This window comes from Megalobrama amblycephala, linkage group LG12, assembly GCF_018812025.1.
Source record: "Megalobrama amblycephala isolate DHTTF-2021 linkage group LG12, ASM1881202v1, whole genome shotgun sequence".
NCBI lineage: Eukaryota > Metazoa > Chordata > Actinopteri > Cypriniformes > Xenocyprididae > Megalobrama > Megalobrama amblycephala.
This window is the reverse complement of record NC_063055.1, coordinates 12,799,539-12,943,717: the sequence shown is the minus strand read 5'-3', so window position 1 is coordinate 12,943,717 and position 144,179 is coordinate 12,799,539. Positions and strand designations below refer to the sequence as shown.

At 37.6% G+C, this 144,179-nt stretch overlaps 5 protein-coding genes and 1 long non-coding RNA gene across 11 annotated transcripts in view; 2 read left to right on the top strand and 4 right to left on the bottom strand.

Annotated features, from left to right (window-relative positions):
- notch2 (notch receptor 2) overlaps positions 1-51,808 on the bottom strand; it is a 52,309-nt gene extending 501 nt beyond the window's left edge. Inside the window, exons 1-34 of the mRNA XM_048208848.1 lie at positions 51,438-51,808; positions 36,782-36,863; positions 20,594-20,859; positions 19,965-20,306; positions 18,522-18,644; positions 17,950-18,183; positions 17,581-17,736; positions 17,252-17,437; positions 17,022-17,135; positions 15,697-15,810; positions 15,232-15,465; positions 14,502-14,612; positions 12,875-13,067; positions 12,471-12,616; positions 12,268-12,381; positions 11,938-12,057; positions 11,609-11,761; positions 11,121-11,349; positions 10,829-11,030; positions 10,414-10,567; positions 10,111-10,295; positions 9,429-9,561; positions 9,087-9,329; positions 8,859-8,971; positions 6,699-7,210; positions 6,039-6,389; positions 5,795-5,937; positions 5,489-5,693; positions 4,565-4,655; positions 4,321-4,474; positions 3,879-4,201; positions 3,314-3,461; positions 3,117-3,214; positions 1-3,012 (exon numbers count right to left, since the gene is read on the bottom strand). The exon at positions 1-3,012 is cut by the window's left edge and continues 501 nt beyond it. Of these exons, the coding sequence (XP_048064805.1) occupies positions 1,621-3,012; positions 3,117-3,214; positions 3,314-3,461; positions 3,879-4,201; positions 4,321-4,474; positions 4,565-4,655; positions 5,489-5,693; positions 5,795-5,937; positions 6,039-6,389; positions 6,699-7,210; positions 8,859-8,971; positions 9,087-9,329; positions 9,429-9,561; positions 10,111-10,295; positions 10,414-10,567; positions 10,829-11,030; positions 11,121-11,349; positions 11,609-11,761; positions 11,938-12,057; positions 12,268-12,381; positions 12,471-12,616; positions 12,875-13,067; positions 14,502-14,612; positions 15,232-15,465; positions 15,697-15,810; positions 17,022-17,135; positions 17,252-17,437; positions 17,581-17,736; positions 17,950-18,183; positions 18,522-18,644; positions 19,965-20,306; positions 20,594-20,859; positions 36,782-36,863; positions 51,438-51,510 (7,437 nt within the window). The 5' untranslated portion in view covers positions 51,511-51,808 and the 3' untranslated portion in view covers positions 1-1,620. The remainder of the gene's footprint in view (positions 3,013-3,116; positions 3,215-3,313; positions 3,462-3,878; positions 4,202-4,320; positions 4,475-4,564; positions 4,656-5,488; positions 5,694-5,794; positions 5,938-6,038; positions 6,390-6,698; positions 7,211-8,858; positions 8,972-9,086; positions 9,330-9,428; positions 9,562-10,110; positions 10,296-10,413; positions 10,568-10,828; positions 11,031-11,120; positions 11,350-11,608; positions 11,762-11,937; positions 12,058-12,267; positions 12,382-12,470; positions 12,617-12,874; positions 13,068-14,501; positions 14,613-15,231; positions 15,466-15,696; positions 15,811-17,021; positions 17,136-17,251; positions 17,438-17,580; positions 17,737-17,949; positions 18,184-18,521; positions 18,645-19,964; positions 20,307-20,593; positions 20,860-36,781; positions 36,864-51,437) is intronic.
- Positions 51,809-59,930: 8,122 nt separating this feature from the next.
- LOC125279328 lies at positions 59,931-63,569 on the bottom strand. The gene is made up of 3 exons (XR_007187373.1): positions 63,227-63,569; positions 62,697-62,852; positions 59,931-60,798 (listed from the first exon to the last, which is right to left on the bottom strand). It is a non-coding gene; the product is annotated as an uncharacterized LOC125279328 (long non-coding RNA).
- A 2,227-nt stretch (positions 63,570-65,796) lies between these two features.
- sec22bb (SEC22 homolog B, vesicle trafficking protein b) lies at positions 65,797-72,797 on the bottom strand. 2 transcript variants are annotated; one of them, XM_048208844.1, is made up of 6 exons: positions 72,584-72,786; positions 70,454-70,465; positions 70,247-70,356; positions 69,921-70,081; positions 69,679-69,825; positions 65,797-67,105 (listed from the first exon to the last, which is right to left on the bottom strand). In XM_048208844.1, exons 1-6 carry the CDS (start codon positions 72,656-72,658, stop codon positions 66,951-66,953), a joined length of 660 nt encoding a protein of 219 aa, XP_048064801.1. In that variant the 5' UTR covers positions 72,659-72,786; the 3' UTR covers positions 65,797-66,950. The 2 variants fall into 2 exon arrangements, with proteins under 2 accessions (XP_048064801.1, XP_048064802.1); XM_048208845.1 differs by lacking the exon at positions 70,454-70,465 and having other exon boundaries at positions 72,584-72,797.
- Positions 72,798-74,373: 1,576 nt separating this feature from the next.
- npl (N-acetylneuraminate pyruvate lyase (dihydrodipicolinate synthase)) lies at positions 74,374-79,393 on the bottom strand. The gene is made up of 12 exons (XM_048208843.1): positions 79,265-79,393; positions 78,980-79,049; positions 78,812-78,885; positions 78,624-78,711; positions 77,787-77,844; positions 77,488-77,563; positions 77,294-77,386; positions 76,988-77,136; positions 76,848-76,894; positions 75,919-76,003; positions 75,753-75,792; positions 74,374-75,151 (listed from the first exon to the last, which is right to left on the bottom strand). The coding sequence occupies exons 2-12, from the start codon at positions 79,045-79,047 to the stop codon at positions 75,006-75,008; spliced, it is 924 nt and encodes a 307-aa protein (XP_048064800.1). The 5' UTR covers positions 79,048-79,049; positions 79,265-79,393; the 3' UTR covers positions 74,374-75,005.
- Positions 79,394-79,753: 360 nt separating this feature from the next.
- edem3 (ER degradation enhancer, mannosidase alpha-like 3) lies at positions 79,754-93,283 on the top strand. Of its 4 annotated transcripts, XM_048208839.1 has the most exons (21): positions 79,756-80,954; positions 81,039-81,084; positions 82,296-82,396; positions 82,497-82,536; positions 82,638-82,750; positions 82,865-83,015; positions 84,234-84,368; positions 84,882-84,987; positions 85,106-85,203; positions 85,992-86,117; positions 86,196-86,279; positions 86,381-86,464; positions 86,655-86,779; positions 86,947-87,121; positions 87,825-87,970; positions 88,541-88,685; positions 88,777-88,968; positions 89,128-89,293; positions 91,046-91,231; positions 91,409-91,456; positions 92,110-93,283. In XM_048208839.1, the coding sequence occupies exons 1-21, from the start codon at positions 80,836-80,838 to the stop codon at positions 92,406-92,408; spliced, it is 2,685 nt and encodes an 894-aa protein (XP_048064796.1). In that variant the 5' UTR covers positions 79,756-80,835; the 3' UTR covers positions 92,409-93,283. The 4 variants fall into 4 exon arrangements, with proteins under 4 accessions (XP_048064799.1, XP_048064796.1, XP_048064798.1 ...); XM_048208842.1 differs by lacking the exon at positions 86,381-86,464 and having other exon boundaries at positions 79,754-80,954; XM_048208841.1 differs by lacking the exon at positions 91,409-91,456 and having other exon boundaries at positions 79,759-80,954; positions 92,116-93,283.
- A 620-nt stretch (positions 93,284-93,903) lies between these two features.
- Positions 93,904-140,554, top strand: zgc:92140 (uncharacterized protein LOC447854 homolog). 2 transcript variants are annotated; one of them, XM_048208847.1, is made up of 6 exons: positions 93,904-94,085; positions 113,657-113,780; positions 131,372-131,457; positions 133,753-133,823; positions 137,937-137,997; positions 138,759-138,911. In XM_048208847.1, the coding sequence occupies exons 2-6, from the start codon at positions 113,690-113,692 to the stop codon at positions 138,762-138,764; spliced, it is 315 nt and encodes a 104-aa protein (XP_048064804.1). In that variant the 5' UTR covers positions 93,904-94,085; positions 113,657-113,689; the 3' UTR covers positions 138,765-138,911. The 2 variants fall into 2 exon arrangements, with proteins under 2 accessions (XP_048064804.1, XP_048064803.1); XM_048208846.1 differs by lacking the exon at positions 138,759-138,911 and adding an exon at positions 138,993-140,554 and having other exon boundaries at positions 93,906-94,085.
- Positions 140,555-144,179: the final 3,625 nt, after the last annotated feature.

Sequence of the window (144,179 nt, the reverse complement as noted above, 5' to 3'; positions counted from 1 at the left end):
CCACCCATCTGAACAAATATAGCATAAGCGGAAGTTCATAAGACCTTAGACAGTATTTTATCACCACTCTGGCTAATGTATGCATGCATTTCTAAATACTATTATGAGTGTTTATTTGGCATTTAAGAGACCCAGGGGCTTTATTGTGCAAAACACAGAAAAAGAATGTGATTGTACTAATCGATTTTATAAAGCTTTGCTTGAACACAAAACAGAAAAGGTTAAACAGTACATTTAAATTGTATAAAGTATGATTTCTAAATTACCAAGTGATTCAAACGGCTGCACAGACAGGATGATTGTAATTGAGAAAGAAAACACATGACGTATTTAAAACTCATGTAAATAAAAGGTACAACAACTTCAGAACTGCTTAAAATATTAATATACAGTAACACAAAAAAGCAGAACAAAACAAATAAAATCATAACAATGGGTACAAATATATTGTAAAAGGCACTGATAATATTACTTGTCTAAATGTTTCCTTTTCCGAAAAGCTCAAGCGGCTTGACGATGGCTGCTGGGATTCCTCTTCAAACCTCTGTCATGTTTGTGGTGCCACTGAATACTGCATACCATTTCAAAAGTAACAAAGTGGAACCCATTCATATTTACACAACTCCTTTTACCTCTTTTAATCATTGGTAAGGCAGAGGATAAACCGTAACAGACAACACATAAAAAGTAACATTTAACTATTTACACCACAGTTTAGCACTGAACCACACATGAATGAATGAGATGTATGTGGGCATGTGTTTGGAGCAAATTAATGCTACCAATCACAAAAAAATAAACAAGTACCACCAATTCATTAAAGAAACATTTCATCGCTACAAAAGAAAAAAAAATAAAAATTCTAAACACAAAGCTGACCCATAATATAAAAATATTATTTAAATTATCAGTTACAAGGGATAGTTTACGCAAAAACTTTTTTTTTTTTCATTATTCATTATTTACTCACCCTGATGTCGTTCCAAACCTGTACCACAAAAGATACTCATTTTCTCTTTATACAATAATGGGGTTCAAAACTTTGACTTTTATTGTATATTTAAAAAAAAAATTCTAAATATCTAATTTTGTGTTCCACTGAAGATGGTCTCACAGGTTTGGAACGTCACAAGGGTGAGTAAAAGATACCAAAATGTTCACTTTTCCGTGAACTATCCCTTTAAAGTTGGTACCAACTAAGCATATCTGACTTTATCATCATCAACAAAAAATGATCAAAGAAAGATGGCAGATTAAATGTGAAAATTTCCTTCAAAACATAAAAGGTTTGACTAAAATTTGAAATAAACATCCCCAAACTGAGGACAAAAACAGACCCCTTAGCTTGGCAGTGTAATTGTTCACTGGTATAAGTGCCTCAGGTCGTAGATGGCCGTAAACAGAGTTCCCCAGTCGTTAAAGCTGTTTCTGTTCAGTTCGGGGCTCCTGTGGGATAAAATATTCAGGCTAGAGGGAATTTACGATACGCAAACTTCACAGTCAACATGCAGAGTGTAACAAAGACATGGAGGGTGGAAGAAGGATAGTTGGCCACTCCCTTGGCAGCTGAAGAGAGAGAATCAAAACGGCCGTGCAATTAAACTCAAAAGGTCCGAGTTACTACGCGTATACAGTGCTGCGCTGGGACTGCTGGGACTGTGTCGGCTGTGCGGCCTGCGACGGGGGCTGCAGCTGGGCTTGTTCGGGAATGTGTGTGTGGCGGGAAGGAGGCATAGTGTGGGGGTTTGCTAGAGGGGTGGGGCTTGTGGTGACATCGGACCAGTCTGAGTTGGAGTGGGGGGACGAGGAGGACCAGGGGTCGGGCGATTCGGGCGAGGGGGTGAGGTAGGGGTGTTCGCTGGGATTGTGTGTGGGATGACCGGGGGTGGTTCCCTCAGAGCCTGCGGTGGCATAGCTGTGCTGGGAAGGTGGCGTGGGATATTTATCCACGGGGCTCTGGCGTGGCTGATAGGATGCCACCTGCCGTGCCTGGCTCTCTGGCAGCCCGTGTGGAAGCACGTGGTTGTGACCGTGAGGGTGCGGAAGGTTGTGCGACAGGCCGTGCTGCATTCCCACGTCTGGAATGGGGAACATCATACCCTGGTTGCAGTGCAGGTGCTGACCTTGCGTCTGATTTTGCCCCTGCGCCTGTATCTGCCCCTGCTGAGCCTGCTTGAGGAGGCTCTGCCCGCTGCCTGTCGCCATCATCTGGAAGGTGACGATGGGCGGCAGCTGCTCACGGCTCATGGTGACATTCATCGGGGTGAGCATGCCTGGGCTGTGGTGCTGCTGCATGCTGGTGTGGCCTGCGCTCATCTGGTGGGGTGACATGAGGCCAAACATGTGGCTATTGTAGCCGTGTTTGGCCAGACCCACCCAGCTTTGCTGCTGGCCCAACATGTGACTTACAGGGGGCAACATAGGCCTTGTTTGTGGGCTGCTGAGCAGAGGGGGAGAATTTGCTGTGCTGGAGGCGGCCACGACCTCTCCGGCATACGAGTGTGGAGATTCCAGGGAATCCACAGGTGACATGGTGACCGAGCTCTCTGAGAGACCGCTGGCTGCTTTGGTGACATTTCCTCCGGCTCCGGGTACGGCCGCCACACTCGGCCCCTCTCCTCCGGCTGGCTTCTTCCGCCTCTTGGCCTTCATTTCTTTCAGATCTTTGGCTGTCCCAGCTGCGACAGCACTTGCTTTTCCTCCTGCTCGCCGATTCTTTTTGCCCTGCGGTCCTGGACGCATGCCGATCATGAATCCTGTGCCATTTGTTCCACAGACCATCGAAGAGTGTCCTCCGCCATTGCCCACGTGATTAGGGCCGGAGTGTGGGCTGTGTACCAAGTTGTACTGGTCCAGCAGACGCACAATGTCATGATGCATTCGCTCTTGCGCAGTGTCACGAGGCAGGCGGTCAAGATGGTCGGTGATATCACGATTTGAATAATGATCTAGGAGAACTTGGGCCGCTTCAAAGCTGCCCTCTCTGGCAGCCAGGAACAAGGGGGTCTCCTCCTACATCATAGAACAAATAAAATTGAAGTGGTTGGCTGACACACAAAACATTTGTGTGTTTAAAAAGTGATTAAACATGCACATAAACAGACATAAAAGAGTACCTTGTTGTCCTGCATGTCTCGATTGGCTCCATTCTTCAGTAGCGCCAGAGTGGCTTCTACGTTATTGACAGCGGCAGCCCAGTGTAAAGCCGATTTGCCTGAGGATGAGATGAGCGTGACAGATATAAATGGGCCGTTTTATTTGCAGAATTTATTTCTTTTCCATTTATCAACAAAGTTCTTTACTCTGATCTTACCATGGTCATCCACTGCATTGACGTCTGCATGGCAGTGCACCAGTTCCTCCACCATACCCTCCACTGCCAGTCTGGCTGCCAGGATGAGTGGTGTGGTGCCGTCATTCATACGAGCATCAAGATCCGTGGCACGGTTCCGGATGAGAATCTAGAGTAAAACATAACAGTAATGATTGGTATGGGCACAAAAAAACAAAAACAAATAATGAATGTTATAAATAGTAATGTTAAAATAAATAATACTGTCTTATCTATTATATCTAAAAAAATAAAAGCAATTTTATAAAGATCTCACTATTATACTATTTTCATATATATATATATATATATATATATATATATATATATATATTTTTTTTTTTTTTTTTTTTTTTTTTGTATTTGTTGTATAGCATAACTATACGTTAATCACTGTTATTTATTAATTTCCATTATTTTTCCAGGCATAGAAATCACTAATTTAAAATTCCCTGATATTTCCAGGTTTTCCATGACTGTGGAAACCCTGCAATTCATTATGAAGTTAGGCTTAGCAGAGCATGTGGGTAGAAGCACACCCCCTTACCTGGAAGACTCCTTGGGCATCTGCTGCCACGGCCGCATGGAGAGGGGTGCGGCCCATGTTATCATGAGCATTGGCATCAGCACCAGCATCCAACAGTCTCTTGGCAGCATCTGCTCGGGCATATCGTGCAGCGAGGTGAAGTGCCGTCTCTCCGGTGCGATCTGTCTGGGCATTGAGCGACGCACCCTGGCCAATCAAATCGGTTATGACGTTTGTGCCAGGCTCGTCAGCGCCACTTTCCTCCTCCTCCTCTCCCAGCATGCTGCCACAATCGGGGCTGCTGCCATTTCGTAGAGATGCCAGCATGAGAGGAGTGAAACCATCTATAAGAATGAACAAGAATACAGAGTAAGTAAAACTTTTAAAGGGAAAACAAAAGGGCGAAAACATTCTTTCCTCATCTACCCAGATTGTGAGCAAGTAAGAGTTTCAGTTCATTAACCTGGTCCTTTAACATTGACATCCAGGCTGTCCATGTCTATGTCCGCCTGAGGGGGTGTGAGTGTGATGTCAGCGGCTTTGTGATGCTGCAGGGTCCACTCTCTCCTGTCCACTCCTCCATCCCCTCCAACAGGAAGCAATGGCTTATCCTCCATCTGTGAGGTTGGAGAGATGCATTTAGATGGATCATAAATACAGAGATCTGTTACTGTCATCTTCAGGGCAGTGGAAATACCGTCTCTTACCCTGGGTTTTTTAGGTAGATGATCATCCTCTGACCAATGATGGGTAGAACTGCCATCCATCAACCCTCCATCCTGTGACTTCTGCATGCTCCTAAAATAAAGTACAGGATAGAGGAGTAAGGAATGATTAGAGATGTCACCTGAAATTAACAGATTAACAGAAGCATGTAAAAAAGCTTCAGGCAACATATGCTCATTTTGTGACAGCATTAGCTGTTTTCGTCGTTGTGTCCAAAAACGAATACTTCCATACTATATAGAATGCGAAAAATAGTACAGTAGGCAAAAAGTCCCTGGATGGCCTACTACTTCCGGCAACATGCTGAAGTGCTCATTCAATAGACACTTTACTATCCCATGAGGCCACAGGAGAGGATTTATAAATGGACATGAAGCGACGCAACTCACGATGGTAGGTCATGTGACAGTAACAACATTGCAGATGCAGTACTTCCGAATTTTATTCATACTATATAGAACATACTTTTTTTAATGGTCGTGAAGTAAGTTCCAATTCAAATGTAGTACCTACTCTGTATGCGATTTCGGATGCACCGCCTGTCTTGTCAGTAAATGACATGAACGAGAAGATATGAAATTGCCCAACGTGTCAATTTAATTGAAACCAATATAATTTAAATGCATACACTGTCACATTGTAAATACGACTACTAGTAGTGTATAACATGGTTGAGACTGGGTCAGAATGATCATATTTACGAGATGAATGCACAAGAATATTGTTTAGTGGGAAACCTGGGATTTTGTTCGGATAAACAACATATATTTCCTGTAATTCTCTGTGGCAGTACAAGTACAATAAAATCCATAAAGCTTAAGTTACACACTTACATTAGTGCTAAAAAACATCTTTGTCAGTAATTGAAAACTGAGATCATTTTGGAAGTTTAGGTGCACACTCACTTCATGCCAAAATCATCCTGTCCCACTGGCTCTCTTCGCTTGCCGTCATTCTTTGCTAGAAAGCCGTCAGGAAGCCATAAAGTCCCATGCTCGCGTTTGCGCTTGGCAGCCAACACACCCAGCACCAAAATCAGCATGATGATAGCTGCAGCCACGGCAACCAGGTACAGGAGAGTAGGCACAGGGGTAGGTACATTCTGATCGCCTGAGGTGGAAGAGATTGATAACAAAGATTATAAAGAGAGAACAACATGGTGAAAAATACAATTGCATTTTACTGTAACCCTGTTTTGTTAGTTCACTTACTGCTCACGGAGTAGACGGGGTACGGAAGCTCCGATTTCAAGTACTCGGCAGCTATGAAAGCCGCAGCCTGATCTGCACTGGAGATGCATTCTTTCGAGTGCTGAGAACACTGTCGATTGTCAATCTCTAGGTGAACCTTTGATCTAAACCATGGAGACATCCAAAACCATGTTAATTTATAAAAAAAAAAATACAACAACATTAGGGTAAAGACAGTATTTTCATTTTTAGACAAGGAACATACCCAATAATCTCCTTCTCCAGCTCTCGTTTTCCACGTTGCTTCATAGCAGCGATACCATTTTGAATTTCATTCTCCTCAGTTCCATAATATGCGTACACCATAGGTTTCTTATTATCATCCAGCTTCACTCGCAGGTTGGTGTGGAGGAGCGTCCCCAAAGACCGCAAGAAACCCTTAAGGTCACCCAGCAGCTCCTCAGGCTGCAATAGCACCACAATCACCAGTGTGCCATCAGCTAGCTTGGGAGGAGTGTCTGAGGCACAGTCCAGACCATCCCAGCCACATGCTTCTGTGTTGCAGCCCTGGTTACAATGACCATTGGCGTAATGATCTGCACAGTATCTGTCATATCTAAGAAAAAATTAAGATAAAGAGAGAGATAGATGGGAGTTAGAGACAATTAAGTGCAAAAAGTGCAAACAGTAGTATAGTAAATAAATGTCACAAGGCTAGGGATCCAAAAGTATATAAATAACGTACAGTTATATATAAAATGTAAACATAAAATATTAATATATAATAATCATAATGTTACAGTACAAAAATACAGTAAAAACTGTAATATTCTGAAATATAACATCTCTTTAGGAAATGTCTTTATCTTTGCAATTTTCTCAAAGTGCAGTGATCCTCTAGTGAGATTTACACTGGGACACATACTTGCAAGTGCTTGTCGATGTATGATTCTGGCATTCGAAGCCATCGAAGAGGCAGCCTGCATTGTTGCACTGTGGGTCACAGCGGCCATTATGAAATAAGTTCCAGCAGGGTTCCGATGTTAGACAGTTCTTCCAGGGCTTGTCCCAATGGAGCGTACAATCGCCTCCATCCCACTCGCACTCTGGGTTCTTACATTGCGGGTCACATACTTTGTCTCCCGCCCGCACTTTACACTCCAAATAAGGGCAGGAAGGTTCAATCATTTGACAGGTCGGCCCACTGAATCCGGGTGGACACCGGCAGCTCAACTTGTTGGAATCATCTGGCATACAGGAGCCACCGTTTTGACACATGCAGGGTTTTGTACTGCTCTCGCAGTGCTGTCCGGTGAAACCCATTAGACATTGGCACTGCGGGCGACCCTTTATCTCCACACAGTGTCCGCCATTCTGACAGCGCAAACTGGCACAGGGGAACATCTCAAAATCCCCACAATTGAAGCCAGTGTAACCCTAAAAGAGCCACACAGAAGGCATCAGATGTCAAAACTAAATCAAATCACAGCGCTACTTTACAATTAAATGGCTGGAGGCTATTAAGACAGCAACAGTGAGTGAAAGGAGAGAAAAAGATGAGGAAATCAGAGTTTCACTTCGTACCTGATTTATGAAGCCTCAGTCTTTAGTGCAAGCATGAGAGTAAGGAAAGAACAAGCAGCCTTGAGAAAAAGGAAAATTTCCACTCAAAGCAAAGCAGAGTCAAGCAAAGCAAATGCAGCCGTTAAAAGGTTGTAAGAGAAATGTCGGAAAGTACAGTAAGAGACTCATTAGTCATTAAAATAACCCTCCTCCACCTCTCAGGGAGCAGTTTGTGAATATTTAATAGAGGCTTTATGTATTTACCAAAATTATGGAATGCTTCAGTACGATAGTGGTTACTCTGTCTGATATTACAGATTTAATTTAATTTAAATTTAGTCATATTGGCCAATATTGGACATTTAATTGTGCATGTTCATTTTCTCTATTTTTACATTTAGATTACCTTTGCTGTCATCCAATGCTTGCTTAAAATTAATCATTATATTATTATCATTATTATTAATTTTTTATTTTATTTTACAGGACAACAGTAAAATTACATTACTAACATTTATGGTTGTCTTTGTTTTCAGACATTAAACCATTGAGATTTTATTTTGGTGGAAAACCGCAGAGAGAACTTAACTCTTCTCTTTGTTGACATTATGAATTTGGGAAGATGATTGGCGCGTGTTACGTTCCCAAATGCAAATTATAAGCGACTCAAACACACAGCACAGCGCAGTCAGAAGCAATCCGTGCATTAAATAAATGTATTAGAAAACGTAACATTTTGCAGTTTATTTAGTAATTGTTTAAGGCCATTTCGCAATTTCAATCGTAATACAGTAACCAGGTCGGATAATATGATCGCATCCCTGTATAATGAAATAACAGGGAAATAATAATTAGTTTATCTGTATCGGCCACAATTTTAATATGGGTGCATCCCTAATAGAAATCAAGTTAATACACAAGATTTGTTAACACTTTATTTTACAGCGTCTGTTACACGTTACATGTACTTACTTTAGTAATAACAGTAAATTATGCATAATTACATGCAACTAACCCTAAACCAATCTCTGTTCCTAACCCTATAGTGAGTACATGTTAATTAATATTACAAAGTACATAAAAGTACATATAATTACACTGTAACACTGTAAGGAGTAAGGACATATTAAAATAAAGTGTCACCAAGAAAGTTAGAAAGTCAGCCTTTAAATACTCTGTAGTACAGAAAAGAAAAAACATTTTCTTGCCATGCACACATACAGTACCGTTCAAAGGTTTGGGGTCAGTGAGATTTCTATTTTCAAATACATTATAATACAACTTTCTATTCATCAAAGAATTAAGAAAATTATTAAGCAGCACAACTGTTTTCAACAATAATAATAAATAAACATTTAAAATGTAATATTATTACACAATATTACTGTATTGTATGTTTTTTATGTAAATTACAGCCTTGGTGAGCATAAGAGACAAAAAAAAAAAACATTAACAAAACATTACAGACCCCAAACTTTTGAATGGTATTGTTCATGCATATAAATATTAACACTGCACTTACGGGTTGGCAGGTACAGCTGTATCCATGTACTGAACTCATGTTCATGGCACATCTGCCGTTGTTGTGGCATGGCTTGGACAGGCACAGATCCACCACTAACTCGCAGCGTTGACCTATAGGGAGATGGAGAGCACAAAAGAGTGTGAAAATAAGAAAATTGTTAATTGGAACCACTTTCAAAAAACGAGAAAGAAACATTTATTCTATGACTCTAAAATGAAACCTCACCAGTATAACCGAGACGACAGCGGCACTGATAGCTATTGGTCAGCGGCACACAGTCGATGGTGCCGGATGGGTTGCAAGGTCCAGAACGACACTCATTCACATCTCCCTCACAATGCACTCCAGTGAAACCAGGAGGGCAGGAGCAAGTGTACCGCCCCACACCGTCCACACACTGGCCACCGTTCTTACAGCGCGGGCCAAACTCTGGGGCGCATTCATCCACGTCCACCTCACACTGCAAACCTTCAGAACAGAGAGGAGATGTTCAGGGGAAATTTGGATATCAGTGTCACATCTGCACACTAAACGTACAGCAATAGGAATCAGTCTTTCAGTCTATACCTTTGGTGCCCGGAGGGCATGCACAGGAGAAGCGGTTGATCAAATCGATGCAGGTGCCTCCATTCCGACAGGGATTCGACTGGCACTCGTCAATATCATATTCACAGTTCACACCCTGATAACCTGCTTTGCACTAAAAGAGAAAGAGAGAGGTTTATATATTAGAAGATGAACAGATTTCTCTATCTATTGTATACTATTTCTATATATACACCACTATTTTAATGGGGTCAGTAAGATGTTTTAATGTTTTTGAAAGAAGTCTTTTATGCTCACCAAGGACCATTTATTTGATCAAAATACAATGTAAAAATATTTCACAATATTAATGTTTTTTCTATGTGTATATATTTTAAAATGTAATTAATTCCCATGATGTTAATTTTTCAGCAGCCATTACCAATGTCACATGATCCTTCAGAAATCATTCTAATATGCTGATTTGGCACTCGAGAAACAAGTTGTGCACTTAATATTTTTAAGAAACCATTTTTTTTTTTTTTTTGATTCTTTGATAAGTTATTTGTAATATTTGTAATATTATAAATGTCTTTATAATGTAAATTTTTATCAATTTGATGTGTCCTTGCTGAATAAAAGTATTCATTTCTTTCAAAAAACATTTTACTGACCGCAAACGTTCAAAGGATGTCATATATCAATGTTAGTAAGAGAGATGTACCTGGCAGTTATATCCACCCTGGTAGTCCACACAGGTCCCTCCGTTTCTGCAGGGGCTGGAGAGGCATTCGTCCACCTCATCCTCACAGTAACTGCCCATATAACCTCTTTGACAAATACACTGGTGTGTGTTGCCTTTGTCCATACACCTTCCTGCGTGCTTACAGACCATGTCCACTGCCACACCTGGAGCACATCAAATCTTTCATTAAGGATTTTGTTTTGTTTCGTTTTTAGCATTTCAAAACAGTTATAGTTAAATTAGTTAGCTTGACTAACACTAGACTATTGTTTAATGTCTCACCCTTGCTGATAGCAACAGCCTGGCAGGACATGTTTGGGATGTCACAGTAAAGGCCTGTCCAGCCATGCTGACAGCGGCATCTCCAATCCATCTCCTTCTGGATGCAATTACCTCCGTTCTGACACTTAATCTGACTGCACACATTCACCATTGACTGCAGAATGAAAGAGCCAGAGAAATGAATCAGACAACATGATTGTAGAACAATCACTTACTGGCAACCAAATTTTATCACAGCAAAGTAATTATTTTATAACTAAATTTGAGTGTCTTTTATGTATTTGCTGAGTTGAAAGATCATTTAATTACAATTAAATAGCAGATCTCCCAGATTGTAGGCTTAAATCAACATTTAGTCATTGTGCAACATCAACCGTGTGTGTTTACATTCTAAGACTGAATGGACAGTTTGTACCTCGCAAGTTTTTCCTTTGTACATAGATGGGCAGGTGCAGTCGAAGGTCCCCAGGCCATCTATGCAGGTGCCACCATTTTTACAGGGATGAGAGTCACACTCGTTCAGTTCGAACTGGCAGAACTGACCCGAAAAACCATGCCGACAGCGGCAAGAGAAGCGGTTAATTCCATCTACACACGTTCCATTGTTCAGACAAGAGCTATGGCATAAAACAGAGAGAGAATTAATAAGCTTTGATATGATAAAATGTAATAAAACACTATCTGTATATTTTATATGGAAAACCTACGTCTCAGTGCAATCTGGGATATCACGTTCACAGTTGATGCCGTCATAGCCAGGCCGGCATTGGCACGTGTAGCTGTTCACGTAGTCGGTGCAGGTGCCTCCATTCCAGCAGGGATTGCTGGCGCACTCGTCTACCTCCTCCTCACAGCGCTCGCCATAGAAACCAGCTCTGCACTCGCACAAGAACCGCCCCACTTTGTCAACACACGTACCACCATTACGGCATGGACCTGGAAAAGAGAGCGAAAAATCAATGAGATTCACGTAGATTGGTGTTTTCAACTTGGTATCTTAACAGAAAATATGAAAGATTTTAGAAAATGTATTTTTAGGGCTGTCAAAGTTAACTTGTTAAATTAAGATAATAAAATATTCAAATTTATTGAATTTGACATTATCTCTGTTTTTTCCGGCTTGAAACTGGTCATCAGATGAATCACAATTCACTTATTGTATTAACAACCATCAATCTGTGGGAATGACACGTACTGGAGCTGCAGTCATCGATGTTGGTCTGGCAGTTGATCCCACTGTACCCAGGCTGACACTCACAACGGTAGCTGCCAACTGTGTTCACACAGTGAGCTCCATTCTGACATGGGCTCTTCTTGCACTCATCTACATCCTCTGTGCACTGGGCTCCTACACACATATACCAGACAGACAACCTTCAGACATTTTGGACAGATTTTCATAGATTAAATCTACTAATGGGTATGTCATTTGATCAAGGAAAAGGTGTAATATGTGGTTGTCGCAACATCAAAAATACTCTTGGCGAATAAAAGCACACCCACACACAGATTTGAGGCACTTACCTTCCCAGCCGCTGTGGCAAATGCAGGTGTAGCTGGTGTAATCCGGGGATGGCTGACACGCCCCTCGTCTCTGACAGGGCTGAGATGCACAGGGGACCAACTTCTCCTCACAGTGTCTCCCTGAGAATCAAACAGTACAGTCAGTTGTGGATACAGTATGGAGTGGTTCTCAAATACAAAATTTTTTATTGTACAAAAGTAATCAAAAATGTCCTTGGGACTGAAATCTTTTTTATAAAGCTTGTATAACCATACAATAAAGTGTCTGACAACAAATCAGACTTCTGTAATTGAAGTCATGTATAAACAAACTGTAAATGTGTGTGTCACCTGTGTAAGGCAGAGTGCAGTGACAAATGTAGCTGTTGACTCCATCCACACAAGTTCCCTGATTCATACAGGGGTTTGACTCACACTCATTAATGTTTATCTCGCAGTTGAAACCTGAAAGAGAAGGCAAACCAGGGAGTTGGAGACTGAAAAAAACATCATTGTTACTCTGTTTAGAAAGGTAACAGACAACACGATTTTACCTGCAAATCCACGGGCACAAACGCAGGTGTAGCCATTTAGATGGTCATTACAGGTACCACCATTCTGACACGGGTTCGACTGACACTCATTCTTCTCTCGTTCACAATTCTTACCCTCCCAACCACGCTTACATTCACAAAGGTACCTACAAAAAGAAAAGTTAGAGATGAAAGAGACAACTGAACATAGAAGCAGATAGTTTATGCTAATGCACGTTACAGTGCCTATTACGGAAATGCTAAGAATGCAGTGTGTACTTGCGCTATGTCAAGAATTTAGTGCTTAGAGCTCAAAAAAGTGCATCTTTTTACAGAATATAACAGGAAACGGAAGTAGGTTGTGTTACAAATAATCATTATCAGTCAAAGTGATAAAATAGTTTGTAAGTTAAGGCTCTTCCTACCCGTCCTGCTGCTCAATACATTTTCCATGTAGGCAGGGCATGGGGCTGCAGTGATCTGCACCTGAGTGACACAGAGGACCATGAGTCCCAATTGGACACAAACACTGAAACCCGTTCACCTTGTCCAAACATGTCCCTCCACTCAGACACGGGTTCGAACTGCACTCGTTAATCTCCTCAGTGCATCGTTCTCCTAAGCCAGAGAGAAGAAAGAGTCATTAATGAATAATTACTGTTTGAATGCTTCTTAAAACCAGCACATTCATATAATTGAAGTGATGCATTTAATTGTTTTCTTGTTAAAAAGAATAGAGAGAAAAAGATATGTGTATATATGTGTATATACAGTCGTGGTCAGAATTATTGACACCCTTGGTAAATACGAACAAAGAAGCCTGTGAAGATAAATCTGCATTGTTAATCCTTTTGACCTTTTTTTTCAATACCTTTTATTTTATTCATAACCTTTTATTGAACTAAAACAATTGAAATGGGGGGAAAAACCTTGTTATGAAATAAATGTTTTTCTCTAATACACTTTGGTCAAAATTAATGGCACCCTTTTATTCAATACATTTTGCACCTCCTTTTCCCAAGATGACAGCTCTGAGTGGTCTCCTCCTCATCAATGCCTGATGAGGTTGAAGAACAGCTGACAAGAGATCCAACAATATTCCTCTACACAGATCTTTCAAATTCCCATGTTGATACACTCTACTTTTCAGCTTTCTATAGGACTCAGGTCAGGGGACTGGAATGGTCATGGCAGAACCTTAATATTGTTCTCAGTGACCCATTTTTGTGTTGATTTTGATGTTTGTTTTGGATTATTGTCCTGATGGAAAATCAAACAACGGTCCATTATAAGATTTTTAGCGGAGGCTGTCAAGTTTAGATTTTTTATCTGTTGGTATTTGACAGAATCCATTATGCCATGTATCTGAACAAGATGTCCAGGACCTCCAGCAAAAAAATTAAAAAAAATAGGCCAACAACATTAAAGAACCAGCAGCATATTTAATCATTTTTCAGGAAGCCATGGCTGGGTAGTTTCATGTGCATAGTTCATGTGCTAATAAATTGTTAATATGAAAGGGAATATACTTTTGATATATTTTTCTTACAAAAATTTCTAGGGGTACCAATAATGTGTATTAGAGAAAAACATTTATTTCATTATGTGATTTTCCCCCCACATTCATTAATTTTACTTCAATTAAAGGTTAGATTTTTGTGTTTTTTTAAATGAAAGATCAAAAGGATAAACAATCTAGATTTATTTTCACAGCCTTCTTTGCTTAGATTTACCAAGGGTGCCAATAATTCTGACCACGACTGTGTGTGTGTGTGTGTGTCTGTGTCTGTATATATTATTTTTTAGCCAAGAATGTGAACAAAGTGAAGCTAGCAAACAAAATCAAAATCTGCCCATATAGGGCCTCATTCTGAATTTGTGTAAATCCATTTTTGCATAAACTGTTGTATTAAAAGTAAAGCAATGGTTTATATAATTTATATGATTCATATAATGTTTTATATGTTCTATTTACACAGAACTTGGTTTTGCTCATGATTAATGAATGAAGCTTATCTGCATGTGTGTATTTATGTATGTGCGTGAACAAACCTGTATATCCAGGTTCGCACACACATTTGTACTCGTTGATTCCATCCTCACAGGTCCCGTGCTGGCAGGGATTACTGGCACAGTCATCTTGGTTAATCTCACAGTTCACACCTATGGCAAATAATAAAATTGGTCAAAGGAAATGCAGGCAGGTAAATAAAACTAATCCAGTTTATAAGTCTGTGTAAAGCTGTTTTTGTGTGTGTGTAGTGTGTGTAGTAAGAGTAAGTGTCCAGCAGAGGGGTTTAATGAGCTTCGTTTTGTCTGTCAGACAGCATAACTGAGGGAAACAGGATTTTCAAATAAAGGAGTTTGATGCACTATGCAGACATACTCTAACACTCACAACACATAGCTCTGTACTCAGTATGCCCAGACCACTTAACGGAAATTAAACAAAATTGGTTCATTCATAAGTTAACTTGTTATTGATGCCAGAGGCTTGAGCACATCAGAATGTGACACATAAGTTATTACATACTTTACATAGATATTAGCCGATCAGAGGTCAAGCAGACATCTCAAAGGTACAAAGGTACAGTGACAAAAATAAGCCTCTGTAATTGTAAAGGGTGGATAATATTCACGGTATACTAAATTAAGACTAGATTTTGCAACAAAAAAATTTGCTGTTATAATTAGACAAAAAAATAAAATGCTTCAAATGTGTACTATATGGCCCCTGTGTATATGGAGTCTGTGAGATGTAAAGATCAAGTGTGAGACCCACCTGAGGTGCCCGGCTGGCAGTTGCACTGGTACATGTTGACCAGGTCAACACAGCGTCCTCTGTTTTGGCAGGGGTCACTTTGGCACTCGCGTATCTGCTCGCTGCAGATGGGGCCCATGTAACCTGGGTGACACTTGCAGATGAAGGTAGCAATTCCGTCTACACAATCGCCATGGTGACAGGGTTTAGGTTCACAGTCGTTAATGTTATCCAAACACAATAGCCCTGTGAAACCTAGACAGAACAGCATACAAGACAAGAAATTAGTACAATAAGCTCAGATCTGTGAGAACTTGAATGAACTAATGAATAACACTAACATATATGAATTATGCAGTTTAGTTATTAATTTATATATATAAATAATGTGCATTGGAAAATTGTGCTGTTAATGCTTTGTCTATCCTTCCCCTTTTTGGTCACAGTGTAGGATGAAGATTTTTTCAAAAGAGTTTTTAATGTTACCTTCAGCACATACACACTCATAGCCGTTAGGACGGTCGAGACACTTGGCCCCATTATGGCACGGCGTGCTGGCACACTCATCAATGTCAACTTGACACATTTCCCCAGTGAAGCCTGTGGTCAAAAAAACTCATATTCAGTCTCAAAGAAGAGTACCTAGCACACAAGAGTTCCTCACATACAACTCATCATGATATGATTCATTTTGCACTGATGCAATTTATAAACAAACATTTCCCCTCTAGAATCTTTGTCAAATTAGACAGACATCTTGTTTGCCATACTGGCAATAAAATCTATGGCCAGTTGCTCTTAACCAGAGGGTCAGGGTCCAATAGAGGGCCTCAGTAAACTTCCAAGCGGCCCACAGGATTATCTAAAATGATTTACAATTATATTTTATTATTCATATAATTAGTATTATTAATATATTAAAAAAAATAAGACACCCTATCATTCAAATGTTTGGTGTTAGTAATATTCTAATGTTTGGTGTTAATAACAATGTTTTTTTGTAATAACGTTAATTCGGTCACACTTTAGTTTAGGGTCCAATTCTCACTATTAACTAACTATTAACTACGACTTTTGCCTCAAACTGCTAATTGCTGCTTATTAATAATTAGTAAGTTAGTTGTTAAGATTAGGTATTGGGTAGGATTAAGGATGTCGAATATTTTCATGCAGAATAAGGCATTAATATGCTTTAGAATTACTAATAAACAGCCAATATTCTAATAATATGCATGGTAATAAGCAACTAGTTAATACTGAGAACTGGACACTAAACTAAAGTGTTACCCATTCATTCTTATGTTCGTTTGATCAAAAATACAATAAGACAGTAATATTGTGATATTATTACAATTTAAATGTGACATATTACAATTTAAAATAGTCGTTTTCTATTTTAATATATTGGCAAATTTTCAACATCCAAAAAGTTGTGCTACTTAATATTTAGCAGTTCAAGTAATATTAATATTGTTGATAAATTATCTAACGGAGTTAAAATGCCAAAGGAAATTTGCAATCATGAGGTAAACTGAAATCACATTTCTTTTTTCCCCTTTCCCTTCTATAAATATTGTTATTATTGAAAGTACATGCAGTTCTTGAAACTTCTGGAATCACAAAATGAATCATGGTAAATTCATTTAACTATATCAACAATCCTAGTTTCTGTTAATAAAAAAAAAGTTGCCAGCTTTGTCATAATTACAGCAGAAAAGCCTCATAAATCATATGGTGGCCTTCAAATATTGTATTAGACAACATGGGCTATTCGAGTCAAAAAGCTTCAATGCACCAATTATTGTACTCACCTTGAGGACACTCACAGACGAACCGGCTGACCTGGTCTAGACATTTACCGTTATTGAGACAAGGCGAGCTGGCACACTCATCAATGTCAATCTCACAGTGCGATCCAACAAAGCCTACGGGAGGAAACACACACACACACATACAGTCACTAGATGAATATGAGGACATGGAGCCAAAACAGTGTCATCATGCACCTGATTACAGTGTGTGTGAGTGTGTGCTCAAGTACCTGGCATACAGATGCAGTTGTAATCTCCAATTTGGTCCAAGCAGGTGGCATCATTCTGGCAGGGGTTGGAGCCACATTCATTGATGTCCTGCTCACAGCGTGGGCCGTTGTAACCCGGAGCGCAGTTACAGCTGAACGAGCCCTCTGTGTTCTTACACGAGCCACCATGCTCACATGGGTTTGGCCCTGATGGATCAAAAAAAGTGAGAAAGTTTAGGCAAGATATGAAATGCTTAAAACACTGTAATAAGTGTATGAAGGGGGAAAAAATGAGAAATTAAGACACACAAAGCAACACAGACAGACAGAGAAAAGGAGAATTTCCTCACCGATGACACACTCGTCGATATCCTCTGCACACGTGCTGCCCTTGTACCCAGAGGGGCAGTTACAATTGAACTTGCCATTGACGGGGTTCGTGTCACATTGAGCTCCCATCTTACAAGGGTTACTGGTGCAGGCATCATCAATGTGGCACAGCAAACCTTGAGAATTGAAATAATCGCCAAGTGATTTTAAATGTTTTTAGTGTACTACTTTAGTGAACAAGATTTGAACAGATTATTTTTCATAGTTTTCATAGAGATAGATCATTTCAATATAAAACCTTGTATGTTTTTTGCAATTTGGTGTAAGAGACAAAGTTCCCAAGAGTATATGTGCGGCCATTTTTAGGCTGTGTGGTTGTTTTTACTGACCAGTCTTGCCGGGAGGGCAGCTGCAAACGAAGGAAGCCACACGGTCGATGCAAGTGGAGCCGGCAGTGCAGGGCTCAGCTGCACAGTCATCAATGTTTTCGGAGCAGTCAGGGCCGCTCCAGCCGTTCACACATACACAGTTGTAGCCGTTGCGCGTGTTACTGCATGTGCCTCCGTTCTGACAGGTGTTGGGCTGCAGTCTGCATTCATCCACGTCATCGGTGCAAAACTGACCTGGAAACAAAAAGGTCTCAATTTCAATAGGACATTTTAAAGGATGCTGACCAAAGGTTCTGACCAGCATTGAAAAGTTTGAGTTGTTATAAGAATCGTTTCTTTGAATTGGTTTGTTTCATCAACCTGATCCAAAAACAACTGACCAGTTTCAGACTGTGTCAAATTTTACAATGAATTAGTGAATAAACATGAATCAGTTTGATTGAATCATTAAAAAGAATAGGTTTCTGTACATGAATCAACATCTGTGAGTCATTTCTACTACTGGAAAAGTGAACAAAAGGAAACAAACGTGCATAAAAAAACACAAACAGAATAAAAAGCTATTTCTATACCAGTCCATTCAGGTGGGCACTGGCAGTTGTAGGTGTTCACTCCATCCATGCATGTGGCTCCATTCTGACAGCGGTGATTTGGACAATCATCAATGTTCACCTCACAGTTTGTTCCATTAAAACCTGATTACAGGAAAATCAGAGAGAAAATTTCCTCAACAACTCACTCTCAATCCTAAGTATCGGTAACACAAAGGTGCTCTGTCTCGCTTTGGCATTATTAAACATAATTACTCAACTTTAAAGCACGAACAGACATTTCTCACGGCTCGTGTTCGCTGCCTGAGGTGAGAGAGGAGTTTTGGCCTGTTGCTGTGTTTTGCTAGCACCGCTCTCTTAAAATGCTAAAGTTCATTTAAAGTTATCTCTGTGTTGTAGTCCCCAACAAATACAGATACAACCAGCATCTGATATTTATTTGATCAAAAATACAGTAAAAACAGTAGTATTGTGAAATATTTTTACAATTTAAAATAACTATTTTGGTTATTGGTTAAAATAACTGATTTGGTGCTCAAGAAACAATTCTTATTATTATCAATATTGAAAACAGTTTTGCTACTTAAATTTTTGTGGAAACTGTGGCACTTTTTGTGAGGATTCTTTGATGAATAAAGAATAAAACAGCATTTATTTTAAATAGAAAAATGTCACTTTTGATCAATTTTATGCATCCTTGTTGACTTTTGAATGGTAATGTCACACATATTTACAAATATATTTATTTTTGTTGCTGTTGTTATGTACACTGCAATTAAACAATTTGTTAATAATAAAAAATTACTTGAATAAATAACTAAAACATTTTTCCCAGTTTTTTTATCCTCAAAAATACACATTGTATAGTATATTTCTATGTTATTTAATAATTCCTGAAGTAACTCGATCTAGCTGATTGCTTCTCAACAAGCATTAGTAAGACTCTAACTAGTAACTAGACTTAAAGGGTTAGTTCACCCCAAAATGAAAATTCAATCATTAATTTCTCACCCTCATGTCGTTCCACACCCGTAAGACTTTTGTTCAACTTCAGAACACAAATGAAGATCTTTTTGATGACAGAATGCTGTCTGATTTCTTTCCATAGACCGCCTTTGCAACTGAAAGAGATCTTAAAACTAATCCATATGAATCAAGTGTTTTTTGGGGGTGAACTAACCCTTTAACAGTAACTAGGGAGCTTAACCAAGGGTGTCTAGCTCAGTAGTGAAGTGACTGGAACTCCTACTATCGCCCATTTCACCACTGCTGTGGTAAAATCTTATCAGACACTGGTCTGTCTGGCTCAGCTCCAAGTGGACGCAAATATAATCTGGTGAGCTGTGGTATGCCTGAGTAACATGTTTCAGTTCCATTTTAATAATTTTAGCTTCTGTTCAAATCCCGTAATTTTTTTTTGCTATGATCAAAATAGCTATACATTTCCTTTATGAGAGAACTAACCTGGCAGACAGTGGCAGACATAAGTTGTGTCCGTCATCGGTCGACAGGTTCCACCATTGAGGCAGGGGGATGGAAAGCAAGGCACGTAAACGTTCTCGCAGTGGGGGCCGGTAAAGCCGGGTTGGCAGTTGCATCGATATGAACCTGGGGTGTTCAGACATGTGCCTCTGTTCTGGCACAGAGGTGGGGAGATGGCACACTCATCTGTGTCATTGAGACAATGGGGACCTTGGTAACCAAGAGGACAGGTACAATAGAATCCGTTGTTCGGCATAGCATGGCAGTTACCACCGTTGGCACATGGGCTAGACAGACATGTGTCCTCTTGCTCACAATGCTGACCTGAGAAGATAATGTAGAACGTAGAACAAAAACAACAACAAAATCGTCAATATGCGAGTTTCATACCATTCTAAAAATAGTTAATTTTTGTTTTTAAGAAAAGAAAAGAAAAGAAAAGAAAAGAAAAGAAAAGAAAAGAAAAAAAAAGAAAAAGCTGCCATTTTTGGGCATAGACACATTTGAATGTTCAGATCCTACATGCCCAAAAATGCTGTCTAGACACACAACCAGGGTCTCAGAGAGAAAAAAAAGAGACCAACAGTGATGGGAAGCAAGAGAGATCTGACCTGTCCATCCGCGCTCACACGTGCATTTGTACTGGTCGTTAGGGAGAAGCCTGCACTTCCCCCCATTGATGCAAGGGTTGTTGGGGTAGCAGGTGGAGTTTTTCTGGATCTCACAGCGCTGGCCCGTGAAGCCCAGAGGACAGTCGCAGCTGGGACTCCCAGGTACACCAGCCACGCTCACGGTGCACTCTCCTCCATTTACACAATATCCCACATAACAAGGGTCCTTGTGCTGACAGTACTCGCCTAAGAAACCAGGAGCACACCTGAAACACACACAGAAACTATTATTCAGGGTCTGCAAGAGATTCATTTATGGTCTAATTAAATCGTTTTGAGATGAGTCATGCAACATGATAGGATAGGGCTGGACGATTATGACCTAAAATCAAAACCTCGATTAATTGAACATTTTACCTCGATTACGATTAATGAACGATTATTTTGTTTCTGTTTTTTTTTTGTTTTTTTGCCCTCATAGTTCACTGAAAATGTTTGTAATGTAAATATGATTGACTATTAAAGTTGGTATATTTTTTCCTATTGAAAGAGTGATCTGACATAACAGCTCACTTTCAGAAGTTATTTTATCTATGGTTTGTAACATTTCTTACAAATTTCTGCTCGTTGTAAATCAGATAGCACAGTACCAGTACGTAATGAGAGCGATTGCGTGTGAATTAGTCTTACCGTTTTTCTATTAATTGTGAAGCTGTGGGTTGTAAATAGTTCCTTCAAAAGTAGAAAAATATATGCTATAATAAGTTTTGAGTTTCTAAGCTACTTTAGTGATAAATCACAGGACAGTGCTGACAGCTAGTTTCTGTTCCTCTGTGCACGCGATCTTCACGTTTTGTGCAGCTACTATTTGTTTGAGTGTTCGTGCCACACTGCAGCTGCGCGAGCACGGTAGCTCGAATTAATATACATCCAATCGTCTAAAATCGCATGAATGTCCAAACCTTAAAACAAATACAAGTGACAAAGTTTAGGTATGGCGCGCGAGCGGTGAGCCTCGCGTCTTCGCTAAGTGTTGAACCAGTATTCACCTCCGTGTTGCTTTTATGCCACTGACTGGACGGGGCAGAGTCATGTAGCTACACACGCGGTAGTATGTTTTTAAGGGGGAAGTATTAACAGGATTAAAAAAAACGAAATAACCGACATGGGAAAATTACGTCGGTTAGAGGTTCAGAATTTCAGTTTCGATTACTTTTCAATTAATTGTCCAGCCCTATGAGAGGACACACAGTATTTTATACTGCTGTATGCATGGTGTAAAAATCTTGCTCAAGAATCGTGCCTTATCATGATGGCATCCATTGCAACCTTTTAAAAAAATAAATGTGGAACTGAATTATAATTGAAGTATTTCAAACACATACAACAAAACACTGGCACTTGCATAAATGTTAATGAAAAACCATTAGAGCCTGTTGAAGAAGGCCTGTAGCAAGAAAAACAATTATTGCAGATTTGCATTGAGTTCAATGTTTGCATTTTGGTGCCGCTATACAACCTGAGTTTGTGCAAATGAGACGTGGTATCTAAAATTTTACTATGGGTATTTGTTTTTCTCTGCATAACTGTTTCAGAAATAAAAATGTAGGAGTGTAGGAGCACAATAAAGTCAATACAGTTTGTTAAAGACCAAAAAAAAAACTGATGCTATTTATGCTTTGCAGATGCTGTTTCATGTTGTTTTTCTAAGTTCTTGAGATGCCACATTGGATGTGATGCTACAATGAGAACAGAATGAGGGCAATAGTAGATTTTAAACCATACAGAATGAGTTTCATATCATTCGTCATGAGACAGTGAGACACATTTCTCCTCCGCCTCCTCACTGCAGTTCTCCAGAGATTTCAGCACATGACCAGCACTCACAAAGAGGAAATTACATGATTGCAAAATACGATTGAGGGGAAAAAAACCTTGTCTGCCCTTCTGTTTCTTTCTCTCTATCCTTTCGACCCCCACCACTCCCTATCCCTCTTTCTTTCTCTCTCTCTCTCTCTCTCTCTCTGACCTTTTTAGATCTTGCTAATGTTTAACTGTCATTGTCGAGTGAATTCACAGATATAGACTTCCAAAAAAGAGAGTTTGATTGAAAGAGAGTGAGAGAGATAGGGCAAAGAAAGAAATGTGAAAAATGTTCTTATTAACATTAAATCAGTGCCGTGTAAAGCCTGTTTGTGACACACAGCGGCCTGCTGCCATGCAGGTGCCGGTCTCCCAGAGGACGGTCAGGTAACACAGATGAGGGATAAAAGAAGCGCCTTTATGTATGTGTGTGCGTGTGTGTGTGTAGTCGCGCCCGTATGATTGCATATACACACTTACTTGAGATTACAAACAACTCGTTTCCCAAAGCACGTCTCCTACGATCATACACAGAACACACACATACAAACTGTTGCAGCTGAAGTCTTAACTCAGGATCACTGCAAATTTCTTTCGACCACACACGGTACAAAATTAAACAATGGTGGGCGAAATGAGAAAGTGTACAGGTCATAAATGTACATCTGCCATGAGACAGTATTTTTCAATATTTTCATCAAAAAAATAATTTTGTCTCAATGACAACAGGACAAATTTGCTTACATATTAGTGAAAAACAATGCAAAAGCATGATAAACATTGTGATTTTGTTCCTCATATTTTCATTTTGGTGGTGTTAGGCAATGAATCTTTTACATGAGTCAACACATGAAGTTCTTAGGATGGTAAACTTGTGGCAACCTAGAAATATTAAGTCTGATAAATGATTTTTTTAAGTAGAAAGTTTTTTGGTCTTTGATGTGGGTCAGACTATTGGTCTTAAAATGAATGTTGCCATTTTTTATATAAAGTTGCCATCCAACTGGATAGTAACATATTTACTTGGCAGATTTTTTCTCAAATTTACTTGAAAGGGCAAATATTTCCTAGCATTTGTGCATGGTGGTGTTAAATTTGGACACAAATACAGAATTTCAAATCTTTACACCATACTTAAATAAGTCTGTTTGTTATCCTTCATGCATTTTGTTCCTTCCCATCTTGTGTATATTTGTAAGGCTGCATTCTCCACCATAAAATAGGGTGAAAGAATGGCATTAAACTCAACAGCCTGCATCTGGTCAGACAGCAGAAGTGTGATTTTGCTCTGTTGTCCAGCTGTGTGTGTGTGAGTTTGTGCTCGGAGTAAGAATACACCCACAGCGACCCTCTGGTCACGAGATCACAGCGGTGCTGACACTCAAACAACAACAAACACACTTAAACCCGGCGCAAGCAAACAGCCTGGACTCAGGGGAACAGGCCTCTTTCAGACAGTTGTGTCACTTTATACTATTCAAAGATATGGAGGGATTTTCGCTTTATCTCCCCTTTGATTTCACCAGGGAAAAGCTTGATCAGACCACAATCTGTGTTCTCAAAGGTCATAGGTATTACAGGCCTGGTTTTAAACATAATAAATTATAATAGATTACATGTGACATGATACAGATTTGGTAAGTTCTACTGTATTTTTAAACATCCATTCTGATGTTCATTCATGTTCATTTTGTGCCGTAACCAGTAGTAAAGCGAAAGAGTGTGGTCCATTCACATGTGCACTGCGCTGCCGCTTCGGCTTGAACTAAGGCACTACAGCGATCTATCATGTCACACCAAAACAGTATTTATTGTCTGAATTTTGTAATAAAACAGAAATTGACATCTGAGACTTTGTTTTCAAAAGTAACAAAGCACAGAGTTTACTGCGATTTATTGGATGGGAGGCACGCTACAATGTTCTGTTCATTTATCAACAGAAAACAGTATAGACTAAAAGATTGATTCTTGGGATTTAACAATCAATATCGAGTCATAAAAATGAGAATCGATTAAAATCGAGAAATTAATATTTTTTTTACCAAGCCCTAATAATAAATGACTTTTGTTACTTTATTTATGACAGTCATGGTGATTTATATACACAAACATTCACAGACTGCAAATCTAAAAACCAAAAGTCTACAAAATAATGGCTCTGGCAGCTAAACTCATCTATAGGTTTCTTTGTTATCCTTCATGCATTTTTCTCTCTCCCTTCCTCTGTCTCCCCCTCTTTCTCGCTCTTTCTCCCGAGGTGTCAGATTTCTACAGATGGTTCATATTAGCGCTCCTCTCTCTCTGGCTCACTGACCTCTTCATGTCCCATCCACGGGGCCTGGGGTGATTGGGTGGGGGAAAACTCTTTCTAGCTCATATTTTTATGAGGCACCTTATCAAGAATTTGATTTCAACCCACTCACTTCCTCGTGCAAAAAACGTCACCTTGGAGTTTGTTCCCCACCCCCACGGTACTATCTAATCTAAACCAGCCGAGGGTCGAGTGGGTTTCCACCAAGAGTGGGGGAAATTTAACAATTTTCACCCCATACACAAAATGTAACTAAAATGCTCCTTCCAATCCTTGCTCCCTTCTTTCTTGAGGAAGAGCTAGCCATATTTATAGAAGCAGTCGGCCCTCCTCTACATCCTTGGCTTTCTCTAATTTTCGCTAGAAAGCCAAACGACCACAGGAAAAACAGAGGGAAAAAGAGCAGAGGCAGGGGGAGGGGTGCAAAATGAAAAGAGTAACACAGACAAGGAGGGCTGAACAACAGAGAGGGACTAGAAAGGGAAAGAAAGAAAGAAAGAAAGAAAGAAAGAAAGAAAGAAAGAAAGAAAGAAAGAAAGAAAGAAAGAAAGAAAGAAAGAAAGAAAGAAAGAAAGAAAGAAAGAAAGAAAGAAAGAAAGAAAGAAAGAAAGAAAGAAAGAAAGAAAGAAAGAAAGAAAGAAAGAAAGAAAACAAGTAAAAGCAAAGTTTTGTTTCTCCTTTCTCCCATTTTTTAAAGAAGTAGGGAGAAACAAAAAAAAGTGGAGGGCAGGGTGGAGTAGGCAGAAGTGCTGTGGTAAGACTGAGCATGACTTCAAGTACATATGTGCTATAAATCTGATCTCAAAACAGCATGTCTCACTGAAAAGAGGGTTCTCTGCTCTTTATATACTCCTCCTTAATATACTCTTCCTTCCTCGCTCTTTCTTTTCCTGCTCTCTTCTATGGTCTCTTTCTTTTCACTTTACTCAGTTACTGTACCATTTTCGTCTGTGCTTTGATGAAAAGCTTCATTGTCCTAGTGTAAAGTCTGAGCTCCAAAACACACACTGAACAAATCTGGACTTAACAAAACTTGGCTGTACAAATCCACAGCTGCAATAGGCAAAGAACACTAATTAATGGGCCAATTTAAATGTAATATATGAATAAATGTAATTATTTTAATAATACTTAAAAACTAACAATCTAAAAGAATATATAATAAAAAAGTAATACAAATATAAAAATGTCAAATTACAATAAAACATTTTAAAATCTTAAAACATAAAAATTCCTTAAAAATTAAATTAGAAAATAAGGAAAACTAGCTTGATCAAAACAAGATTCAGGACAGAACTAATGTATCAAGCTAATGTTTTCAGACATAAAAAGAAAAAAAAGTTTAACACCGGTTTCCCCAAAATAAAAGATAATTATCTGCAATTACCCAGAAGTCTTTGCTCTAGATGACAGGAAAGGTGGTCTTTATACATCCCCTAGAGGTTATGGGGTCAACAACACGCCCATGTATACAATGATGGCTTTACCAAAAAGAGCTGACTAACCATCATTAGTTTAACAGATGGAAACATTTAACATGCCAAATTTAGAAAGTCATGTGACCTCCAAATATTTGCAAATGGTTTAATCTTACTTATTAGTTTATTCGGTGAGTAGCTGAGGAGAATGCAAATGTTTGTTTTGAATTTCGATAACAGAAAACCCCAGGTATCCATGGATGAAAAACTCCTACACTATACTTTTTAGGAAACTTCATGCACTGGAATGCTAACACACTTTAACTCTCAGAGCAGTTAGTTAGTTAATTGCTTGCCATTTACCAGAGGGCTCTCATTCCAAGAGCCTCGTGGTGCTGTAATTGTAGGGTCGGATCCCCTGGAGCAACGTAGGGTTAAGCACCGTTCTCAAAGACAGAATGCTGATAAGGTCCCTGCTCAGGATTGAACTCGCAACCTTTGTGTCTGAAACTCGGATTCTTAATCATTACAAATCTCCCTCCACCCCAGTACGACAGTTACTTAGGAAATACTACAAAAAAGTCAAGAAATCACAGTCAAACCTGTATGCTGGGTAACCTAAAACCTTAGCAATGTTAACACCCCAATGTGTGTGTTTGTGTGTGCGTTTGTGTGTGCGCCATTGTACTAATAATCATGTCATCTTTCTGTCACTCAGCTCTACTTGTCAGCACAGTGTGTCGTGGGTTTAGGGCCTGGTTGCCACATTTCCCACTATTGTGAGAGGCCTCCAGCAATAGGAAACATTTGTGAGAATTTGTGAGAATGTTTTCAATACACTCAGGTTCAGCTTGACATGGGACGGCCCCTTCTGGCCTGCAGCAGTTGTTCTTTTATAATAGTTGGCAAGGATAAAGAAACTTTCTCTCATGATAAAATGTTTCATACCAGAGTGTGGTTCTAACACGTACTTACGTTCACACTTACACATATAGTGAGGCCTCAGACTACTACAGGAAATCAAACTATATTTAAAGAATTAGTTTACTTCAAAATTAAAATTTGCTGGTAATTTACGCACCCACATGTCATCCAAGATGTTTATGTCTTTCTTTCTTCAGTCAAAAAGAAATTAAGGTTTTTGTGGAAAACATTCCAGGATTTTTCTCCATATAGTAGACTTCAACAGAGTTCAATGGATTGAAGGTCCAAATTGCAGTTTCAATGTATCTTACACAATCCCAGACAAGGAATAAGGGTCTTATCTAGTGAAACAGTCATTTTCTAAACAAAATAAAATAAAAAATATATATACTTTTTAACCACAAATCCTCATCTTGCACTAGCTCTGCAATGCGCCACGCATTACGTAATCACGTTAGAAAGGTCATGCGTGATGTAGGCAGAAGTACCGTGGTAGGGTGAAAAACCCCATCTAATTTTTCCTCCAACTTCAAAATCGTCCAACATCGCTGTTTTACCTTTATTTGTAAAGGCCGTTCGCTTTGTAAACTCTTGCTCTGTACTTTTGCATAATCTCTTTCCAACATGATTACATAATGCGTGGCGCATCGGAGAGCTAGTGCAAGATGAGCATTTTTATTTTTTTTAGAAAATGACCAATTGCTTCGCTAGATAAAACCCTTATTCCTCAGCTGGGATCGTGTAGAGCCCTTTGAAGCTGCAATGAAACTGCAATTTGAACCTTCAACCCATTGAACCCTGTTGAAGTCCACTATATGAAGAAAAATCCTGGAAGTTTTCCCCAAAAACCTTAATTTCTTTTCGACTGAAGAAAGAAAGACATAAACATCTTGGATGGCATGGGGGTGAGTAAATTATCAGGAAATTTTAATTCTGAAGTAAACTAATCCTTTAATAAGCTCTATCTTAGTAGCAACCTGAGCAAAAAGATGAGAGAAAGAAAGAGGTAGCATGTTTACTGTGTGATAAACTTTTATTAAACATTTTTTTTAATATAATTGAGTTCTTGTGGATATTTGGGATAAGGCAGAGAGTACACGACATACAAACTGTTTAACTGCTCCTGTAGCTCAAGTGGTAAACAAGGCACTAGTAATGCTGCAAAGTTGCTTTGGATCAAAGTGTCTGTCAAATGAATAAATATAATTGTAAACTATAAGTTCATGTGTATAAGTTCACTCAACTATACTTAGGGGACAAAAATTTTCTCAGAAGTCACACAAACCTGATAAAACACCCTAAAAGACACCCTAAAAGAAAAAAAGATGTTTTGATTTCACTTCAAAATGCATTTATTTATTTTGTATTAATTATTTTTTTTAATTATTTCAGATATTCATCACTAAGCTAAACTCAAAACTTAGACATTAATTTGTTTTGTGCTATTTTTAAATCAAAAACTTAAAAAATGTTAATGTCAATAATTTGCATTTAATTTGCATATATATATATTTAAGCATAAAAATACAATTTACTTCTTGTTGAGCTTCAATGGCAATTCAATTCCCGCCATACATAAAGCACAAATTTTGTCAAACATCCAAAACATTTAAAGAAAATCATATTCAACAATAAATAGAAGCAAATTGTCACCCAGGCAAGGTATCAAAATTTGCAAAATACTGATATTGTACTGTGCTTATATAAAAACAAATACAAAAAATACAAAGTTTACGCCATGTCCTCACTTTAGATAGGTCAGCTAGCTAAACGTGCGCATGGGGGTGTTTGAGTAAATCACGGCCTCTCCTTGCCACTCTTCACACACAGCTGAGTTGTTGACTTTAGCTTGAGTGTTATATACAGAATTGGGTACATGTTCCTGAAGCGCCTACACTCTCTCTCTCTCTTTCTGTGTCTCTCTTTTATGACTAGAGCTTCTGGTTGGCAGACGCTCTTCCTGAGGCCATTACACTTTGAATGTGGCTTTGAAACAAATCAGTCCAGCCTGTAGGCACATAGAGAGACAGAAAGAGAGAGAGGTGAAAGAAGGACTGGGGTGAAAGGAGGGTACATTAAAAAAAAAGAACAATACAGCACGTTAAAATAAGGGATGATATTGCTCAAAGATTAAAAAAGAGAGAGAGATGAAGTAACAATGAGAAAAGAAGGCAAAAAAAAAAACTTGAAAATGGTCATAAAGGAACAGAGTACTGTGAGATAGAGAGATGATTGACAGAGAGTGGTATTGACAGGGTAATCTCTCTTTCTACCTCTATCTCTCACCAGCAGGCAGACACATCTCCAATTTCACCCTCTTGAGTGCTAAAAGACATCTCCATACTGCTCCCCTCTCCCTGCAGGCACATTCTACCTGTCAGATCAAACAAACGCCAAGCTGACTCCACTCTCTCCCTTCCGACCGAGAGGGGGAGGAATGGCTAAAGGGAGGGGGGAAGGAAGTGAGGGGTAAAAAATTAATAAGTTTGCACCCCTTACGCAGGCCAAGACAAAGAGATCTTGTTTGATGTGGAGGAGGGAAAATAAGATTCTGGGCAGAGAGAGGTAGTAAGCTCAGGTATTCAAGTCTCACTTCTGCTCTCAAAACACACACACACACACACACACACACACACACACACACACAGCTATTCTCTTACTGCTAACTCACTCATTTTGGCTCAGATCAGTGCAGATCCATTTGCAAGTTGCAAAATCCTTGACTTGATCCGGGCCTAGAATCTTGCTTCTTTGTTTTAGATAGGAATGTGCAAAAAGACACTACTGTTCCAAAGTTTGTGGTCAGAAAGATTTTTAAAATGTTTTTCAATTAAGTCTTTTATCCTCACAAGGGCTGCACTTATTTAATTAAAATACAGTAAAAACACTAATATTCTGAAAAATTGTTACAATTTAAAATAACTAATTTCTATTTGAATATATGTTAAAATCTAATTTATTCCAGTAATGGCAAAGCTGAATTTTCAGAAGCCATTACTCCAGTTTTCAGTGTCATAGGTTTGGGCCATCCAATTAGATTTGAGCTTTAGATCATTTGCCCGGAGTCACTGCTGTTGCACGAAGGCGAGGTTGGTGGCGCTGTTTTGAAAACCAGTGCAAACACTGAAGAAGTTTTCCAGAAGAGAGAAGAGAATGGATATTGAGTTCTTGTTATCATTAGTGTCTCAGAACAGATTTATTCTCACATGTATTCTTTATACAGAATATAATTTCTATTCATTTTCTACTAAATTATGAGATCTGAAGAGCTTGAAACGAGCAGAGCACTGTCTGCCTGTTTTTCTCTGGGTGCACATGTGTTATTAGTCAGAAAGTGCTAATTCTGTCTAGATCTGACAATCATATCACGTGATCATAACTCCAGTCTTTACGGATGACGGCATCCTGTATACTCTCTTGTTCTGAGTTTTGTGCATAAACAACTGAGAGAAACATTTCTACAAATGAAACATGAAGCCAAATTTGATTAAATTGTGATTACGACAATATATGATTTATATGTGTTTTTTATGCGGCTCTGGGAATTTTTATTACAATAAAAGATGAGAAATTTACATTTACACCTAAGCAGGTGTAACGTTCAGTCCATTATAAAACACCTCAAGTAATGCATGTCTGCCCATTATATAATCAAAATCCACTTTAGATCACAATCGGAAGTTATTACAAGCACTTGATGATGGTTTAAAGTAAGTTTTGAGCAAAAACAGTAATAAACTCATAAATTGTGATATGTAGCTTGATGCTAATTGTTGCTCTAATGCACCTGTTCCCCAGCTGCGATTATATTTTATGATGTATTTGATCAAAAGAATTCCTGTAAGGTCTCGTAAGCATTATATACAGTTTGTGTTTCTAGTACCGAACTTTATTTATCTAAATTTACTGTTGTATGTTGTGCAGCAGATGAAGTCAAAGCCAAATGGAAAAACCTACGAGATACATACACAAGGAAAAATGCAATCTCTGTCAGCGCCACCTATCAAGCAGGCATAAATTAGCCAGAGACGATCAATCATTTTGTGTTCGGTGTGAAAGCACCATTCGTCTGCAAATCGCTTCACTTTATCGTGTCGCGTTCAGTGTGAAAGGGTCTTAAAGGTCCCGTTTTTCGTGGTTTTTTGAAGCTTTGATTGTGTTTATAGTGTGCAATATAACATGTGTTCATGTTTCGCGTGTAAAAAAAAACAGTATTTTTCACATAATTTACTTATCTGTATACCGCTGTTTCCACTGTCATAAACACGGGCTGATGACTTCCTTGTTCTATGAAGTCCCTCCTTCAGAAATACGTAACGAGTTCTGATTGTGCCAGCGGTTCCTGTGTTGTGATTCGACAGCTCTGAGCGCACCGTGCCCGGAAAAGTCACGCCTCTTACCATAACGTGGAGATGCATGCGCTCAGTGTTATTGTAAACATGTCTTTCACGAGTTCGTTTCCTCATAAAATCTTTAAGCTAATAAGGTTAAGCGTATTTGGCTTGCTGTCCGCTGTGGAGGGGCTCGAGGAAGCAGCTTCAACTCGAGCTTGGATATACCCCCCAGGGACTACTATTGCATGAAAGAGGAGTACGATAGATGAGATGCTTAATTTATGTGGTGGAGTTGGGGAGGTGGAGGGATATCGAAACAACTGATGCCAGAGCAGGGTGAGTAGCTGCTTATATGCTCTGGATGTAATTGAAAGATTAGGGTTCCCTCCTCTTGAGATTATGTTTGAGTTTCACTAATTTAAAGATTAGATGGGTTCACTCCTCCCGAAATTACGTTGTGAACTTCACTTAATTTTACCCTATCAATTTGAGCCGGAATCAGACCCGGTGATTGGACTGCGGGATGAAAATAACAGCGTTTCGACGACATGGCGACAAACACACTCTACAAACGCAACTCTTGTGTATTCCTGTGGGCGGAGGTTAGTCAAAAAACTGTTTTAGTGACGTCATTAAAGAAGGAAGTAGAGGGATGTAGTCCAAACTGGCCGTTCGATGTAGGCGACTTCTGTTAAATAAATTATCTCGCTTGGCATTGAACTTTGAGCTTTAAAATTTTACAGATTTTATTTATACTCTAACAACAACATTACACACTAACTAAAGTTTGAAACATGGGATCACGAAGAATGGGACCTTTAACTTGTTTATTGTCACTTTGATTAATTTAATGTGTCCTTGCTGAATAAAAATATTAATTTCATTTTTTTTAAAAATCTGACCACAGACATTTAAATGATAGTGTACATATTTTCAAAAAATCGATTAGTTAGGAGAACTCTTTTCGAAACTTGCCCCCCAAATATGATAATTCCTCTGTGAAGGACCTCTTCCTAAAAAAATACAGAAAAGTCTGAAGAGAAGCATTTCCAGTTTAATTACAAATGTTTGTAGAGTGTATGATTTAGACCTAAAAAGCAGCCCTAAAAATACATAATTTACATTTATTTATCAGATTAAAATATAATAATAAAAACAATGAGATGTGATGCAATTTTTAAAAAAACGCGCATCTTGCCAACGGTTAAAGACCAACACAATTTTTGGTAGTCTGCTTAAAAACAATTCAGGCAACAGTCTTTGTTTGCACTGCAGTCCAACAGTTAAAGATTTTTGAACACTTACTTGAATTAACAAAAACTGTTGAAGACAGTGTTGCTTTTGTGTCCTAACAATAACAGTAAGTTTCAAACTGTCAGCAGAGGTACTCTAAAACCTTCTCTAAGGAGTTGCATTTCTGAATTCATCTCCTTTAAAGCACCGTGGCTAAAGAAAACTGGATAAACTTACTTATTTGCACTACTATTTCATCATGAGGTCAGGTTTTGGCTAACTATTTACCATCCTGATTCATACCTGAATCTTCTTTGTTCTACAGGTAATGTGCTAAACTGTGGTGCTGCAGTGGAAATCCTGCAGGCTTCCTCACGTGTCTCTCTCCTACACCACTCACTTTCAAGTGCAATGACACACACACAGACACATATGAAACCAGACAGACGTGCACATGCGCACATAAAACACACAAAAAAATGACAAAGACACACAGGTGACACACAGCTTGCTTCTTACACCCTGGCTGGAGGCTTGCAGACGCACCGGTCTGACCACTCACACACACCCTGCTCTGCCAACCTCTGTCACACTGCTCTTCCTGTACAGAGCTCTCAGTGGCAGAGGGAAAAAAAAAAAAAAAAAAAAAAAAAAAAACACCTTGTTGACTTTGGTTCTCGGGTGTCACCTCACCTACACAGAATGTATTAGTAACTCCTGAGTACCTTGTGTCAGCCTGTTCCATTTTGAGATCGCACGCACACCCAGGCAGCCATTTCAGGTTGCTGAAAGCCTGCATTCTCGAGCAAAGTCAAGCCGAGATGAACTTTCAAAGCATTCAAGAACTCGAGCTGTAGAGAGTCTAGAGCTGTCAGATCCGGCAGAGACCGGTGGGCCTGATTCATGTCAGCCTGGGAAGGTCAGATTTTGGTTTTCACACCAGAAAGTGGCAGAACCTAACAAAAAACTTTGGGGGAATTTTCGACCGTAACAAATCACAATTACGTGAATGACACTACAGTCTTCTTGTTTCATCATATCTCTTTAACAAACACCTTTCCTCCTTACCCATAGATAGGAAACAATCACAAGTGTAAACTGTTTTACAGAGATAGTATTAAATGGAGAGTTAACAGAGATACTGACATCTCCTGATTCTCAACAAATAGTTGGGTAGAGTTTAGGAGATCAACAGAGATGCATCGATATAGCCAATACCGATAAGATGATCATTATTTTCATGTTATGGCCAATAAATAAAAAAAAAAAATCAATAATTTCAAAAGCTATAAGTGAACTTAGACATCACAACATTATAATATACAGTATGTAAAATGGATATTCATTCTGAGATTTTGGTAACACTAAGGTTCCTTTTGTTTTTTTCTTTTTAAGATTAAGCATTAGATAGATTTAATTTCAGTCAGTGTTGCTATTGTTAAAAACTATAACTATTAAAATAATTTTGTTAACTGAAGAAAAGTAGAAATAAAATTAAATTAAATATTAGAAAACTTAATAAAAAAAACTAAATTAGAAATGTTGCCTTGGCAACTAAATGAAATAAAATAGGTTGATAAATTAAAGCTAAATCACAAAAGTATATAATAAAATGACTAAATCTTAAAATTAAACGAATATTAATAAAAACTATAATAGTAAAAATCTCCAGATAATGATGAATAAGAAAATCTTTGATATCAGCCAATAAATGATACAGTACAGATAGTTCATCCCTAGAGATCAAAACTGTTCTCAGACTAGCCAAGATACCAAAGTCTATAATCAAAAAGTCAAAGATTTCAATATGAACTCAAATGTTTCTCAAACTCTCTAAAGACAAAATTATCTGGGCTATGATATCACAATTATAATAACAAATCAATACAAAGCTAAATAATAAAATAACTAGATATTAGGGTTGGGCCTATAGACGATGCCATCACGATGTTGAGCCCGCATCGTGATTCCCAGGATTCCTTGATTCACTGTAGACATCATCTGATGCCAATTTGCTGGACATCACCCAACCCTACAAGAAATCTGTCGATACTAAATTTGTCAGCAGATATGGATAGCCGACTGTTCAGAATGATATCTGCCGATACCAATATTTTGATTCTGAAGGTAAAACAAAATCTCTCCCAAATAATGCTTTAAACTATACAGGGAACACTCTCATTTGGTAGGCCGTACATTACTATATTATAAGAGGTTAAAATTATCAACAAAGCCGAAACTATTATATTCAGCTGCTATTTATTTGTAATATATGTGATTGGAGCTGTCAAAAGTACAGACTTCTGTACTTAGTCGGTACTGAAATTTTAAAAATGTGACGCTTTGAGCGCTGTTGAGCGGATTCGTAAACACCTCTGATTGGTCATTGTGTTGACGTGCTCATCGGATATGTCTGTGATTGGCTTTAATGATCAATGCTGTAAAATGTTGTAAATAGCCATCAATGACACTCTTCACCGAGCGCTTACATGGATACACAAGGGAGCGTTTGAAAGCAGGCATCTATTGCGGACCAGTCTACTGATAGACACCTGTTCTCAAATGCTCGCTTTCAAAACGCTTTCAAATTCAAACACTTCCATGTGCTTTCAAATGCTCCCGTGCGTTGATAAATGTAGCCAATCACAGACATATCCGATGAGCGCGTCAACACAATGGCCAATCAGGTGTTTACGAATCCACTCAACAGCACTCAAAGCATCACATTTTTAAAATTTCAGTACTTTTGACAACTCTAGATATAATAATTACAAATAAAAACCGAAATGTTTGTATAGCCTACAACTCATTTGCATATAATGTGGTTTTCATAAGCACTTGTCTTCATGACAAATTTATTCAAACATACATATACAATTAACAGTAAATAAGCTCCTCTCTAGTGTTTTTTATAGCTAAACAAACTGTGATAACTTTCCTGGGGTAAATGCAACGTTAAGTAACATACTGTTGATATATAGTGTTAACAGTGTCTTTAAAAACACTAAAGTCTGTCTGAGGTAGATGTGGAGGATTATTTGTATGAACAATAAGTGTGATAAATCTGTGGTTTTATCACATCTGTCTTGCTCAATCTGAACCTGTGCTGAAGGCCTGACTCATCCACTTTCCTGGCAATATTTCTTGTCAAAATCTGAGGGTTGCAACTTTTGGTTGCAAATTACCGACACTGGGAAATATCACTTAATTCGTAGAAGGTAAGGAATTCCTAGCCAAAATGTCTCAAATAATTTTTGAAGATTCTGTTTTGGTGTGGTGCTGAGGTAAGCTTTCTGTGCATTCCTGTCCTGATTTACCGCAAGGCTGAGCTTTACCATCAGATGTGGTTTCAATTTCTTTGTTATTTTAAGGTTGTTAAGTCTGGAGATGCGGCAGTACTTACTGTAACCCCAACCCAAAGTGCAAAATATTGTCAAGGTAAGTAAGAAATGCAGAATTTGTTTCTGTGGCTGTATATTGCAGGAAGAGGATTCATTCAATGATGGGAAAACAGTCCCTCTGTGTTTCACAGCCCATAGAAATGTAACATGATAGGTTTGTTAGCAAGTGTTTATTTTGGGCAAAGCAATAAATGTAACCCTCAATCATATGGCATAAAAAGCACAATTACAAGCTGCCACAAGCAGCATTCAACGAACAACAGCAGTAAAGGAACCGGCATTTAACAGTGAAGGAAACTTGTGTGTGTGTGTGTATGTGTGTATTTAAACTCTGCAACCACAACAATTGGATGCATTTTACCGTTTTTCCACTCCAACTGTTACTCGTCTTTTTTAAATCCACTTTGCATAGTTTTTCCTACACTGAGAGACGGTTTTAAATGCACCACAAAAGCACACACGCACACATAAAAAGCAATCATTAAAGACCCACACTTTTCAATGTACTGTGGGAGGACTTCAACTCTGTCAGCAGAGCAGATTTGGCAATATTAAATACTTAGGGTGATCTAATTTCATTACTGCTGTGAAGAAATGAAGTTAGGCAACACAGCTTTGTGCAAAACAGTCTCGCCACTGGTTTTTTCCAGTTCTCGTTGAGCCTCAGACAGTGGGGTTTAAATCTGAGAGTTGTCCTGTCTTACCTGCAGTAGCCTGTTCCATTGTGGAAGGTGACACAGGTAGCATTGTTCACGCAGGGCTTCACGGGGTCCACACACTGCAGAGCTGTAAACAAACATCAACACTCAGATTAATATTTAATGTTAAATTATGCACATATATTTAATTTAAATATACACTACCATTAAAAACTTTGGGGATAGTAAGATTTTTTTTTTAAAGAAATAAATTGATCAAAAGTGACAGTAAAGACTTTTACTGTGTTACAAACTTTTGTGTCAAATAAATACTTAAACATTCTACAAAAAATCTTACTGAACCCAAACTTCTGAACAGTAGTGTATTCATATAGGTTGATATGTCCATATAATCATTGAATGTGGTAAAGGAAAAAAGAGATTGGTAGGGATAAACATAACTAAAGCTTGAGTTGAGGAGATGTAATATAAGTGATGTCCTTGTCTTGAGATTGAAGTAGTTCCTCCTAGACTTTTGTTCAGAACTCCATTTTAGTGTAGTAGAAAAAACAGGCCTGTTTAGTCATTTTTAAACTTTGCATAAAATTACCTTTAAATTGTTTGAGATTATGAGCTTTGAACACTGACCCAGACTTGACCCAGACTCAAATTTAAAAAATCTAAAAAAAAAAAAGAATTATGGCTGATAATGAAATGATCATACAAAAATGTGACTGTATTGCAAACTAGTTCCTAATAAAAAAAAAAGAAAAAAGAAAAAAAGAAATGCTTTATGTTGTCAGGATGTTACAAAGAGTGTGGCAAAAATCTTCTGACGACACAAAGCAAAGGAAAAAAGCTGCTGTAGATTGTAACCACACCGCTCCCTCTGATACAAACACTACAGACAGTGGAGTTGTTGGGGGAAAGAGGTGAGAGACAAAGTGGCAGAGCAACAAGGGTGAAGAAGAAAAAAACCTGTAACCCTTTGACGATGTGCCAAGTTCATTCAAGATGGAAATTCCTAACTGATCATTGACTTTCACTCATTTCCTCTCAAAATACAGGAAGCATCTGGACACACGTCACAGATCTGGACGTCACAATGAAGCACATAACATATGAACATCTTGTTGTAACATAACCAAGCAAATTCAATCCAACAAACTAATTTCAAATGTAAAAACATACCCAGTTTATATAAAAGACTAAAACCTAAAGGTTTTAGATCTTAAAACCTTTAAACTCTTTTATACATTTATATTTATACATATGAAGCCAGTTTACCAGGACGTCAAGTACATTTCAGCAAATAGAAGTAAGCCTTAGCCCACACTTCCCTTTGAGACACTAGGTGGCAGGTCATATGATTTCAAAGCAACACTGACACTAAGTAACATAGTACTACAGCTCAAGACAGGAAGTGCATTGAGCGCTAATACCGACTTCCTGTACTTTGACTGGGCCTCAAAATATCCCTGTGTGCAAAAGTGCAGAGAAAGCAAGCAAGGCCTGGGCACAAAGCCAAAAGCTAAAGACGAGGCTTTACATAAATGACCCAAAGCTCTTTAACTTTGAGCCCGGCAACATTTAGTTAATAACACTTGGAAATCTAACACTCAAAAACAGAATTTGAGACTAAAATGACAAGTCTTGAGCACGGTGAAAAATTATCAAGAACATTGTGTGATGAAGTCAATACTTAAACCTGGTTTTACTGATCATAAATCTCAGAGAAAAAAACATGTCACAGGCTCATCACATATGCAACACATCAGCGGCCTAAAACACACAACATTACATAATGAAATTATACCTTTAAAGTCAGCAAAAGGAGGTTGAAAAAGTGGTGGATGTGGTCTTCTCATAAACTCACATCTTTATTTGGCCAAAAAACGTGCATGGTGCAGATAAAAACAACACCTAAAACCACCAAATAAGTCAATGTCGAGATATACTAGTGTTAACAAATATACTATATTAAACACATTGTTTGGTCATATAATCAGCTTTTTACATGCACACACATCCTCAAAGTCATGATGTTGTTCACTTTGCAAATGTCCAATAGCACACAGTGCTAGTGTACACATAATGCCTACAAAAAGCATTCACCCCCTTGGAAGTTTTCATGCTACAACAGTGAACTGCACAGGATTTAATTAGGCTTTTTGTCACTTCACAGAAAAATATTCTTGTCAGTCTGAAGTTGTTATAGCGTTTACAGCGTTTGCGCACTGCAACTGAAGTGATAGTGAGAGTTGACAACGAGTATCTGCGCTTCTCTCTGTGCGCGCGATCTTCACGTGATGTGCAGCTACTGTCTGTATAAGTGTTCATGTGCCACAATGCATCAGCACAAGTAGCTCAATGTAATACACATTCAATGGTCTTAAATCTCTTGAATGTCCAAACTGGCAAGCCTTAAAACACATACAACTGACAAAGTGTCGGAAGACCAGTCGCATCAAATTACAGCACTGAATAACGCATTTCTATGGACAAAAAACATCTAAAAAATAGCGGAGGAAACGGAATGAGCAGCTGTGATCAAAACTGCCCAAAACATGAGAACTCTTTATTTTAAGATTCAAGCTAATGCATTAGCGTAATGGCTTGCCCTGTCAGGCGCTTGACAGATGCATGTGCATCCTCAGCGCAAAACGTTCATTCTACGTCTATATCCTTATCTGTAAATGTTACAAATTCACGCGAGCATTTCCATTTTGCATGAAGGCTCGTCCTTACAGTCTGCGTTAAACTTCAAACTTTACTGAATGAGCGCTGGCGCGTGCACCCGCGTCAGACAGACGGAACGCGGTATAGAGGGAGACTATTAATATTCAGTGCAAAAATATTCATTTTGCTGAAATATCTGTTGTTTAAAGTTAAATTTAGATTTAAAAGACAACATGTCATTCAAGTATTTTATGATAGTAGTATCTGTAAAGGGAGAACTAATTGAATATAAATGTAAGACGTTTCTTATAGCCTTTTTACAGGATAAAGAAATGACAGTAAGAGGTGATTGTGTCCAGAGTGAATTTGTGTGTTCCTACAGAACACTTATCTTGCCTGTTGGTTAACACTGAATTTGTGTTTTTGTTTCTTTATTATCTTGTAGAGAGTTAAACTATATTTACATATACAATGCTTAACAAAGTTATTAGACATCTGCCACCCAATGTAGGGTTTGTGCCACAGATGCCCTAAACTATCAGTATTGTTTCTACAATGGTTAATCCACCAGTATGTGTAAACTCTTTAGTTACAGTAGTATTTCTAAAGCTACAATATAATTATTGTTGTTATCCATGAATTTTTTATTTTACTGTTTTACAAGAAAGGCACAAAAAAATATAATTATATATTATAATTATTGTTTTAGTTGTTTTTTTTTCAGATGCCCAATTACAGTCAATAACACCAGAGACTATTAATTTTTTTGGAATATTATGTGTGAATATTATTTAGAAACTATTTAGTTGTTTCAGTTTGTTATTTCCTAATATCTGGCAATACCACTTGTAGCTTTAAACAAGTTTTTGAAAGATTCCTAAAATATTTGTGTTATCTCTTTATTATGACAGGCAGTGTAACAAATTAAGCACTGTATGTTTTCATAGCATTCAATTGACACATTTGTTTGAAGTACATTGGGCAGGATGTGCAATAGTGTGTTTTTTTGTTAATAAAATAAAAATAAATAAAATTAGGATTTTTATCCGATTAATCAATTAATCAAAAAATAATTGGCCAACTAATCGAGTGTGTAAGGGGAAAGTATTAACAGGATTAAAAAAACAAAATAACTGACATGGGAAAATTACGTCGGTTAGAGGTTCTGAATTTCGGTATTTGATTACTTTTTGATTAATCGTCCAGCCCTAGGTTGCGTGTCTATTTTTCTTAAATGCATAAACTCAGAATGCATGATGCTGGTTTGATTGCTTATGTTACATGAGAAAATAAATAATTTTTGTCTACCTAATGTAGTTCGGGTCGCGGTTTTTATGTCAAACGGGTTGGCTCGGGTACGGAATTAAATTAGTGCTGCTGTCGGATAACGGGTCGGGTTTTCTGTTAAGTACTGTGGGTGCGGGCGGGTTAGGGTTTACCAAACAAGACCCGTGCAGGACTCTGCGAGCCGAGGTACGGTTGCGTCATCGAGCTACTACCGATTATCCATGTTGCTAGATAATGGCTGTGAAGGAGAAAGCACCAAAATGGATACAGCTGCTTTTATCACTTTTGTAGTTCTTTTTTTTTTTTAAACTTTGGTTTTGTTTCCAAAGCGTTAGCACATAATGACACTTACATCTATCTGCCGCGAATGTACTATAAATTTTCTAAAGAACGTGGAAGTCCATTTGTGCTGTAGGCAAGCAGAAATGAGATATACATTCTCTCCGCTTGCAGTGCGTCAGTCACGCATACACCATGTCTACACCGAAACATGACAGTTGTCACGCCACGTTGCATTGCACCGCAACAGCTTAAGGCTGTCTACATTAGACATGACAAAGCGACCGTTGCAAATTCATTTATTCTTTATGCCAGAAGTAGAGCAAACACTTGAAGAATGTCAGAAATAGAAAGGGGCGTCAGTTTACTCTTGGAAATGTTGTCATTTAGGTTGAACCGCATTCAGTGTAGAGAGCTTCATTCAATATAGTGGGTTCTATTGTCTTTTGTCGCATTGATTCACAGTGTTATCAGGAAAGTGAAAGAGAACATACACAGTTTTATCGAATCATAGGTCATCAATACTTGTTCACTTCTGCGATGTAGCACGATTGTGTTCATCTCAGCAGTGAACCGTACTGGAGTTCACATGAACCATACCCCAGACCACCCTTTTTTGGCAGTTATGGTTCATGGGTGTGCATCCGAGTTTGGAAAACTGCATTCACATCATTAAAATGAACCAATCAAACGTCAATCAAAAACGGGTGCACATCGAAAGTGCTAGTGTGAAACCACCAGGTTTTCCTTTAGGTTTATTTCTATGTTTAAGGCCTTCTGTGGAAAAGCATCTCCACGGCACAATGCTGCCACCGCTGCACTTTAAAGGCACGTTTCTGTTTACGCACAGTGTTTGGCTCAATTTTGGTCCCATCAGAACCCAAAACCTTCATCCAGTCGACTTTAAAGTCTCCCACATGACTTCTGGCGAACTGCAGCTGAGATGTCATATGACATGTGAACAGTGGCTTTCTCTTTGCAAATCTCTAGTAAAGCTGTGACTGCTGATTCTCCTGTATTCACCTCCTGCCTGGTGCTTTTTCAATTACTTGAAAAGAGAGTTGCTTGGAGTGTCCTTTTATTTTTATGGAGTATCTTCTGCCTTAATACTGACTAATCAGAAGCTGGACCATCCATATAAAGGCATATTTTTTACTACCTGTGACTACACACAGATGTCAAAACCAAAACCAACTGACTGCACCTGTGATGATTTAACGTCATATTAAAGATGGTGAATATTTATGAAATCAATTGTTTTGGATTACTGTGTAAATATCTGCATTTACTTTGACATTAAAGAGCCTTTTCTTTTCTTCAGTGAGGTCACTGTGCCAAATTAAGTCCACTGTGATTCAATGCTGTATAACAAGAAAACATGAAAAAGTCCAAGCAAGATGAATACTTTCTATAGGCACTGTGTTCAGAAGCAGTGTCGTGCCAGGCATTTAATGTCCCGTGAGGTCAAAGCCTGCAACTGGAGAAGGCGTTTGGTTGCACCCCTTTTTGGCAGCAACTGTGGTGGGAAATATTTGGAAGAAGTGGCTAAGCTGAGTGTGAAATTGTGCTTTCACAGAGATTTAAGAGCCAAGGGGAGGGGAACTGGAGTGCTGAAGATATGAGAGGGATGAATAGAAGGCAAGAGCAGGAGTCAAGTATGCTCAAGATGGCAAGAGGCAATAATGGAGAACAGAACGAAACCAAAAGACACAGGACTGTGAATGTTTTTTCTTTTTTTAAAAATTACAAAACAACAAAAATACTAATATAGAAATTACAGTAAGCTCCAGGAAGATCTTAAAGATGCTTTCTGATATAAACAAGTATTTAAGCTGCTCTAAGATGAGTCGATAAGCTAACATATTGCTATGTTTTAAATGAACATTGAACAACAAGAGTTAGAAAGGAAACTACACTGTTAGACTTTCCTGTAGATTAGTAATAAATGCATATATGAGTATCCTGTTTACAGTTATATACTTTTTGTATTATGATACAGTCACTTCGAACTCATGACTTACTTTTTCCTGAAAAATTCAGAGAAAGTATTTTGAAGAAATATTTCACATAATTTAATTTTTATCCATGCAATGAAAGACAAAAAAATTATACTGAGACATTTTATAAAATATTTTCTTGTATTTTACAAAGAAGAATGAAAATCATTTTTGATTAAACTATCCATTTTCAGTAGGTTTATTTTACATTTGACTACTTTTACATTTAATTTTGTTTAATTTCTGAATGTTTACCTGAATAATAATAATAATAATAATACAAACTTGAAGCTATGGTTACTTAATTGAAAAATACTTGATGGCTATGCGCCATCATTTTAATTTAATTTGTTTGTTATACTAATATTTAAAGGGCACCTATTAAGCAAAATCCCTTTTTATATGGTGTTTGGACTTGAATGTGTATTGGCAGTGTGTGAACACAATCACCCTACAATGATTAAAATCCACCCACTCCTTTTTTAATCCCCATTAAACCAAAGCAGTCTCATCATACATGCATTTTTCACTTTCCGAGGAATGTGACGTCACATTCCTCATGCCCCGCCCACGGCCACTGAGTGACAGTCTTGCATTTCCAAAGTTTCCACCCTCAGCCAGCTGAACGCTATCTGCCACCTTCTCCATGTTGAAGCAGCTGTACTGTTACTGTAGTGTTCAAGCAGCATTCAAGTAAGAAATGTGTTCTTATTAAAGCTATCAAAGTTAATTAAATCAAGAGCAGTGAGTGACTTTCTGTTTTTCTTTTGTTGTTTGATTCATATTAACAGCATATACCAGTAGGTACTATATATTACGCTGCTTTTACTTTAATACACAGATCTAAATGCGATCTCTTTACTTGCTGTATACGTTCACATAACCGACATAACCGACAAACCATGTTTTTGACAGTTTAATTGCAATAACACATGAAAGACAACTTAGTTTAATACTCATGGGACACCCAATCAGACATCCGCATGCATTGGGTGTGTGAGCTCAGAAAACCATATATCAGAAGTTTAAACTGACATGGCTTTAAAACGTATGCAGATGATAAACTTTCATGATGAAAAAGAATTGTAATGTCACGTGAGCGTGTCCGCAATAGAGATGATCATCAAAACCAAACAGATATCATGTTTTAGTTTTTAGTAGAGAATGCATGAGCTATTGGCTCCACCCTCTGTGGTGGGAAGCAGTAGCTCATCACACACAAAAACAGCTAAACAATTGCCATTTTCAACATGGTATAATAAATGATTTGTAGGGTATTTTGAGCTAAAACTTCACAGACACACGCTGGGGACACCTTAGACTTGTATTAAATCTTGTAAAAATGCATAATATGTGCCCTTTAACTTTTTACATCAATTAGTGTGTTCATTAGCATACAAGATTTTGCTGTGGTATTGCAGTTAGTATCATGAGTTGTGGAACTAAATTGGTATGGCTACCGACTACTGATATGATGGTATTGTGACAACATTTATATTCTAAGAGTGTGGTCACAAAGTCTCATGGGCAAACATGATGAAGACAAAACAAGAGAATGTAGACAAGTGAGAGACACAAGTTATGGGTGAGGCTTGCACAGAGAGAGAGGCTCGGCCCTGACTGGTCTGACAAGCTCCCCATATGCTTCATCAAACCGCCGAAGGGGAAGTTCTCAAAGGATTTTGAGAAAGGCTTTCAGAAATGAACACTTTTTAACTCCTCTTCACATCCAGTCCAACTGAAGAGGCATTTTTAAATCCTGTACAACCTTTTAAACCACATGCACATCTAAATCCAGGATCTGCCTACCGTAAACCAGGCACTTACACTGAAAGCCTGCACACCTGCTACGATCAACATTCTGGCCTGGAGTCAACAAGATTCATTGCATCACTGATCTGTGATCAAGCTCTGCTCTAAACCACCTAATGAGTAATAATCAGTCAGACAGGAGGAAACAGTTCCTAGGTTAGGACATGTGCTTAAAAGTCTCTGTATGGGCACCTGCTCTTCACAAAACAAATTCACTCTTTGTGTTTATCGTGAGTTTCCTCACAAGCAAACAACAGCCAAAACTTTCACACGAACTCTGTTTAGAGTAACCAGGCTGTGATTAACCAACTGCTAAACATTTTGTCTTCATTTTTCCACATTCATGAGGCCAGAACTCTGTCCTTGAGGTGTGAAGGAATGGAGAGAGGGGCAAATGTCAGGACAACATGAGAAAAAGAGGAGAGGTACCCAATGAAGAGAAGTAGAAGGGTGATAAGTGGAATAATTAAAAGAAGCAATTCACACTAATTTGTTAAAAACAAACGTATCTTTCTGTCCCCTTCTGTTAAACTCAAACTATTCACTAATAATCTAGTTCTTTCAGAAACGAATGACTGGATTGCATGTTCCAGGAATAATCAGACGACAGATATCAGATAGACAGTAACGATGTGCAAAACTATACATTTCAACTAAATATGTAGTTTTGTGTTGCCTGCCCTGAACCACTGGTTTCAGGTGCACCTGATCCCGATCGGACGCGTTTCTCAGGCAATGTTTGCATAACAAGCATTCTTGCATTCAAAAACAGCTAGACGGAGCGAAACGAAATGGAACAGAATGCAGGGGACTTGAGACACAATTTAAAAGACTAAAAAAAAGCAGCACATGATGCAAAGTAATGGTCAAAGATGTCTGTGTTATGGCTATATCAGAGGTGCATTGAAGAGGTTAAATTTAAAGACACAACTTACCAAAGAGGGTTTTACCATGCAAACTGTCAAATAACTAAAACACAACCTGCTGTTTAAAGCAGCATTGCAAAATTCTCAAAATATGTTTAATACATACAAAAATATATAAAACCAGATGCAATACAAAGCCAAAGACATCTGTTGAAATGTGTATAGCTGTAGCGACAATTTGAAGCATCACATTTAAAACTTGAGTTACAAAAAAAAAAAAATATGAACTATAAATGTATTGTTGTGTCTTACATAATTTGGATGGATAGATGGATAGATATAGATAGATATAGATAGATATAGATAGATATAGATAGATAGGACAGACGAGAGACTCCAGGGAGCCGTAGCACAATCCACACTCAGTGCTGCCAGGATTCTCACCACACAATTCTTTGACTCCCTCTTTTTCTTAATTTCTTTATACATCTTGAACTCACAAACTCCTTCCTGTCTGTAGTCTGTGTTTCTCATTCTCTGTCTCTCTTTCAGATGGGGCTCCAACAGTAACGTGACCAGATGTGAAAGCATGACTCTCTCAGAACTGATTATAAATCAGTTACAAAAATCTACACAGCAGATTCATAACCCAATGTGTGTGTGTGTGTGTGTGTGTACACATGCAGAACTGAACACCACTATTCAGTGTTTGTGTGTGTGTGTGTGTGTGTTTACTGGCACTGAACACTTGGGTGTACTATCCGAAGCCAACTCAAACCTGACTTTAATAAAAAGCAGTCTCATGCCTTTTTATCCCCACTAAAAGCAGGATTGGGATCAGGGACTCTCAAAACTACATTCAGTGACTTATAAAAACTGTTTTCAACACAAAATCTGTCTTGTATTAAATCTTAGGCTTTGTCGAGCTGAGGGAAATTAGTCTTGAATACATAAAACAGCTGTGATATAAAGAGCTGCCCACCACTACGCCCACAAAAACACATGAAATACATGGTTTATACAACTCAGTATCAGTCAGACGTAAGTGTTGGTAACATTTGATCTGTCTTTAGCCATCAGAAATTACAACAGCAACAATAGAACTAGATTTTGGCATTTTTGACACTTTTCTGGGACTCTTCAAGGAGGTTTTTCAGCTCAGTAGGCGAAAATTGTACACTCAAGATAAGTGAGGTAACAAGGTACAAGCCACATAAGGTATGATTCATTCATGTCCTTAAGTTATGTGGCAAAGTTTAATATTTATTTTTACATATTCATGAATTCAATAAGCAATAGAAATGGTCATGCAAACAGCCCTAATAAGGTCAAGGAGTGTTTCAAACACAGTCCGTTTCTCCTCCTTCCTGACGTGGATCAGGCAATGTGAGTGTGTCAGAGCTCTTGCACAGAGCAGCTGGTTCACAGCTGTAAGTCTTGCTAGTTTGAAAGCACTGCCTCATCCCCGCGACCAAACCCAGAACCCAAGGGATATCTCTGCTCGTGTGTGTCTCTCTCTCACTCTCTGTTAGTGCTAATAGCTGCTGAGAGAGATGAGGAAGTAATTATGAGAGTCTGATAGGGCTGGGTTGAGAGGAAAGTACTCAGCGAGTGAGTGAGCGAGAGAGAGAAATAGAGTCAGAAGAGATTTGTCGGCATTGGCCCACATCCATGCTGGACAGCAGAAGGAAGTTGTTCACGCTGAGTGAGGAAGTAACCCCATTTCCTGGCATTTCTGTATATACAGCAAGTGCTCTCTATTCTGTTAAACGTTAACATGGCAACAAACAATAAACTCTTCCCAAAGCCATCTGTAATGAGGCAGGGGGCGTAATTGCGGACAGATTTGATGACATAAAGACAAAGGGAGGTTTTCAGTGGCGCTCATTAAATCTGTACGTCACATGTGGCTAAAAAGCACCCTGATTGTTTAATGATAGGCTGTGCCTAGTTTGGGAGGAAACCTGATAATTCTCAAAGCAACATTCCAATGAAAGTGTCCTGAGAACTGGCTGTATGCTAACAATCAGAAAGAACACTTTCACCAGAAGTGCAAAAAAACTAAGTAGAATGTGCCATATTGGATATTGTCTGATATTTTGTTTTATTTACTGTATCGGTCAATATTAGATACACTACTGTTCAAATGTTTCTTCTGTTCACAACTGTTGTCAACATTGGTAATATAAAGAAATGTTTCTTAAGCACTAAAGGTTTCTGAGGATCTTGTGACACTAAGGACTGGAGTAATGCTGCTGAAAATTCAGCATTGCCATATTTTAAAATGGAAAAAAACACATTTTAAAATATATTCAAACAGAAAAGTTATTTTAAATTTAAATAATATTTCACAATATTACATTTTTTTCCATCAAATAAATGCAGTATACGTGCCTTCTTTCTAAAACATTTAAAATGCTTTAAAACTTTCGAGCTAGTGTACATATTGGCCAAAACATTTTCATTTAATTGAACACAAATTATATTACCTTTGCCATCATTTAACACTCATTTAAAATGAATCTATAAAAACACTAATAATTTAATCACTGTTAAATGTAATCTTAAGATCTCTAAATAAATCAATTTTACATATATAATAGTTTAGTACAATAGTTTACAATTTCATTATAGTTTATCGATGTCAGCCATATTAAAATTGGTGCATCCCTAATCACAAGCCTATTGCAGATGAAAATGTTTTCACATTACTAACTATTGATGTAGAGTAAAGCAGGGGAGGGGGGCTGCACTTTTAATAAAAAATATATTCGTCCCCCGCACTTTTTTTTCGGGCAAGTGTGTTCACATAGAGGCCAATGTGAATAAATCTACATTTAAATTCAAAGAGACAGTCTAAGCATGACCTGTTGTTTTATTCTTATCTATAATCCAAAACAAGGCGATCTGAATGGAGTGCTAACACTTTCGTGTAATGTATGTTTCATTCATACTCGAAGCCGGAGAGCACTCTATCAGAGTGTAAATGATTATATTTATTAAAAATTATTAAATGGATGCTGCCTTATTGGGAGAATAAAAACCCTCCCTCCACCTTCCCCTAACCCTACCCAATAAACACTTTTAATATATTATTAAACACTCGTTTGCAGTTTATTTCCACTTTTAGAACATTATTTTCATTTTTACTGAAAATAAACATGAGCTCGGCAAAAGACGGATTCGAACCCGCGACAATTGCCTTAAAAGCCAGGTCTGCGAGCCTTAATCGTTACTGCTGCGCCACTGAAGAAGGCGAATTCCACATGTCTTTTTAAAAACTTTTTTAAACCCAAACAGACATTGGTGGGCGGAGCTAGTGTAAATTGCATTTGCCAACAAGGGACGCTATTTGCACTTAGTGTAAATAGACACTCCATTGACAATAATCAGAAATGTTTCTTGAGAAATACCGTTTCACAATATTACTGTTTTTACTGTATTTTTGTTTAAATAAATTAAAGCAGCCTTGGTGAGCAGAAAAGACTTTCAAAAACATTAATCAATTGTAATGTTGTATAGGTACATAGGTATATTGTAACTTTTGATAGGTACTGTATATTTTCTGCCTTATTCTGTGATGTTTTTTTTTTACATTGTATAAAATCCATGAGGACTTAATGCACTTTATGAGGAATTAAAGTATGTGTAGTACATAAACCAATCATAGAACTGTCATAAAATATAGGAAAAAATATTATAGATATTAGTGGCTATTTTTCAGCAGTGTATTTGATTTCTTACCGACTTAAAAGCAAGAGATGAGATAAAAAATAAAATCTGTCAATTAGTCAAAGGTCAGATAAAAACTGGTATTACACTGACATTTCTGTCCTCTTCACTTCTGAAATGATGGCTACGCCCCTGTTACTAACATCATTACTTTCTGATACAGACAGTCAGTAGTAGTAAGGAGGAAATGAGGCTGCATGACATGGTGAAGTTCTCAGGTCAAGCCTATAAAGCTTGTACACACACACACGCTGACACTGTGTATGTGTGTCTGGTGCCAGGTTTAGCGCATTGCCATGTGGCAGGAATGCAGAACGTCTTAATTCCCACTTCATTTCTTAACCTTCTCTAGGGCTTTAATCCATGGATTTAACAAGCTTGAGCCTCTCACTCCTTTCTGGCCTCTCGCAGCATTCTCCTACAATCTTACAAAAAAAGTGGCGACACCTCAGTTGTGGAGATTTGGTTATTAGGAGCTCAATGCCTTGTACATGATCGGTCCAGGCATCCACGTACAACACAGAAGGTATCACCCATCATTCTCTGGAAGCAAAACACATGCTACAAGACTCAAAATCATCACCTTTGAGGTTTTTTAAGTGACACCAAACAACAGCCAATTAAACTGCAAGACAGCTAATGAGTTATGTTCTTCAACTTTGTAGTGAGTGTTTGGCAGTTCGCTGGGTACTACATATAAAACGAATCCAAAAAAAGAAAAGAAATAAAAGAACAAAAATATTCACTCACTATATCTTAAACTGGAGAATTATTGCAAAATGTCATCATAACACAAAAAAAGCTTCTTCCAGCGACCTGGTCAAGACCTCCACCGCACCAGCTGGTGAGATGTGGGCATCCCTGATATATGCACGACCGTGGGCCATTTCATAACTGGCCCGTTGTGTTCTGAGAAGTGGGAGTTTGCCGGAGATAAATCCCATTTCACACCAGAGAGGAGCAGCGGGTCAGAACCGTGGCTGGGCACCATGCATGCCGCTTGCAGGCGGGAACAATGGGACAAATTCTTATTGCACACGCTGTAACGGCTGATGTTAGCAAATACATGCGACTTGAAACATCCTACACAACTGGGGCAACATGCCAGGCGAGGAAAGAAAGAAAAGCGAAATCAATCCCACCCCAAGGAATGATACTCAATACAGAGGAACAAGGAGAAACATCATCTGTGGGACACAATGGGCGAGCTGCAGCATTGTGAAAATGAGTGCATCCACAGGGAAATGTGTGTGTTAGTGTGTGTGTGTGTGTGTGTGTGAGAGAGACAGAGACAGAGAGAAAGGAATGTGAAACACCAACAGCAGCATTCCTCCCTCTTCTTGCCGAGCCTGCAGTCATTATATTGTCTTGTTTTTTTTGGTGAGGCTCTGTTTTGGAGGGATTGTGTCTGACTTGCATGTGGAATAGAAGTCATGTGTGACATTATTCCTCCACACTCTAATGCAACAAATGGCACTCTTTGTGTTTGAAACCTGCTGAGATGAGCTGCTAAGCATAAATAAACAAGCGTCAGATGGAAACTCTTCTTGAGAAATACAACTATATGCAACACATCATTCAGCTTTCTGGAAACATCGAAAGCCCTCTGTCCACACACACCTACCCCAAAATAACAGTAAAAAGATGTGCTCCTTCCTCTTAAACGAAAAACAAAAAAGGTTATTTCCTCCATATTTCTAAAAAAAAAGTCATTTTTTTCCCTCATACGTGTCCATTTTGAATTCTTCTCTCACATACTGAGAGCCGATGCAGATTTTCTCCGCTCAGACTCTCTCACATCTGGGCAGAGGTGTGAAACACGAGAGTCACCCTCAGAAAAGAAAAAATCCTGAGGGCTTTTTAAATGTGTGTGCAATACATATACAGATGACACATCTTACACATTTCTTAATGAATGCGCTTTAAATAACGTGAAGCTGACACGCCATTCGAGGCCGTGCAGAACTGAAACGTGAGCGCTGATGCTTCACACCGCCGTACAGATGCGTAATGACGGCAAATGACTATTTTAAAAACGTGTTCTGAAATAAAAGATGTTAAATTACTTACCATGTGTTATTTTAAGGGAGCAGATAACAAGAAGGATGACTCTGCCCGAAGAGACACCGGGTAATTGGCCCATATTTTGAGTAAAATCCACATAGAGTCGCCAGCGCGAGGCTGTGCTCTGTCAAGTTAAAGCGTAACGAATCTTAAAATGATCTTCAAAAGTCTGAAAACGAATTATACTCGAAAGAGAAGCTGTCTTTTGACTGTCAGAATGTCTCGTTTGACCACATAAATCCTTATAGTGCCTTCATTTGAAAGTTTTTTCTTCACGTAGTTGCGCTGTGATCAAACTTTCTGAACTTCTCTCTTCTTTTCCTCCCAGTCACTGAAGTCGCAGACTGAGAGCTGCTTCCGCCAACCCTACGGGTGGATCTATAGTCTGTGATGCGTCCATAAATAACGAGCTTCACTAAAGTTTACTTCCTAGAAGTCGTTAAAATATTTAAAGTGTTAAACTATGAATTTATTCAGCCTTGAGTTGGTTTTGGAAGAAGACCTGATTTTATTACAAATATTTTTTTTTTCCGTGGCGGAGGAATTTTAATTTATTCGGCAAACATTGGTATGACTCAAAATTAACCCGTTCATACTTTTTCCTCTCCACCCGTTGACGTTACTTCATAAATTACCACCCCTTTCTCTGGGGGTTTTGATTTAGGGAGATTCATCTGTTAATTCCTCTCTTTTACATTTGCCAGACGTATGTGTAAATAGATTAATAACGAAATTGTGTTGTTATGTTATAATCCTAATTTATTATTACCAAACAACACCTATTGTGTATATAAATATCGGTGTATTTTAGTATTTATCCCAATAAATTTGAATGACTTCGTGGATGTTTAATTTACATAGTAGTATCATAAATTAACAGCAGATTTGACAATTTGTTCTATATATAGGCCTATAATGTGTTAATGTGTCATATTATGAGTCACGTTTCCACAGCTGAGCAGTTATTAAAAATGCATGCTTGTGTGCTAAATGAAACTAGCTGTTTTCAATTTGAAGCACTCACATTCTTATAGGAGAAAAAGGAAGTTATTTTTAAGATTACGGAGACATACGATGAAATTAAATAATTATATATGATGAATGATGATGAATAATGATATTATATTATATATATGATATGTATGATGTGCACAGATAAATAATGTAGGCTATAATAAATCCTGCAAAATTCAATAAAAATAAGAATGGTCAATTTTGATTTCATGGTGACTTTGAAGTCTGTCGTGGCAGATTCGATGTCTCTTTGTCCCTTCAGATCTGGTCTCGAAGAAAAACTCACAGAGTCAAATTCTTAGGTCCCAGAAGTATTTAACTTTATTGTCAAACAATAAATTGAGATTCCAGCTTCACATCTGAGGCTCTCTTAGCCGGGGCACAGTTTTTATACATTTTTATTTCTTAAAACACACCAAAGTAGTATCATTGGCTGGTATCATTTTCCCATATTCTCGCTTACAGGGGCTCTCCTCCCACACCTCCTTCCCATGTGCTCCCCGACCTTTCTACCAGTCATTTCACCAATTTAAACTTCAGGTGTTGCTTATGTAAGAGACAATTTTCTTAGTAAGGGTGGCCGACTGCCAACTACTGTACATCTTTTACCTTAATCTCTCATGGCCTTCTGCCAATTGATGGTCAACCCTTTTCCCATTGGCCAAATGAAACATTGTATCAAAACAGTCAATACTCCCCGGAGGCAAGAAGCCTTCACATGACACCCTTTAATGATGGCCTTGTTCATTTCACAGCCACCTGTTGTCTGGTGGAAAATTAATAACAAAATATGCTCAGTGGCCATGTAAACTTGTTTGACCCTTACAGTTACATAGACCAAGAGGCCTCAAAACACTTCTAGCTTTTATAGTAAGCAAACTAATTCTACAATTGTTTTCTATAGGATGGATAAAACACTCCATCAAGTCCAAGTCAAGTCTGATTCAATTAAAATTTTGGTGAATAAGTAGCAATTTAGTACAACCAACTCTCTGAGTTTCAATCTTTGCATAACAGCAATTGCAAACAACATCCTCACAGAAAATGTGTATCATTCTAAGCTTCTGAGAGTCCTAACAAAAATGGCCTGTCACCTGCTAACATGGAAAATTATATCAGTCAGTGAAACAAGTCCTGCCCCAGTTCTTTCCACCAACATCACAACAAAACATTACAGTACAAATGTCATGAATCAAGCACCAGAGATCATCAAAGATGTGCTTTGGACACCATTGTTTAAGATGTTACGTTAAACAGGCTGCTGTTGTAAAGGCAAAATAAACAAATCAATCCCTTTTTTGTTCACGTCCTCCATTGCTTTCTGATGAAAGACTTTGCACTGAATAGAGCAAATTAACCCTTCCAGTTTCCCTGTCGGGGGTCCAGCTTTTGTTTCTCTAGCTGACTGCAATAAAGGGATTGCTGTGCCATAATGCCTTTCTCCAGGGTGCTGTAGACTTTCTGTTCTTTCCCTATATTTTTCCAGACCCAGACAGTTTGCAGGTCTCAGCTCATTCCTCAAGGATGACCTTTGCAGATGCACATCATGTGATTTTCAATTACTGCATTATATCACAAATATAGAGGAATTTGATGATTACAATCTGGGTTTTTATGGCCTTGGCTGACATCAAATAAAATATTTTACCATAAATGTAACCTTTCTAGAAAATATTGCATAATTTCAACATTGTTTGTTTTATCAACGTTACATTTATCTTATGGCTTCATGCTGAACAATTCTCACCTATTGTTCATTTTTACTAGGAGTTTCTTTTGGAATCTCCCCTAAAGTCCCTACAAAAACAACGGCTTCAACCTTTGGGTGTGCCATCTGTGCCGTTGAGCTCAGATCTTGCTCATTTAGCAAAAAAAAAAACCCATCTGTGCAATACATCATCTAAAGCCATCTGTAAAACTTAGTTTCATTTATTGTTATTTTAAACTTCTAGAAAATGAAAACGTCTGAGCAGAATCTAAAGGTATCTTTTCTATAGTAAAGGGAACAGAGTAAAGTTGCCACTTCTTGCACGTCAACTCAAGTAACAAAAAAAACCCCAATATGTATATTTTGCAATTGATGAGCACCACAACAAGCAATATATATATATATATGGTGTGTATATATATATATATATATATATATATATATATATATATATATATATATATATATATATTGGTGGTACATCAATTGGCAGAGCACCTTTATAGACTGGCCTCTCATTTATACAATCTTTCAAAGTTGGAGCAAACTTTATCTCAGACTAATGGACACTTGATGCCAGGGCTGCAAAAGTAAATATCAAAATGAATGAATGTATGCATGATAAGGCAAAGGTCATCTGGAAACTGCTGGGACAATTTTTAATGGCCTGCCATCCAGAGGGTGATTTATCTCAGCAGTAATGCGTCAAGGGGGCCGGATAAAACACTGATATATGGCGGTTAGGTGGCATCAGAAGACTGATTGCCTCACGATTGGCTACCTACACCCCCACCTCTTCTGCCCACCGTCCATCAGCGTGGGAAACTACACTTAGTACACACCAAAAACTCAGCCTTGACATTTGAGGAGGAAGTTACCAGTTTGAGAAAATAGATAGATAGATAGATAGATAGATAGATAGATAGATAGATAGATAGATAGATAGATAGATAGATAGATAGATAGATAGATAGATAGATAGATAGATAGATGGCAAATCCAGCGGAAGCATCACCTATCTCTTGCTCTATTAAAATGAAATGGAAGAGAGGGCACAGGAAGTGAGGGGTATATTTAGTGGTAGATTATCTGTGACCTTCTTATACACTTCAACATCATTTGAACCAGATGGCGCTGCAAAAACTGTAGCAGTGGCTGTAAGATGAGAGAGTGTTGATCACATATAGGCTTAAGATCTGCTCTAGCAATTCCAAATATGTTACGTAAAAACGATTAAGGGATTTTTTGTGTGTGCAACTCCTCCCTATACTTATGGATCTCCATAATATGTTTACTTCCTAGTGTCATTACAGAAAGCTTTTTCAAACCTTTGGGAAAGAGCCAGTTAGATGACAGCAGGTGAGGCCTGGGAAAAGACAACGCATGGATTAGTTTAACATGTTTTGTTTACTGATTTCTGCTAATCATGTCCTAAATACGTTTATTTAGCCTATGAGATACCCATGCATCATCACATTAGGTCATCACATGACTTTTTACACACAAAAGAGATTCACACAAAAAAAAGGCCCATCTTTTCTCCTGAATGGGAATTAAATAGAAAGAGTTTTCATGTTGTTGTGATGTGATGAGCCATGTGACATGCAGTGGGCCTGTAATTTGCATCAGCGTTATGAATATGACACACATGAAGCTGGAAAACTGTGCTCTTTTGAATGTAAGGTGTGTCTGATTCTGAACACAATGGAGTGTCTGTACAGTTTGGCAACATATGCTAAAAGTTAAAAGACCCAAAATCCGAAGGAGACTGATTCACTGAAACAGCAAAACACAGACTTGCATTTCACAGTAAAAATGGGTCAAATTTTTTGTTTAATTATACCTTAGGTCTTTTTCTACTTGATCTGTCCCTTAAAAATGAGTTAGATGTAATAAAACAAAGTCAAGTTAATTTAATCATTATAAATAGTATTTTGGCTTAAAAAAATAGGTAATTTAGGTGTAACCACATAAAGCAAATTTTTTTTTTTTTTAACCACAGATACTGTAAAATGTGTTTTATGTGTTTGTTTTACAAGTTAGATTTCTGTTTGATGTCCGTGATAATGTGCATTGAGCTTCTTTTTATGTGGTAAATGACTGATGAATCTTTAACATTTACGAGAAATGTAATACGGCAATAATTATGGCACAAAAGAGGCAGTGAGATTTTGCACGGCATCTTCAAACTAAAACAGCCATGGTCTTAGCATGGACAAAAGCCAAGTTCTCAAGACTCATGTTCACTTTGCGCAAGTGTTTGGATCACCGCAGCACCACACTACTTCTCAACGTTCCACGGTGGTCAGGGCTCTGGGTCAGCTTGCGGCCCCCTCTGACACAGCCTGACATGAAAACTTGTCCTCAGAGGGGCCAAGACAGTAGAGAGGTTACTGGAAGAAGCAGTAAGGAGAGAGCTGACAGTTAAAGCCGTGAGGTTCCTAAGGGGGAGAATTTTGTCCGTGTCCTGTAAGCGGACCTTGGGTCTTGGCCGGAGCAGGTGGGCGGAATTTGCTGTTGCGAGTGTGATGTCTGCTCAGCCATTACACGGTGAGAGGGCTATTTATACAGCACTGTGGGAAAAGGAGAGCGCTCATGTTTATGAGCGTTGACCTACAGACATGATGAACGAAGGCCATACCATTTCAGCCTTAGACCATTAGTGACATCAAGGTCAAAGTCTGCATGTGGACACATACAGTTCATATGTTTACATAACCCTTGCAGAATCTGTAAGATTGTAAGACGTTTATCATTTTTATTATAAAGAGTTAATAAAAATAGTGTGTGCATATATGTTACATTTTTAAAGGGTTAGTTCACCCAAAAATGGCATCCAATGGCTCAGTGAGGCCTCCATTGACAGCAAAATAACACTTTCAAATGCCCTACTAAAGAAAGATTTAAAACAGTTCATGTGACTACAGTGAATACTTTTTGTGCGCCAAAAAAACTAAATAACGACTTTATTCAACAATATCTAGTGGTGGGCGATTTCAAAACACTGCTAATGAAGCTTCGAAGCTTTATTAATCTTTTGCTTCGAATCAGTGGTTCGAAGTGTGTATCAAACTGCCAAAGTCACGTGAACCATTGAAATCTCGAAACGTTTATAACGTAACGAAGCCTCATTTACTGAAATCACGTGACTTTGGCAGTTTGATACACACTCCGAACCACTGATTCGAAACAATCACTTCATGAAGCAGTGTTTTGAAATCGTCCAGCACTAAATATTGTTGAATAAAGTTGTTATTTTGTTTTTTTGCCGCACAAAAAGTATTCTCGTCACTTCATAACATCAAGGTTGAACCACTGTAGTCACATGAACTGTTTTAAATATGTCTTTAGTAGCTTTCTGGACATTTGAAAGTGTTAATTATCTTGCTGGCAATGGAGGCCTCACTGAGCCATCGGATTTTATCAAAAATATCTTAATTTGTGTTCTGAAGATGAACGAAAGTCTTACGGGTGTGGAACGACATGAGGGTGAGTAATTAATGACAGAATTTTCATTTTTGGGTGAACTAACCCTTTAAGCTATTTGATATATTAAAGTCCACAAGACAAAATAAATAAACCAACCTATGATAAGAATACAAATAAGTTAATTAATAATAATAATAGTAATAATAACATATTGTGTGATCCCTGAGGAAGCAACACACCATATTAAGAACAGGACACGTTTTGTAAAGTTATTATTTTGTTTTGTGGAATATATGCATATATCTGTTATAAAGCTTTTTACTAAATAAAAAGTACTAAATCTTTTTTTTTTTTTAAAGGTAAACATCTTACAGATGAACCTATGAGGAAAAAAGTATGACACAACTGTAATTGATTAGGGTATAATGTAAGAACCCTTGTGATGATCCATTACGAGTGTGCGTATGTGGGTTACAGTCGTAGGGTATGGCAAATCGTTTTAGAGTTCATGCTGAATAAGCCGCCCTTTGATTTTCTGAGGCTGGTCCCACTGGCTTAAAAGTGCACTGAGGTCAAAGTAATTCTCTATGGTCGGTAGCCTTTCACACAGTCCAAAGGGAATAAGAGAGAGTGAGAGAGACAAATAGATAAATTAAAATAGCAGTAAAGGTAATGCTAAAAAAAATTCAAAATATACACAGATTTGTGTATTACAGGCAGTATACACACACACACACGTGTACGCATTCATGTAAGTGCACGACATTGGGGAAAGTGTAGAGTGAGCCTGGTGTTTTTCCTGCTAAGGGTTAATTGTGTCATAAATCCAGCTTGATGCCAGGCATGACTGGTATTCACACCTCCGACTATAACACAGACTCCCACAACAGCGTAGCTAATCTAGATAGGACACTATTAATACCGCCATCTGCAGTCACCAGCTTGACACATAGTAAGTTTTTTTAACAGAACAGACTGTATTTCCAGGCATATTGGCGAGGTTATTATTAACGGAACATTTCAGGTTATCGTCAGCATCTGTGGTAAAATTACCTATTGCATTTAATAAATAAATAAAATACACAATTTTAAAAGAATGCCTCTTGAGGTTCCAAACAGAATTGCAAAAATAACTGTTTTCAGACAGGTTTCATGAACCGACAGTTATTCCCTGTTGAAATAAACCAACCGAAGCTGGTTTTCTGGTCTTTGTTGGTCTCCCAGTCTGGTTAGGCTGGTATGTTGGCTGGTTTTAGAGGGGTTTGGGGCACTTTTTAGCTTGCCCCCAGCTAAACACCAGCTTGGACAGACTGGAAGACCAGCTTAGACCAGCTTTAAGCCAAATTTTTTTTAAAAGTTTTTTTCTGCAGGATTGTTTCAGGTCAGACAAAAAAAAAAAACAGATGGCATATTAAGATCTCTGCATATTAAGCTGCATGTTAACAGATGGCTTAGTAGTCTCAGCATATTAAACTATTAATAATTTAACCTAAAAATGACTAAAATACATGTTTGAGCTGTTTTAACTGAAAACAATGTGCACTGGAATATCTCCAAATATGTCAGTGCCATTGTTTTGTCTGAAGATGCACATCAGTAATGTTTTTTTCTAAGACACGTTTATAAAAGCTACTTAAAGGGTTAGTTCACCCAAAAATGAAAATTCTGTCATTTATTACCCTGATGCCGTTCCACACCCGTAAGACCTTCGTTGATCTTCGGAACACAAATTAAGATATTTTAGTTGAACAATGGACAATAGTTGAGCAATGGACACTTCCTCTCTCAAGATCCATAAAGGTACTAAAGACATATTTAAATCAGTTCATGTGAGCACAGTGGTTCAATATTAATATTATAAAGCGACGAGAATATTTTTGGTGCGCCAAAAAAACAAAATAACGACTTATTTAGTGATGGCCGATTTCAAAACACGGCTTCATGAAGCATTGGAGCATAAATGAATCAGTGTAGCAAATCTGCTGTTCGGAGCGCCAAAGTCAGGTGATGTCAGCCGTTGGCATTTTGACACGCGATCTGAATCATGAATCGATACACTGATTCATTGTGCTCCGAATCTTCCTGAAGCGCTAGTGTTTTGAAATCGGCCATCACTAAATAAGTCGTTATTTTGTTTTTTTTTGGAGCACCAAAAATATTCTCGTCGCTTTATAATATTAATATTGAGCCACTGTACTCACATGAACTGATTTAAATATGTTTTTAGTACCTTTATGGATCTTGAGAGAGGAAGTGTCATTGCTCCCTATGGAGGCCTCACGGAGCTATCGGATTTGAACTAAAATATCTTAATTTGCGTTCCGAAGATTAACGAAGGTCTTTCGGGTGTGGAACGGCATGAGGGTAAGAATGACAGAATTTTCATTTTGGGGTGAACTAACCCTTTAAATGTGAACTAAGGCCTAAACCGGTGAAACCAAGCCTTAATGTGTTAGCATTAGAGTTACCATAGCAATATCCAATATCACAACTTCCTGTAATGTTTGAATGATATAGACAAGGTGCAATGTAAGAAAAACCAAACAAATTGATGATGAATTCTCTACCTAGAAAAGTAGTCCCAACACACACAAAAATGATTTACACAACTACCTTAACAGCTCGAATAAAACAATTTAAAGAACGAATTAATGTAATACAAGCTTCTTTGCTTTTAAACCTTCAAAGTGCAGGACCAGTTTACTTCTACTGTAAGTGCCTTACTATATCAGAACAATTTACTTTAAAAAATAGTTTAAAAATGCAGGATAAAATGTTTTTCTCTGATAACATTATGCAAACACACTGTGAACTGAACGTTCTTAAAAGCCTAGTTAATCAGACAGATGAAGTAGCCTTACAGATCTAACCCAATTACAGTGACACATACGTTCCCATATTGCTGATGAGCTGTACATACAAGGTTTAGGGTCACTCCCTTTAGTGTGTGTAATGGAGATTGTGTACACACAGGGTGAAGGGGCATCAAGCTTCAGCCGTCAGTCTTGTTTCAGGCTTGGTGAGGGTGGAGGGCAGTTCCCAGGCCCCCATGTGTACGTTGGGGGGCAATAACTCACAAGCTCCCTCAGAACTTCCTCTTTCGGCCCTGGTTTTTACGACCCCGGTAGACTGGAGTACAGCTGCTCGGGCTCTGCGGTGCGAATCGAGGGAGCGTGAGAGAGGAGAAACAGGAGGAGAGACAAGACAGCAGGAGAGCTGATGGAGAAAGGTGAAATCACAGTGTCAATTTGAACAACGAGCAGGAGAAAGAGGAAGCCTTGAGATTCTAGGTATTTTGTGAGAAGTATGGAAACCATAAGTACAATATGGTTACAAACCAAGTCATTGTGTGTGAGAACGGCATTATACAGACGCTGTGTGATTTATGATGGCTAAAGTGTCACTATAACAAATGAGAATGGCTTGACAAACAATTCTCATGTCAATGAGATATTAGATGTAATTTATCAACCTTTATCAATTCAATAAAATAAACTTGACCCTTTACAAAACTTTTCCACCATATTGTACACCAAATATCATAGTAAATACAATAATATTATGCAACTTAGTATTACATGCCACTATCATCACAGAAAAAAAGAGAGAATGATATCCAACAAAAAACCCTCGCCATTGCCACAATGTTGTTTTTTTCTAAGGTGTTGCGCACTGGCCAAAGTCAAAAGAGCCTTGAACTCTCCTTCAAAACAAGTCACAAAGATTTTTGTCCATTTTATCACTTGCCAGGCAATGATTGGTAGAAAAGTAATAGCAACAAGCACGTAGGATGCATTACATGTTGAGTAATAAATTAAAGGATTAGTTCACTTTCAAATGAAAATTATGAACACAATCAGAGATATATTAATAAATATCCTGACGCTTTATAATGGCAGTGAGCGAGGATCAACAAGTATGAGCTTAAGAAAGTGTCTCCATTCACATCCATCCATCATAAACATACTCCACACGGCTCCGGGTGGTTAGTAAAGGCCTTCTGAAGTGAAGCGTTTGTGTAAAAAAAAAATCCATATTTAACAAGTTATGAAGTAAAATATCTAGCTTCCACCAGACCACCTTCCGTATTCAAATTAGGAAAAAAAACTGAACTGCTGTCGTGTCAGTTACACTTTTTCCGTAATTTGAATGGGTAAGGCGTAGGACTTTTTACTTCATAACTTGTTAAATGGATTTTTTTTTTACACAAATGCATCACTTCGTTTCAGAGGGCTTTATTAACCCCCCAGAGCCATGTGGAGTATGTTTACGATGGATGGATGTGAATGGATACACTTTCTTAAGCTCATACTTGTTGATCCTCGCTCACTGCCATTATAAAGCTCGGAAGCGTCAGGATATTTATTAATATATCCGATTGTGTTCATCAGAAAGAAGAAAGTCACATAGGACTACACCTAGGATGGCTTGAGGGTGAGTAAAGCTTGGGCTAATTTTCATTTGAAAGTGAACTAATCCTATAATATATTAATTTTAAGTTAAAAAAATATATATTTTAAAAAAGATATTAAAATATTAAATCTAACCAGCCAAAATTCTTAGTAAGTAGTAAGTAACTAATAACTAGAATGGTATTTTGGCAGAAAGTGCAGATAACATGGTACATTTCTGTAGAAGATTCTGTTCACACAATAGGACGTATTCCTCATAATAACATTAAGTATACAGAACAATCTACTATAATTTTCTTTTCTCGATACTAGGTTGTCTTTCCTTTTGTAATTCATCTCTTTCATTTTCCATTCCTCAGCAAAACAATTCCAGTAAGTGTGTCACTTGTTCACACATTTCACTAACTTTCCTTGCAGCCCGCTCAGAGAATAGTGTGTGTGTGTGTACATAATCAGTTCATGGTGCGTTTAGTACGTGTGCAGTATACACGACCCCTGATCACACCAAGTATTTTAATCCAATCTGCTTCGTTTTCACATGACTGTCACGCACCCCTGCCACCATGGCAACAGAAAAGAGAGAGACGGGAAGAAAGTAGAAAAGAGAGCAAGAGATAGGAGTGGCAAAATGTTCCCTCGCCTTCCTATCCCTCCAACTGTAACAAGTCTGGCCTTATTACAATTATTAGTTCTGAAACTGACCTCATCTGATTCTGAACTCCATCTTGAAAATGAGCGCTTGGCTCTTGTCCTGCCCTGTCCGTATCACTAGAGCAAATTTCAAGCAGTGTTGATGATCAACGGTATGCAAACACTTCCCTTCTCACACAGCTTCCCACAGTGTCAGATAAGGATCTTCTACGAAGGTGAACATGAGATACAAAAACAGATTTACCTTTTTGTCAGGTCACAAGGGCACAGAGCATTTTATCTCAAAGGGAGAATGTTTTAACCAGGTTTATAACTTTTTCAATCAATCAACTCTTGAGTTTATCAAGTATGTCTGTCTACTGGGAAGTGACTTTTATTTTTAAAATAGGGCCTTACAACATGAAAAAATTGTGTAACAAAGTGTGTAGGAGAACATAGATAAAACTGATGTGACAGCAGGGTCGTGAACTACAAATCAGCTACATCTACTTGTGCCTGATACAAACCGAGAGTTCTTGTAAAGAACACTGCTAAAGATACAGAACTTCAAACCTCAAGGACAGCTGCTGCTAAAAACACACCTAGCAAATCTACTGCACGGCACAAGTTTCTCATCTATCCATCCATTTCTGCGAAGAAAAATCCAGCATAGTTCAAGGCCTGGCAGTGTTTATCAGCAGGTCAGCCTCAGCAAACTCCCACTTCCCCCTCTGCAAAGAGAAACTGAGGGGTGAAGAGTTGACTCTGTGCTCTGTGGTTGGTGATGCACGCTACCGTGGCAGCTTCTCTTTTCGGCTGTACCCACTTCCTGCACACACGGAGACATAACGGGGTAAGAACGTCAGCATTTCGTTGTCTCTGCAAAAATGGTTAGCACCTTTTTTGCATCCAGTCTCTAGAATCCTCTGTCTTTCTCGGTTTCCTTCCTACTGAAAACTTTGCACAATAACGAAAAACAATTAGCGCTCGGGGAGAGAACAGGAAGGTTTTTTTTTATGCTCAAAAATTTTAAACTACACTTGGGCGCACTCTGGTGGTTGTGGATGGAAAAACATAGCAGACATTGTCAAAAATGTGTACTTTTTCTTAATCAAGAAATTTTACACATTAAACAAGCGAATATCACTAGAGAACGTAACATCCAGTCATCCGCGGGACGTTCGAACAGAACGCCATTTTTATTTTAAAAAACGTGAAACACTGAAAGTATACAATAGTTTTAACTTAAAACACTACTGAAACAGCAACAAGGCACGCCGAAACTATTATACACGTTTACATGTAAACTACTTTAAAAACCAGAGCGGTGAAAGGAAAAACACAACCCACAAATGCTTATTTTACATGGGGCGGGTCGCCTAATGGGGGCCGACATGATGCGATAGTGAAAACTATTCCCAGATAGCACACTAATGTCTCCAAGATAAATTTTAAAAGAACGCTTCATTCTGTTGTGTACAATCATATAATAAACATACTTTTTAAAAAAGCAGTTTCCCCTGCTGAAAAATCCAGCTAAAACCAGCCTAAGCTGGTTGACTGGTCTTAGCTGGTTTAAGATGGTCGCCCAGCCTGGGTTAGCAGGTGTTCAGCTGGTTTAAGCTGGTCAAAAGTCAAAACCCGTCTAAAACCAGCTATGACCAGGTGGGAGACCAGCTAAAACCAGCCTGACCAGTTTAGGCTGGTTTTAGCTGGATTTTTATAAACCATAAATATCTTAAAGATATTTTCTAATTGTCTATTTAACATCTGACAGGACTTTGATTTGAGACACGGTATAGGCGTGCTATCAATTTTCAGGTTAATCCTTTACTTCCCAAATCTGAAAACTTTTCCAAAAAAAAAAAAAAAAAAAAAAAAAAGTCCTATTTCTAGGATTTTATTTATTTAATTATTTTACAACTGCAATGGTAACCAAGAACTATTGCTTCTGGTAGATGATAGAGGAGAACACTGTCTTCACAGGAAACACACACACAAAAAAAGTGTACCTTTAATTTGTGTCTGTTTCCCTCCTTTTCATTGGAAATACACACTATATGACATTAAAATAACTTTAAGGATGTCATGTTAGAAATTCCCATTCCCGTAAGTTTATCAGGTCATTCTTTCCAACCATAATTGTAGTGATCTAGTATGAACATGCACGTGAAATGAAATGAAATGAATGGCCTGCTTTAGCAACATAAACCCAAAAAGCCACAGGCCAATGAGACCATTTCTTTGATATGACTGACGGTTACCTTGTATCGAGACATCTACTAGTCTCAAAAAACGTAAATGCCGGAGTGAACCGTAAAACCAGGAAGAAAATCAAATATACTGTATTTAGCCTAATCCAGTTGGTACATGAGCATCTGGTTGGTTATTTGGAAAGCACCTGTTGTGTGTAATCACCTGATAAAACATCTTTTTAAAAACCGTTTCTAAATCATAAACATCTTAAAGACATCTTCCGAAAGTCTATTTAACATCTGACAGGAAATGGCTTTGACTACAGATGAGCAAATGCTCTAAAAATATATATCTTTCAGATATTAAAGCATGCACATCAAATAGACGTCTCAATGATACATCATGTTATCGTGTTTCAGATTATTTCTTTTGCCTCGCATTTTACTGAAAATGTTTTTTTTTTTTAATTGTTTTAAAAACATCCTAACTGCAAATGGTAATGCTTCTGGTAGATGATTCATATCAGAAGTCGTCCATTGTCATAGTGGCAAACACAACCTTAAAAAAAAAAAAAAAAAAAAAAAAAAAACTGCATGTACCTTTCATTTGTGACTGTACCCCCCCCCCCCCTTTTCATTACTAATTATGAACAGACAAAATGAGATTTAACACATATGACACATAACTTTTGTAAGGATGTCATGTTAGAAATTCCCATCCAAGCTCATCAGGTTATGCTTTCCAACCATAATTCTAAAGAACTAGTATGAACATACATGTGAAATGACACAAAATGAATGGCCTACTTTGGCAAAGAAAACCCCAAAAGCCACAGGCCAATGACACAATTTCTTTAGGTATGATTGAAAGAGACCTTGTATTAAGAATAGTGTTTCTACTATTTCTATCTACTAGTTCAAAAATAAAGGAAAAACACATACAAATGCCATTGTAAAACAAAGAAAAACAAAAAAAATTGAGTTTGAATCATTTTATTTATACTGTAGGTTTAGAGAGTTGAACAAATGCTCTTCTGATGAGCATTTTAGCCTCATCTGGTTGGTACATGGACGCCTGGTTGGTTACTGTGTGTTTAATTCTTCAATGCACATAAAATACAGACTTGTGTAAACTCTGAAAGAAAAAGCTGTAGTAAGTAACCCAGGTCAGATTTGTTAACCATGCAATAGTCAGGACCTCAGATCCAGATATACTGTATGTAGTTCTACACCACACTGGATTACATCTGACCCAAATCGAAAAAAGTGGCAGGCCACCACTCACCCCTGACACTAGTTTCAATGATCTGGTCTGTATTGAGTAACTGGACATGACCGCGATGTCCTCACTGCAGTGCAAGCGCTGTTTGTTGGGCAACTTTTGCACCAAGAACACAATCGAAAGTTCCAAAATTGCTGTTGGGTCGTAAACGAATGTACATTTGAAGCAAGTTCAAACTAAGACTTAATAAACCACTCCATTTCATGAGGCTTTCAGAGATATGAATATCTGGTTTATATATATAGGAGACTAAATGGGCGGTCAGTACAATTATAAATTTTGTGCTGATAATTAGAGGACTAAAGCTTTAATAATGCAGTCGCCCCCCCCCCAAACTCGTCTTTACATTTACTCCCCTGGCTGGAAGGAAACTTTATCTAAAGTGAGGAGTATTAAGTGGTCAGTGGAACTGATTCTATCCTCTTTCCAACCCACAATGTGCTAAAACTTCACAACTGAATTCACATCTTGTTAATGAATCATTAATTCATTGGTTTGGGATGCACTGCTGCTCTATGGTACTGTTATACAGTATATAAGAATAATTGCCATGAATGGAGGGATTTCACAAAGACAAACAGGAAAACACACTTTCATTCTCTCTCTTTCATTCATATACTCCAAGCAAGCGCAGACTAACTTCTGTGTAGTTCATAAAACAGATACCAGTGAGGATCAGGCTAGGGACTCAACGGCCTGTTAGGAGGGAAAGTGCCGGATCCGACAGTCTTTAAGAACAGGCTGTGGCTTTTAAAACACAACGTGAGCTTGTCGTCATTTGAGAATCCGTCTGCTTTTCACCTGTAACCTTCTCGAGAGCCCCTCTTCCCTCCGTATATCCGTCACACCTCACAGCCACCAGAAGCGTATGTATACGATCAGCATGATGAAGAAGACTCCACCCGCAGCTAGCTTAGCGTACGTGGAGCGAGTGTTCAGGTACTTGGCGTCGCTTCTGTATTTCTTGGACAGGCTGGACAAGTTGCTGGCTTTCGAGTCCAATGCTGAGGATAAAAACATGAAGATGTGAAGAGAAGAAATCTCAAATATACAGTACAGTACACAATTTTGCAGGTTTTATTTAGGGATTTTTAACGTTTTCAGGCAAAGGACTTCTTTAGTGGATAGAGAGATTTCAATTTAAAAATTTGGGGTCAGTAAGATTTTTCAATGTTTTTGAAAGAAGTCTTTTATGGTCACCAAGGCTGGACTTATTTGACTAAAAATACAGTTATTACAATTTAAAATAACTATTTTTTATTTTAAAATATAATTTATTCCTGTGATGGCAAAGCTGAATTTTCAGCATCGTTATTCCAGTCTTCAGTGTCACATGATCATCATTCTAATATGTGACCCTGGACCACAAAACCAGTCATAAGTCACACAGGTATATTTGTAGCAATAACCAACAATACAAAAAAATGTATGGGTCAAAATTATCAATTTTTCTTTTATGCCAAAAACCATTAGGATATTAAGTAAGATGTTTTGTAAATGTCCTACAGTAAATATATCAAAAATATATTTTTGTGAGTGGATATGCATTGGATCTTATCTGGACAACTGTAAAGGCGATTTTCTCAATATTTAGATTTTTTGTACCCTCAGATTCCAGATATTCAAATAGTTGCATCCCAACAAACCATACATCAATGCTTGAAACGTCTCGAAAGCTTATTATCAGTTTTCAGATGATGTTTAAATTTCAATTTTTTTTAAAAATGACTGGTTTTGTGGTCCAGGGTCACATATGCTAATTTGGTTCTCAAGAAACACCTATTATTATCAGTGTAAAAAAACCAACAAAAAAAAAAAAACAGTTGTGCTGCTGCTTAATATTTGTGGAAACTGTGATAAATAGAAATATTTTAACATTGTAAGATTGTAAATGTCTTTACGGTCACTTTTGATCAATTTAATGGGTTGTTGCTATTATTTTTTAATAAAAATGTATATAAAGTTAAAAAAAAAATTGCATTTAAACCTAAATTAGTTCCATATTAATGCATTAACATTTTTTGTTCAATTAATATATCATAATAAAGTCATTACTGCCATCAAAAACATTACTGTCCTGTGGCATCATATAATGCCACAGGACAAAGGACTTGAAATATCCATTTTAATTTAAATTTTTTAAAAATAGTAAGTGAATAATTTAGCTGAACTTAAAGGGTTAGTTCACCCAAAAATGAAAATTATGTCATTTATGACTCACCCTCCTCATGTCGTTCCAAACCCGTAAGACCTCCGTTCATCTTCGGAACACAGTTTAAGATATTTTAGATTTAGTCCGAGAGCTTTCTGTCCCTCCACTGAAAATGTTTGTACGGTATACTGTCCATGTCCAGAAAGGCAGTAAAAACATCATCAAAGTAGTCCATGTGACATCAGTGGGTTAGTTAGAATTTGTTGAAGCATTGAAAATACATTTTGGTCCAAAAATAACAAAAACTACGACTTTATTCAGCATTGTCTTCTCTTCCGGAATCCTTTCCATTGAATTGATTCCATTGAATTGATTCCTTTGAATTGATTCCATTGAATCTTTTCATCTGTCAGCGTTGGTAATGCACTTTTACGTCGCTGTGGTTGTATTTGGCGATTAGGACATCCGCGACATGCACACTTACGCACCATTTAAAAAAATATAGCAATAGCAAAATACAAACAAACAATGTAGAATAGCTTGAATACAGCGTGCGTCTCCCTCAGACTGTAAACGAAGCTCGGGTGCACCAGATAACACGTCAGCAGCGTCTTACGTCAGTAGCGTCACTGAGGAGTCGTGAACCACACTCCAGAGCAGAAGGGGGCGGTAATGCACCAATAAGCTGGATGCCAACCGCCGTATAAAACAGGAAAGAAGAAGCGGAGTCGCGAACGCGGATTGACAACAGACCCGGAAGAGAAGACAATGCTGAATAAAGTCGTAGTTTTTGTTATTTTTGGACCAAAATGTATTTTCGATGCTTCAAAATGTCGCGGATGTCCTAATCGCCAAAAACAACCACGGCGACGTAAAAGTGCATTACCAACGCCGACAGATGAAAGGATTCAATGGAATCAGTTCAATGGAAAGGATTCCGGAAGAGAAGACAATGCTGAATAAAGTCATAGTTTTTGTTATTTTTGGACCAAAATGTATTTTCGATGCTTCAACAACTTCTAACTGACCCTCTGATGTCACATGGACTACTTTGATGATGTTTTTATTACCTTTCTGGACATGGACAGTATACCGTACATACATTTACAATGGAGGGACAGAAAGCTCTCGGACTAAATCTAAAATATCTTAAACTGTGTTCGAAGATGAACGGAGGTCTTACAGGTTTGGAACGACATATCAATACTGACATAATTTTCATTTTTGGGTGAACTAACCCTTTAAGCTTCTTAACATTAGCTTTGGTTTAAGTAACGTGAATATTGTATTCGACATACCTCAAAAACAGATTTTACAGGTGGAAGAGAAAAAAAAAGTTAATTTTATATGTCCTAAAAGTGAGAAGAAACAAAAAAAGAAAAAGCATTATGCAAAATGAACCAAGCCATCACAAGCATTATTTACCAGATAAGGCCTCTCCTCGCTGCAGAACTTCTTCTATGTTGGCCACCATGATTCTCTGTACATCCTGTAGCTCTGTGTTGATGTTGCTCAGGTTCCTGCGTGCTCTGCTGTCGATATATGACTTTTTGGTCTTCTGGATATATGTATCTTTGGACAGATAGAAAAAACAGAATTACAAGGCTGTCTCTTGATGGGAAGTAAATGAAACTCTGGCTATTGAGAGAGAGAATGAGGGCTATTACCAAACTCTATGAAAGAGTAGGGCCTAGAGACCGTGGGCACCTTCTTGCCATGCTGTTCGTGAAACTCTGCCTGCAGATCTTCCAGATAACCGAAGGCTAGCTTTTTAGGAAACGCGGCCTCACAGAGAACCAGGTAGCAAACGCCTTTCTCTATGACATAGCTTTGAGAAGAGACACATTTTATCAGCAATGTGTTTTAGCTATCACATATTTGTGTAAATCTAGAAATAAAATGTACTGTGATCTTGAAGTTAACATTTTTACCTACTTATTATGATTAAATAAGTTATCAGCTTTACTGTAGTTTTAATATACTGTACACTTACTGAAAGGCCATTGATCCAGCCTCTAAGGTGCATCGGTTGGGACTCTGTTCATTTAGTTTGCGGAAGAGCTGTTTGGCTTGGCTCTGATATTGCTGGAGGTCTCGACCCATCTAAGGACAAAAGTGCACATTTATTAGATAATAACACACGGATACATTTGACTCAATCCTCTTCAGAGGGATTTCACAAATCCAAAGGTGAACAAACCTTTTCACTTCCCTTCATGGCAGCATGAAAGGAGGAAATGTAAAGATGTTAGACCTTAATCAACTGACTGCTGTAAAGGTAATGAAACTGCTGTGCACCTATTAGGAACATTAACACCATTTGGAGCAACTCTAGGTTGTTTTTTTTTTCTTTTTTTCTTCTACCAAAGCCCAAAACTTCGTCTTGATCAAAGAGGTTTTACAGTTAAAAATGAGAAACATAGGAAATAAGATTGTTTGCAATTTGTGTAGTTTTTTTATTAAAGTTTTTTCTCTTAATACTTAATACTTTACAGTGTCCGTTTATATTAGTTTAGTATCAGTTTATCCATAATTACAGAAGTTCAGCTGCACATGAGAAGTTACAGGTCAATCAAACCAGTCAAAAACAATACTGAGAGAAAAGTGCCAAACAAATCACATACTTTTTATGTTGAAGAGGAATAGATCATTTTAATTTACACTTCTACAAGGTCATCAGCCTACGTAGCTCTCTGGGTTACAGAAATATCACATACGCGCAGACATAATATCATTTTACAAGGATAAATCAACCACAAAATTAATCAGGAAAATTCATTCAAAGTCATTGTTTGCTTGTCTTCAAGTCATTCCAAACTAGGGATGATTTAAAACAATACCATTTCAAGTATACAAGACACATGTCACACTATAACAGATGTCATTTATCATATGAATACTCAAGAGATGTGCAATATAGTAAGTATATGAATCATATGGTGGCATTTGGGAGCTTGAAAGCCCCTTGTCACTATACTTTAAAAAAAAAAAAAAAAAAAAAAAAAAAAAAAAGTGCAAAATATAGACACTCATTTTGTGTTATGCAGAAGAAAGTTTTACAGGTTTGGAATAAGGTGAATAAATGATGACAGAACTTTTCAGTTAATTATCCCTTTAAATACAATCTTTTTACATTGAGTTATTGAACGAATAGGGAAATTCTTAGGAATTCAATTGAATTTTTAGGGAAATGTGTCAGAAACCGCTAATTTAGGGTTTATCCTAAAGTGCTTGACTATAAATATACAACATTTATATATGCAATAGGGCTGCACAACGATTAACCGCGATTAATCGTTTGCAAAATAAAAGTCTGTGTTATGTAATATATGTGTGTGTTCTGTGAATAATAATTATGTATATATAAATATGATATAAATACATGCACATACATGTATATATTTAAGAAAAAAAATTATATTTATATATAAAATATTTATATTTATGTAATATAAAATATATATGTATATTTATTTATACATGTATATGTTTCTTAAATTTATACATGTGCGTGTATTTATATATACATAATTATTATACACAGAACACACACATATATTACGTAACACAGACTTTTATTTTGCAAACGATTAATCGCGATTAATCGTTGTGCAGCCCTAAAGCCAATGTTGTGATTAATGTAATAAATGTGGGTTGTTTTTTTTTTTTAAATAATGCACATTTACTGTTTATATGGGATTTAATTATTATACTGGCTTCATATAGTATACACTGTTAATCAGACTGAAAATACAATTTAACAAATAAAGTAATTTGAAAATGAAGTCAGAAAAATAAAATTATGAAATCTGTTATCAAATATTTTATGATCGTATGATTTTGTTAACTTATTTGTGTTTTTAAACTATTTATTTAAAAAAGGGTGAAATTTAGTTTGGAGGGTGAAGACAAACCAGGTGTGTGAGTTCAAATCAAGACAGAAGAGGGCGCTGTTACTGATCAAGAGCACTCAAATTATACACTTCCATCTAATGAACCTTCTCTCTGTGACCAATTAACCTATTCTCAAATTGAGAATAAACGATAATACAATAAACAAATACAATAAAGACGTACTACGCTGTTAGATTCCAAGTACAGTATTTCAAATTAATGTAAACACTACAAGAGATGACGAAATAGTGCAATCTGAGCTAATAAAGGCCAGATTAAAACAGCTCTCTGCTGTTGTGGATTAAAAATCTGGGCAACTATACACGTATAGAAGAAAACATCATGTTCTCAAGGCACTGCTCTTTTATATTTCACATCCACAGCACACACAGGCCTAGTGTAAATGATAATCAATGATGAATCACTGAGCTCATACCTGCTCGTCCTCCTGCATTGAAGCCGCCAGCGGCAGTCCATCCGCCAGCCGCGCGATCATTGTCAGCAGCACCATTTTGCTGTAATGTCAGATTTACACACAGCAGGTGTATGTGGAGCGGTTAACAGCTGTAAAAATGTCTGTGTCTGGATTACAGCTTCACAACACTCCTCCGTACGCTGAGCTGGCCGGAAATACGTGAACATTCGGCGTCGCTGTATTATTGTCCCGCAGGGTTTTAATTTCTTTAACCCGCTATCTTTGGTTCCGCTTGTGATTGGGATTAGATGTGCTTTTGAATGACAGAAATACATAATTTAGATATGAGGTATTTATTTGATATTTTGCTTGGGTATTCGCCAGTCTCATAAAATAAAATAAAAATTAACATTTGTGTACTTACTGTGTTTCAGTCCAACAACACAGAGATTTTAGCCTAATCTAGATCTTCATTGGAGCTTTAAAAGCAATATATAAAAATTGTGGCCCTTATTATTTCTGATTCACCGAAAGATCACATCAGTTATGTTAAATAAACAACTTACAGATACCAACGTCTGATAACGGATTCACCATTTTGTTATTACTCGGTTTTGTTGTCTACACATACATCTGGCGTATATAAAAGACAGGGAATTAATGGATAAATCTCTTTAAATCAAAACCCCAGTGGGTAATTTATGAAATGACGACAACGGTGGAGTGGAAAAAGTATGAACGGGTTCATTTTGAGTCATACTCGTCTTTGCAAAAAATTCCTCTGCCACGGAAAAAATACTGTATCGAGCTATCTTCCAAAACAAGCTCAAAGCTAAATAACTAACAAATTGCAGCATTTCACATAAGGGCTCAGTCAGAAAGGGAGTCTTTTGGACAGAGGCTGAGACCCGGGAATAATATAAATAATAATAAAAATACTAGTCAAGAACCAGACAATCTCAGAGAATCAGAAATACAAAAACTTTGATATAATAACACGAGATGTTTAAAAAGAAATTTAAAAAGTGTATCCACATATGTGTCCAGAAAAACGGTCTCTAATTTGTAGTCAGACAGCTTTTTTTAGAGGAAACATGGTCATGACATGAATTTTAAAAGTGTCTGTTGCAGGCAGTTGTTTCCTTCACTCGTATTCTCACTGGGAGGAAATCGCTAGTGTTGTTTCTGCTGATGCAGCTGATAAATGGTCATGTACTGTGTAATACTGCACTTTTTTAGTCATACTGTGAAGTCAGCATTAAAAAACAAACACTGATTAGGTGGTGATAGTGCAGTCTAGGCCAGTGTGTCCTGACTCCTGAGGTGTTTCCCACACTCCTACAATGTTTCCACACAAACATGTATTTAAGAAAAAAACATTACATTTTCAGACTTGATTTCATTATATTAATTTGAATTATCTAAAACCGGATATGTCACCTGAGGTGCTGTTTATTTGAGATTATGAGATTAAACCAAAAGACAGAGGAGGCAGGAGCATTTCATCCACTTAAAAGGTTCAATTTGCTCCAGTCTGGCAGATTTTCACCACAGGATTGAACAGGGAGGAAATCAGATGATATTGGGAAATACCTGTGACATAACAGCATTATGACTGCTGAATTATTCAGAGACAGAAAGACATATTCTGTCCCTTCTCAACTTCTCCATCAAACAGAAATTAGAAAGTCTTCAATGAGTGAGGCAAATTCTAGGGCTCTCTTAAAAAGACACTGCTGACCAAACTCATTAAAATAGACATTTAAAATTAAAACAGGCATATTTCAGGCTATTATGAGGAATGACTTGCATTCAATAATGAATAATAATCTTTACTCAGAGAATTTAAAGATTTAAAAAATGTCCCTTTTTGTATGTGGAAACATACAAATCACCAAACTTAAGAAACTCCAAGATTAAAACCGTGTGGTCCATTAACAGTTACATCAGCACCAGCCAAAATTAAGACAGTATTAAAGAAGATGTATAACAAAACAGAAAGAAAATGTTAAAGACTTACATATGTGTGTGTTTTAACACATTTCATCTTAAGACAAGAAAAAATAAAACATACAATATACACATTGAGGTATACAAGGTGCAGTACATCAATGGTGTAGAGAAATCAGTAACGCTGTGGATTATTCATAACTCTTTAGGGTAATTCAAGTAAGTTCATTAACATTTCTACCTGCATTGTAATGTTATTAATTATATAAAATGTAAATGCTAAAGACTTTATATGTGCGTTTACAACAAACAAAACAATAAAAAAGGCAATCCAAGTATAAAGTACGAAATGTAAAAAGCATGCACATATAAAAGATACAGTACATCAACATACTGTAGTGTAAAGAAATATGGAACAGTTTACAGCTTGATAACAATACAACCCCTTTTTTTTGCAATTTCATGCAGGCTCACAGAAATTTCTACTTTTATTTTAATGTCTCTGAGAGAAGTCCTTGATTTTCTGTGCTATAGCCTGGGCCTTTGAGACAGGGCACGGCAGCAGCGGGAGTCGGGGAGGACCCAGCACTAACCCTGACACTTCACTCATCACCTGCTTATTCACGGCCACATCAAACCCTGCAGAGCATACATGATGGAATAAAGTTAATAAAAAGTTACCTATAATATGCACAACAACAACAAAAGCAATGTCTTACTGACACATCACAGCTGTACTGGGAGTACAATACCATTCAAAGGTTTGGGGTCAGTATGATTTTATATTTTAAAGAAATTAATGATTTTATTCGGCAAGGACGCATTAAACTGGTCAAAAGTGACAGTCAAGACATTTATAATGTTACAAAAGATTTCTATTTCCAATAAATGCTGTTCTTCTGAACTTCCTATTCATAAAAGAATCCTGAAAAAATGTGTCACAGTAGCACAACCGATTTAAATATTGCTTAAAAAACTTAAAAAACTTAAAAAAAAAAAAAAAAAAAAAAATCAGCATATTACAAAGATTGTGTGACACTGAAGACTAGTGTAATGGCTACTGAAAATTCAACTTTGGCATCACAGGAATAAATTACATTTTAAAATATATTACAATAGATAACAGTTATTTTAAATTGCATCAATCTTTCACATTTTTAGTGTATTTTTGATCAAATAAATGCAGCCATAAGATCTTACCAACCCCAAACATTTGAAAGACACAAAACACTCAACTCACCAAGGTTCTTAGCAAATGTGATGACCTCCATAAATTCAAACTGTAAACAGAGAAGCAAATTCATTCAACTGAAAATTAATTAATTAAACTGAAAACATGTGGATGAAATAAAAACGGCCCAAATTATAAAGCAGCACTAAATGAGAAATGCACATGAATGACGTACCTGCAGGGCTCTGGTCTGCATGTGGTTGCCATTATCAAAAGCAGAAAGCATCTGGTTCACTATGCATCCGAGGTAGTTATATGTGCTGGAGAGGATAGAGAGAGTGTTGCATGGTCTTCAGCAATGCATTATAGGTTACGTTTTTTAAGCTACGAAAGTGTGTCAGCAGGTACTGTTTTTTCTGCAATTTATTGTCAAGCCATAACCTTTAAACATAAATGTGTATCAGTTGTTATTGCAGTTTTAAAATAAAAAGGGAACACAAAACTGAAACTACACTACTGCCATCAAGCAAATCAGCCACAGGAGACACTGAACGATACAATAGCTGTTTCCAACCACTTATTTTTATGCAAATTTTGGGATATCGCATAAAAACTGCTTGATGGAAATATTTTAAGACGTGCAAAAAAATTCTAAAAATGGGGGCGATTTTTACTGGAGGACCCCCCTGAAACGCGATTGGGCTAGTTGAGAGTAGCAATTGGGCGGGTTTTGTTGTGAAAACCTGGCAACCCTGGTTTAATCATTCTGAAATGCCTTAGCCAAAGTCTGTCATTAGAATGATTTGGTATAATAACCTCCCAAAAGTGTATCACACGATTGCGTTCCAAAACACCAGGCATCCACCTCTGAACGCAAGATAACATGACAGTGTATTTTGTCAGTGCGCTCCATGGTGGTGCAACAACTTCCATTTTTCTTCCAATTTCACCAGAAAGTGAGGATTTAGTTCTCTTAAACACATGGGATGGAAACGGTGCTTTATTCTCAAAGGTTATATGAGATATTAGTTAAATATACAAATCTATATGGAAACATAGCTAATGTATTATCACGAACCAGAAAGAAAAACAGTGAAAGATCATGAATTTTTGGCAACTGAAGCCAGAGAAAGAGTTGTAAGATGCCATGATGTTGGGACTCACCTTCCTACTGCTCCATGAACACCTAGTACCAAAGCTCCCAAGAGTTGCTATGTAACAAAGTGTCAAGCAAAACATAAAATCAAAACTGGTTACACTAGCAGGAAAAATTCAGTAGATGAACGAGTGAGGAGATTTCATACCTCATCTACTCCGTACAAGACAGACCAGTTATGGGCTTGACTGTAACAGACACACTGTCCAAGATCCCTCAGGTCGGTCCCACTGTATTTCACTCCCTGAAATGAGGGGATCATCCGCTCTATTCCATTTAGCACATCAGCTGCCTCCACTGAAAAAAAAAAGAGAAAACTGAGACCAGGAGGAAGTCAATCTCTCACACGTGAATCTGACTCATTCAAAAATTGAGTACTGTGCAATACTCAACAATTTACAAAGGCGTCAGTGTTTTGACTGCCAGTAATGATGACACATGGGGCTGCTCTTACATGCAACACCGGTCATGCCTGGAATATGATAATAATACATCGGAAGATCTGGAGCAGAGGCGCTCACTTCCTTTATAAACAACCTCAATGCATCTGTGAAAAGAGAAAAGTCATTTGTTTTATGACAATTATACAAAAGCACATTTGGTAACATGAGATTAATTAAGTAGCGTTTAGAAAAAAGGGGTTAAAACCTGCATTAATGGGTTTGAAATAGGAAGGAGAGATTACTGCTATGGCATCAGCCCCTATACTGGCGGCATGCCGAGCCTGAAGGAAAGTAAAAAACATCCAGTCAGCATTTTTAAACAGTCACGAGGAGAGAACTAGATGTTTATCTGAACGTGCTGAAACACAAATGGATAAACATGGGAACAAATGGCAAGAGAGATATATATGTGGGACTGCAGATATGAAAGTGCATTAAGAAAAGTGGTATGTGCATGAAAGATAATGCATGTGAATAAAAGGGGATGTTAAGCAGTGTGCTCACCAGTTCTTGAGAGTCTTTTATACTCATGCAGCCAACATGAACAACCACTTGCTCAAGCCTGAACACACATATAAAGTAGAAGAAATGAAAACTCTAGCAATGGCAACTTCTATGAGAAAAAAAAGTTAGATGAAGATGTGTATTAAGGTGTTTCTTAGGCTATGGACAATCTTAAACAATAATGTCCAACAGTGGACATACTTATTGCATCACAGGAGAATTTTGTTATTTTTGTATTTTTTTCCGACTCATATCCACCACGTATGTAAGTTGATTCACAGGAAATACAAGCATTTTGTGTTGGAAATGATAGTTTAACTGTTTTTGGCTAACTCCGTTGACTAATTTCATAGCTAGAAATGGATGTATCCTAAACACACACACAATTAGATAACATGTTCACACTTTTCATATAATTTGACATTATTACTCATTAAGAGTAAAACTGCTGGTTGTGGTGGAAATGTAAAAATGTAAGTAAATCATTTTCACACAACAAATTTTGAAATTGTTTATGATTTTTTCTCCCACTTTCTGATTAGATTTTTTATAATTTTCAAATTAAAATTAATACTTAAAATTTCTCATGCTGGATTTGCCTATTTTAAAATGGAATGTGTGGGTCAGCAATATTTATACAAGCAATAAACCTGAGAAGTAGCAGAAAATAAACGACGAAGGCACAGTAAACAAAATGCTTAATGTGACTGTGACCTTCACATAATAAATAAAAATGTTTTTCTGTTAACATTATGTCAAAACGTCATTATGTCAGTAACTTTTACAACCCCTGGGACATAATCATTGCCCGATGCTGAATAACACGCTATAACTCACTTGCCCTTTCCATGTTGGCACCAAGCTGCAGCAAGCTGCTTCCTTTCGTCCACAGTTAGAGAACAGCCCTCACCTGTTGTGCCATTAACTACAAAAAACAAGGTGGTTTAGATTACAAATGATACAAATGAGAAAACATGCTGGCTTATTTCCCAAAATCTTTGATTAAATTAATAGGTTTGACTTACCAAACACACTCTTGACATTCTGTTTTTCTATTAGGTAATCAATGTATGGTCCAATTACAGAGAGATTGATCTCCCTAAAAAGAGCAAAGATTGAATAACAATAACCAAATCACTGCACGCCAGGTATAAGATTGTGTAAAGCATTTATTGAGAAATTAACTATTTCACCCTTCTGCGGTAAGTGGAGTAAATGTAGCTGCCACGAGACCAGTGAGCTTTTTTACGCTTCGAGACATCTCTGCATACACAACAACGAGAAACGTCAATTGCGTAAGCAGACTGAACAACTCCACGGACATTACGTTACATGTCATACATTTGATACAATCAGATTTTAAATGATCCTGAAAAGTCTCAAGTTGTATTTTCTTTCGCTAAATGACCACATAATCATTCACCTTGACCGACCAATTACATTTGAATTCAGTCCACAATTAAAAGACAGTCGCTTACCTTTCTCTTTAGTTCAATGAGCTCGGGCAGTGTCCACTTATCACTGACTGCACTGACAGTTGAACTACTGTACTTGTTTGGACATGACGTCACTGCACGAGGCAATCATGTGACGGACGCTTACGGAAGCATAAGCACTTTTTGCTACGTCTTGAAAAGTAAAATATGCGATAAACCAAGGAGTTACTTTTTAATTTTATTTAGAGGACTTGTATACATTATATTAAGAAATGTGTTGTACTGAATTAATCATTTTAAATAAATGTAAAACAGACAATGATACGACGTGTACTTTCAGTGAAATGCATAACAAAAAATATTTTATTAATATATCAGGATTCTTTTCTTTTTTATTATTTATATTTTCATTTTAATATATTTGTATATGTAAATTATATATATATTTAAAATATTGCAAACGTAAAAAGCTTGCTTGCAAGGCAAGCTGGGAACTGTAGTTTCTGCGCCACACCGTTCACGGGGCGTGTACTCTCGGCGCTACCCGGATGCGGATGTTGACGTCTGCCTATGATCTGTCGTAAGACTGTGGTGATCATCATTCACTCAGCGATCCTGAGAGAGACCTCTGGCCCTTTGTATTACATCTGATATAAAAGCACTCTTACAAGGAATAGTTTTTATTTATCGGAATCTGGGAGCTGAATGGACCATCTAATCACTCGCGGATGATAGAAGAACAGATTTAAGAAGCTCTTTCCGCTAGTTACAGCAGCGTTTATGCCACAAAAACATATGCCCACTGGTGCCGAGCTGTCATCGACGGGTTAGCCGGTGAGCTAAACAACAAAGCGTGACGGGTTTAATGAATCTTTTTTTTTTCCAGCAAATCATCTTGACAACAACATTTGGATATTTAATTTTTTAATAACGCCGTAGCATTTTCTACATGGTTTAATCTTGTTTTTAGTATGACGAAGATGGGATTGGGACCTGCATACTATCTAACTAATTGCTATAAGTTCTAGTGGGATCAATACAATGCGTTCTCTCCTTCTTTCTGGGGATATAAACTGCTGATCGTGTCACCCATGGTGATGGTTGCTATTAGAGACAAAGCATCTTTTTCCATGGCCCCATCTGGAGCTCCTCTTGAGCCTGTCTCTGCTGGGGATCTACAGTGATGTAATTTTGTTGTTATATAGCTGATACTCAATAGAGTGTAGCATGCCAATGTGTCATATGGGTGCCAATGTGTTATCAAGGTGACAGGCAGGTGTGACAACAGCAGCTGGCTGACCAACACTAATGAAAAGTGACTTGATCGAGCTTCCTTCTTTAGTCATTTTATAATAGACACTAAAAGCATCTCAGAAATGCACCAGAGCTGCATTAATCCGAGAGAGACGTTTAGATAAGAACAGGAACTATACAGTTATTGAGCCGGAACGGTGAATGTATTCAAATGCTGTGGGTGTTACTGAATCTGGCCTGCATCTAATTTTTTTTACATTAAATTTGAAAATGATGGACCAGAGGTGGTGGAACTCTAACTTGGTGCTAAATAAACACATCTGAGGCATTAAAGAGTTGCCTAGGGTGTCTTCATCTACATGAAGGTTGGGATGCTTCATTCTGCAACAATGTTGCCTGCTTTTTTGCTGCTGTTTTTTATGGGAACCTCCATCAGGTTGTCTGAGACCATGAGCAGAGATGAGAAGAGCAAACTGAGGTATGTGTGGACTTGTGAAATTATGAATTGCTTGCTATATAATTCTGTGTTTTTCTTAATTTAATAAACGCCTTTACTTCTCAGGAACCAAGTGCTGGAAATGTTTGACCACGCTTATCAGAACTACATGGTATGTACACAGTGACTAATAACTTCTCTTGTTGACAGCTGGGTACACATGGAAATTTCAATACTACTTTTCCATCTGCATCCAAAGTTTTGTGTAGTTTTTCTATGTAGGTTTTTAAATGTTTTTGAAAGAAGTTTCTTAGACTCACCAAGGCCGCATTCTTTCAAAAATACAGTAAAACAGTACTTTTGCGAAATAATAAAACATTTTTTATTTGAATGTATTTTAACATATAATTTGTTCCTGTGATGGCAAAGCTGAATTTTCAGCATCAGTTTTCAGTGAATTCATTCTAATATGCTGATTTGGTCATTTCTTATTATTATCAATGTTTAAAACAGTTGTGCTGCTTAATATTTTTTGTGTGAAAATCAATCTTTAATGATAAGAAAGTAGAGTAGAACAGCATTTATTTGAAATAGAAATCTATTTGTAACATTATAAAGTCTTTACTGTCACTTTTGACCATTTTAATGCGTCCATGCTGAAAGTATTTTTTATTTTTTATAAAAAAATGTGAATGCATTTCTGGTCACACTTTATTTTCGTGTGCCGTTGTTACAATGTTATTACACAAATAAGTTCTGAGTAATATTAATTAACAGCATATTTATAGGTTTAGGGTTAAGGTTTGGCTTAGTGTTAATTGCATGTAATTATGCATAATTGACTGTTATTACACTATATTAAATGCATTTCACTCATGTAACTACGGCACATTAAATGAACTTTTCTTTCTGTAGAATTTTTTGTCTATACATTAAAAAGTCAGTAGGGTTCAGTGTTGTTTTGGACCCCACTGACTTTCAGATTGTGGACAAAAAAACAATTCTTTAGAATATCTTCATGTCTCACAGAAGAAAGAAAGTGATATACATTAGGAATAACATGAGGGTGAATAAATGATGCCTGAATTTTTATTTATGGATGAACTATCCCTTTAACATTGCTAGTTTGCCAATAAATGTTCCCGACAAGTGTAAAATACTTCCCAGAAGTCTCTGGTATGCCCAGAAGTGTCTCTAAGCAGGTTGGAAATGTAAGATGTGTGAAACTGAAATTTGATAGCCTCCTGATTAAAACTCCTGTTTTAAAGCAAACAGGAGAGTTGGGAGGATAGGGGAGACAGATTAATGTTTGAGAGAACAGCATTATAATTAAAATCTGCCTGGTTTCATCTCATTTCATCACTGTTCTTTTCATTTTGACAGGACCATGCCTACCCCGCAGACGAGCTGATGCCTTTGACTTGCCGTGGACGAGTACGTGGACTAGAGCCCAGTCGAGGGGATATAGATGATGCCCTGGGGAAGTAAGTTAGTTGGAGATGTGTCGAAAAAAAATGTTATTAAAGAAATTTTTTAAAGAAATGTTTAAAACAGAGATGAAAACGTGTTTTCCTGTTCCGTCAGGTTCTCCCTCACCCTTATCGACACTCTTGACACTCTTGCAGTGAGTAACATCTCAAGCAGAACTTGAAACCTCTTGCAAACACAAATATGTACAGTTAAACCCAAGGCTGTTTGCTCATGACCTGTTCTGACATCTCACAGCTGTTAAATAAGACGGTGGAGTTTGAGGCGGCGGTGAGGAGAGTGGTGAAGGATGTACGCTTGGATAATGACATTGTGGTGTCTGTGTTCGAGACCAACATCCGGGTGCTTGGGTGAGTGAGACATCTCCGTCAGAGTTTCAAAATGGACTGGCGTGACGTGGCATTTTAAATCTGTATTGTAAATTGTGGCTGTTTTGCTTGTGTAAAACTTTACTGTTCTTTTAGTGGACTGCTGGGAGGCCATTCCATGGCCGTCATGTTGAAAGAAAGTGGCCGAATGCTCTGGTACCAGAATGAGCTGCTGCACATGGCCAAAGATCTTGGACTCAGACTGCTGCCTGCATTTAACACCAGCAGTGGCCTGCCGTACCCTAGAGTGAGTGATCGCGCACACGTACATGCATTGCGTATGCGATATGAACGATTAAAATGTCATCATGAAAATATGTTGGACATGAAATGGCTTTTTTGTTTTTCTTTGTTTTGTTTGCAAGCATTTATCTTTATGTCTATACACACATTCAGAACATTTCTGTTGATTCTGCTGTTCCGGGCATTGCGTTAGTTTGTTGAATGTCTGCCTTAGGGAAATGAACTCGGTGACTTCCCGCAATGGCTGCACGCCTCATCGACAGCATGACCACCCATTTCACAGTTGCCGTTAGTTTATATTACAGACCTTTAGTTTCAAAGAATTTTCAACTTATTACATGTGTCGCTTGAGAATACCTGATTCTGATTGGTCCATCACAGCATTCCGCAATTTTTTTCTATAATGACCGCTAAATTGAATGTTGTCTAAGGAAGCAGATTTCCTGCATAGAGCTATGCTAATTTAATGACTTGTGATACCCCTGTGTAATACTCTGCAGCTGCTTTATTCTCAAATAAAAATAATTCGGTAACACTTTACAATAAGGTTTCATTTGTAACTACATTAGTTAACATTGCATTAACTAATGTTAACCAATGAGACGTTATTGTAAAGTGTTACCAATAATTATTATTTAATAATTAACCTACTTTAATGTAATTCTGTTAACTCTAATGTCTGCTTTAATGTTAATCCCTAATTATTTATTTATTTGAAAGAAATTAATACTTTTATTTAGTAAGGACACATTAAAAATGATCAAAAGTGACAATAAAGACATTGTTCTATTTCAAATAAATGTTGTTAGTATCCAGAAAAAAAGTTGTATTGCAGGTTCCACAATCATATTAAGCAGCGCAACTGTTCTCAACATTGGTAATAAAAAGAAATGTTTCTTGAGCACCAAATCAGCATATTAGAATGATTTCTGAAGGATCATGTGAAACTGAAGACTGAAGTAAAGATGCTGAGAATTCAGCTTTGCCATCACAGGAATAAATTACATTTTAATATATATTAAAATACAAAACATTTATTTAAATTGTAATAATATTTAACAATATTACTGTATTTCTATCAAATAAATAGAGACTTCTTTCAAAAACATTAAAACAAAATTACAGACCCCAAACTTTTGAATGGTAGTGTATATTAATGTAAATCTGGCTGGGATAAATCACTTTGATTATGACTCTGATTAATGATTGATTGCGTTTACAGGTGAACCTGCGTTATGGAGTCCGTGGACCCGAGACGCGCACAGGCACTGAGACGGATACCTGCACCGCCTGTGCAGGGACAATCATTCTTGAATTTGCAGCCTTGAGCCGCTTTACTGGGGACCCCACATTTGAGGTATCACAATGGCTTCGTGTTGCAAATGTGAACAAATGTTAGTTTTGTTGAGTTTCTGAAGTTATAATGTTCAGAAATATGACCTCCAGTCCAGATAAATATTTATTTCTTAGGGTCCTTAATTAACCTCCAGAGAAATGTTTGAAAACCTTGTGTTCTGTATAATTCATGTTGTCTGGAGCATTTAAGGTCACCAAGCTAGTAGAAATACTGTTGTGATTGTTTTGTAACAAACTAACAATGAGGCACTGACGTCATTTCGGCCTAAAGTGTTGATTTCTGGAATGTTTGTACACATTCAGTCTACAGAATTACAGCATAGATCTCTTATGACGTAACTGTGCCATTTGTAAGACACAGACAGCATTAGCTTTACCCGTTTTGTTGTGCACTATGAAAAGTATCATGAGGTCAGGAATGTTCTTAAATTGTGTGGTGAAAGAGACTTACGATGACTAAATCTATTGAAGTAGACCATATTTAGGTGTTGGTGTTTTGTTGTATTGTTCGCAGGCTCATGCGAGAAGGGCTCTTGACTTCCTTTGGGAAAAGAGACAGAGGAATAGTAATCTAGTGGGAACAACCATCAACATCCACTCAGGAGAGTGGGTCCGCAGAGGTGAGACTAAACTATACCCAACAGCTCACCCAAAACATAAAACTGTGCTCATATACAGACAAATTAGGTAAAAGTGAAGTCAGAATCATGATGTTTTTTTTAACTGTTCCCTTAACAGACAGTGGAGTTGGAGCGGGCATAGATTCCTATTACGAGTACTTGATGAAGGCTTATATATTACTGGGAGATGACCAATTTCTGCAGCGCTTTAACACTGTGAGTATCACTCATTATTTTTTTTAAGTCATCATAATCTCCTTTTCGGCTTACGTCACCAAGCCGTCTTACTTTTCAAGCCCTTTCCTTTAAACACCTGTCATATTGAGACAACTTTACTAATCCAATCAATCCCAGATGGATAAAAGTAAGTCCCAAACTGCATTTTTTGCAACACCATTTCCTATTTACTTTGAAGAGGGTAGATTGCGTATTTTAACATTTTAAATAAATATGCATGTATGTATGTATGTATGTATGTATTTATTTATTTATCCTTAGTAGACTGGAGTAGTTTGTATATTTTGAATTATTATTTTTATATCTTATTACATATTTTTAATTAATTTATAATTATTATTATTTATTATTATTATTATTAGATTGAATTGTAATATTTTGAATATTTTTTATATTCCATTTACTTATTTATTTTGGTATACTAAAGTAGATTGTGTATTTTAACATTATGATTTATTACTTTTTATATTTATTTATTTGTTCATTCATTTGTTATTTGTTTATTTTAGTAGACTAGAGTGGATTGTATATTTTAACATTTTGAGTTATTATTTTTATGTTTATTTTATTGCTTTATTCATTTTATTTATTTTATAATTGATCATTTATTTATTCAGAATAGAAGCTCTGGAGCATGTTGCCTGTAATTGTAGTTTATCATACTTAATCTAATGTGACTCGCATTTTAGTTTTGTCTGACATGAAATAACGGGTCTCTTTATCTTTCTCTGTATTCATGAATTGTGATCGCTTGGCATATTTTTCAGCACTATGCATCCATTATGAAGTACATCAGCCAACCTCCTCTGTTACTGGACGTCCACATCCACAAACCCCTGCTGCCAGCCCGCACCTGGATGGACTCCTTGCTTGCCTTTTTCCCAGGATTGCAGGTAAGAAATCAGTGTTGTCTTTGTCTCTCTCAATTTGTTATGAAAAAAGTCCAAACATGAGAGTTTTGCTCTTTGCAGGTGTTAAAGGGAGATATCCGGCCAGCCATAGAGACGCATGAAATGCTTTATCAGGTTACCAAGAAACACAACTTCCTTCCTGAGGTAGTTCCTTTTTTCTGCTGTCTGTCTTTTGAATATCATCACGGTCTGTGGTTTATAAACTCTTCTTGACTGCCCTGCTCCATCACGTACTGTCTCGCCAGGCGTTCACCACTGATTTCAGGGTTCACTGGGCTCAGCACCCCCTGCGGCCAGAGTTTGCAGAAAGCACTTACTTCCTTTATAAGGTACAACTGAGTTCTCGAACAAATCTCAATACAACATATCCTTCACTCTCCATCATTTTCCTTCTTATCAACTTGAAAACGTGACCCCCTTCACACTGCATTGCTCCCGCTGAGGTGCATTCAACCGTGTATTTTAATGTAGTAATCCATGGAGATAATACGAATGATTAACTGTGGATTTCCTCTGAAGGCAACCAGAGATCCATATTACCTGGAGGTGGGCCGCACCGTACTGGAGAACCTGAACCGATTCGCTCGGGTTCCCTGTGGCTTTGCTGCTATGAAGGACGTGAGGACGGGGAGTCACGAGGACCGGTAAGAGCTGGAGTTTGTGGATAGTTAAAGAGGATGTTGGCTTGTGGTATATTTTTGTACAAATAGTTTGAGTGGATTCTGTAAAGAGAGCATTTATGAGTAAAGAGTGGGTGGCAAGCTGTCTCACAGCATATTTATTTCTCTTCATCACCACCCACTTGATTCAGCATGGACTCGTTTTTCCTGGCGGAGATGTTTAAGTACCTGTTTCTGCTGTTTGCTGAGGAGGAGGATTTGCCTTTTAATGTGGAGGACTACATCTTTACCACAGAAGCTCATCTGCTGCCTCTCTCCCTCTCCACTGCCTCAAACTCACAGGCGCCCCCTGTCGTCAACAATATGGTACTGCACATAAGCACTATAACAGTTCTGCTTGCCTCTCTATGTTATAATAACACTGGTCAGAGTCACCTAAAGCTGGGTTTACACTGTGCGATTTTGGCCACGATTTGGTCGTCTGAGACAAATTTTGCAAATCTTAAAAGATTCCTATAATCCTAGCCTATAAATCTGTAGTCTTTGATCGCTAGTTTGACATGTTCACAGGTAGCCGGTTAATGACCGTTGCAATCAAATTTTACCTCTTGACGATTCTGGCAGTGTCAGAAGATTTGGCGCCCAATCCTTCAGTGTGACTTCTCCTACGACAAACGTCAAATTGTCTTTGTTTTTCAAGACAAGCTGTGATCAAAATTAACACTAGAGATGTCTTTGTTAGCCACCATTTCAGTCCCGCGTGTAAAGCAGCTCACAGTCATCGAACGTGTGTGGGTTGATAATGTAAAAGTTTTTATGCGCGCGTCCATTTTTAACGTGTCTTAAATGTCGTACAGTCTGACATAAATAACAGCTGAGATCCCACAGTGTGACATGAGGATCATGTTCGTACAGTCTGACAAGCAACAATCGTAAAGGACTGTTATAAATTGCACAGTGTGCACCCGGCTTTACTCATTCAGCTCTGCTTTCAAGTCATATTCCTAACTGTACCTAATACAATTAACTTCTCTAATCAAACGTTGATATAATATCTTTGTCACCCCAGGCTGGAGAAGAGCTTGATGACTCAAATTTTGAGTGGACTTGCCCTAACACCCGCCTACTCTTTCCTGATCCCGCCTTCCCACGCAACCTCCGTGAACCAATCAGGAGCGCAGTGGATAAGAGTTGTCCACGCCCGACCACTCATCGGTGAGAAAGTGATATAACTAGCTGGTCTATTACATAATTATATATATATAAAGAGTATATATATGAATATTATATATATTATATATTATATTATATTATATATATATTATATATATATATATATATATATTTATATATATATATATATATATATAAAACTATGATTTTTTACCTCTTATGCTTACTAATACTTTTATTTAGCAAACATTAAATTGATCAGAAGTGACAGTAAAGACATTTTCAAAAGATTTCTATTTATAAGTAATGCTGTTTTTTTAAAAACTTTTTTTAACAACAAATCCTGAAAAAAATTTATCACGGCTTCTACCACAAAAGCAGCAAAAACTCGTTTCCTTCATTGATAGTAATATGATTATGAACCATTAATAATAATTAAGCACCAATAATAATCGGACATTGAATCAGAATATTAGAATGATGATAATCAATCAATCAATAAAATAATTTATATTTTAATATAAAAATGCAGGTGGTCTGGTGGAAATTATAGAAGATTTTCAAGAAGATAGTGATGAATAGTGATTTTCTTCTTCTTTTCATCTCTCTCAGAGAGCCTGGTATGGGCCGTCCTCCTCTTAGGGCTCAAGACTTCATGGCTAATAACCCTGAACATCTGGAGCTGCTGAGGCGGATGGGTGTGAGTCTCATTCACCTAAAGGATGGCAGAGTACAACTTGTTCAGCATGCAACACAGGTACAATACAGACCGAGATATAAGAATTACACAATGTAATTTTTATTTCGTATCTGTAGATTAAAACTTAATTCCTTCTCCCTCTCCACAGGCAGTGAGTGCAGTCGCTGCAGAGGACGGCATGCGTTTTATGCAGGAAATGATGGAGCTCTCCAGCCAGCAGCAGAAAGAACAGCTTCCTCCACGAGCTGTTCAAATTGTGTCGCACCCCTTTTTTGGTAGAGTGGTACTGACCGCAGGCCCTGCACAGTTTGGATTGGATCTTTATAAAAGCAGTTCTGGAGTGAGTATGATTAACTGTGATTTTATTGTGTACTTTCTCAATTTTTTGTTTTTTTTGCCTATTTCTGTGCGGTTCTGGGTTTGTTCTTGCTAAAGGGTATAATTTTTTTTGTATCCATGCTACATTGTGTAATCTGTTCTCTTTTATCCTCTCCCTCAGGTGCGTGGGTTCGTAACTGTAGCAGAGCCCTATAACGGCTGTACTGAGTTGAGTAACAGTGAGATTGTGGCAGGCCGCATCGCTCTGCTCCAGAGAGGCCAGTGCATGTTTGCAGAGAAGGCTAGGCACATTCAGAAAGCTGGGGCCATCGGAGGCATCGTAATCGGTGAGAAACGTTTTAGGGAGTCAACCAGTATCTATTTCAGGAGTTTTAAATACTTTTTGATGCCAAGGACCCCCCCAAATGTGATTTAAAAAAAGGCTCCTTCCTAAACAAAACTAAAGATGTGGCTTTTATATTGTTACTATACTGAACGCCAAATATTATCTGGAAATGTAGTTGACAGTGTATCTTCTTTCCCCATTGTTACGTGTGAAACTTTTAAATTCAGATTAATTTGTTTGAAAACCCCTGATGTACCGAACTTGAAAATGGCGACTTAAACATAAATTTACGCACAGGCACACACACACACACACGTATAATTTATTTATAGTTTTCATTTTAGTTTTAGTAATTGTGTTGTGATTCTTATGCATTTTTGTTTATTTCTGTTTAGCTTTTAATATTTTTTTCCATTCAACTTGATTCAGTTAATTTTCAAGACAGCATTTTTAATTTTCTTTTTAAGTTTTTCATCTATAATTTATAGATTTATCTTAGTTTTATTTCAATTACTAATTCATAATAGTTTTAGTTAAAGGTGCCATTGAACGTTTTTTTACAAGATGTAATATAAGTCTAAGGTGTCCCCTGAATGTGTCTGTGAAGTTTCATCTCAAAATACCCCATAGATTTTTTTTAAATAATTTTTTTAACTGCCTATTTTGGGGCATAATTAGAAATGCGCCGATTCATGTTGCGGCCCCTTTAAATGCTCACGCTCTCCGCCCACGGAGCTCGCGCTTGCCTTAAACGGTGCATAAACAAAGTTTACACTGCTAATATAACCTAATAAAAACTCTGTCACTGACATGCAAAGTAATCATCTGTGGTCCTATAATGCCTCTCTTTGAAACATTAACCTCATTGTGAAGTCATTAAGTGGACTGAATGTATAAGACCGTTAAATACTTAATGTAAATACTTAATGTGGAAGGAGCATTTTTGAACATTTTTGAACTTTGGGTCTTGTATGCATTACGAAGTGTTCATCATGCATACTGCATGCATGCGTCGGATTATGTGAGTATTGTATTTATTTGGATGTTTACATTTGATTCTGAATGAATTTGAGGCTGTGATCCGTGGCTAACGGCTAATGCTACACTGTTGGAGATATTTATAAAGAATGAAGTTGTGTTTATGAATTATACAGACTGCAAGTGTTTAATAATGAAAATAACGACGGCTCTTGTCTCCGTGAATACAATAAGAAACAATGGTAACTTTAACCACATTTAACAGTACATTAGCAACATGCTAACGAAATTACATTTAGAAAGACAGTTTAAAATATCACTAAAAATATCATGTTATCATGGATCATGTCAGTTATTATCGCTCCATCTGCCATTTTTCGCTATTGTTCTTGCTTGCTTACCTAGTCTGTTGATTCAGTTGTGCACATCCAGACATCCTGCCCTTGTCTAATGCTTTGAACATGAGTTGGCATATGCAAATTTGGGGGCGTACATATTAATGATCCCGACTGTTACTTAACAGTCGGTGTTATGTTGAGATTCGCCTGTTCTTCGGAGGTATTTTAAACAAATGAGATTTATATAAGAAGGAGGAAACAATGGTGTTTGAGACTCACTATATGTCATTTCCATGTACTGAACTCTTGCTATTTAACTATGCCAAGATAAATTCAATTTTTAATTCTTGGGCACCTTTAACAATAACTGTTTTGTACAAAATAAATCAGTGTTAGTATTTATATCTCACTCTTTTTGTTTTGTCACTTTTGTTCAGATGATAACGAGGGCAGCAGCAGTGATACGGCCCCATTGTTCCAGATGGCGGGAGATGGACGGAACACTGATGATGTCTCTTTACCACTCCTCTTCCTGTTCCACAAAGAGGGCAACATCCTGTTGGAGGCTCTAAAGGAGTACAAGGAGGTGGAGGTGCTGCTCAGTGACAAAGCTAGAGACAGAGGTGAGACATCGATTTGGTTAATATGTGAGGAATCACTGTGAGGTTGTGCATGCTGCATGTTCTACTTTCATTCCTTTCTAATTATTCTTCCTTTATTACTCTTTCACTCTGTGTTTGTAACTGTTTTCCCTTTCCACTACTTCTCTTTTTTCCCTACTTTCCTATTTGGATGAGCAGAAGCCATATTTAAGGGGAAAGCCCTCCCGGGCACCCTGTTGGATGGCAGTAAGTACCCCTCCTCCTTGGGTTTCCCTTCATGCAACCCACTTGTTTTTAATGATGCGTTCTAATCATGTTGGAAAGATTGTATTTACGAGTTGAACACACATGAACACTACCACAAAGCCGCAATAATGAGTGGGAAACTCTGAACTTTCTTTAAGCCCCGAGAGTGTGTCAGTGAGAAAATACGGAGGACGCAATAGATGCGTCTTCATTGACAGTGAATTTTTTTTTCATTTAAAATTAAACTAGCTAAGTTGCATGTACAAAAAAACTGTACAATTATGATAGAATATATAATTCAATTTACAGCACCTTGATAAATTGAGCAAAAACACACAATGCAGATTTTTTTATTCAATCAAATAAAGTTAAAAATCTTGCTGAATTTTTTCGTAGAAAAGGTACATCGCCATCCTGCTCCGATCAAAGTGACTTGATTTACAACTCGTAAATACGAACTTCCCACCATAAGATTATGGACTTCTATTAGCGCAAAATCTGCATTCCTTCGAATCTAATTTTCTTCAAATTTTGATGATGATACCATCATTCTCCACACCTAATGTGGTCCGCTAGGTTTTCCAAGTGATGTGTAATAGATATTAGATGGATTTCTTAAGGTACATTCAACTGACCTCTTTTTTTTTTTTAAGGTACAGATGGAGCAGAAGAAGAGGACTGCTCCACAGAGGAGAAAGGCCACAGTTCCTCCACCTCCTCAGAACCTGTCGACCAATCACAAGTCACTACTCAGGAACAGACAGCAGAAGACGCAGTCGTGGGTCAAGATTCAGTTCAGCCAGCCGAGGGACTTGGCAGTTACATCCCCGTGGACGTAGGGGAGGAGCCTGCGGTGGACGGCGACTCCGGCAGCCAATCGATGGACTCGCTGATGGCTGATTGGCAGGAGGACTTGGAAGCGTTTAAGCAGATGGAGAAGGATGAGCTTTGACATTCCCCTCCATCTCGGACTCCGCTAGCACGTCCCAGCCATAGCGCAGACTGAGAAATCAGTTCTGTCGAATAGGGACAATCTATCAGATAGGCGCGTTAAGAACTCTGACTCAAAGAGCTCATTTTCTACGGCCAGTTCTCAGGGGCTTCATTCTGATTCACGTATATCCTGTTCTCTTCATCTGATCGCTGACAAACTGTATTCCAGATTTCACCCACGCATTACAACTTATCTCTTTCTCTTCATGCCTAGGGTACACAATCACTCCTGTTTTTGTCTTCCTTCTAACTAATGGATTCTCTGATTATTGAAGTGCAGGCTTAAATCATCAGTGCTGATTAATCATCTGAAGGATTGATTAATTTAATGGCTGGTTTAACTGTGATGAATTGCTTTTTGCAGTAGGATTCATATTCGGTTCTTGTCTCAGTTTCAAGGGTCTGGAACAAAAGAAAATTTTAGATCATTTTATGGAATGATATATGTGTATGTTTGAGTGTTTGTATGTATGTTCATTGTTTTTAATTATTAAGAGAAATCAGCCTGGGGCTCTCATATGAACAAGACCCAAAGTTCAAAAATGCTCCTTCCACATTAAGTATTTAACGGTCTTATACATTCAGTCCACTTAATGACTTTACAACGAGGTTAATGTTTCAAAGAGAGGCATTATAGGACCACGGATGACAACTTTGCATGTCAGTGACGGAGTTTTTTTTTTCCAAGGATGAAGGAGACATGTGAAGCATCCTAACGGATCCGCCAGAGGACGCTATTGCTCCATTGCTCCGAGTAGCTAATTAATTGACTGGGAGACCATGCCAGGGGGCATGAAACGTGATAAGCTCAATAAAATTGATTGAAAATTTTAATACGTCTCCTTTTTATTGGATAGACTTTCTATCACATGTGTGATATTTATTACGGGAGCGGGGACTTGATTACATTTTAGCTTTATGAACTTGCCTATGTAATAATTTAAAGCAGTAGTAAGGCTGTTGCATGTAAAGTGTGTGTGTACAGTAAAACCACACAACTTGGTTGCTGAAAATTCAGCTGACGTTTTGAAATATATTAAAATAGAAAACAGTTCATTTAAATTGTAATAACATTTCACAATATGACTGTTTTACAACATTTTTAAACAGATAAATAAGAAACTTCTCTCAAAAACATTACATCTTACCGACCCCACACTTTTGAACGGTAGTGTATGAATAAATGTAGATTATCAATTATATGTTTATTATTTACTGTAGTATAGAAAAAAATCATACATAAAAACAAATATTTATATAATAAACATTAACATAAATAAAATGTATCATTATAAATATACAAAACACATTATAAATGATAAGAACAGAACATGATTATTCGTCAAAACAAGCGTATTATTTCTTGGCTTCAGCAAATGAGACTTTTTAAGACATGCAACTGGGGTTGATAAGGGGAAAATGTTAAGAATAATTCCACTAGTTCCTCCTCCCCTCCTACGTCTAGGCATGTGGTTGGTTTGCCACACGGGCTTCATCAAGATGGCTGCAGTTCTTCGAGCAAATCAGGAGTGCGGGCTGTAAGCCAGCGGTCCACATCACTACAGCAGCGCATATTCCCGTCTGTCTGTGTGTGTGTGAGCCGCCGCCAGTGGACCGAGCGGGTCACTTCTGACAAGTGAGTGTTTCCCTGTCTTATTTATGCATTTATTGCGCTGCTTCAGGGAGTGTTTATGTTAATTGTTACATGCAAACCGTTTGCTCCTCTTTGTTTCTTGTCTTTGGTGATTCGATTCCTGGTTTGGCTATTGACTGATTCTTCTTTTTTGCATGATCAGTTCTAGCTGATCTTTGAACAGTGATTCTGGGCTGCATTGTGGTTTCGGCTGTATCTGAAAACCTAGTGTGCTGCCAGCATTTTTGGCTCCTTTGATGCCCAAAATCCTGTCTAGGTAGGCAGTTCACTAGGTTTTCAGACATAGCCATTAAGACAGGAATAGGTAAGATCAATGGTTGGTTAATGTGATGTATCTGTCGCACTGAATGGACGTTTATTGATTTATCTCCGTTTTTACGTAGTACAGCTGAACTGGAAGTAATGAAAACAAAAGACACCTGGGTTGGCATGCATGCACACGTACACGTGTGTGTCCACTGTCCTGCGGGCAGACAATGCGCCCTCTGTCTCTGCCATGGCGCAGCTGTGTGTGTCCTTCTGTCACTGTGCTTTCATATGCAGTATTTTCACTAGCGTAGCGACTGTGTGTTTGAGTGTAAGACTAGGGGGAGCTATGGGGGATTTAGTGATGTTTGATGTGTAAATGAATCATTCCTTTTTATTCGGATCTTTTTAATGAATCAGTTGAAGCGGTTTAGAGAACCTGACTGAATAATTCGTTTATGAATCGGTCCGAGCAGTTGTGGAATCAACTGAGAATATGTGATTTTAATGGTTAATTTACCCCAAAATGAAAATTCTGTCATTAAGTACTCACCCTTATGTCGCCCCCAAACCCGTAAGACCTTCGTTCATCTTCGGAACACAAAGTAAGATTTTTGATGAAATACAAGTGTATCTGAACCACACAGACGTCATTGCACCTTTTGAGGTCCAGAAATATAGTAAAGACATCGTTAAAATAGTCAATGCAACCACAGTGGTTCAACCTTAATGTTATGAAGCGACGAGAATACTTTTTGTGCGCAAAACAAAAATAACGACTTTATTCAACAAATTCGTCTGTCCCCTGTCATACTGTTACGCTATTTTCGTTGCAGAGCTTCCGTGTTTACGTCCGAACGCTTAAGCCCCGGGTATACTTCATTTTCCGCGCCCGGACGCGTCACACGCGCAGTCCAGTCACGATGCCACGGATCGGATGCGCGCAGATGACCGCGTTCGTCACATGCGCAGTAAAGCTTTTTTCTCTGTTCTACCTGACATCGGAGAGCAGCACTGAGTCGTGTCATCAACGTGACATTCACTGGGCATGATCGGAGAAGAAAAGAAGTGCATCCTTTCCCATATTTTACTTATCCCCCTCCATGAATTTGCCGCCCTAAACACGTCTTTGTACTCTTCAAACATGAATTGTACAAATGTGGTCGGATGCGAATTTCGGACTCAAGGCCTTTGCACACTGAGTCCGAAATTTTCGCATGCGTTTTTTCGTATTCGCAATCCTAAAAATTCGTCACGCACAGAGACCTTGCACACTGAGTCTGATGCGTATTAATGAATGCGTTGCGAAAAAATCGCAAAACAATACAAAATTAAGTCTTCAACCAGTGAGCACGATTAGTTGTCTCCTCTCTTCTTAAAAAGAGAAAAAGAAAGAGGAAATATTGGGTACATTCAATCCCGAGATACGAAATAGTGTGAAAAGGTCTTTAGTATTACCCATCGTGGTTACGTGGTCACATTGACTATTTTATCGATGTCTTTAATACCTTTCTGGACCTCAAAAGGTGCAAAGACATGCTGCCTATGTGTGGATCAGATACCCTCAGATTTCATCAAAAATATCTTAATTTGTGGTCCGAAGACAAACAAAGGTCTTTCAGGTATGGGACGACATGAGGGTGAGTGCTTAATGACAGAAATTTAATTTCTGGGTGAACTAACCCTTTAGCAATGTCTGATTCGTGAACGAATCGTTATTTTTAGTTGATAAATCGGATGAACAATTCATTAATTAATCTGACTGAATCAGTCCGAGCGTTTTTTGAATGAGCTCACTGATTCATTGAACTGAGAATCACCTCTTTCAGATAGTTTCAACTTGCAGTGATCTGTCTTAACAACTCTCTGACTCACTGAACTGAGAACTGACTCTTTTAAGGTTTGTTCTACTCTAAATGATCTGGGCTGCGCTTCTCAAAAGCATCATTAGCCTAAGTAGATTGTGGAGCCATTGGCACCAGCGGTCTCTATGATCAACTTAGTTTGCGATGCTTTTGAGAAACGAAGCCCTGGGTTGATAGCTTACTGACTTTGTTCAACCAAGATTGCATCACATAGCAGAATTCTATGAGACCCTAGAGCGATTCTTATTTTCTCTATTGGCAAACACATTTTTAACGACAACATATAAACCTTTAACAGACTTGCTGTGAGCTACATGGTTGTTAAAGGGATAATTCACCCAAAAATGAAAACTATCCCATGATTTGCTCACCCTCAAGCTGTCCTAGGTGAATATGACTTTCTTTTCTCAGACGAACACAATCGGAGTTATATTAAAAATATCCTGGCTCTTCCAAGCTTTATAATGGTAGTGAATGGCACTCACGATTTTGAAGCCCAAAAAAGTGCATCCATCCATCATAACAGTTTTTCACACGGCTCCAAAGGGTTAAAAATATCCATATTTAAAACTTTATAAACAAGGTGTTAAACAGATCATCGTTGATCTGTGATCTGTATGGACCAGGCTCCACGGTTAGGCACACATGTGATTTGCGGATTAATTGTAAGTTTAACCGCCATAAAGTGATTTATTTATTTATTTTTTTGTCGTCTTTAGCGATCACATGCCTGTATATTGGATAATGATTTCAAAACACATGCAATAGCGAGTGGGCTTTGGTACGGTTTCCTATGCAATGGCATTAGCCAATCATAACAGTGGCATTTACTAACAAGCCTTAAAGGAGCCGCCCCTTTAAAAACTGATAATGTCAGACAGGGTCAGAAAGAAGGTTGAAAATGGTTTTTATGGAGAAAAAAAAATGTGTTTTTTTGTGCAAAAAACTTTATTACCGTCATAAGTGTACCTCATGGAACATATGAAAAAAAAGAAAAAAAAAATCCATATCATGACGTCTTTAAATATAGGGAGATCTTACATGAGACAGCCTTTTTTGAACATACAGTATAGGATTTATAATGAACCCAGAACCAATGAGCTGAATTTTAGTACAGTTTAATGTAAATGCAAATTAGATTTAGACTCTGAACTGCTTTGGTTTATGGGCTGATTCATTGCTGCAACAAATTGACACATAAAATCAGAATAATGGCCTTAATTAACATTAAACTTTATTGAAAAACTGTAATTAACAACAAAATATGCTTCATGGGACTCTATAGCAATGTTGTAGTTCTTGTAATATGCCACACTGGGATGTCAGGATTCAGGAACCACATGAAGGTGTAAAACTGAAAAAAACTGAAAGAACCAATTTACCGAAATGAGTCTTACGGCCGGCTCTCTAACTCTCCCTCTCGTGATCTCTCATCAGTCTGACACCTCCATCTGTCTCTCTCTCATCCATAAGCAGTGTGTGTGTTGCTTTGCGCACATATGGCTTTTGTTCTGGTGACTGAAGAGGCTCAATGGCTATTAATAGCGACTGTGGGTCCTCTTCTTGGTCAGTCAATTTCCAGCTTCTCCACCACCACAGCTTCCATCTCCCGCTCAGTCTATTTTATTCAGTTTCTCCCGCTCAGTTCACAGGACCTGAGAAAAGCGACCCAATTAGCTCATGGGGTTATGATGCAATATCAGGGTGACATCACTCAGAGAGGAGGTTTCCATAGCTACAAGAGGTCTATGTGGGAGGTTCCTGTTGCAGTGTTAGAGCTCTGTGTGGTATGGTTCTGATGACCGAGGAAGTTGCATGTATTTGTGAAATACAACTTTTGATTTTAGTATGACGACAGCACAACCTGCTCCGAGTGACTCTTGTACAGTGTGGGATGGTTTTGTCTTGTTGTTAAAGGAAAATTGTCATCATTTACTCACCCTCATGTCCTTCCATACCTCTATGACTTTCTTTCTTTCTTACGTGGAACACAACACAAACAGAGATATATATCAGCAACTTTTTGTTGCTTTTTTCCATGTGAAAGCACAATTAAATAAATAGTCCATATGACTCTTGCTGCATGTTCCATGTTTTATAAAGCTATGTGATTATTTATTTATTTATTTATTGTATGATGAACTCAATTCCCCTCTGCCGCATATCTTAAGAAGATTTTTAATTTGTTTACATAAAGTATTTTGTAAATAATACAAAAAGTAAACAATGTTGACTGATTATGACTGACCTGAGCTGATAACCAAAATATAGTTTTGGAATGCCAGGTTGCTGGTGTTTATTATTATTATTATTATTATTATTATTATTATTATTATTATTATTATTATTATTATTTTCAATGAATACTAATAATCTTATTAATAATTAATATTTATATCATATTAATATTTGTACCTTTTATAGTTTTAATCTTTATTTTTCTGATATATTAGATTTTTCAAAATGTATGTGTGTGTGTCTGTTATTCATACATACATATATATAAATAATATATTTCAAGTTATTGACACTTTTCGTACTGTACATTTATACTTATTTGATGTAGTGTTGTTGTTTTTTTTTACTTATTTGATTGTTTTTAAATGTGTAAAAAAACATAATGGACATATAATTAATTTTGAAGTTTTATTAAGTGTTAACAATGAGATTACGTGGTTTTTATAATCAATTAACACTGCTTTTGTCTTTTTAAAAAAAAAATAATAATAATTTTATTTTTTTATACAAGATGGACAAAATTTGTCACAAAGTCATTTGGTTTAACCAAAATTTCGGTTTTACAGAATGACAATTTTGGTTATACTGAATGACGATATTTTCAGGCTAACAGGCTGATATTTAGCTTGCTAGATAGCTAGCTAGCAAGAGGACAATCAAACATTTTATATTTAGTACAATTTTTTTAAATTTTAAATGAAACATTTTCCATGTTTTATAGCGGTTGTACCGAAATACCTGATGTTTCGGGACATGCGTATGAGCAAGTGAAAACATGAATTTTTTAAATAGTTAAGAGAGAGTTAGTTACTTTGCTTCATGACCATGTGGTCCTTTGCAGGTGTCTGAAGTCACATCCTGTCACACGATATTGAGTGCATGGCTTGATCTAAAATGGTCCCTTTATATTGGTTATTCCGAATGACATCAATGAAATTCATTTTTCCAGACATTCTTTCTCATAACAAAGCAATGACTTCTAGACATAATTTTAATACCATTTTACCATATGTTGTTATAAAATCATGCCAGAATAAAAATTAAAAAAAACATTTTTAAGATAATTTAATCACAAATGAAATGGCTGTATTGGCCTTTGGACGGTTAAACCAAATGACCTTTTGACACTTCTAAATCTTTAAAACACCTTTATATGTAGCAAAATATAATTTAAAACCTTTTGGATTCAGTAAAACAGATCGAGTTGTGCTACCTTACATACTTTGGATGTTGTATCTTTGTTTTTTATTATTATTATTATTATTATTATTAAAGGTGCTACAGAGGATCTTTTCGTCGACTGAGAAACCAAAGACTGTTAGTGAGTTTTTGAAATGAGCGCATGCGTAAGAACAACCCCCCTCCTTCACAGCTCATTTCAAAGGAACGCCTCCCAAAACTCGTGCACGAGTATTGGAACACGAGTGTTTGTTTACCACCGGCATTCGCTGTGTCATGTTAGTGGATTCATTATGTCGGACTCACTGCAGGTAACTCATAATCTGCAGTTGTTACTCCTGACAAAAACATTGCATGCGGCGTCTGTGGAGTGTGGAAAGTTACTGGAGCGCACAGCCACGCACGTCTCTCACAAGGAACGTCATGACAGTGATTGACAAGCCAGAGGGCCAATCAGCGCACGTCTCTCACAAGGAACGTCATGGCAGTGATTGACAAGCCAGAGGACCAATCGTTTACGCGATGATCACGTAAACGATTGGCTGATGTTTTTAAGGCCCTACCTCGTGCACAGATGATGTATATTAATATTATTCCTTTCAGTGCACCTAATAAATAGTCTTTTATCAGTTAGTAAAGACAGTTTCAAGTAATATTGCAAAAATGTATAAAACAAAACATCCTCTGTAGCACCTTTAAGGCCTTTGGACAAAAAAAATGACCCGTCACGTCATTGACCCAAATATAAAAATTCTGACCAATAAATATTAATGCATCCTTTGGGGGAAAAAAAAAAAAAAATTACTTTCTAAGCCCCATATGTCATTTATGCCTAGTGAGTCGTGACGACCCTGCTATACTATAACTGCACACTTTTAGATCCTTCCTGCCTTGGAAAGCATTGATGGGGTCAATTACAAATCCAATCATCTAAAGAAGGGACAGCGTGGTTCAGAGGTGACTTTTTGAGGTTGAGTATAGTCGCGCCTTTTGTTCAATGGGGTAGAGGTCAGGCTGAAGGCTGTGTGTGACTAACCGTTGCTCGCTATGATATGACACGGATCAAACAACCTCCTCTGCTGTTGTCAAGCATGGACATCCTCTCCATTCCTCCATTCGCCGCTGTCCCCTGCGTACGTGCCGAGACGGAAGAACACGCTCATTTGAATGTTTAAATAACAGTGGCGTCTACTACCGGTGTCATTTAGATGGAAGCATGACATTTTTAAACCTTATTCAAATTTTGCTGTATTAGTAAACATTTTGTAAAGGGATGTAAATGAGTTTCGCACAGTGGGAGGGATTTTCATTTGCAGACTTTCAAGAGCTCATTAGAAAGCTGTGTGTATACTTACAGGAAACGGGCAGACCAATTATGCAGCAGCAGGCAACAGAATTGGTATATAATAGATGGTTTTCTAATTTCAAATGAATATTTATAGGCAGAATTAGGAGGCGCTTGTCAGCTTTATAGAGATGGATACGGAAAAATTAGAGACCTGACCCCGGAGTATATTTCCACGAAGCTGTAGCCCTATTATGTGTTTGCTGGAGGAGAAATTGTACTCATTAGTAATTGCAGAAAGATACAAAGATGTGTTGTTTTGAAGATGCTGATATATTAGAAGACTCAGACTAGTTATATGAGAGGTGTGTGTTTGAGTCATTTGTTTTTTTTCTGACATTAGCGACACAGACACAAAGCTTTAGATGCACACGCGTTATAGAGGTGACAGGCACAAATCAGTTGTTGAGGGGTGAAGTCAGTGTTTGAGTCAGTCAGATACAGGCAGTGTTGGGACAGCCCTGAGTGGTACGGTGACAGTGGATGGACAGATCGATTCGGACTTCTGCGAGTAAGATTTCCACTCTTGGCTGCATACAGTGGCCCTTATTCATGAAATACGAGTAGAATGAGTTTTTGTGTGAATAGTATGTGACACCATTCTTCAGTAAATTGTCTCATTTCTACTCAATGGGACAGTTTAAGAATGGATTTATGAGAAATTTTAGCAATGTGTATGGTTTGTTTTTGTTTTTTTTTTGTGAAAAAGGAGGATTGATTTTATATTTCGGCTTTAAAACAGCTGTTCTTATGCTGGCTTAAACTATCAACACAAACCGAAATCACTGATAGCTTGATTTCCCTCAAAAGTTGGGGGTAGTGCTTGGAAAACCTGTATGGAAACATTAATTAGTTCTGCTCTAAGGAAAATTGGTTTTCCTGGGTATATTTCAGGGTTATTATCATTAACTAGAGATGCACCGATTGCAATTTTCTTGGCCGATTCCGTGGTGGTTTTTTTTTTTTTTTTTTTTTTTTTCTTGTGATCTGCCGATACCGATTAGTGCCGATTCCGATTTTCTTTCTAAGAACTATAATTGACAACATATACAAACAAAAATCTACTTTTCTTCAAAGTTTTATTTTCATAAAAAAAACAAAAGTAAAACTCAGTAATAAAATATATAAACAGCTCAAATAAATGCAATAGAATAAAGAGAGCTAGTGGAGTAATAATAATAATATCTAGGTCTGAATTGGAATAGGCTATATTGTACGTTTTAATGGATCACGCTACAAACGTAATGATCTCATATAATATGTGATGTATTGCTGTGTCCGTTATCACATAATTCCCACTTTTGGACACTTTTGCTTCAATGGACATTAGACAACACTGCAAAATCAATTCATATATTTATTGTCCAACATTCCCAATTTTTCAGATGCATATCCTTAATTTAATTTCATATGTTGGTAATAATTCAGTGTTTATAAGCCTTTTAAAGAATTTTAACCCAAACTGATGGGTTTCTTGAGAGCAAAGGTTTTGTGAAAAAAGTGGAAGACTTAAACACAAAGTGTGTAAAATAAACTGTAAAAAGGATTTGATAATCACTAGTGATAGTATTTTATTCTGTGTTGTCATCTGTATGTTTTTTGTTTTTTTAACAAAGCAGCTGATATTGCCATAGAAACTAGTGGACTGCCGACTCGCTTTCACCCCAAAATGGCAGAAATGCAGGGCGGCTGCTGGGCGCCGGTGTTGCAATGGAACGTTCTATTGACTGTCGCTTCTTGTTAGTGTATATTCTTTGGTGTGTTCCTGCCTTAAGAAGTGAGACTGATCGGTCGATCACCGATCCGAGCGTGAGGGAAATTGGCCGATCAATCGGTGCATCTCTATCATTAACCAAATATATTAAAAAACATTTTGTTAATTGGAATAAAAGTCTAAATTAAATATAAATATTTCTAATAAATGCTTTCAGATCCTAAAACAAATGTTTATACAAAAAAAATTAACCAATGATTTTCAACACTGATAATAATAAGAAATGTTTCTTGAGCAGCAAATCAGCATATTAGAATGATTGATTTCTGAAGTATCGTGTAACACTAAAGACTATAATGATGTAATGAGTAATGCTGAAAATTCCGCTTTTCCATCACATGAATAAATTACACTTTAAAATATAATAAAATAGGAAACAGTTGTTTTAAATTGTATTAATAATTCACAATATTACTGTTTTTACTGTATTTTTAATCAAATAAAGACCCCCTCTGTGAGCATAAAGGTAGGGACACACCAAACCGATGCCAAAGAACTTGCACAGATAAAAGCTGACTGTGTTGTCGCCTGCATCAGGGCAAAAAAATAAAAAAATAAAAATAAAAATACACACTGCGTTCCAAATTATTATGCAATTGACATATCAGTAAAATTTCAGTACAATAAACATTCAGATTTTAGTTTTTCTAAGAAAATGTTTGTTTGTTTATTTATCAATGTCTTTTTAGATAACTGGTATCAATCTCAGACAAAATAATTTGCCAGGTCTATGGAAACCCTACTTAGAGGTTGTTCCACATTATTAAGCAAGTCACAGTTCTCATGCAATATGGGGAGGAAGAAAGATCTTTCTGAAGATGAAAAGCATGAAATGGTGCAATGTTGTGCAAAAGGCATGAAAACAACCAATATTGTGTGAAACTGAATGGAGATTATCGAATTATCATAAGATTTGTGAGTGATTTAGAGCACAGCAGAACTCGGTCAGATAAAGGCTTATTAATGAAAGTTCCTGTCAAAAAAAAAGAATTTTATTAAAAGGGCAGCTATAAAAAAGCCAGTGTTGAGCAGCAAACAGGTATTTGAAGCTGCTGGTGTCTCTGGAGTCTTGAGAACCTCACCATGCAGGCTGGCAGTTGTGCGTAAAGATGCATTTTAGACACCACTAACCAAACCTAACAAAGAGAAACATTTACAGTGGGTTTAGAAATACATTTTCAAACAGTTTTATTGCTGTGGTGTATTTTTGCAGCATGGGATAGTGCATAGTGTATTGTACAGTAGTGCATTATACTGTGCACTATCCTCCTTTTTATACCATAGCTGAAAATGGCCAGTTATGAGCTCCACATATCTTGCAAAAGTCATTTTGATACCCTCCATCTCACTTCCCAGTATTCCAGCCCAAATCATCACCCACCAGCTCCTTGCTGACGTCGCAGTCTTGTTGGAACGTGGTGGCCATTCACCAACCATCCAGAAATCCATCCATTTAGACCATCCATTGTAGTACGGCATTAGTCAGTGAATAAAACTATTTAAAAATGAGTCTTCATGCATTTCTAAACCCACTGTAAATGTTTATCTCTGTGAGGTTTGGTTTGGAGTGGCTGAAATGCATCTTTACACACAACTGCCAGCCTGCATGGAGAGCTTCTTGAGACTCCAGAGGCACCAGCAGCTTCAAATACCTGTTTGCTGCTCAACACTGGCTTTTTTATATAGCTGCACTTTTAATACAATTAATTTTTTGACAGGAACTTTCATTAATAAGCCTTTATCTGACCGAGTTCTGCTGTGCTCTAAATCACTCACAAATCTTATGATAATTTGATAATCTCCATTCAGTTTCACACAATATTAGTTGTTTTCATGCCTTTTGCACAACATTGCACCATTTCATGCTTTCCATCTTCAGAAAGATCTTTCTTCCTCCCCATATTGCATGAGAACTGTGACTTGCTTAATAATGTGGAATAACCTCTAAGTAGGGTTTCCATAGATCTGGCAAATTATTTTGTCTGAGATTGATACCAGTTATCTAAAAAGACATGGATAAATAAACGAACAAACATTTTCTTAAAAAAACTAAAATCTGAATGTTTATTGTACAGAAATCTTACTGATTTGTCTCTTGCATAATAATTTGGAACGCAGTGTGTGTGTGTGTGTGTGTGTGTATATATATATATATATATATATATATATATATATATATATATATATATATATATATATATATATATATATATATATATATATATATATATATATATATATATATATATATATATATATATATATATATATATATATATATATATATATATATATATATATATAGTGTGTGTGTTGTCAAAAGTACTGACTTCGGTACCAAGTCGGTACTGAAATTTTACGCTTTGAGCACTGTTGAGCGGATTCGTAAACACCTCTGATTGGCCATTGTGTTCATGCGTTCATCATATATGTCTGTGATTGGCTACAATGATCAACGCTTCAAAAATGTTGTAAATAGACAGCAGTGACGCTCTTCACTGAGCTCTTACACAGATACACGCGGGAGCATTTGAAAGGAAGTGTCTATCAGCGGACCGGTCCACTGATAGATGCCTGCTTTCAACCACTTCAATTTCAAAACGCTTTCAAACACTTTCAAACACTTCCGTGTGCTTTCAAATGCTCCCGTGCATTGATCATTGTAGCCAATCACAGACATATCTGTTGAGTGCGTGAACACAATGACCCAATCAGATGTGTTTACGAATCCGCTCAACAGTGCTCAGTGTCGCATATTTAAAATTTCAGTACCGAATTGGTACCAAAGTCGGTAGTTTTGACAACACTAATATATGTATATATGATAACAATTAATTATTAATAATTATGGTGTAGAGAATTGTTTTGAGGTTGAGTTGGGGTTTCCCTCAGTTGTCCGCAATTGTTGTTTTGCTGTTTAAGTGGTCTGCTGGGTGAAAAGTTTGATAACCACTGCTTTTAACTGATGTTCTGGGCATAAACAGTTGTAGAGTGTCACCTTGATCATCTTTGACACCTTTATCTTCCCATCTGTTTTTCAGTCTCTTTGCTTCCTCTAATTTGAACTCTCTGTCTGTCTACTCTCTCGGTTGTTCGTCCCACTCTCTTCTCATGGCTAGAGAGTTCCCTTTTGGAACAGTAGCTCTATTATTTTAACATCTCTCCACCCCCAAACCATGTACTGCTCACCCTGCTTAAGACATAAAGAAGGAACGAAAGAGAGAGGCTTTAGTCTTAAGATAATCATGACATCACTGAGATGTTTTCACTGTGTGTCTCAGCAGGCTGTTTAAAGGGGGACAGAGAGTTGATTCTATAGCCTTAGCGGGTGAGTAAATGTTATGGTGGAGGGGGACTGCTGTCCTGCTCGGTCAGTCACAGGCATAGATGAATGAATGGGGTCTCCTCTGGTTCCTCAAAGAAGGGGTTTGGTGTTCGTGTTGTTCCGTCTCAGCTGAGCTTCAGAGGATGCGTTTTGTCCTTCCCTGATTCTTGTGCACTCCCGATCAGCCTGTTTTTCAGGGTGAGCGGTGGCTCAGACAGCTCTCAGCCCTGCGGCCTGTTGGAGGGTGTGTACTTGTGTGTTTGTGTGTTGTAGGGGTGTGATGCTGTCTTGCTTGACTTCATCTTTAAGGCTGTTGCTTAGAAAGTAGGTTATTCATTTGTCCTCACATTAGTCGATTATTTCTATTGTCCGAGGTTTTTGTTTGTTTGTTTGTTTGTTTGTTTGTTTGTTTGTTTGTCTTGAGACATGATAAGGGGATTGATGATGGGTATGTTTGTTGATTGAGCAGGTGTTGTGCACATTGAAAGTATGTCTGTTTTGTAATCAGGTTTCCATACACATTTTCATGCAAATGTTTTTTTTTTTTTTCAAAAAGATTTTTTTTTTCCAAGAGGCCATGATAACATGATATTTTTAGTGATATTTGTAAATTGTCTTTCTAAATGTTTCGTTAGCATATTGCTAATGTACTGTTAAATCTGGTTAAAGTTACCATCGTTTCTTACTGTATTCACGGAGACGAGCCTTCGTTATTTTCATTATTAAACATTTGCAGTCTGTAAACGCAACTTCATTCTTTATAAATCTCTCCAACAGTGTGTAATGTTAGCTTTAGCCATGGAGCATAGCCTCAAACTCATTCAGAATCAAATGTAAACATCCAAATAAATACTATACTTACATAATCGGTTATGCTGCATGACGAACACTTTGTAAAGATCCATTTTGAGGGTTATATTAGCTGTGTGAACTTTGTTTATGCCGTTTAAGGCAGTCGCGAGCTTGGGGGCGGGGAGTGTGAGAATTTAAAGGGGAAGCACGCTAAATCGGCGCATATTTAATTATGCCCCAAAATAAAAAAATCTATGGGATATTTTGAGCTGAAACTTCACAGACACATTCGGGGGACACCTTAGACTTATATTACATCTTGTGAAAAAGCATTCTATGGCAGCTTTAATATTTTTGTGGAAACCTTTTTTTTTTTTTCAGGATTCTTTGAATAGAATGTTCAAAACGGCAGCATTTGTTTGAAATACTCTTTTTTTTTTTTTTTTTTTTTTTTTTTTTTTTTTGCATCTTTATTGTCACTATCTATTTTTTATATACTGTACATTAAAATATTATGATGCCTAAATTTGTTGTAGCATACTAGCTTTTAAAACAATTTAATTTTAGTATTTTATTTTAATTTAGACAAAATTGAATTTTAATACCAGCCATTTATCAGTTATTAGCTGTAACATGAAAATCATTATTGGCCTATTATCAGTCAGAATTTTAATATCATTGCATCCTATATGGGCATCAAAAAGTCATGTGACTGAATCTCTTGAACACTTAGCATGGAAATGCTGCTTTATTCACATTTTTCCCCTCTTAAACTTTTTTTTTTTTTTTTTGGTTTGGAATTTTTAACTTTTGACTTTGCATCTGATGACGTTTGCATCTGATTGGAGTTAGTTTGTTTTATTCATTAGGCAGGTTTAAGCCTTGTCTTATTGACACAGATTCAACCATCCCGTGACACTCACGTGACCTGTATAGCAGCTGGGCATTGATCTTCTTGGTACATGTATACGGACGGCTTAAAAGTTACAGAACACAGACGTCAACGTTCCGTCTGCGTAAGAGAAAGTGAACCTGACACAAGTGCCCAGATGGCTTCTTGTTTATGTCTCAAGTCATGAGATGCGTGAACAGACTCTCTCAGCCTCTGTTTGGTAACACAAGGGTGAATTAATTTTTTTTTTCCTCATTTCTCACCACTATATTAAAAATGTATAACTAGTGTCACCAAAAGTAAAAGCAAAATGACTGTTTTCAAACAGGTCTGCCATCGATCAAAAAACAGATTTGGAATAGGATGGTACCTTTCTTCTCATACTGTGCCTATAATAATTAGAGTAATGTCCTAAGTAAAGTAAAGATTCCAAAAGGGTGTTTTCACAGCAGTGCCATTTAAAGAACCATTTTCAGTTCCCCAAAGAACCTTTCAGTGAACAGTTCTTAAACGAACAATTTTTTTCTGTGTGTAGAACATTTTAAAAATCGAAAGATTTTTTTCCACTATAAAGAACCTTTTGTGGAATGAAAAGTTTCCATAGATGCTAAAGGGCTTTCATGGAATGCCAATAAAGAACCTTTATTTTTAAGACTACACCATGCTATTCCAAATTCAGCCTCTGTCTTTGTGTAACCGATGATGCTTTCTTCACGCTTCTCTTCATTTTCTGTATTTGTTTGAAGGGAAAAAATTATTTAAACATATTAAAACTGTTAAACCGAGCTGAGGAGACTGTACTGAAAGCATTATCAAATTAGCTAAGTATATTTGATCAGCAGTTATGCAAGTGGCAGACCATATGTAGAACTTCACAAATGAAGGCCGTTCCAATACTGAGCTACTTGAATGGATAACACTCTTTTCAGACCCAAGATGGTGTAAATCTAAACGCTTCCTCATTGAAAACCCCTACTGTGGGTGATTTATACTTTCACAGGCTTTTATGGAATGGTGTACCAAATCTCCACAGTCTTGAGAGGTAGATCTTATTTACTCAAGACTTGCAGCAGAGAGCTGTTGGGCTCATGAGTGCGCACATACACGCACACTTTTCTCTCGCCTGTACACCTGGTGCTTTGTCCTGTGCCCCGTGCTGCTAAAGGCAGAGCTAAACACTGCCCCTCCTGACAACTTCAAACGAGGAGAGAGAGGGGAGGAGGAGTAGTCGGCTCTTTTGATCTTTCACTCTTCTGTTTTGTCTTCTCTCAATTTGTCCCCCTCATTTCTGAGTCTTTCTGCCACTGATTCTGAAGGTGTTTTTATATGGAATGGCCGCAAAATATATAGAGTGCTGTGATGTATTTTTGCAGGCCAACATGGAAGTTCGCATCCCTCTGGTTCCATCAATAAAAACACAATAGGTCTGTGATCAACAAAAGTTAATGATTCTTACACGTTTTGTTCATCATGATAATCTTCACAAATTATCACAACGTTTATGAATTTTGATGTCTTATTACAATCTAACAGTGATAGTTGATTCTGTTCAGGAGTCTTAGAGTTGAATCCTCTCAGCTAAGAGGGGATTGATTCAGTTTGTTTACTCATTCATTTGTTCACTCATTTTGAGTTTTATGAGTGATTCTTTTAAATATTCACTCAACAGATTCATCGAGTTGTTCACAACCAAAACACCATAACGGCACTAATTTAAAGGTGCCCTCGAATGAAAAATTGAATTTATATTGGCATAGTTAAATAACAAGAGTTCAGTACATGGAAAAGACATACAGTCAGTCTCAAACTCCATTGTTTCCTCCTTCTTATATAAATCTCATTTGTTTAAAAGACCTCTGAAGAACAGGCGAATCTCAACATAACACCGACTGTTACGTAACAGTCGGGGTGTACGCCCCCAATATTTGCATATGCCAGCCCACGTTTCCAACATTATATAAGGCATTAGACAAGGGCAGCCAGTATTAACGTCTGGATGTGCACAACCAAATCATCAGACTAGGTAAGCAAGCAAGAACAATAGCGAAAAATGGCAGATGGAGCAATAATAACTGACATGATCCATGATAACATGATATTTTTAGTGATATTTGTAAACTGTCTTTCTAAATGTTTTGTTAGCATGTTGCTAATGTACTGTTAAATGTGGTTAAAGTTACCATCGGTTATTACTGTATTCACGGAGACAAGAGAGCCGTCGCTATTTTCATTTTTAAACACTTGCAGTCTGTATAATTCATAAACACAACTTTTTTGCACACATTCTTTATAAATCTCTCCAACAGTGTAGCATTATTACCCGTTAGCCACGGAGCACTATCAAACTCATTCAAAATCAGAAGTAAACAATATAACAGTATACAATACTCACATAATCTGACGCATGCATGCCGCATGCATGACGAACACTTTGTAAAGATCCATTTTGAGGGTTATATTAGCTGTGTAAACTTTGTTTATGCACTGTTCAAGGCAAGCGCGAGCTCTTTGGGCGGATAGCACGGGATTTAAAGGCGCCGATTTTATGCTGCGGCCCGTTTATAATGATGCTCCAAAATAGGCAGTTAAAAAAATTAATTAAAAAAAATCTATGGGGTATTTTGAGCTGAAACTTCATTTTTGGAAGCAAGATTTACTTTATGGACATTGCACAATTCACATGGCGTGAGGTCTTGCTACACATTGGATTTGATCTTCAAACATCTTGTCTGTTGCTTTAAATACCACACCACTCATACACCTTGATTTGCTTAATTTCACAGAGACTAAATAAGAGGCCTAAATAAAATACTTAAGTAATTAAGTCTCTAAATGTAATAATGACATTTGGTCCTAAAAGTCTTAAAACTGCTGTATAAAAACTTAGGCCTCATTGTAATAATGATTTGAAATGTAGCAACTTTGGTTCTAATTGTTACTTTTGAATCGTTCTATAGTTCATGTTCTATAGATTCTATGAAGTATAGTTTGATATTCTGTCCATCTATCCATTCTGCAAACTGCTTATCCACAGTTTATTGCACTATTGCAAAGATTTTCAGATTTTTGAAAGTCTAAAAAGTCATCATACCCGTCCTAAGATTACTAAAAGATTAAGAAATCGGTACAATGATGAGCCAAGTAAACTCTTGAATGTACTTGGCATATCAGTAACAATTTGGACATTGCACCATATGGGATTCACAACACGTCATTCAGAAGACATGTGTTCACCCAGCTGCTCAGTTTCAGTAGTTCAGGTGAGAATGAATTCAAAATGACAATTTTGTATATAAATGCACCATATTTTATTTTAAGTTCAGATTAGATAATTCTCAGAAAAACGTAATGTCTGGAACTGAAGCAAGTTTTGCACCATTTCTGAGCACAGTACTTCTTGCGGTCTGGGCATACCCCACACGGGAGTCAAACCCACGACCTGAATGGTTCGAGGCTTGTTGCTTATCACGGTGCGCCACTCAGTTGACCCATAGTCACCAGGTTGCTGAGGATACCTTCCAAGACAAGAATGAGCACACAAAAGTATTGGTTAACATACTAACCCCCTAATACTGCACATTTTGCATGTCTCCTTTGTCTGGTACACCCATTTCAGGTCTTGGAGTCTCAACTAATGAACTGATGATCTGAATCAGGTGTGTTTGATTAAGGAGACATGGAAAACATGCAGTGTTGACAAAACATTTTGTCAATTTTTGACAAAATTGAAAAATTTTTAGGAGTAGTGAAAAAACAGTTTTTCAATTACTTCAATATAGCGGACAGGCAAATTGATAGAAAATGACAAATGAGATTGTGTCATTATGTTCCTTGGTTACTGCTGATTCCGAAAATGAGAGAACACTTTGAACAATGTTTTCAAAAGTTGTGTTTTTGCAAAAAAAACTTATATCTGAAACACTAGGTGGCGCTGTGTTTGAACTTTTCAGGTGCCTTCGCGACATGCTCTCAATGAACCCTACCAAACCCTGTCAAAGCATTTAAAAAAAAAAAAAATCAAATTTAAAAACATGCAATTGGTCCGATCCTGGCAAAATCGGAATTGATGAGTTCGGCATGACCCAAGGTCAAATCATGATTTTCTGACAAACATTTCAAAAGTTATTAGCTAAAACAGCCATTTTTATCATGACCCATAGGTGGCGCTGTTCCCAAATTATGCATGTACCCTCAGATCATGGTGCTGATTAAAGGTGCTCTAAGCGATCCTGGGTGGAGTAACTTCCTGTTGACGTTCAAAGTGTTGTCAAACAAAACAGAGGCTAGCTAGACCCTCCCTCCTCCTCCTCCCCTCCGCGCTTCCTGAAACAGTCATGAACACGCATTTAAAATAATTCTTGTCGGTTATTGGCTGGAGCATGTTTATTATGTTTCGTGGTCCAGGCTGCACCAGGTAGTTTTTGTTGCCGTTTTTGGAACTTGTGGCGACTACAGAGACCGCGTTTTTTTTACAGTGTGTTCAGGGGACAGGCAGCTAGCGGATAGTGAGGAGATGTTTGCTGTATGTCACAAAAAATGTTTTGGCCGTGACATCGCTTAGAGGACCTTTAAGCGTACAGAGTTTCATTTTGATAGATCATTTTGAAGTTTGGCAGAGATATCATCTAATCTGATTTTGGTTCAAAATTGTGGACGTGACGTGACGTGTAGCCATGTATGGTGTCCCGTACTCGGAATTTGTGCTCTGCATTTCACTCATCCAAATGCACACACACAGCAGTGAGTATTGAACACACACACCATGAACGCACACCCAGAGCAGTGACCAGCCATTTTTTGCTGCGGCGCCGCGATTAGGGGTTGGGTAACTTGGAGGAGTAGTGGAGAGGAAAAAAAAAAAAAAGGAATACAGTACGTCTTAAATTGGTGAGTACTGTAGTGGGTGGGGTTTTAATGTAAGATATTGAATGTGATCAACATGTTGTACTAAGATTTTTTGTTTCATGACAAAGGGTTCAAAAGTTATAACCATTTGAAAAGTGCATTTTTGAGCTGGTGATGGAGCTATAGAGTTGGTCCTAGAGACCCCAAAGTTGGTCAGATTACGATTCATTACCACCTCTACAAGTGTGCCAAATTTCATAATTTTCCTATGTACCATTCATATATAGGGCTGCCTTAGACTCCCATTAGGGAGGAAGAATAAAAAAAGAAAACTAACATTTACAACAGAGTCTACAGCCCCTTTAGGGTTTGGCTCCTAAATATAGATTTTAAAAAGCAGCTTTTAACGTTTGTTCTGTCAGTCATAATAGGGTAAAACATACTTTTATATTTTTATACTCTTATATATTGATATTACTGATTGCTTATTATGAGATATCACTTCTGTTTGGAATTGACTTCCTAATGGATATTTTCCACTTATGCTTGACAACTAGAAAGAGACCAATTACTTTTTGTCTTGGATTTTGATCTGTTGTTTGTTTTATGCTTAAAAGCTTAACAGACTTCTTTTAATTACATTTTTGCAGAAAGTGTGCTTGTGCTATATTTCTTTCTGTGTAAATGCCATTGGTTTGATTATGTTTTGTTTTATAATGCAGTGACATTCATACTTTAAGTGTGACCAAATACTTTTTGGGGCTGCTGTGTGTGTCTTGTGTTGGCCTTGGCCTTGGTTCAGTTTGAAGATACACATGTTCATAACTAAAGAGGGGAAAAAGATGAATCTGTAACTCTGGCTTCGGGCTATGATAGAAAGCATGTTTGGATCTGTTTAGGCTCAACGCAGATGTGTTTTCTTTTCCTGATGATCGGTAGTAAGTAACCCAGCAGAGATGCTAATGGAGCTAATCATGTGTCCATTTTGACTTTAAATGTGTGCTTTCAGGCTCCTCAATCTGAATGTTAAATGTGTTCTCTGTCTCTCTCAGGTGAGATGATGAGAAGGGGGAGGGAGTGAGGCCATGGGCTGCACCTCGGCTAAGCAGGTGTCGGCTGTGCCCACCGACGAAGAGGGCCGGGGCAAAGCCTACAGCAATGGAGACCTCTTCACTGGTCAGTCTCTCACACACTCACACACACAAACACACAACTTTATGAGGAAAGTACAAATTACTGTGGAACAAATAAGCATTTTTCAGTAGCACCTGATGACTGGTCAGAATTAGCAGACCCACATTACTCACCTAGACCTACAAATAATAATAATAATAAGAATGGCTTTATCTTGAGCAAGTATACCCAACATTTAAAGATCCAGACTGGTAACCAAACTAGTGTAGGTTTATCCTACAATAAGCGAGGCATGAGCTCTTTTTGGCCTTAAACATTTCACTTAAAGGGACAGTTCACCCAAAAATGAAATGTATATTTTGTCATTCCAAACCTGTACGATTAACTTTCTTCTTTTGAAAGCAAAAGAGGGTATTTCAAAAATGTCTGTTAACTGATAACAGAATTTTTTGGTGAACTCTCTTTAACTCCAGGTTGCTACTGGGGGAATGTCTATGTAGTAAATAAATTGTAAGTTAAAATACTGTGGCTCTGGATAAGAGAGTCCACTCAGTGGTTATTTGGTTTTTTAGGGGTTTAAAACTAAAGGGTTTTATTGGACAATCACCTTACACAGTCCAGTTTTGTTTATACTATCAATAATATTAAAACATCCTTGGATGAAAACAGGGCAGAGATGTGATTGATTTCAATGGGAGACTGTCACATTTTAAGAATGTAATTTCTCCACTGGACTTCTGTTGATGGATAAAGCCTGTTCTCCAGTCTGTATTTTTGGCTTCGTCCCATTTGGCATACTGTGCTTTAAGTATGCACTTGGCTAATGAGGGGAAAGCCCACACTTTGGAATATATTTGGACACAGCCATGTCATAAAATTTCCACAGATCAGCCTCAGTTGTCTATTGTTTGCACGTAAGCATTAGCTAAATTCATTATCTTAAAATGATTTTCAGGTTCATACATAGTTTAGACATGCATGACTCTTCTTTCATAGGGTGTAATGTGGGTAATATTAGCTCAATTATAGTATGTCTTCTCTTTCATGTGGGTAATATTAGCTCAATTGTAATATTTGTATTGAGGTGCGGTGATTTGCTGTTTTCTTCCCTATTGTTCAAGAGATTTTAGATGTTTTTTGTCTCGATTTAAATGTTATGTCTTATACCAGATATGTATATGTTAAATATGCTTAATAATAATATGCCTAATTTTGAGATGGACATCACTGTAAGTCAGTAAGTGATTCAGTAAGTGATTCAAATGTTGATTCACTTCACTGAGTCAGTGAAGGATTTGACTGATTCAAACAGGTAACTTGTGAGTAGAGTTGTCTTTTTGAAAGATTCATTAAATGAATCGGCTGACAATAGTAATTTTCTTATGAAATGGGTTACACTACTCATACTGTATGATGTGATTCAGTAAAAAGAACTCTAAAGATGCATTTGGCAGTAGTCATTTTTATTACTGGTCAAACCTAAAAACTAAAAGTTAAATGTTATGTTTTGAATTTAGTCAATTGGAATGAACTCTAGCAGTGACGTCTGTATCCATGTTTTTATTATTTTCTAGGAAGACATGATAAATGGGAAGTAATTCAAACAGATAGGACAGAAAGACATCTTGTGGTTTTGGAATTTAGTGGCATTGACATTGGCTGTTTTTACCAATCATTCAAGACTCATTCAAGATTAAACTTTAAGCAGAATGAAGAGCCAGTTAAGTAATTTATGTCCAAGCAGTGAATAAATGTTTTACAATGTTTTGGGAAGATGATTACATTCTGGGAATTCTTGGATGCACCCTCCTAGGCAGTCATTCTGTGTTTGTCTATGTAAAGACTGTCAGCTACATCTGTGCCAACAGGCGTGTGTTTGAGGATAACATTATCAGCTGAAGTGAGTGACTCATGTGTTCGCTGAGTTTTATGTGTGTGTGAGAGGTTGTAAATATGTTTTAAAGAGTTTAGATAACAGCAGCACGTCGTGAGCGACCTGTGAGAGAGTGACAGAGATTATAAGAGATTAAGAATTAGGGGCAAAACAGCAGAAAATCCTCACAGGAAACACTCGATGACCAGCCACAGGAGGCTGCCGCCTACCCGCTTTCCCTCTCTCTCTCTCTCTCTCTCTCTCTCTCTCTCTCTCTCTCTCTCCTTCTTCCTGCCATGTTCTTTTCTCTGTCTCTAAGGATTCAGAGTGTGTGAGATGGAGGGAAACGGTCGAATGAGAATGAGGGAGAGAGTGAGTGATGTGGGATCAGACTCCCATTTTTTTTCCTCCCCTGACATTTATCCCTCCCTCTGCATATCTGTCATTCTTCTCAAGGCCACACTTTCGTTGTTTCCTTCCTTTCTTTGCAATAGGCTGTCTCCTTTTCGCTATTATGCCTACTTTTCTGCTGTCTTCCCATTACCAAAGCCATTTTATTCTGTCTTTTTACTTCAGTATCCCTTCCTCTTTCTTATACAATGTTGCTTGCCTATATTCTCTTTAGCGGTGTTCAAGGTACAGTATAGTACCTCCAAACTACTCCTAATATTTTTACTGTATATAAATAATGTACATAACCATTCAAAAGATTGGGGTCAGTAAGCAGTACATTAATACTTCAGAAGTGACAGTAAAGACATTGAATGTTACAAAAGTTTTCTGTTTCAAGTAAACACTGTTCTTTTTAACTTTCTATTCATCAAATAATCCTGAAAAAAAAAATATAGTGATATTTGTAAACTGTCTTTCTAAATGTTTCGTTAGCATGTTGCTAATGTACTGTTAAATGTGGTTAAAGTTACCATCGTTTCTTACTGTATTCACGGAGACAAGAGCCGTCGCTATTTTCATTATTAAACACTTGCAGTCTGTATAATGCATAAACACAACTTCATTCTTTATAAATCTCTCCAACAGTGTAGCATTAGCCGTTAGATACGGAGCACTATCAAACTCATTCAGAATCAAATGTAAACATCCAAATAAATACGATACTTACGCGATTAGACATGCTGCATGACGAACACTTTGTAAAGATCCATTTTGAGGGTTATATTAGCTGTGTGAACTTTGTTTATGCAATGATAGAGTCGAGAGCTTGGGAGGGGGTGGAGAGCATGAGCAATTAAAGGGGCCGCAGCCTGAATCGGCACATTTCTAATTATGCCTCAAAATAGGCAGTTAAAAAAAATTAATTAAAAAAAATCTATGGGGTATTTTGAGCTGCAACTTCACAGACACATTCAGGGGACTTATATTACATCTTGTAAAAAAAACGTTCGATGGCACCTTTTAAATTACAAGCTTAGATTAAAGCTGCAAGCAGCGATGAAAGGGCCCTCGCACCCGGGCTCACCGCCACCCGTTGGCCTTAGGAAAACAGAGAACAGTGGTCGACATGCATGTAAGCGAATGAATACAGGAGAATTATGCCATTAAGTCATTTCGAATTGCCACACTTCCTGCTGCCAACAGGTGGCGCTTTGACCATAACCAAATATTGCGATATAGATGTGTTCAGACCCGGACTGTTATCAAACACGTGAAGTTTGGAGTAGATCGGACATCATATGCCTGAGTTACAACAACTTCCTGTTTCATGGCGTTAATCACATACATTAGCACTTAGCCAAGTGTTGCATGATTTAACGTGTTTCTAGTATGTTTGGTACTTTGTGGCATATTGAAATGTGGTTCTGGGAGGGAATTACAGTGTAAAGCATGCCATTTCCTGTTGCCAGCAGGTGGCGCTATGACTAACTGAATATTGGCATATAGATATGTTCAGGCCAGGACTCTTATCACACATGTGAAGTTTGGAGCAGATCAGACATAGTATGCCTGAGTTACAACGGCTTCCTTTTTCATGGCGGAACAACAGACTTTGTTATGCCGCCACGGACACGCCCTTCAACGAAAACTCTAGATCTTCGCAATTTAACGTCACAAAGGCCTTTAGATTAGACTGACCAAAAATGACATTGATCTGATTAAATCTCTAGGAGGAGTTAATCACAGTGTAAAACATGTCATTTCCTGTTGCCCCCAGGTGGCGCTATGACTGTAACTGAATATTGTTATGAAGATGTCTTCAGGTCAGGACTCTAATAAAACATGTGAAGTTTGGGGCAGATCAGACATTGTATGCCCGAGTTACAACAACTTCCTGTTTCATGGCGAAACATCGAACTTTGCCAGGCCGCCACAGACACGCCTTTCAGCGAAAACTCTAGATCTTCGCAATTTAACGTCTCAAAGGCCTTTAGATTAGACTGACCAAATATGACATTGATCTGATAAAAGCTCTAGGAGGAGTTCGTTAAAGTACAACATGTGGAAATGCAAAAACTGCCCAAATTTTGCAAAGAAAATTCAAAATATCTCACTTCCTGTTGGTTTTCAGATTTTACTCCAAGAGACTTTTTTGTAAGTATTGGGCTGTTAGATGTATGTACCAAATTTCATACCTGTACGTGAAACGTAGTGTCAGGGGCACTTCGTTGAAATTTTTTAGGTGGCGCTATCGAGCCATTTTGCCACACTTAATTCTGAAACCCATATCAGACGTAAATTTTCACCACTTCTGACGTATCTGCAAAGTTTCATGAGTTTTCGAGTATGTTTCGGCGCTCAAAAAAGTGATTCACCTTACATGGCGAAACATCAGACTTTGTCGGTCACCACGGACACGCCCTTCAAAGAAAACTCAAGATCTTTGCAATTTAACATCTCAAAGGCCTTAAGATTAGACTGGCCATATATGATGTTGATCTGGTTCAATCTCTATGTGGAGTTAATCACAGTGTAAAACATGTCATTTCCTGTTGCCCCCAGGTGGCGCTATGACTGTAACTGAATATTGTCATATAGATGTCTTCAGGTCAGGACTCTAATAAAACATGTGAAGTTTGGGGCAGATCAGACATTGTATGCCCGAGTTACAACAACTTCCTGTTTCATGGCGAAACATCGAACTTTGCCAGGCCGCCACGAACACGTCCTTCAGCGAAAACTATAGATCTTCGCAATTTAACGTCTCAAAGGCCTTTAGATTACACTGACCAAATATGATGTTGATCTGATTAAAGCTCTAGGAGGAGTTTGTTAAAGTACAACATGTGGAAATGGCAAAAACTGCCAAAATTTTGTAGAGAAAATTCAAAATATCTCACTTCCTGTTGGGTTTACAAACTTTGCACCCAGGGGCTTTTTTGTAGGTATTGGGCTGTTACATCTGTCTACCGAATTTCATAACTGTACGTGAAACGTAGCACGAAGGGCGCTTAATTGAAATTTTGTAGGTGGCGCTATCGAGCCATTTTGCCACACCTAATTCTGAAACCCATATCAGATGTAAATTTTCACCACTTCTGACGCGTGTGCAAAGTTTCATGAGTTTTTGAGAACGTTTAGGCCCTCAAAAATGTGATTCATTTTGGAGAAGAAGAAAATTTTGGCTGAGCAATTCCAATAGGGTCCTCACACCATCGGTGCTCGGGCCCTAATAAATACAATATAACAAAGTTACAAATGAATTAAGATCTAACAGTAGTATTCAGGTACAGAAATGTATCATTAAATGTAAAAAAACACTATAGTGTTCACTGTAGAAATTAAATATAGACTAATCTTTGTTAAAGCTGTGTTTTGTTGTTTGATTAACATTAATGACTTGGCAGCAGGTATTTACAGGTTGCTGTCACTTTAAGACCTAATGAACGGATTCAATATAATAATACACATCCGATTTCTTTCTCAACTGTTTACGTTCACGTAAGACATAACTGACTGTGTTTACAAGAATACTTTCCAAAACAGGGATTTTAACAGTTTTGTGTGTATGTGTCCATCCAAGTGCAAGAGGAATGAATTCGGTGTTCGCGCTATCTGAAACACACCTCTGTGTGTGTGCGCGTGCTTCAGGCGTGTGAATGGTTTAAAATTACTTGAATGTGTAAATTGTCAAGAAAAACACATGCAAATGATAAACTTTCACTCTATGATGGTTAAACTTAGCAATTAATCCGCAAATGGGTGCCGAACCATGGGGCCTGGTCCGTACAGATCAACTGTGATCCCTGTTGCACCCCTAATACCAACATTTTGAATATCAATCATGCTGATCACTTTCTTCATTCCAGGCAGCTCATGTTGTTATTAAAATATTCGCGGATTAGAATGTTCTGGTTAAGATGATGTAAAATTAGAACAGCCTTCTGTCTGTCTACTACTTTGCTCGCTTTCATCAATTTCGCTTTTTTCCTAGTGCACTGACTTGTTCGCTAGACTGAACAGCCAATCAGAGCGACCTCGCTCACTGACAGCCCAGATGCCAGTTCAACATGCTGAATCGGGCATGCTCCCACTGACGTGTGGAACAAACTGCAAAAACTAACCCAACAGACTCTCTCTGACGGCATGACGTTTGCTGACGGCTTGGTGTGTCACAGCTCTTAGCACTGTCAGTTGACTTCTACGACATCAGCCTTTTTGCTGTTCTCCACCATTTACAAATATAATTACTCCTGTCCCATAACTTTTGAGATAGTGTCGTCATTCAGCTAATCATTTGACAAAATATTTTGACATTTAATGTATCTTTGGGAAGTACCAGTAGTCATTCAGATATGGGTTCTGTTTCTCTTAGTTCTGCATTTCCACTTGTGAGATTTTGAGGATGTGACTGTTTATACTATATCTTCTGCTTCTCTTTCACTCTGTGTGTGTGTGATCTGTAGGCTCATGTGGCATGTTAATCTGAGGGAACTGTAACACACAACAGCAGATTGATAAGTATTATATTCACCAGCGCAAACAGAGCAGTGACCTGGTTACTGTGGATTATTGTTAACTCCCCCTTCTTCTTTCTCTATCTGTCTATCTGTCTCTCACACGCTCTTTTTCTCTCTTTCTCCTGCCAACCCAATGTCCTTCTTTCCACTGCCCTTCCCAGCTGTCAGTCAAACAGCTCTATCAATAGAACAGAGGGAGACAGCTTTCGCCCCTCTCTCTCTCACTCTCTCAACTCTCAGCTCTCGCCCTGACTTGATTAGTGCCAACAGACTGTTTACTAGTCAAACTGTGTCAGTGTTCAGGCAGTGAGAGTGTGTGTGTGTGCGCGTTTGTGTGTTCTCGTCTGTGATTCAGTGCATAGTCAATCCCAACAACACACACGATCTCCGGCACGCACAATGACAGGAAAGGCCGAGCTGCCCTAAAACAAACAAGAGGGGCAGCAGGCGGAGAATATGCTGTCTGGTTACATGTGAGCTGTTGAGATTGTTGTGTGCGTGTGTTTGCTGCCAGTCTATAACGGGGCGTACATACACACTGATACTGATTTGCACCGACAAAGTGACCGGAAGGCATTTGATTTTCATGAGTGACAGTTCAACCGGTTGCAACGTGATGTAGGCGTGGCCAGTGTTGTGAGAAAAGTTTTTCTGGGTATCGTTCATCTTGATTTTTGTTTATTTCTGTTATAATATCCATTTTACTTTCACATTAATTAAATTCTCTTCTGATGATGCTGTAGATTATAGATGGTAATGTTTCAGCCGAATTGAAATGACAATGGGGGTGGGGGGTTAATGGAGCAGAGGTAAGGGAGCACAGTGACTGAGGTGGCCGGGCCAGGCCCCCTCGTGGCGGCGACGCTGATTAACAATAACAACTCTCTAGCACCGTATGTTTGTTTTTGTTTGCACGACATGAAGACAATGCAATAGAGAGATGTTTCTTGCTATTATTTCATGGTACAGTCTTTTTATTGCATAATCAATACAGATTTGTAAACTCAAATTCACACAGCAAAGCAAAAGATCCATCTTTAGATTTTAAGAAAAGATATCAGGATCGATGTTTAACATCATTGTGAGCGATTTTCATTGTTTTATATGATTTAATCTGTATGATTTCATGTCTTCCGGTCATTACATATGCATTTGGCAGATGCTCTTATCCAGTGTGACTTACCTGCACATTTAAGGTTTACATTTGTCTTCATGTTATTTCTAGAACTCAGATCTGTGACTTTGGGGTTTCTAGCTCTTGTTCTACCAACTGAGCTTCAAGAAATTTTATCAGTGATTTATTTCTGCCCACATGCAGCAATATTAAGGAAAAAAAATAGATGTATGGAAAACTAAGATATTGCAAGCATTGATTGATGCATTGATATGATGCATTATGCATTTCAGCAATGTTACTACACTGCATTCCAAATTATTATGCAATTGACATATCAGTAAGATTTCAGTACAATAAACATTCAGATTTTAGTTTTTCTAAGTTAAAAAATAAAAATGTTTGTTTGTTTATTTATCCATGTCTTTTTAGATAACTGGTATCAATCTCAGACAAAATAATTTGCCAGATCTATGGAAACCCTACTTAGAGGTTGTTCCACATTATTAAGCAAGTCACAGTTCTCATGCAATATGGGGAGGAAGAAAGATCTTTCTGAAGATGAAAAGCATGAAATGGTGCAATGTTGTGCAAAAGGCATGAAAACAATCTCCATTCAGTTTCACACAATATTAGTTATCAAATTATCATAAGATTTGTGAGTGATTTAGAGCACAGCAGAACTCGGTCAGATAAAGGCTTGCTAATGAAAGTTCCTATCAAAAAATGTAATTGTATTAAAAGGGCAGCTATAAAAAAAAGCCAGTGTTGAGCAGCAAACAGGTATTTGAAGCTGCTGGTGTCTCTGGAGTCTTGAGAGCCTCACCATGCAGGCTGGCAATTGTGCGTAAAGATGCATTTTAGACACCACTAACCAAACCTCACAAAGAGGAACATTTACAGTGGGTTTAGAAATACATTTTCAAACAGTTTTATTGCTGTGGTGTTTTTTTGCAGCATGGGATAGTGCATAGTGCATTGTACAAATAGTGCATTGTACTATGCACTCTCCTCCTTTTTATACCATAGCTGAAACTGGCCAGTTATGAGCTCCACATATCTTGCAAAAGTCATTTTAATACCTTCCATCTCACTTCCCAGTATTCCAGCCCAAATAATCACCCACCAGCTCCTTGCTGACGTCACAGTCTTGTTGGAACGTGGTGGCCATTCACCAACCATCCAGAAATCCATCCATTTAGACCATCCATTGTAGTACGGCATTAGTCAGTGAATAAAACTATTTAAAAATGAGTCTTCATGTATTTCTAAACCCACTGTAAATGTTTCTCTTTGTGAGGTTTGGTTTGGAGTGGCTGAAATGCATTTTTACGCACAACTGCCAGCCTGCATGGAGAGCTTCTTGAGACCCCAGAGACACCAGGAGCTTCAAATACCTGTTTGCTGCTCAACACTGGCTTTTTTTATAGCTGCCCTTTTAATACAATTACATTTTTTGACAGGAACTTTCCTCAATAAGCCTTTATTTGACCGAGTTCTGCTGTGCTCTAAATCACTCACAAATCTTATGATAATTTGATAATCTCCATTCAGTTTCACACAATATTAGTTGTTTTCATGCCTTTTGCACAACATTGCACCATTTCATGCTTTTCATCTTCAGAAAGATCTTTCTTCCTCCCCATATTGCATGAGAACTGTGACTTGCTTAATAATGTGGAACAACCTCTAAGTAGGGTTTCCATAGACCTGGCAAATTATTTTGTCTGAGATTGATACCAGTTATCTAAAAAGACATGGATAAATAAACGAACCAACATTTTCTTAGAAAAACTAAAATCTGAATGTTTATTGTACAGAAATCTTACTGATTTGTCTCTTGCATAATAATTTGGAACGCAGTGTATAACGTTTTCCCCTCTAGTTTTTTTTTTTTTTTTTTTTGTCTACAGACAAGAAAACTGATTAATTGTCAAATAAGAATTGCTTGTTGCAAGTTTACAATTTATATTTACATCAATTGTGAAGGGATTTTCAAAAGATATGACTAGTTATGCAAGGGGGCAGTCGTGGCCTAATGGTTAGAGAGTCAGACTGGTAACCCAGAGGGTGTGGGTTCGAGTCTCAATACTGGCAGGAAATGACTGAGGTGCCCTTGAGGGCACCTAACCCCCAATCACTCCCCAGGCTGCCCACTGCTCTGGGTGTGTGTCTCCACGGTTTGCAGTGTGTGTATGTTTGTGTTTTCACTACTCACTACTTGTAATGTGTGTGCACTAACTGGATGGGTTAGTATAGTGCATATATTTGGTGAAAGAGTTAATTTCTCTGGCGAAATAGCAAGTGACAGTGTTTACAAGCTGTTTTATTGATGTCTTTCCACCGTTGAAACACTGAGCGATTACACGAGATATGATCCATTTCAGTAAGTTGTACTGTATCATTCAGCATACCTTCAGATGTTTATTCATGTTTATTCTGTAACTAGTATTAAAGAGGAAGAGATGATCACGTTCACTCAAGCTCCGTGCTGCCTTTTGAAATGAGGCACCTGTACAGTGAGTGATCTGTCACGCCACATTAAAGAGCGTAAAAACTGTATTTTTTGTTTGAATTTCATGATAAAATGGACAGAATTTGAAAGATGACACTTTGTTTCTTATCTGAAGTAACAAAATGCGATGCATATTGCGATTTATTAAGGCAACAACGCTGTGTATTCAGATCCAATGGGCCAGGGGGAATTTGGTACCCCATGAGATTATTGCGGTATGTACCGTGTGTGGTGTATCGCAGTTTTTCGGTTTAGTTTGAATATCATTACACCTCTAGTCTACTGGTAACTTGGTGCCCTTTCCTTGTGATTCTTAGTCACAATGAAACTGTAGTGAATGACAGATCTTTTCTTCTGTGTTGTGATGTACATTAGAGTGACACGGATTATCGAAAAAGAAATAAATGTAGGGCAGTGACTTATCTATCGGGTGTTGATTGGATGGAGGCAAATCTCAGTGCAAGCTTGCAGTAGTTAGAAAGATTGTAAGAAAGGGGCAGGGTTTAAGCAGACTAAATGATTGGAGAAGTAAAGTCTGGCATGTTTCCAAAGAGAAGTCTGTAATTTCACTGAAAGATCAAAATTATGAGCTCAAAAAAAAGAAGAAATTAAAAATTAAACATGCATAGTTGAATCATTCTCAGTAAAATTAATAAAATGCATTTAGAAAATAGATGGGTTAAATTTCCATTTCATGCTGACTTTATCCTCAGGTTACTGCATAGGACAAATTCTGAGTATGGGTTACCATTGGCCCTTCACATCACTTAATAACAGTCCACCCAGCAGTAGGGATGTCCAATATGGGCTAATACAGAAACTTGTCGACCTTCAGGGATAAAACCTCTATGTTTGAATGTAGAGGGTGTGTATGTGTACAGTACATGTGGCTTATTGTTCAGGCTGCGGTGAATACATTTCACACAGCCATTTTTCAAAGTCACCAAGTGACTGCGTTCACAAAGCGACTGTTTAGCTAATGTTTTTAACAGCAACGGCGTACAGTAGTGCAACAGATCATTTCAGTGACACTCTGTCTTCTGAGGTTTAGACGTATGACTTGAAATGTTTAATGACTGATCTTTAACCAAAGGCGTGGTCTCAGTCATGCGTCTAAAGGTAGCGCAAAACGTGTCTCTTGTTTTGATTTCGTAACCCTTCTCTGTTCCACCATAACGATAGCGAATAATCTTCCACCTACTATCAAAGAGAGTGTGAGATTGACAAACTCCCCTCCCTTGCAGTGGACTCACTGTTAACAGACACCCACTTATAGAATAGCTTCAGGGCAAAGCTTCTCCACACTGATTCTAAAAGTAAAGCAGCCCACTCATGTTCCTCAGACACGCCACTCACAGCACTGAATACATCTGAAATTAGGCCAGAAGGTAAAAGTGAGAGGAAGACAAGGTTGTGTAGCTGTCGTGTCATCCGATTTGTTTCGTTTTAGCCGAACAAGTAGCCAGACAGCTAAATTACCTGGTCGTCAGAAGGCATCTTGTCACAAACACAGACAAAGATAAGAATAAACATCGGGGGCCTAGTGATTAGTGCATGTTTTCTAAGGTCAATCTGAAAAAGTTAAGAAATATTTTTCAAGCTTTATTTAAAAGAACTGTGTGTGTGTGTGTGTGTGTGTGTGTGTGTGTGTGTGTGTGTGTGTGTGTGTGTGTGTGTGTGTGTGTGTGTGTGTGTGTGTGTAAAAAAAAAAAAAATAATAATATATATATATATATATATATATATATATATATATATATATATATATATATATATATATATATATATATATATATATATATATATATATATATATATATATATATATATATATAAAAAGTTGGGACACTGTACAAATTGTGAATAAAAAAGGAATGCAATAATTTACAAATCTCATAAACTGTAAGAGGCCGGAAAAGTTAAATGTACATATAAGGAACAGCTGGAGGACAAATTTGCAACTTATTAGGTCAATTGGCAACATGATTGGGTATAAAAAGAGCCTCTCAGTGTGGCAGCGTCTAGTGGAGCAATATCAGAAAGGAGTTTCTTAGAGAAAAATTGCAAAGAGTTTGAAGTTCTCATCATCTACAGTGCATAATATCATCCAAAGATTCAGAGAATCCGGAACAATCTCTGTGCGTAAGGGTCAAGGCTGGAAAACCATACTGGATGCCCGTGATCTTTGGGCCCTTAGACGGCACTGCATCACATACAGGAATGCTACTCTAATGGAAATCACAACATGGGCTCAGGAATACTTCCAGAAAACATCGTCGGTGAACACAATCCACCGTGCCATTCGCCGTTGCCGGCTAAAACTCTATAGGTCAAAAAAGAAGCCATATCTAAACGTGATCCAGAAGCGCAGGCGTTTTCTCTGGAACAAGGCTCATTTAAAATGGACTGTGGCAAAGTGGAAAACTGTTCTGTGGTCAGACGAATCAAAATTTGAAGTTCTTTTTGAAAAACTGGGACGCCATATCATCCGGACAAAAGAGGACAAGGACAACCCAAGTTGTTATCAGCGCTCAGTTCAGAAGCCTGCATCTCTGATGGTATGGGGTTGCATGAGTGCGTGTGGCATGGGCAGCTTACACATCTGGAAAGGCACCATCAATGCTGAAAGGTATATCCAAGTTCTAGAACAACATATGCTCCCATCCAGACATTGTCTCTTTCAGGGAAGACCTTGCATTTTCCAACATGACAATGCCAGACCACATACTGCATCAATTACAACATCATGGCTGTGTAGAAGGAGGATCCGGGTACTGAAATGGCCAGCCTGCAGTCCAGATCTTTCACCCATAGAAAACATTTGGCGCATCATAAAGAGGAAGATGCGACAAAGAAGACCTAAGTCAGTTGAGCAACTAGAAGCCCATATTAGACAAGAATGGGACAACATTCCTATTCCTAAACTTGAGCAACTTTTCTCCTCAGTCCCCAGACGTTTGCAGACTGTTATAAAAAGAAGCGGGGATGCCACACAGTGGTAAACATGGCCTTGTCCCAACTTTTTTGAGATGTTGATGCCATGAAATTTAAAATCAACTTATTTTTCCCTTAAAATGATACATTTTCTCAGTTTAATTTATCTATGTTGTATTCTGAATAAAATATTGAAATTTAAAACTTCCACATCATTGCATTCTGTTTTTATTCACAATTTGTATAGTGTCCCAACTTTTTTGGAATCGGGTTTGTGTATTTTAATAGGCAAATACTTAATCTATGAATGGATCATTTTTACAGTGATTATGTTTCTAGCATGTTATATGTTTGGCAACGGTTCTTTTAACCCTTAAAAGATGGAGTGTGTAGCTTTTCATTTCTTAAACAACCAATGTAGGAAGATACATCATGGCCATATTCCAGGATGACAATGTCAAGATTCACTAGGGTTAAATTTGTGAAAGAATGGTTCAGAGTAGAGGCTGACATTTTTTCGGGAATCCCACGGGTCACGGGATTCCCGTGGGATTCCTGCAGGATGGGAGTCATCTTTGCTATTAATCACGGGATTTGGACGGTACAGGATAAATGGTTAACGGGAGCAGACGGGAGCGGGAATCAACCAATAGCAAAGACGACAAAAAAAGAAAAAAGTAAATGCACCATTTTGTAGTTTCCTTTTAATACGTACGAACACAAACTAGTACATACGAACTATGTACTGTTTTTCTTTTATTTGCTGTCTTCCATTTTCTGGAGAAAATCTAGAAACGGGCTCAGCAGCTGGTCTAAAACAGGATGGAGAGCAGATTAAATCAAATTCTATGTATTAACTAAACACTAATTGAAGAAAAAAATATATGGGAGCGGTACAGGAGCGGGAGTCGGTTTAAACAGGAGCGGGATGGGAGTGGGAGTCAATTTACCAGGAGCGGGATGGGATGGGATTATTTTTTAAACTTTGGTCTGGGAGTGGGACGGGACAAGATTTCTTTCTATGGGAGTGGGACGGGACAGGAGTGAAAATCCACTCCCGTGTCATCCTCTAGTTCAGAGAGCATGAAGAATCATTTTCACACATGAATTGACACCTCTGAGTCCAGACCTTAATTTCATTGAAAGTCTTTGGGATGTGCTGGAGTAGACTTTACAGAGTGCTTACCTCTTGCATTGTCAATACAAGATCTTGACCGGGAGCAACCCAGTCAGCATTGCCGTTTCAGAGATACTCTGACCCAATCGGCTTGCCATAACAAAGTCTTTACTCCTTCCCATTTCTGCTGCATCGAACACATTGACAACAAGAACTGATTTTTCACTAATCATCTAATCTACTTAGATCTTGATATGAGACCTTGTTAGGAAGTGATCAACATTCTTTGTTTCACCTGTGAGTGGTCATGATTTGATGAGAAGCTGAAGTGCGATGTGATGTCATAAAAATCCATGATCCATTTTAGCGGAAGTGAGAGACTGTAAGTTTTGAATGCTTATATCTCCTAAATGCGAATTTTGTCATTGTTTTGGAACACACCAGCTTATTCATAACCTTAAGGCTAACATATTCATACTAAAAGCTAAAAAACATAAATTTTGATTTCAGGGGGTCTTTAAAATGATTCATAAACATGTAATAATCAGAAGAACTAGCAATATAGGCATAAAATGTAGAAAAGTGGCAAACCTTGAGCTTCGATTGGCTGTGTAGCCCCTGTCGCTCTACACATCTATCCGAAGAATGCCAACATTAAGAGAGAGAGAGAGAGAGAGAGAGTTACTAAAGTTTATTTTTAACAACATACTTGATCACTTCTGTGACCTTAACCATGTTTTTATGTTTTATGGCTTCTGTTTTTTTTTTTTTTTTTTTTTTTTTTTTGCCAAGAGGTTGTTATTGAAGGATGGGGCAGTAAAAACTAAATTAAACCCAACACTAAACTCACTGATCGTGTGCGAGTATAAATCTTCCTTGTGCTCATTTAGTGAAAGGAAAAAAATCTATTTAAATCATTAATTTATTTAGAAATTTAGAATGCAAAATGACACTCTATGATTTAATTGAACATTTTTAGAGATACTATATCTGAATGAATGAATTAGTGTTGGTTTTGTTTTAATGAAATTGGCAGTTTCACAGTTTTGCCCATCTGCAGGGGTTTAAACACTGAAATGGGAAAATCAGAGATGCTGTAAAAATATCTTTGCCTTGGTGCTGTCATACTCATGAGTCATGACACAAGAAGCAGGCACAAAACTGCCTACCATCACAGCCTTTAGGAAATGTAATGGCCTAATAAAAACCACATAAAAATCAACTCAATATTCACAATGTTATTTAATTTATGAATAGAATCATTTAGAATTATAAATATTCAGTATTACCCAGCTATTCTCTCACACATCCCATGATGCTCATGAAGTCGGCTTGCACCATGTCTCATTCTCCTCATCATTTCCTTTCTTTTCTATACTATAATAAAGTACAAAATAATAAAAGTGGCAAAAAAGCCCACCTTTTTTCATTTGTCTATTGAGAAAGCAAGCATCCTCATCTCCATCATATCCCAAAGGTCGGCGTCATGCTGTTATCACCAATTAGCCAATCAAAATATCCCTACATAAGAGAACATATCATCTTCCCACCAAAAATAGCCCGTCTAGAACATACTAAACTGACGAAATGTCACTTTCTCTCTCACGGCGAGCAACTCCGTTTCTCTGAGATGCTTGTTTCTCAAATGATTGTCTCCCTGAAAAGATGGATTAGGAATGATATGTTCGTCAGATCTCCTTTTTTAGTAATGTTATCACCCTACTTGCGTTTATGCGAGCGTGTGTGTGTGGGAAGACAGATGTATTCGTATGTACGCATGTATGTGAATTTACGTGTCTGGCTCTTTGGAATCCTGGAGGCCTGTTTTGTGTAACTCACCTCAGCCAAATCAGTTAAAGTTTGATTTTAATTTGTGTGTGACGTTTCTCTTTGGTTCGGCGTGTGTGTGTGTGTTTGTCAGCATGTTGGAGCGTGGTCTTTTGTGCAGAGACATGTTTACATTCCTCAAGCTGTGAAAGACTGGCGGCGTTGCTCCCTCTCTTTTTCACTCTCCTTTTATATTTCTTTCTTTTTTTCTCCCTTTTCTCGCTTTTTTGTGCTTGTGCGGATGGACTGCACTGAGTCACATTCACAGGCTGCCCACTCCAGCTGTCATGATGGTAACTGACAGGGAGTTCACAGCGAGAAAAGGAGAGAAAGACGGATAGAGGCGAAGATAAACAGAGATTGAGTGGGCTGCGATTGCCTCGTGCTGATTTGTAGACAGAGTAAATGACAGATTTATGTATGTGTGTGGGTGTGTGTATGTGTTATGAGGAAGTGAATGCTTGGACATGCAAACACGGACATGGCTGCTGGTAATTACTGATGGCTGGGAAAGGGCAAAATTCAAAACGTTCTATTAGAGCTTGGTTGAAGGTGTTTCAAATGTGAATTCTGTCACTGTTTACCCACTCACATTGTTCCAAACCTGTGTGAAACTCTTTTTCTGTGAAAAACAAAAGGTATTTTGAAGAATATGGCCATATGCTTCTCAGTATAATAAAAGTGAATGAGGACTAAGGCTGTCAAGCTCTAAAACGACCAAAGAAAACACCATAAATGTATCATATAAGTGGTTCATATGGCTCATGTGCTATATTTTAGGTTTTCTGAAGCCATACAGTAGATTTGTGTGAAGAAAAAACTGAAATTTAAAGTATTCAATTAAATGGCTCTCCTTGGCAGGTTAATGAGAGAAGTATCATTGTCTAATTAATGAATTACTCATTTGTTTGAATCTGATTTTAAAGAATCTGTTGTTCATGAATTGGCCTGATTCAGTTCTCAAGGTCAATGATCTTGTCACAACAGTCAATTGGAGGAGAAGATTATCATTGAATAAGTACTTTTACTTTTTTTTTTTTTTTTTTCCAGAAGTCTTGGAATATAGCGCATGAGTCATATGGGCTATTTATATGATACCTTTATGTTATTTTCTAAGCTCGAATGCTTCAGTTTCCATTCATTGTAATTGCATGGAAAAAAATTACCAGTATATTCTTTGAAATGTCTCCTTTTGTGTTCCATGGAAGAAGAAAAAGTCATACGAGTTTGGAATGATATAAGGTTATGTAAATGATGACAGAAATTTAAATTCTCTGTGAATCATTTCTTTAACAGCCCTGGAATGAAACTCTAACTTCTCTTTCTCTCTTTCACTGCAGATGAATATAAGAACAAGGGAGTGGAGGAGGTGAAGTATATGCGTGGAGAAGAGGACAGAGTAAATGCACGCAACCAGGAGAACCTGGTGAGAAACAAAACATGCTCTCTCACACACACACACGCACACGCACACCTACACACACACACACCTGGGAAATTCCTCATGTGCAATGTTGTTCTCCATATTTTGCTCTTTATTTGCAAAGACACTGCTTGAGGCACATATGCCTGTTTTTTGCTTATACAATGAGAAGTAAAGCTAACCGTTTTCAGCACACGCGTGTGCTGACATGTTTGGAATGTGAGAGAGGGAAATTCTGACAAATTTTCCCTCTTTGTCATAGACTCTCATAGTTAGACACTCACATTACCAGACAAAAAAAATCATATTCTTGAGTTCTTACATGCATCTTTTCCTTTATTCATATACTTATTTAAATATTCTCAAACATCTGGACTGATTCTTTGCCTAATGAGAGTGCTTTTTCAACCATAATAATATTGACAATAATTATAATGATAATAAAAGTATTCTTATTAACTAAATATAATAATAATAAAATATTATAATTGTAATATTAATAATTTATTTTAGTTTTTGTTGTTTTATAACATGAAACTATGCACTAATACACATCCATATTGTTTTTTCCCCACTTAACTTATAATGTCAAGGTTTCTTGTATATGACTACTTTCTGCCTTCTCTCTGGCCTTTAGAATTAAATCATCTGTTTAGCTACTTTACTTTAAGACTTTATGTAAATTACCTCTGTTATGTTTGGCTAACCTTTTCACCTGTTAAAGGAGTAATAATGTCACTGCCAAGTTGTTAAATACTGGCATTAATATGCAAATGTGGGCCATCATGTTAATGTTAAATGTAAATGTGCTCACTAAAATGTCATTACCTTTTTCATTTCTTATCCAAAATACAGTTCTCAACCTTTTTGAAATGTAATAATCCCCAAATTCTTGCATGTACAAGATTAATTATATTTCTAGTTATAAAATGGTTAGTTCCTGTCCTTGATTCTGATTGGTCAATAGCTGTTTTATTCACAATAACCCAGTGGTTCTTTATATCACTACACAACACCCTTAGCGACCACTCTTAGCAAAGTAAACTGTATGTTCTCAATTGATATTGTTCATTGAAGCTTACTGTATTATGTAGAAGAGTATTGTGAGAAAGAGATTGAGTGAGCGAGTTTATTACCTGCATTCAGATTTAGCATTTTCCTTCAGGTCAGTCATATGTTCATAATAAAAAATCTGTTTAAATGTCCAATGTATTATCTTGTCCTTTTAACCGTTAATGGTTTTCCCGTGACTGACAGCGCTAGTCAAAGCATTTTTCAGTTGCGTCTTGTTCCATGTTCACAACAATTCAGTCTTTTCAATATAAGTCTTCGCTACTGACTGACACACTCATAAAGACAGTTTTTGCCGCCATCTAATGGCGTAATAGTGTAACTTTTGTTGCTGTTCATAGTCAGGGGCAATTTTTTTCTGGTGGAAGGAAGGCTTTTAGTGAAAGTTCATGAAAGTTGCATTGATACATATTTTTGGCTTTAATATTTGTATTGTGTGGTAACCGTAATATAAAAGCAATAAGGTACTCGAGGCTGTGCTGTATCATGAATAGGTCATGGCTAAAGGGTGTCTTTAGGCACGACGCGAAGCTTCAGCCGTGACTTATTCGCAATACAGCACTAGCCTCGAGTACCTTATTGCTTGCATATACTTGTCTTCAACATGTTTTTTTTTTATAATTTTATAATAATATAACAAAACAAATAATAAAAAACTTAAAAATGTGACCAGATTTCAGATCATAATAAAATAGTTCTATTCTACTAATTCTACCCTTAAAAATCATAGTTTCAACATTATAACCAAGATAATTGTTTTTTTGGATCTTAGTTTCCATAAATGGTCGGGTTGTATTGTGAACGAGGATGTCTATATGATACACTAAATAATTTTTTTTCAAATAGAACAAATCCTATTTTTCATGGTATGTCCCCTTTATACTAGCCAGCTTAATGAAGCTGTAAAGGCAGAGCAGGTGTTCGGACGCCCATGTTCCGATAAGGGGGGTTAGAGGAGAATAGAGACAAGGTGAAAGCGAGGGCAGCCCTCTTTCTCGCTGTCTCTCAGCAGGGCAGCATTCTCATTAGCACTGGCCAGAGTAAGGTCGCTCCCAGGGCCTTTCTATCATGCTGTGTTCCAGACAGAGAAGCTGGTTCTGGATCGTATCCAGGAGCCAACAGGGCCTCCGCACCGGAGCACCACCAGTGACAGTCGGCGGAGGCTGAATTTGGCTTTTTTATGAATAGTAGTAAGTAAAAACGTGCTCTTTCTGGGTGTGTTTGCAGGAGAAGAGCTCAGCGCTGCACAGGACCAAACAGCACAAAGAGGTGCCTGGGCCCAGCGCCAACAAGACGAAGTGAGTGGGTTTATACATATCTTTCTGTTTACGGTGTGCGTGTGTTTCTGTTTGTTTTGTGTGTGTAGGTGAGGGCATTAGAGTTCTTGCTCTGTTGAAAACGTGCCAAAAGTCTGTTAATTGTGTGTGGTTTGTTTTGCTTTGTGGCTTGTCTTATCCCCTCTGGATCTCATTTGCATGTTCTGTTTGAGGATAATGTGCCATATGTTACACAACATATTGTATGTAAACATGTGTTTATTGCCGTTGGATATAATTGTCAATTTCAAAGTGCTTTATTTGCATAATTATTTCTAGTGAAATTTCCAAAGCATTGGTAACAATAACAAAATTGTGATGTAATATAATAAAGAAAAAATGAAGATAGGCTAACACTTTATAATGATTTTTTTTTTTTTATTCGTGAAAAGTAATTTAAGTTAAAGGGTTAGTTCACCCAAAAATGAAAATTCTGTCATTTATTACTTACCCTCATGCCGTTCCACACCCGTAAGACCTTCGTTAATCTTCGGAACACAAATTAAGATATTTTAGTTGAAATCCGACAGCTCCGTGAGGCCTCCATAGGGAGAAATGGACACTTCCTCTCTCAAGATCCATAAAGGTACTAAAACATATTTAAATCGGTTCATGTGAGTACAGTGGTTCAATATTAATATTATAAAGCGAGGAGAATATTTTTGGAGCGCCAAAAAAACAAAATAACGACTTATTTAGTGATGGCCGATTTCAAAACACTGCTTCATGAAGCATCAGAGCATAAATGAACCATTGCTCCCTATGGAGGCCTCACGGAGCTATCTGATTTCAACTAAAATATCTTAATTTGTGTTCTGAAGATAAACGAAGGTTTTACGGGTGTGGAACGGCATGAGGGTAAGTAATAAATGACACAATTTTCATTTTTGGGTGAACTAACCCTTTAAGAACTTTATTAATCCCACAAGGGGCAATTCTAGTAGGGTAGTAGCATCGTATAGCAGACACAAAGTATCACATAGACAGTACAGAAAATAAGTAAATAAAGAAGTAAAAACATACCCCAACATGCTTCATAAATAAATTCATATAAAAAAAAAAAACACTAATTAAAACTTTAAATTGCAGAGACGAATAGCGAATTAATCAATTAAAGGTGCAGTAAGCAATTTCTGAGAAACACTGTTGATATTTGAAATCAACCCAAACAAACACACTACTCCCATCATTACTCATTACTCCGCCCCCAAATTGAACAAACACGCAGACAATGCAGGTGTGGATGTCACTTTATCATAGCTGAAGAAATGCAAAATAATGCTTTGTGAAAAATAAAGCGAAGATGACGAAAGAATGACAAGGAAGAACAAAAAATTAACATACAGCACACAAGAGTATATACTGTACAAGCAAGAGTTCATTGTTAGTCGCCAGCAGCACACCAGCTCCAGATAAATAATAACTCTCAAACCTGTCCTGTTACTATAACATTACAACAACAGCATATCCTGGTTTTGTAAAACACAGCAAAACCAATGTTATTTTCTTTTACTTTATTTTCTTTACTTTATTAATCCCCAAAGGGGAAATTCAATTGTCACAGCAGCACAACATACTACAATAAATACATTATGTAAAATAAAAAAAAATTAAAAATAAAAAACTGCCCCCAGAAAACCCTACCAAGCACAACATATCAAACTCAAGTCATGATCACAATTGATTAAATAATCTCACAGCAGTTGGGAGAAAAGACCTTCTGCAGCGCTCCTTAGAGCAACGTGGATAAATAAATCTGTTTACTAAATGAACTGCACATAGCCTGCACTGTATCATGGAGGGGGTGAGATATACACTTCATGATGGAAGACAATTTCCCTACCATCTTTGCTTGCACAATTTCATCAACCGAGGGCAAAGAGCACCCTATAACTGAGCTTGACTTGTTTTTGTCCCTCACAGAAATCCCCCCACTAGGGCTGGGCGATATATCGCATGCGATTCTCACGCGCATTTCGTCAGTAAAGCCGGTTCCCTGATTACCGCTAAATCGCATCACCTGCTTTCAAATGGAGCGCCTTTTAATAGACAGAGCCGTAGTTCACTGATAAGCCACGCAAAATCGGGTTCATTATCGAAGTCGATTCATCTTCGATACTGAACGCGATTTTGCGTGGCTTCTCCGTGAACTACGGCTTTGTCTATTAAAAGGCGCTCCATTTGAAAGCAGGTGATGGCGATTTAGCGGTAATCAGGGAACCGGCTTTACTGACGAAATGCGCGTGAGAATCGCATGGGATATATCGCCCAGCCCTACCCCCCACCCCAACAAACCACAGCATAAAAAATAATAGAAGCTACTACGGTATCATAAAAAGTCCTTAACAGAATTCGACAAACCCCAAAAGATCTCAACTGTCTCAACAAGTGAATACGACTCTGGCCCTTTTTGTACAAGTAATTAATGTGGTCACACCAATCCAATTTATTATTTAAATAGACTCCCAGATATTTGTAGGATTTCACAAATATCCACTCCTTCAATATTTATAGGAAATACAGACTGCATGTTCTTTCGGAAATCTATTAGAATTTCTTTGGTTTTATTTGCATTCAGCTCAAGACAATTTAGCTTGCACCAATAAACAAAATTCATAATCAATTCCCTATATTCATTTTCATTATTATCAGTTATACACCCAACAACTGCAGTGTCATTACTCACATATGGAGCAGAAATGACGCATCTCTCTTTCTACAGTCTTTCTTCAAATCTCCCTCTTGCTCACTCTTTCTTCTCCCCCATCATGAGCGGACACGCCCCCTACCACTGATTGGCTACAAGTGTGTTGTGCTGCTCTGTTCAATCCACAGCCAGCATTGCTTAGAAATAGTTTACTGCATCTTTAAATTAATAGTTCAACCATAGATGAACATTTTGTCACTTATTCAGCCTCATGTAGTTTCAAACTAGGGGTGTTGCAATATACCGGTATGTATGATAACCATGATATTTATAAAATGAAAGAGTTCTCATTTTAATGTTATTTATATGATAGCACTGCACACTTTCAAAGCCATAGTTTCACTTAAGCCCAAAACACTGTCATAACCAATCCAGGATGTTAGGGATGAATTTGACTGATAGCATAATTTATTTATTTAATCCAAATTCCTGTAGATATTGCAATAATATTGTCATCATGGATTCTTTTGGCCATGATAATTATATAGTGAAAATCTGAACTTGTGACAGCCCCTATTTCAAAGATGTCATTTCTTTCTGCTGTGAAATCGCAAAAAAAATGAAAAGAGACTAGAGCCATTGTGCTCCCAAAATTTAAAAAATATATAAATAAATAAATAAAATCTCTACTTATGGTGGGATTTTTGTCATTTTTGGAGCTAAACTGCCCGAGTCACCATTTGCATGTGTTTGCATGGAAAAAAGTGTGAACTTAAAATGAAAGTATGTTGGTGTTCAATGGAAGAAAAAAAAATTATAACAGCATCAGGGTAAAATTTTTGGGTGAACTAGCTCATTATTAAACATAAAATATTCCTTAACTGAGCAGTAGTTGAAAATTAAAGGTTTCAATGTATAGCTCTTTAAGTGTAAATTAATTTATGATCTGTTAACCATTAATATTTTATTTGTTTATGACTTTAATGGACTTTAATTTCCACTGGGCTTTGATGAACATTACAAACACATTACACAGAAAACGAATACATATGGTGTTCAAAACGTCTGGATGAAAAGAAATTGTGTTTGGGGGCATGTTCATTAAGAATCAACAGTTCATTATTGTTTTATATGTGTGTCGATGGAGTAATGCTCAGTTAATGTGCTCTGTGTGTGTATGTGGAGGCAAGGGTTTATGGTCCCTGCTGTAATGTGTCTATAAAAATGATTCCTGCCCAGCCACTCTGGATCCTACAGGAGCTGGTAGCTTTGTATGTGTGTGAGTGTGTGTTTGTGTTCTTTATGCTTGTTGTAATGGAAAATGTGAGTGTATTTGTTGCTTCCCTTCTCCTACCCCCACTAACTTCCTTTGTTTCTTTCTCCATCTCTCTCTCTCTCTCTCTCTCTCTCTCTCTCTCTCTCTCTCTCTCTCTCTCTCTCTCTCTCAGCATTCATACATCAGAGAGCCAGCAGGAGTTCTTCAGAATGCTGGATGAGAAGATTGAGAAGGTGAGGGTTGGAGGGAAAAACAAGGCACAGAAGTAAAGGAGGGAGCAGATGGGTTAGAGATTAGAAAAGTGCCACTGTACATGAAACCACTGTTCTATGGACTGCTCGTTTATCTAGATTGTGACATTTAAAAGATTGTCTTGTCATTTTGCCATGTGCATCGACTGTCTGGTACTTCCTGTAGACCTCTGGAGATAAAATGATATATTTATGGCTCTGCTTTTTTCCATTACTTCCTCCTTTCTCTCTCCCTCTCTTATCTATCTTTATGCCTCTCTTGAGGTCTGAGATCAGTTGGTCTGAAATGGATGAAATCTAAACATTTTAGATTTTGTTTTAATAAGTTGAAACATGGTTACATAAAGGCTGCAGGGCTTTGTTCACACTGCAAAAAAATCTAAATTGTTTTTTCGAACCATTTAGGGCCGGCTATCCGCATTGTCATTTCATAAGTGATGAAATCGGATCGTCAATATTCTGTATATCTACATTGAAATGAAATGCATATTCAAAAATAGAATTTTAAACACTTCAAACTGCATATAGATGTGGTTTGGATCAGGTTTGTAAAAATCAGATTGTGGTGGGTTTTGTTTTTGTTTTTTGTTTCATTTCATGTGATGTATGTGAGCGAGAAACAGATTTGCCAAAATAATATATATCATTTTTATTTGGATACTGTCTCAACAAAGCCTAAGCTGGTTAATTAGCCTTATAAAATGTATTTTTGGTTTTGAGATGATATTTTAACACCTAACCAGACATGACAGGATTCCAGCGATGAGCAATTCATCTTTCCACATTGACAATGAAGATGCTCAATGCAATCACAATCTGCCAATCAAAACAATGTGTGAACAGAGACCTCATCCAATGCACTGCGCAGCTTAAAACGAACATGTATGAATGATATTTATCGTTTCCAATTTAAACTTGATCAGCTTGCACTACAATATCCAATTTATTGTCTCTCTCTCCCTCTCCATATTCACCAGGGGCGGGACTACTGCTCCGAAGAGGAGGACGATGTGACATAGCAGAGAGGTGTCAGATCTTGCCAGAGATGGAAATGGAGAGAAATTGTGAACTCAAAAATCAGTGTTTCCTATGTCTGTAACACTGTCAGTCTGAGAGCGAGCAAGTGTGCGTGCGAGTGCGTGAGAGAGTGTGCTTGTGAGAGCGAAAGAACGCAGGACTTTTCCTCATAGGCTGTTTGCACCCTTGACCCCTTCTCCTCTCTTGGGGTTGCCTTGCTTGGAGATCTAGATGGTTTTGGGTGAAGAAAGAACAGCTTGATTGATGTATTATCAACACAGACTCACTCTGACGTGAAATGAGGACCCCCACCCCCCATCCTCTCCGCTCTTGTCCTCCTACGGCCAGCATTGAATTGGCCCCTTCCACCGCCTGGCTGTGACGGAGCCATTGGAGAAAGAGAGAGATTATGTCGGGGAAAGCGAGATGCCCCTCCCAGTCCTTGTTTTAAGTGGCAAGCCAGAGAAAAAAAACTGACATATGGAGGAACGAGAAGAACATCTTACGAACATCCTCTGGAGATAGTGGGGAGTGAATGTAAAGATGGAGTGTTGTGGGTTTGGGGGGGGGGAGAGGGGATTGAACAAGAGAGATATTTTATTAAGAGCGACTATATGAACGAATGATTATTTTGATATTTTGATAAGAGAGATGTGGGACGTTTTTGAACATTTGATCTGGACTCCTGCCTTTTTGAAGGACTTTTTTTTTTATTATTTGCCGAGGTTTATTTGATTGGTCCATAAATGTGTTTGTTTTTTTCTCTTATTGCATAGATCAGACCTCCTCAAGCTTGTGCTATAAAGGTCAGGGCTGTGCAGTGACCCCATAACACACTCGCTCACACACACACACGCACACACACATACATAGAGAAAGACTTAAAGCTAAAATAATCACCACACCCTCTTTCCACACACACAATTTCTGACTTTCAATTTCTATATCCTGCTATTATTTGTAATGTTCTCACAAAATGGACGGAAATAGTCACACTAGTTACCAGCAGTTACCCACACACATCCAAATATATCCCTTACAGACACCCGTTAACAGGCAGCATTTAACTTAAAGATCTGTATTGACTGTTTATGCTGCCCTTTAATACAGGTAATGGACTGTGATGAAGGAACTGGGGTTGTCTGTTTTTTGTGTTTCGATGGCTGTGTTTGTGTTAATCTGTGTCAGAGAGCCAGGTCTGACTGTGTTAATCGTTGTCAAACGGGTGAAATGTTTGTCGTAGACCTGTGTATGTTTAGCTACAGTGTTTACCTCTGCTCCTCACCCTGCCTTTCTCACTCAGTAGTATTTAGTCGTGTTGGCTAAAAGGCATCTGGTTGTCAGCCTGTACACTTACAATTCATGGAGACCACCAAACCAGTATGAGGTGAGGTGAGGTGGGGTGGGGTCACTTTGAGTACACAGCGCTGGCCAAGCATCTGTCATTATAATTACTGGATTGAATCCTTTTTAAATTTTATTTTCAATGTTTTCTTTTTCTATTAAAATATAAGACACAGGAGCTATGGTTTCTGTTTGTGTGCTGTCTCACCGATTAATTGGTTGGTTGGTTGGTGTGTGTGGCGTGTGTAGGTACGTACTGCTTTGCTGACATCATTAATCCATTCTAGCGTCATATTTCCTGTTGGTGGTCTGACTCATAACGTTAAAAATACTTAATGGTTTCTGGGGTCGAATTTACAATGCAAAAATGTGCAGATTGCATTTCCACCATGAGTTAAAATAATACACCTTACAAATATTTAAACATATTATTAAAATAAGTGTCCAACGTCACGTCTTTTCGGAGAATACACATAAAGACGAGACATTAGAAGCTGTTGACAAACCAAAGAATATGTTCGTTTTATTTTTACTCACTTGTTGTGGATTGTCTCCACCTGGAGGGTGAAGAGCTGAACTACATTAAAAATGTTTAGCTATAGCCTATGTGTAAGGATTAAACGATTTAAAGTGTTAGTTCACCCAAAAATGAAAATAATGTCATTTATTACTTACCCTCATGTCGTTCTACACCCTTCGTTCATCATCGGAACACAAATTAAGATATTTTTGATCAAATCCGATGGTGAGGCCTCTATTGAGAGCAAAGCCACTGAAACTCATGGTCCATAAAGGTACTAAAAACATTTGAAACAGTTCATGTGAGTTCAGTTCTTAATATTATAAAGCGACAAGAATACTTTTTGTGCGCCAAAGAACAAAACAAAATAACGACTTTTCAAAAATACATAGTGATGGACCGATTTCAAAAACACTGCTTCAGAGCTTTACGAATCGAATCAGTGGATCGGAGCGCCAAAGTCACGTGATGTCAGCAGTTTGGCCGTTTGATAGGAGATCCGAATCACTAATTCGAAACAAAAGATTCATAAAGCTCAAAAGCTTCATGAAGCAGTGTTTTGGAATCGGCCTATAAGTAGATTGTTGAAAAGTCGTTATTTTGTTTTATTTGGCTTTGCTCTCAATAGAGGCCTCACTGAGTGAGCCATCGGATTTTATCAAAAATATCTTAATTTGTGTTCCGAAGATGAACGAAGGTCTTATGGGTGTAGAACAACATGAGGATGAGTAGCCTAATAAATGACATTATTTTCATTTTTGGGTGAACTAACCCTTTAGGATTAGCCTTTTTTTTTTTTTTTTTTTTTATTGAACATGACTTTAGGCTGAATTTCTCTCACACACACACACACACACACACACACACACACACACACACATATATATATATATATATATATATATATATATATATATGTAAGAGAAGTGAATATTTTAGATAATGTTTGGTCACTTTTGTTAAAGCTATTTTTTCAGTCCCTTTAATCATATTTTTGTCTCAGTCTTTACTAGTACTTTTCAGTGATTCTGTACTTAATTATTTAATATTAATTCTGACTAAATAATTACACACAATATTCCCTCTCTCTCCATTTCATGTAATGAAACCTGAATACACAATATTGTATAACACAATGTTAAATGTTTTAGATGTTTTAACATTTTACACCACTTGACACTTCAGGACACTTCAGATTAAGATATTCTGACTAGCAATAGGATCCCAAAAAGATTAATGAATTATACCAATAATTGAAGAACAAGTATTATAAATTATGTATGGATGCGTGTGTGTGCACATAGATTATATACCCATGTATATACATATGAAGACTTAAGATGCAAAAGCCTCTAAGTGCCGTCTGAAATTTTCTTATAAAAATAGCATTTTTATCAAGCTTGTATGTTTATGTTCAGTTATTTCACTTTAATGGCAATGAAAAGGACCTATTGATTGCCATTAAAGTGAAATTACTGAACCTAAACATGCGAGCTTGGTAAAAATGCTAATTTTAGAAGAAAATATCAGACGGCACTTGGAGGCTTTTGCATCTGAAGGATAGTTATAAGGACATATATAAGGACAGTTTGTACTATACTGTATTTTGCACTGAATTATTATTATTATTATTTTTTTTAATCTGCGCAAAATCTGTGATAATTTAAGAGAGAAAAAAAAGATCTGCCTTATTACTGACAACAGTAAATCTCATATACTGTCCGTCTATATAACATTGTCACATTACGCATGCATAACCTGTGGTTATTTCATTTATCGTGTAAAGGGTTTCTCTGCCTTGTACATCTAACAGTATCTGCAGAGAAGAGAAAAACAGTATGGTCAGGAATATGGGCAAAGACTATATTTTTTCCACTGTGAGGTAAAACCCAATAAATCCCTTCTCATGTGAATGCTGCCTCAGAGAACAACATGTTCTGGAAGTTTGGCCGTGCTCTCTCTCAATTGGTGTGCTGGTGTGACATGATTAAGTGAGTTTTACCAGGTACTGGTGGTTGTTATGCTCTCTAGTCTAGAGGACAGCGGTGGGTGGGAATGGAGCAGAGTGTGTGATGGTTGGTTTTTGAAGTGGATCTGAATGATAATTTTGTAAGGTGGAATGTGTGAGAGTGTGTATGTGTGTGACAGCTCCATCTGGTGTGTGTAGGAGAAGTGGAAGAAAGCAAGATCTGATATGAAAGTGAGAGAGTAGGGTTTAGCCCTGTGAGAGCTCTGGCTTGGTTGCCATTCTACATTGCCAACATGAGCTCACAGCAATTACATCTAACTCAATCCAGCAGGCCTCTCTTATACCCTCCTCCCCCTGTTCTGTTTTCTCTCTCCTCATTCTGCATATATATCTCTATTTTCCCATCTCATCCCTCTCTTCTCCTCCATTATACATTTCCTACATGCCTGCTTTTAACTGTAGGAACCCCTTATAATTGTGATCCATTACTGTCCTAATTATAAACTCTCTGCCATTCACTCATCTTTTTAAAAACATTTCCACCAGAACTTTAACTGGCCTCTTTAAAACTCGCTTTCAACAATGAATTTACTATTGCACTGACAGAAAGCACACTTTCCTTGAATTATGAAAATTTGGCTACTCTGGTGTTTAGGGCCACACCAGCTGCCTGATCCAAACTTCACACATGTTTTGGCAGCATAAAATATTGTGCTAACTGTCAGAATAACTCCGTTTGATGTGAGATTTTGTACCAGACATGGACATAGCAGACGGAAACCAGGTTTGCACCAGCCAGAGCTCTGAGCCAGACTGCTGCATTGTGCTCATAGTTTTTCTGTCAGCCAAAAGAAAATCAGCCATTTCTACCATGTTGCAAAATCCAGATACATGCTTAAACTGAAGCTGGGTAAATGAATTCAATCTCTGAATGCTAACTGGCATTAAAAGATAAAAATAAACTTTTAATTTAAAAGACTCGCTCATTTTAAACTTTGTTCCTCCACTTTTAAACACTAGGGGTCGCCATAAGATCAAATGTACTTGTTTTAATAAGCGCAACGAAATGCAACAGTCAAATGTCCCTCAGTAGGCTACCCAGGGGCGACTGCCATACCTTGGCTGCCTGGTCAAGTCAATTCAACTTATATAATTTTATTAACTGCATGCAGGATTAACGGAGTTATATTACTTATGTGTAAAATATAATTTGTATTTTTAAATAAAAAAGAAAAGTAAGTAAATTAAAGCTTATTTTAAAGGTTAATATTCGTGTCTTGTAAGATCAACGGCGTTGTCAGTGTGTCTATTTTG

Coding starts and splice junctions, on each gene's coding strand:
- sec22bb (XM_048208844.1), bottom strand. CDS start 72,658: ATGGTGCTGCTGACAATGATCGCGCGGCTGGCGGATGGACTGCCGCTG. Junction 70,082..70,246: donor GCTGGATCAATGGCCTTTCA/GTAAGTGTACAG, acceptor CTCTTCTCAAAG/CTATGTCATAGAGAAAGGCG. Junction 67,106..69,678: donor GCGAGGAGAGGCCTTATCTG/GTAAATAATGCT, acceptor TTTTATCCTCAG/CATTGGACTCGAAAGCCAGC.
- npl (XM_048208843.1), bottom strand. CDS start 79,047: ATGTCTCGAAGCGTAAAAAAGCTCACTGGTCTCGTGGCAGCTACATTT. Junction 78,712..78,811: donor GAATGTCAAGAGTGTGTTTG/GTAAGTCAAACC, acceptor TGTTTTTTGTAG/TTAATGGCACAACAGGTGAG. Junction 75,793..75,918: donor TGCAGACCAGAGCCCTGCAG/GTACGTCATTCA, acceptor CTCTGTTTACAG/TTTGAATTTATGGAGGTCAT.
- edem3 (XM_048208839.1), top strand. CDS start 80,836: ATGAAGGTTGGGATGCTTCATTCTGCAACAATGTTGCCTGCTTTTTTG. Junction 83,016..84,233: donor GTGGCCTGCCGTACCCTAGA/GTGAGTGATCGC, acceptor TTGCGTTTACAG/GTGAACCTGCGTTATGGAGT. Junction 86,280..86,380: donor AACACAACTTCCTTCCTGAG/GTAGTTCCTTTT, acceptor CTGTCTCGCCAG/GCGTTCACCACTGATTTCAG.
- zgc:92140 (XM_048208846.1), top strand. CDS start 113,690: ATGGGCTGCACCTCGGCTAAGCAGGTGTCGGCTGTGCCCACCGACGAA. Junction 133,824..137,936: donor CCCAGCGCCAACAAGACGAA/GTGAGTGGGTTT, acceptor TCTCTCTCTCAG/CATTCATACATCAGAGAGCC. Junction 137,998..138,992: donor TGGATGAGAAGATTGAGAAG/GTGAGGGTTGGA, acceptor CATATTCACCAG/GGGCGGGACTACTGCTCCGA.